Source organism: Python bivittatus, unplaced genomic scaffold, assembly GCF_059951505.1.
Source record: "Python bivittatus isolate LINGU-HERP-01145 unplaced genomic scaffold, Pbiv_v1 ctg000560_np1212, whole genome shotgun sequence".
In the NCBI taxonomy this organism is placed as follows: Eukaryota; Metazoa; Chordata; class Lepidosauria; order Squamata; family Pythonidae; genus Python; species Python bivittatus.
In genome coordinates, this window is record NW_028277083.1 from 2,417,155 (window position 1) to 2,555,885 (window position 138,731).

Below are 138,731 nucleotides of genomic sequence, written 5' to 3' on the forward strand. Positions count from 1 at the left end.
CTGGTTTGGGAGCTGCCTTGCGCTTCTCCCTCTGCTCCAGCCAAAAATATTCCACTGTTCGCTCGCTCTTTATCCCCCCTGCCTGAGACCAGAATATCCCCCGTGGCTGTGAAATTACATAGGTACAGAAATGTATATCTATCTATCTATCTATCTATCTATCTATCTATCTATCTATCTATCTATCTATCTATCTATCTATCTTCTATATCATTTTATCGTATCTATCTCTATCTGTCTATCTCTACTTCTATCTCTATCTTCTATATCTATCTATCTGTCCATCTATCTATCTATCTATCTATCTATCTATCTATCTATCTATCTATCTATCTCTATCTTCTATCTTTATCTTCTATATCATTTTATCATATCTATCTCTGTCTATGTCTGTCTGTCTGTCTCTCTATCTTCTATCTCTATCTTCTATATCATCTATCTTCTATCTCTTATCATTTTATCATATCTATGTCTGTCTGTCTGTCTGTCTGTCTATCTAATCTCTCTCTCTCTCTCTCCCTCTATCATCTGTCATCTCTCTGTCATCTTTTGGCCACCCGCTGCTCCTTGCTCCCCTCCCTTTCCTGGGAGGGCCGGAGCCCCACAGGGTCCTGCCCCTCTCCGAAGGCGAGGCGGAGGAAGCCCCCCCCCCGGCCGTCTCCTTCCCAGTCTCTCTGCACCAACCTCATCACACCCGCTCAGCTCAGCCGGCAGGTGATCGTAGCTGAATTGACATTTTCCACACTTAGTGATTTTTACACTGTAATTTGACATAATTAATGCCTACATTACTGCTGATAATTTAGCTAGTTAATTAAACTCGGAGGAGATAATTAAGGAGAGGCTACCACTCGGACTGCTAATTGTTTTTGTCATTATTTGAGGCGGCCCCGGCAGCTGCCGGCTGAGTCATCCTCTTTTGTCAGCTGACGGGCCGTCATGTGACCGGGCCCCCCTCCCCAAACAGGGGCCCAAGGCGAAGCTTGGCTGCCTGCCTTGAGCCCCTCGGTGATGGGAGCGAGCGGAGGGGCTCCCCGGTCCCCGGGCTGGAGCCGAGCCAGCCTGAAGGGCGACGGCCGCGCGTGAGCAGCTGAGCCGGCCACTTGGTGCGTCGGTGTGCAGATGGTGCATGAATATTCACACGGACAGCCTTAGGAGTTCCCCCTGTTGAGGTGGCACACAGAGGCTGCCGCGTTCTCGAGCCCGGGACAGAACCGCTGCCACCTCCGAGGGCGCGTCGGCCGGCCCACCCACTCTCCGGCCCACGGGGAAGGTGGGCCCCAGACAGAAGGGACCAAAGGCAAAGGCCTCTTGAGTTCCCACCAGAGGGGACAATCTAGCACCATCCGGAGACGCCACCGGGGTTAAACTCTGGAGCAAACCCCAAGCCATCAATCGTCTCCTTCCTTTGGAAGAAACTGGAGAGCATTGAAAAAATATATACAGCTGGGAGGATCGAAAAGGGAAAATGTGTGACAAGGACTGGATTTAGACAGATGTGCACAGCCCTAATGGGGTCAGGGCATTCAAGCCGCAATAAATTTTCTTCGTTGGCTCAAATCAGTAGCCTGTGTGCATCGTGGGCCTGTGGCTCTCGCCAGCTTCTGTGTCGTAGGCCCTCCCCAATCACTTGGGGCTGGCCCATTCCTGGGCCTTGCAAATGCCCATGGGCACCCATCTCTTGGGGGGGGCGGTTACCATTGGACCTGAACCCATTTCACGTGGAACGCAGATAAAGGCAGCATTACAGGATACGCTGATGCTGAGAAGAAGGCCTAGGCCAGGGTGGGTCTACCGGGTCTCCAAGAAACCAACGGGGGAAGCTGTTGACGTAGCAGAAGAAGGCGTCGGTCCAAAATCAGGAGGGTCCAGGAGCATCTTTTCCAACTTAAAAAAACAGCCTGGTTTTTTGCCACCATGGCCCTCCCCTTCCAAACAGGATAACTTCTATGAACGAAATGGAAGTTGTGCTAAGTTCTAGCCCCAGGAAAAACAAAAAAACACTTGGACAAAACTGCAAAAGAGCACCTTTCTGCGACATGAGCTGTTCCCTTGTGGTCTTCTGCCTAATTTATTCTGGTTTCTTTTCCTTGCCCAGAGGAGCCCCCCACCCCCACCCCAGGAAGACTCTCCTCGCTACCTCTCAGGCCTTTCCAACCCACCTCTCCAAACACGAGGTCTGGAAACTTGGCTCTGACCACGAAAGCGAAGACCCCATGCCGAATTGCGCTGCTGGGGCAGTGGCTTTCCTGGCCCTTCCGCTTTCCCTCCCCTCTCCAACCTTCCTCGGAAAGGGATGCTGATCTTGGAGGGGAAGACGCCGCTCACCCACCTCCCCCTCGGCTCCTGTTTGCCGGGGTCCTTACAAGGCACCGTCTGTTCCTCAATCTCCCACCCCCGGGTCTGTGCCAGATCCTCTCCGCTCGGGCACCGAGCTCGCTTCTCGAATGGTGCGCCTTCCCCAACACCGCGAACCCTCCGAGCATCTCCGTAACTAAGTGTGAGCAGAGCCGTCACAATATTGCCTTTCGACAAAATCAACATGCCAACTGGTGTACCTTCCCAAGCCGTTCACCCCAGTTGGAGGCCGCCGCTTAGCGGATTAAAGCTCTCCTTCCCCCCGCCCGGCCCATCCCACGCGCCACCCACCTACCCTCCCTGCTAGCTGGTTTGCAGTTTGTTGCCTGGCCCGGCATATGCTTTGCACCAAGCCCCCCACCCTCCCCTCCCCTCCCCTCCCCTCCCCGGAATGCAGCAGGAGGAGAAAAGACCAATCCGTTGCAAGGGACAGATTTCGGCTCCCGCAGCCAAGGACGGATCTCGCCTCAAAACTTGCCTCTTGGCAGGGCGAGCCATGGGGGGGACCGAGGAGCCCTTGCCGGGGGTCTCCCCGGACAGAATTTAGAAATGCTGATGCTTTCTTTTCTAGCCCAGCTTTCTGGCCAGAGAGGAACCGAAGTCGACGAGCAGACGCGTCACTCCCGGACGGTCCGAGGAAGTCAGCAGCCTGAGCTGTGCAGGGCAGGGGGGAGGCTTTTGCTAAAATGGGGGGCTGCTTTTACCAGTCCAGGCCTTGATCACTGGATGCACTGATTGTTAAATTTAGACCCCCGCTTAGAGAAGCACGCAGGGCCACTCCTAACAAGTGCAATTTAGAAAGCGCGGCAGGGAGATCCATGCAGTTAAAATCAAAATAGCATGGATATCAATCCACAGCCAAAAGGCTTGGCGTAAGGGAAGCACTGGGGCCCCTTGGAGAACTACTGGGGGAGCGGGGGCCAAACATGGCTTCCAGCGTGCTCTGAATGCTGGCAAAAATTTGGTAATAATTGCAGGCTGATAGGAACCTGGTTCCCGGCAGGGGTGAGGCGAGATGGGGCCTCCCGGGACCCTCCGACTGATGCTCTGCCTTGCAGCAGCTGACAATTCACTTCATCCAAATGTGCCAACCGGGCGCCCCCTCTGAACTTTGGCCGGGGCGAAGCCCCCCTTGGAAGCTCTACAGTTCCCTCTTACAGATGCTCATTTTACGATTTCTCCTACTAGCAATACCATGACATCTGGCACTCTAAAACTGGCCTTATTTCATAAATACTGGTATTTAGCAACGGTGGCCGCTCTGACCGTCAGAGGCGTCCACGGGTGGGTCAAAAAAGTCAAGATGGTGGCCAGCACTGTGTTTTTGAAAGGTGAAAACAGAGCAGGGCTTGCATTATGGCCTCCATTTTGACCTTTTTTGACCCCCTCCTGCAGATGCCCCTGCCCACAGCTCCGTATAGATGGGCATGGCTGGGCATGATGCCCCTCCCTGCTAAGCTGATTGGATATCAGATACGCCATGCGTGGCACCGTGGTGCCCACATTTAAATGTCCTCTTCTCAACATAATTGCCATGTCAGATTGCCCTGTAAATCTCTCCTGTTCATCTCAGTGTGACTTCAGCATCTTTCATTTCGCTAGACTGGCATGCGTAGGGTTTTAATTCTGCTCTTTTTATACTTCCTAAAATAAAGAAAAGGCAACCCACGCCTTTGCTTTGCTTTCTGACTGCCAACTGAGTTTTTCATTACCAGTCGACACACAGAACGGACTTCGGTTGCAATTACAGCCCTGGAAAACCAATATAAATATTTATGTCAGTATTAAATATTGATATCAAAGGTGGCACTGAGTCTTTCCAATGTTGATAAGGGATGCCAAGGGTATTAACCATATTTTTCCTGCCTTTGGTCCTCCGTTCCTGAACTGTCCAAAGGTTGAACATTTTTAACATTTGAGCAGGAAGTTAAGACTTTAGGAGCACACTGCTTCCACTTCAAGTTTGCCTAACACAGCGCGTTTCTTGAGTTTACAGTTCTAACAGCCATCGACAAGGACGAAATCATGGAATCATTTCTTTTTCTCACCTTCTTACTGAATGGAAAATTCGTAGGTAGGAATGGCTTTTGCTCAGATGGCGTAGTGTGGTTTCACCTGTTACTTTAGGTTGGGACTGAAGAGAAGTTGTCCTACTGGCAGAGGATCACAGGGTTGGAAAGGAGGACATCTAGGCTGACCCCCACGGGCCACCACAATAAGCCAGGAAGTCGTCAAAATGAGGAAACGTGTATCAGGATGTCACAATGCGAGCTCCGCCCCTCATACCTGTGCGAGCAATGTTGCAATGCGCATTTCATCACTCCGCCTTCCCCCCGTGGCTGCCCGTGCCTGACCCACACGCCCCGCCATGCACACATGAGCAGTCTAGCGTCCCATTACAGCATCTTTGGTGCAAATGTCTACTTTCCTCTTATTTATCCTCAAAAGAATTAGTACTTTGCTTCTCACTCGATTGCAAGATGCAGACATCCAAAACGAACAAGCTGGAAATAAAACCTCACAGTTAAGTTCAGGGGTCCTCTCTGCAGCTCTAAGGAGCGTTACCAGGGAGTAAATGCCACAGAAGGCAGGCACCGCTCGCCTTTTTGTTGGTGCCCACAAGTGAACACACTGAGCATGAACGAACCATCTTTGAGCCGTCAAAACAGAACCTTGCACTTTTAGTTAGCAACCAAACCAGTTTGCAAAGAAGTGATTTCAACAGCTTGGGGAAAACACGAACTCTGTCCAAGAAGTTTGAATTCTCCTATGTCAGTGGTTCTTAAGCTGGGGGTGATTAACCCCAAGGGGGTACTTTGGGCATATTCTGGGGGTAAATACGCCACAGACTACCCCTTTGTAGAGTGGAACAGATGTTCAAATGCCATAATGTGTTTATACCTACAAAGATCAGCATCGTGCAAGCCATGGTCTTCCCTGTGACCCTCGATGGAGCGAAAGTTGAACTTTGAAGGAGGAGGAGAGGAAGAATATTGATGCCTTTGAACACTGACGTTGGAGAAGATGCCTGCGATTACTGTGGACAGGCAAGAAAACAAACCGAGGGATCCTCAAACAAATCAACCATGAGTTCTCCCTCAAAGCAAAAATGACAGGCTCAAATTATCCTACTTTGAACACATGATGCCATGAAGACCCAGCTCTCTGGAGAAGGCTCTGATGCTGGAAAAGGTGGAAGGAAAGAGAAGAAGAGGATGACCAGCAACCAGGGGGATGGATAACAGCGATGGTTGCACTGCTGGAAGACCTGAACGACCAGTTTAGGGGCAGATCCTCCTGGAGAAAAATCTATCTACGCGGTGGCTAGGAGTTGAAAACTTGAGGGCACATGGTCCATCCATCAGTCCATCAGTTGAGAATCCAGTTTGGAAGTGGTGCTGCTGAAGTGCTTGGGTAAAACAACTGACTGGTGTGTGTGTGTGTGTGTGTGTGTGTAGGTTATGACATTATTTGAAACCGGGAAAGGGGGTAATTGGGTCAGACAGTTTGAGAACCACTGTCCTCCGTGTTGGGTCTCCCCCAAAGAAGAATAAAACTTGAAAGCCTCATTATCGCTGCATTTCTACCCCCACCCCCTTCCTCTAGGTAATGGTCTGCAGGAGTGACCTTGGGAGACGGGAGGGAGAGCCACAGACTGGGCAACTGGCTTGTAAAAGGCGTCTCAGCCCACCCAAGGAAAAGAAGCATGGGAAGCATTTCAGAAGGGACCCTCCCTAGTTCTCTGGAGAGTAAAAGGAAAGGAGGGGAAGAAGACTTTCAAAATTCTGTTCATGTCACCTTACCATAAAGACAGAGCTAGGACTCCTGGTCTGCTTCTTGTCTGGGCGACCCCGCAGGGCTAACACTCTGGAGAAGGACTTCCTTCTTTCCCCTTCCATACCCAGAGGTTTCTGGGCTTACAAGTTAAAGACCCCCCCTTTCCAAAAAGCACCCAGCCGATGTGTCACTTCCATCTTTGCAGCTGATCCTCGTTTGCAGCGAGCAACCGGCTTCAATGCGCCCGCCCGCCTTCTCCTGTCACACACATACACAAAGAGCCTTACAGCACTTGGCAGGAAGAAAGATACTAAAAGGGGGAACATTAGGTAGCGAGAGAGATAGCGGGAGCAACTGCCATATCAGGCGTCTTCAGGCAAGATAACATGATAAATAATCAATCAATCCCGTGCAAAATCCTTAAGTGCTTGATGTATCTGTCTGCAAATTGAATCACTTCGCCTGCCGGGAAGTTCTGCCTTGTAAATAAATGAGAGTAGAAAGGGACCACATTGGAAAGATGGAGATATAGATGTATATATATACACAAGCACACACATATAACATCATTAAAGCTGTTGATTAAGTTTTACGCCGGCCGATGAGAGCAAACTAAAAGGCTTTCGCTTTTTAATTTAAGAAGTAGAGAATATGATACCCTTTCAATTTGGGATGGGGGAAGGAGATGTCCTGCATGTGGGCTAGGAATTGGATTAGTTCTTAATGGACTTTTATAAGGTGTCACCGTAGCTACCGATTAAGGGAGGGGTGTAATATCCTTTATTAACAATTTAATGGACTCGCTGCAACTCCATCTGTCTTCATCAGCGCTCTCTAGTTCATCTGGGAGAGCTAGTTTGCACAGAACCTGAAACACTGACCTGATGAAAGAGGTAGGACGACAATCCATCAGTGTCCAAGTCCAAGAGAGTTACTGATGAAAAAGAAGAAGGGAAAGTGTAAGAAAAGTTAGCAGGGGGTGACTCCAGACTTACATTTCTTGCAGATGTCAAGGCTCCTCTGGTGGAGGTTTTGGAATAATTACTGCAGGATCCTCACTCTTGGAGACTCTCAAATCCTCAAGTTCCTTGGCTCAGTTTCATGTCTATGACTCAAAGCTCTTCACAGTTGAGGATTGTGTTGAACCCAAGATAGCAGAGTGTTTTCCTGGCCTTTAAAGAGCTTCTCAGCCACTGCCAGCAACAACTACTCCAATAATTTCTCTTGCCTATCTGAGATTTAGAAGGATGTAGCTCAGGGGCCAAGCATCTGTGGCTCCTCAGATATTGTGGATGGGCCTCAACTTCCATCAGCCAAAGGCAGCCAAGGGCCAAAGGTCAGAGATGGCACAATTGTAGTCCAATGACCCCTGGAGATGTTCTGGTGTAACTTCTAAGAACCCTTGGATGTTCACTCCTCTTTAGAGCTGAACAAATAGGTTGTGGAACCCAGGTGTATTGGTGTATCTCATACTCACCCATCCTTTCATATTGGGATGTTCCTCCTTCATCTCTGGCTGGACGCCTTTTGTGATTCAGGGATTCAGGTTCCCCTCCTTGTCTTGCCTCGTAGCTTCTTCGATGGCTCTACGTGCGTGGATGTATGCGTCTAGACAGGAAGGCAAAGGGGGAAGAATTAGCAGGTAGCTTTGTAAGTGATGTGGGATCCAGAGGGAAGAGGAACATGCCAAAGGAATGGGACGATGGGTCCTCTTCTATTCTATGGGAGAGGCCTGTTTCTGCTAAACCTCCACCCCCAGGAAAGGTTGTGCAGGTTGGTCATTGCTGCAAGTGCTTCTGAGTGGGAAAAGAGGGTGGGTGGGAAGGAGAAGAGGTATCAAAATGAAGTTGTTTGCAGCATTTGATTCCATCCCTGGAATTATTTACAGCTGCAGGCAATATGAAACTATGTAGAGCAAGTGTGCTCATTTACATGCTAATTCATTTATACCCTCTGGAATGATTCCACCAATTCATTTTCAGCCCACTAACTCTTCTGACGTGAATTATATTATCACCTCCAGAATGGCAGCCGGGAAATACAGCAGCAGGGTGGGGGGCAGTGGGGAGTTGCCCTTTGCCCCTTGGCTCTCCAAATGGCCCTCGAAACACCTGAACGGTGAACTGTAGCAGAAGAATGGGATTAGTCCCCATATCTGCTCTTGAAATCACTGCCAAGATTAGGGTCATCTGCTGGAATGGGTACGATGGTTGCATTCAGATGAAGGAAATTGAAAATTAAAGGATGGGGCACAGAGAATTGGAGTGAAACACAGTGATTTTTGTCTGGCTGACCTCCTCGACCAGGTAGACTCAAGCAAAGAAAAGTGATTGGCAGTGAAAGGGATGGTGGTAGAGGCGTCAAAGGTCTCGATGGAAAAAACTCTTCTTCCTACTGACAGAGAGGAGCAGTTATGCAATATTTAGGAACCTTGCAATTCATCCAAAGCTCTTTTTAGAGTTTCTTTGGTTGGAGAACATGGTTCAGGAGAAGGTGGACCTCTAAGCTGTTGGAGAAAATTGTAGTGCTAGCTACATGTTGCTCAAAGGCTGAACCACGTGCCAGAACATGGGGGGAGTCTGGCGTTTTTTGCAAGGTGAGACATATGTGTGTGGTATACTGTATGTCTGTGGCTTACACACCCACATTAGTGTTGAAATATACGCCCATGTATGCGAGAAGGAGAAGAAGCTAGGAGGAAACCGCCATGCCAAAAGTAGTACAAATATGCAGAAATGTGCCTTCATGAGTGAGAAAATGGAACCACGAAGGGGTACTGTTAGGAACAAAAGGATAGGTTCAAGTTGTAGATAATGTATTATTAGCCAAATATGCACCTGAACATCCACCTCAATGGGACTATCTACCTGCAAATGAAGCATCTAGAAATGAAAATTGAAAGAAGAGCAATTCATCTTGTATGTGGTCTGCTGGCCAAATCTCTAGTCCACAGCTCACTTACACTACAACTTACACTACAACTCCACTAATGTGGAGGCCAACCAGGTCTCCAAATAATCTGGAAATTGCAACATGGTCTTCTCAGTTGGCCTCCAACTGTGGAGGAATTTATGGAAAGCAGAGATATTCAAAATATAGACTCCTGAGGGCTTCATCAGGCTGTGAGTGCAGAAACAGGCTGGTAACCAGCTGGTTAAGCACAAGTGCCTTATGATGAAGCCATCTCGACATCCCACGGACCCCTCTAGGAGATATCTTTCATAGCTTTAAGCAAGATGCTTTTGGAAGAAACCACAGCTAGATGGGCCTACAGGTTGAAGAAGGTCCAAGGTTCAAATTGGATTGTCTGAAAACTGCCAATTATGTTCTTAATCTAGAGCCCTAGGCTAGATAGACCAGTGGATTGACATGAAATGTGTAGATTCACTTACTCCTCACTGGAGAAGCCTTGGGCTGGAATAGAGTCTTCTAAATGAAATGTATTTGCTTCGGCATTCAACTTCAGCCTCTCCAAGTCATAGCACCCAGCCTACCTGCTTTCACACAATAGGAAGATGACATGTGATTGGCTAATTTGTGGCTCAACAGGTTCTCCAAACCCCCATGTCCTTGGGTTCAGGTTTGGTGATTAGGAGGACCCACAGAATTTGATTGAGATTCACTATCTTTCAGTGAAGCATGGCACAAAATATAATGTGAATGCAACTTCATGAGAGTTCAAAGGATTTGCAGCCAGTTACCAGGATTAGCTCTCTCTGTGTGATGGAATGGAATTATGAAGGACAGGCTCAGGGAGATAAACATTTTCTTAGCTCGCCGGAGGAGCATGGGAGCTACAAGAGGATGAGACTGGCACCTCCCTGAGGGATTCACACTGTTGTGGCTGGCTGACTTGGGACCTGGGGTTTCAGTCTGGGAAGATTCTTGCTAGAGGTTGTAGCTAATAAACATAGCTGGACTGAATTTGCATTGTCTCTTGGAGTTCCTTGGGCTAGGCCTGACACTCTGATGACAAAAGAGTCAACACAGCTGGGGAAGTCTAATTCGGATGGTCTTCTCTGGCCCAGCTCTGTTGGCTCTTCCTGGTGACTTGAGTGGCAGAGGACTTTGAGTGCCTTTTTCCAAGGAGAAAAATACGTGTGTGGTGTCTGAACAGCCAAAAAGGAGGGAGCACTCCCTGTCCTGGCTTAATTTGACTTCAAAGTCCTTGCTCAGGGAAATGGATAATGCAGCTGAATGCACTTTCTTTAAATGCCTTCATTTCGCTCTCAAACTTGGGCTATTAATTCACACTGTTTGATCAAGACTGGTTAATTAAGCTACTCCCTTGATATGGACTTTAAGCCTTCTTTCATTTATTTGTTTTACTCTTGATATCCACCCCATTTCCACAGTGGGCACCCTGAGAGTCCCCTCTCCTTGTCCCACCCCAAACCAGGAGATCTTTCCTGGGGCCTCCAGAAAGCTTTTGTCCTGGCAGGTGAGTCGAGAAGTTCTTCCAAGTCACCCCCAAGATTAAAACTGCTCTGGTTTCTTTCCATTCACCCAACTGACTGACTTGGCTCAGTAAGCTGGTTCGTGCAGCCTCTGACTTGGATGATACGTCCTTGAGTAAGCAAATCAACGTGGCCCTCAACCAAGAAGATGACGTGCCTTTCCTCCCTTGGAGCCAAACTTAGCCCAATGGTTTTTTTTAAGATACGCAGTTTACTCTGAACATACAGATGGCTTGAGATAAAGGGCAGAAAGGGTCTAGAAGACAGTGTGCCAGAACACATGATGAAATGCCGTTTCCTTTGTGCACTGTCAAGAATCACTCGTGCTTTGGAACCAGAGCTCAGCTCGAGCATCTACACTTTCCTTGACGCCATCTTCCCAAACAGCTCTATAAAAAGAAGCAGGAGGACCAAGGTAGGCTGCTCAGAGCCAAATCCACACCTCCGCTGTCTGTTCTCCAGACCACAGTTGCCAGAATTAGCAGTGTGAGCTGGCAGCTGGATCCTGAAACATAGAGGTGGAGATCTCAGTCTGCTGGCTTGGGCAGAAAGCCAGATTCCTAATATTTATACTGAGCCTGGCCAGCCTAGAGGCTTAATACTGTCTGCCAACCACAGACGGGTCTCTGTGTTCTTCTGCAGAAGGCCGACTTGGAGGTCTGAGCCTGTAGCCTTGGTCAGCTATCTAAGACAGAGCTGGGTTTGCAAGTGTTCTACTCAAGCTATGATCATGTCATTGGTTCCTCTGGTAGGAATATCCGAGGTGGGAAGACACATCTCAGTTCTCCCCAGACCTATCCACAGATAAGCTACAAAGGTCCTACTGGCTTTTTTTAATCACATCTGGAATGAACTGGGTTACCTAATCCAATATCCTCTGGTGTCACATCGATTTAGGGCTGCTATTCAAGATGGAGGATTATTTCGCAAGACCAATGTAATGGTTAGGGTGGGAATGACCTTGGGAGACTGGGGCCAGAGATGCTGCCTAGGGAATGGTCAGATAAGAGACAGCATAGTCCACAGCTGGACAGTGGGCAGGGCAAGAGGCTCAGAAGGACCCTCCCTAATTTCTCGGGGTGTAAAGGAGACAGGGGAGAATTGTACTTTCAGTCTTGCAAGATTTTGTAAATATAGCCTTACAATAAAGTAGAATTAGCTCATCTGGTCATGTTTCCTGTCTGGTCCACCAGGTTAGGCTGACAACCATCAAGTCAACTTCAATGACGAGATGGGGATAACCATGAATGAACAAGCTTCACTCAGATTAGATCCCAGGAGGGAGGCAAATTGTTGGCGTGGATGTGGGGGTAAACATCCAGATGACTACATTCTCTTCGTTGCCCTCAGATGATCATCTGGATTATGCAGCCTACATCTAGTAGCTCAAGATAAGCGGGGACTTGCAAAATGACCCAGTCCATCAACACAAGGAGAGGAAATCTAAGTTTTCTGGCAACCATAGGTGTGGAGCAACTGGCTAAGGGTTGCAGACTGTCTTCCAAGCCAGGTTGCTCTCCTCTAAGCACCATGGCAAACCTGTCTCACTTCATCTGCTCCATGCTGGGAATAACTTGACCTATCAAATTTGGACGTGGCAGCTGTATTCATGCACATACAAGAATACTGATGCGCACAGGTCCCGTCACACGGGCAGCTGCAAATCTTCCCAAATCCTCTCATCAACAGAATGGAAAGAACTCAGGAATTTTTTTAAAAATTGATGGCCGTAGATGGGTAATTTCATCCATCCAGTTTGATCTGGGAGCTTCATCTGAGGTCTGAAGTCCTCAATGTTTTGGGCCTGGAATATTCCCACTGAAGCAGAAACCGCTGCTGCCGGGAGGGGGCAATGCTGCAATGACACCATGGAGCAGACTTGCGCAAGACAGACCCCGAGACGTTTGTGTCCTTGGGAAGGGTGGCTGGAAACCGACTTTTCCTCTCCAGCCGCCTGTCGTTCCTGCTCTCTCTGCTCGCTCGCTGCTCATTTTAACTGCCTACAATCAGATGGAATTGTAATCAATTCATCGCTAAATGTTTTATGCTGTTGAGGAAAAAGAGCATTGTTTAAATTGAAACGATACACTCGCACCCATAAAACGAACACAAACATAGAAGGGCAAGAACGGAAGGGGGAAAAAAGCATCTGGTGCTTCTCGTCTGCCAAGCATCACTTTTCCCTTTTTTTTTTTGGCTAAAAATTGTCCTTAGCAGACTCCAGATAGTGGAAGAGCCCACCAGCCTCCCCCCTCCAACCCAAGATCTTCAGAGTAATGAGTAAGGGGGGTTGGTCACTGCAGTAGCCTTGCAAAGACACGCAAGCTGAAAAAGGGCCGGATCAAAGTTGGAGAGCTTCCCGGCCTCTGTTGGGTTGGTCAACTGACCTGAAGCACTTGTCCCTCAAGAAGCCTCCCAAACTCCAGCACTTTTGGTGCTTCACCTGTGGTCTAGGTCCGTTCCAAGAACAAGAACCCGGAGACACATTTTCCAGCATCCTGGCCCACCCAAGCCCTGTCAGCTGACTCAGATGGGCCAATCATTGAAGGCCAGGCTGCATAAAAGCCCTAATCTCCATGCTTGGTCCTCACTCCATCCTCTTCCTTCAGCTCTTCTGCCCCAAATGCTTTTTCTTTCAGCATTTGCTTTGCTCATCACTGTTTCAGGTCATGCACCAACTTCTGGACAAAAACCAGCTTCTAGTCTGATGTCCCCAGGGTCTCCTGGTGAAGTTGACATCTGTACTGGTCCAGCTCCATCCCACTAGACTTCCGTGACTCTCATGGGGTCAGGGGTCCTGGAATGAGATGTATTTCTCCTATCCAGAAACAGAATTTCACTCTAGCTGTTGAAGAACCAACTCCATCTGCGATCTATATAGTGTTTTCTCCCGGCTGAGTCCACCAATACAGGTTTAATGGCTAGACAGTCTCAGTACTGACCGTGGTCTACTGTTAAGATTCAATTGCATCCCTCTGAGTCGACTATCTGGCATGTTATTTCAAGTATTTCTATGCTGCTTTTCACAACCAAGTAGACTTGCTGCCCTTAGCAACTAAGATCAGGTCCTAAAATCTGTACCAAACCCCCAAACGTCTGAATATTTCACAACTTTAATTCAAAGGTGCTCCTGATTATAAGAGGTGATCGATTTCCCTTTCTTCCTTCTTAGCTGCCAAACGGCTTCTACCTGGAGCTGCCGGGCCACCCGCGAGATGACATCGAGATTTTATAAAAGGCTCTTTCCCCACCCACCCACCCCCTTTCCCCCAAATTCACAAATGGTAAATCACTCTAGATTTATTACAAAGTACAAAAGTACAAAAGTCAGTCGGGATGATCCCACCGGCGAGGTATGGAGTCAATCTGGATGCTGGGATTCTCAAAAACGCGGAACCAGAAGCACATGTCATTGTTGTCATGATTCAGTAATTCACCCTATTATGCAAGAGCCTTCCTGAGCGTCTTCCTTCAGCCCCTTGCAGACGGGCCTGCTGAGAGCTACGGTTCCACCTAGCGTTCAGAAAGGGATTAGACGGAGGGACCGCCAAAAAATGAACCACCGAGGGGGTGGGGGGCCATGCAAAGGATCCATTTATGGCTGCCCGATCCTAAGTAGGAAGGGAATGGACATTTTGCTCTTCCTGAAAAGGTGAAATGATACAGTCCGGGCAGAGAAAGATGGGGGGCAACCATGCACCCCAAATTCTCCTGCAGCTGGAGAAGAAGATATCCGTGCAGTGGGCCTGCTTCTAAGCGGCTGAATGCTTCCCTCCATCAAGTCCAAAATTCATTTGGAAGGTGAATTTCCAAAAGCAAGCGAGTTGCATTCAGAGCCTATTTTGTTTTTCCTCCAAGGTTTTGCTCCTCACTCTCCAAGCAAGGCGAGATTTCCTGGAGACCTCCTTTCCTTCTGCTGCTGCTTTCTTCCAGCGTGGGACAGCCAAAGGGCTTACAGTTCTTAGAAACGAAAGACCAAGTTGTTTGAAGAGCAACCAGACCCGTAGCTTTGGGTGATGAAGCTTCTTTTGCTTGCATCCCCTCCCTGACTCAATTCTTGGTTTTCAATAGTTTGAATAAGCCAAACTTGGTTTTCTTTTTTTCATTTTCCTGGGTGGTCCGAGACACGCCTGTGGGGAGGAAATACATTTTTAAACCATTGATCATTCCTTACAAAAGGGCTACGGGTCTCATTTAGAGAGGAGGAAGGCCGGGGAACTGAAGTGGTGTCACATCTTCAGAAGTTCATAAGCAGGGAACACATGTCTTTGGTGGTGGCATCATTCTTCTGAATATGGATTATTTAGCCATCCTCGGCTCAGAGGTGGGGACAAAAATCATTGGAGGTGGCATTAAGGCTTCCACGTTCTCCTGGTGGTCTTCTCAGAGGTATCTAGTTTGACGACTCTGCTGTGACCCAGCAAGGTCTCAACTAGGACTCACTGCAGGGGGAACAGGGAATGGCTTTGAAGGACAAAAGGAAGAACCGCTGCCGAGGCAATGGTCATAAGAGGGACATGAGTCTGGGCCAAGAAACTAACTTGACTCTCAGACAAGCTCCTCCCTAGTTCACAAAAAGATAAAGTGGGGGAGGGGGGAGCACACTCAGACTGGCAAGACTTGGTTGCTAGAGCTTTACAATAAAAGTAGTTCTGACCTATATGGCTTTGATCTCTTAGTCTGGTCTAGCTGACACTTACCAAACTTCTTGATCATGGCAGCAATCATCTCATCTTCTTCTAGTTCCCTAGAGAAGAAAGCACAGCAGAGAGTCCAGCAGCTAGAACAGTACTAGGCCTCCAGGTGTTGAACTAGAGATCCTAGCATCCCTCCCCATGGGTCATCACTGGCCAGACATTGGAGTTCATCAAGGTCTACAAGGAACAGAAAACTGAGCTCCATATCTGAAATGTCCACTCAAGTTAAGTCACATCTGAGCAAGGACTGAAGCAAACACGTTCCACACAATCTTTCCCAACCACCCTCAGTTCCAGGTTTCAAGACATAAATTCCACAAATTTATGCTGCTTTGAAAAACAAAGCAATTTATGGATTTGGTGGCCTGTCCCGAAAGAAGACCAGTGAACCTTGGTGAGCTACATTCAGTCAAGGGCTTCTGAAGAGCGTAATTCTGGGCTATATTCACTGGACCATTCAGAGATATGGAATGACTTGTCTCTAAAGGAGGCTGTTTGTTGCGATCCTGCATGAGTCCCTGCTGTGTTCAATTCTCCCCCTAATCATGAAACCTTACAAAGGTCCTCAATCTTACTTCACCCCTTCAAAAAGCAAACCTTAAAATGCTGTTCGTTTTAAGTCAGCAAAAATGTAAGCAGGGCTAGGAAGAGTTTTAGGAGAAACCCGCCCGGATGAGCCAACAGCTTCTTTGCATTTGCTGTGTCAGCCCCGCGAACCCCTCCTCGCAATTTGGATTAGCAATCCAACAGCCACTAGAAACCACAGACAATCATCCCTAATTACTCCAAGATACTTGCCAAGAAGCTGGACCCCATGAACCTTGCTTGGCAGGAGAAACAACTGAAACTCCTCGTGGGGGCTGTTGGCCATTCCTTCGAAAAGCACAGGGCAAGGCAGAGGTCCTTTTTCAAAGTAACTACTTCTGAAGAAATGGGAAAATGGCAAACCGGAGAGGAGGGCCAGTTCACTTTTCAGCTTCTTTCAGCCCATGCGCTGAAGGGAGACCAGAGGCAGCTTTGCAACCAGAAGCTCTACAGGAGCGCTCCTGGTCCAGAATTTGTTGTCCAGAGCAGTTCCTGGATTGTCTCCAGAAGGTGGGCATTCTCAGCTTCTGAATTTGGGGAAGGGACGTAGAAAGGACCTAGAGGCTTAGAACAGGTGGCTCTGAGGGTCTGTGGTCTCCCATCAGCTTCAGCCAGACAGATTTATGGCCAGAGATGATGAGAGCTGCAACCTGACAACGTCTGGAGTTTAGGAACAGTGCTTGGAGGTAAGCCAGGTCAGGAAACAGACACCCCAAGAAATACTGGAACTCTACTTTCTTTTTTTTAGGGTATCGTGACTCTTGAAAGTCTGACAAAAGTTTCTCTTCCCCCCCCCCCCCGTCTTATACCCAAGAGAATCAAAGCGGGGCCACCTTGAGTTTCTTCCTCACTCCATTCTAGGGCTCAGCTGGGGTTTACTGAATGGCTCCTGAATTCCTTCTTCAAGGCTCTCTCCAAACTTTTCTAGAGGAGGCATCATTTTAAGAAAGGTAGAGAGCCAGGGAGATGGCCTTGAAGCAAAAATTCAGAAACCGTGAAGTAATAAAGGGGGTCAGAAGCAATCTTCAAGTCCTGGGAAGGAAGATAGGATGAAGAAGAGACTTGGGCTGGTTCCTCCCTGACTCTCTGGGGCAGTGTTTCTCAACCTTGACCACTTTAAGATGGGTGGACTTCAACTCCCAGAATTCCCCAGTGCTGGGGAATTCTGGGAGTTGAAGTCCACCCATCTTAAAGTGGTCAAGGTTGAGAAACACTGCTCTGGGGTATAAGAGGGAGAGGAACACAAGCAGACTTGCAAGGATCTTTTCACTATCCCCTATCTCCATAAAGTGGAGTTCCGGTCTTCCTGTGGAGTCGGTTTCCTGATCTAGCCTACCTTGAAGGGCTGACCAGAAAGAAGATGGGTCATGGGGAGAAAGAAGGGACTGTACCACTGAAGGGACTCTGGACTTGGGATCACACAACAATCATGCTGGGAAACCAGTACTGGACAAGGGGGTCCCCCAGTCCTCCTGCCTTCCTCAATCCCTTTTTTTAATCCATTCCATCGTGTCTGATTCTCGGAGACTGCCTGGGCCAGCCCCTGCAGTTTTCTTGGCAAGATTTTTCAGAAGTGGCTGGCCATTGCCTCCTTCCTAGGGCTGAGAGAGAGTGACCGGCCCAAGGTCCCCCAGCTGGTTTTGTGCCTAGGCAGGACTAGAACTCGGGGTTCCCCGGTTTCTAGCCTGATGCCTGAACCTGTCCCCCAGTCCTCCTGCCTTCCTCCACCCCTTTGTACCTTACCTACAATTTTTTCACTGAAGCTTTTTAAACAAGAGGATAAAAACAAACACGAACTAATATAAAGTAGGGAGGAGAAAGAAAAAGAAAGAAGTCAAGGAAAAAGCAAAAAGCGCAAGAAAAGGGGAAAAAAGTGGAAGAACAACAGAAAAGGAGGAGAAAAGATAGAAAGAAATGGCTTACCGATCTTCACAGTGGTTATAAGTACAAATGTAAATGTAAAACCGTCAATCTATAAACCGCCCAGAGTTGTTTTTTAACAAGATGGGCAGTGGCAAATTTGATATATAAATAATAAAATAAAATAAAATAAAATAAAATAAAATAAAATAAAATAAAATATGAAATGAAATGAAATGAAATGAAATGAATAAAATAAACTAAATAAAATAAAAAAATAAAAAAATTAAAATAAAAAAAATGACATAAAATGAAATGACATGACATGACATGACATGACATGACATGACATAAAATAAAATAAATTTTCACCTCTCTCTTTAAAGTTACATCAGATTACTCTTCTTTCTACAATCTGTGCTCTCTAATCCTCCAAACCCTAAACCACGAGTTCATTTTTTTTTTCATTTTTACGCCAAAAGCCCGCAAGAGCTTTCCGGCCCCCGATAAACGTAGATCGCGCCTTCCGACCCCTCGGTACCTGAGTCTGTCCTCATCCAAGTCTTCCACAATTTTATTCCGATGGTTGACCGTGTCCAAGTACAAGTCCAGGAGTTCCTTCTCTCGAGCCTTCTCGTTCGGGGTCTTCAAGTAATCTGGAAGGCGGGGGAGGAACCGGAGTTAATTTTGTTTTAAAAATATATCACAAAGCGAAGCAAGGAGAGGCCCCAGAGGGAGGGACGCAGGCTTGCAAGATCCCGTCAGCCCTGCGAGGTAGACCAGGCTAGGAAGCCAAAGTCAGGCGGGCTAATACTGCTTTTATTCTAAGCTGACAGTAACCGAATCTTGCGCTTCCCCCTCCCTCCCTTTAACTTCATAAGAACTAGGGAGGGCATATTTATTTATTTATTTATTTATCCAACCAAGTTCAATTTCTGGCTAAGATCCTCTGCTGATAATTGCTTTAATTTTTTTTTTTTTGAGTTTTTGTAAGCATCCTGTCGCCGGGATGCGCAAGTCCCTTCGCTGCCACGAGGGAAGAAACCACGAAAGGGAGTTGGCATCATTGCTGGTGGAAGGCAAGCCTGCTTTCTGCAGGGGGCCTGTTTTTCCTTCCAGGTAATGGGCTGAGAAGCAGGCTGGGACCCTGCACGTTGGGTCTGGGTCTCTGTCTGGCCCTCCGCCGAGCTTCCTTACGCTTTGGCTGTGCGGCAAATGGAAGGAGAGATACCCGGAACCACAACCACAGCGAAAACAATAAAGCATATTGGGGTGGGGGGAAATGATGGGAGACCCACCCGCTTTGCTCATCAGGCTGCGAAGTTCGCTCTCAATGTCCCACTGCTTCACTTCCAGTTTTTGCTGGTTCATCCTGCAAGAGAGAAAAGGTGCTTCAAGGAACCCTGATTCGCACCTGGGCCTGGTCCAAAGCTTTGGGCCACTCCTGAACTGACTGCTGGAAGGATCCTCCAGCATTATCTTCCTCTCCTTTTAAGTATTTTTTCATTAGAATTTTACAATATAGTAAAAGCATTAAAAAAGGAAAAAAATACGCGAAAGAAAAAAGATAGGAAGTAAGAAAAGAGAAGTGGAAAAAAGAAAGAAAACGTAGAATTTAATTTTCACTTCCGCCCTTCTTCCTACCGAGTAATTGCCATCCTACTCTTTTTCCCTCCACCTTTAGCCCTTTCGAATCCCCAAATCCAGAAATCATCAGTTTGGTCTTTTCTTCTTTCAGCAGAAAGTCCATATACGGCTCCCAGCCTTTTAAAAAAGTCTTTATCGTTTTCTCCCCTGGCCGAGGGATCCTGCGTTTTCATCTGGCCCTGAGCATTTGGGTAGGTTGAGGGTCTGTCCCACAGCCCTGAGCAGCGCGTTCCACCAACCAGCACCCTTATAGTTTGTTGGATTACAATTCCCATCTTCCCCAACAGTCAAAAAGAGAACAGGACGCCGAAAGCAGGGGGGTACCAAGATTTCAGTGTACGTTCCAAATACCATCAAGCGAGGCTAAAATTAGTGCCAAATCTATTGTTTCAAACACTTCCTATAAAAGAATGGGGTCTGTGAAGGAAAAGAAATACAGGTCGTCCTCGTTTAGGGACCACAATTGGGACCAGCGACTCGGTCGTTAAGCAAAGCGGTTGCCAAGTGAAACCACGACGGTGCTTCCGATCGTCCTTCAGCTTTCCTTTGCTTTACAGACCTGCAAAGGTCGTAAATGCGAGGACTGATCGTAAAGTTACTCTTTCATCACCGTCGTAACTGCAAACGGTCACTAAACGAGGCAGCCGCTAAAGGAGGGCTACCTGTAATGAGAAATGACTCCTAATCATGATCTGGTGGGTTTAAAAAGGGAGCCCAAATCCTATAGTCAGCAGCTGGCCGCCTAGATGCCATGAACGGGCCACATTTCTTGCCCCTTCCAGCTCCACTCACTTGTGCATCAACTCGGACTCCCGTCTCAGCAAAAGTTGCTTCTCGTGGATCAGTTTGAACCACTCCACCATCAGGGCATCTTCGGAATCATCTGCGCGAGACCCAAGAAACTCAGAAGGGAGCAAACTAAACATTACCCATCGCAAAGAACCTCAGACGGACCCTGAAAGGTGGGCCAGGTGGGGGGAAAAAAAAACCCAGCCCCCACCCCTGCGGCAGAAACTTTTGGCTAATTTGGAAACCTTCCCCCAAACCTGTTTGTTATTAGAGGCAGAAAAGGCGGAAGCTGCGTACTCCCGCCTTCCTGGCCCCCATGAGGGCTGGAAACTTGTGCCTTTTCAAACCTCTTTTTAAAAGAAGATCAGAAAGCATCCGCCGGGCAAGGCCGCGGGGGCCTCCTCCTCCTCCTCACCTCCCTCGCAGCCCCGCAGCTGTTTCTCCAGGGAGATCCCCTTCTGCTCCAGCTTGTCCAGGTCTCTCTCAATCTGCCGGACTTCCTTCTGGATCTCTTCCTCGGGAACGTAATCCGGGTGGAGCTGAAACAGCCAAAGACGCGCGTTTCACCACCCTGAGGCTCACGGCGGAAAATAAAAAAGCTTGCCTTCCCCGCAGCCCTGCAAGATAGGCTGGCGCCTCGCTTTTAGTCCATAGCCCACCTTGGTGGGAGAGATCGCTGGATCGCTTGGATGCTTCCAGAAGGCTCCAGGGCCGGACGGCGGGACTGAAAAGAAAGGGGAAGGTTCAGTTGCTGGTCCGAGGGGTCTTTGTTCTCAATTTATCCAGGGGTGAAATTCAGCTCTGCTCTTGACCTGCAGAGGCTGCAGAGGGGCACAAAGGCCCTGGGCCACCCCCAAGGTCAAGCCGTGGGCATCCAAATGCATCCGGGGGCACCAGGTTGCAGAAGGGCCGAAGAGGAAGGCACGGGCAGGAAGGCACGTTCCTGCAGAGTCGAAATCATGCCTTTGACCCCAGTTCAAGAACGGGAAGTTGTGGCTAGGTTTCTTAAGGTTTGTCTGGTTTTGGCTTCGCGCGACTATAAACCACGGCTTTGTGGGTGCCCGCAGGGGCAAATAACACCCCGGGCAGGGTGACGCCATGAGGCCCGTGACATCCTCGAGGCTTGGAGCAGACGCCTGGGATTCCCACAGTGGAGGAAATGTCAGAATTTGCAGACCTGGCGAAACTGACTGTTTGGTCAGAGGAAAAGACCTTTTTTTTGGAAAGACTGGAAACCCCTTGTGGACTGTTTGCCGGAGGAAGGAAAAACTGAACTGACGGTTTCTGGATTTGAAGATTAAGAAAGATGCGGAGGGGACGAAGGGAGGAGGGAGAAAGATCGGAAACCATTTACACGTTTTTTAAGTTTAGTTTCCTTTTTCTTTCTTTTCTTTTTTTCCCCTTTTGGTTTGTTTTTTATTATATGAAAACTCTCAATAAGTATAATTAAAAAAAAAAAAAAAGGCTGGTAGCAGATGCCTCACCAATCACAGCAGCCCTGGTTTATTGTACAAACCACGGTTTACTCTGCTGCGTCAACCCAGGCAGCGACATGCAGCCGCCTTAGCGGGTGAAAACAGATCTTTCTCCAAAAACGTTGAGCCCGGGCAAAAAGTCGCAGGCTGCTTTTTTCTAACGTTTTTCTTTTCCACTGTCGAATCTTGGGGGACGAGCGTCCGCGCCTGTTCTCGTGGGCCTTCCAGATGTTGCGGAACTACAATGCCCAGCATTCCTCAGCCACGGCCATGCTGGCTGGGGCTGATGGGAACTGTAGTTCAGCAATGTCCGGCGTGCCCTAGCTGCCTGGCCCCGAGTCTAATGGAAATTATAAGAGAGACCGACCGGCGGCAACCACTTTTTTCGAGGGTCCCCAACTCTCCGGCTTGGCGGTTGCTGGCTGCGATTCCCACAGCTGCTTCGCTTGCTGCCAGCTGCTGGAGACATCAAGCTGAGGCACCAGGAGCTTCTTCTTCTGAGGTTGAACAGCCAGCGGCGCTACCACGGAAAGAGGGGGGAAAGCACTCAGGGCAGAACAGAGAAAACACAACTTCTGAGCATGGACCTTGAGTTCGGATTCGTGGGCCAGATCCTTCTCGAGAAGGACGTGGCTGGGTAGGACAAGGGGGCAACGGATCAGGCCCCATCAGGTAGGCAAAGACCGAGGAAAGACTCCCGCGCTGTAATCTGAGCTACCGGGAGTTTTCTCCCCTTCATGAGGACTAGATTCTTATTTATTTACGCATTCATCAAATTCACCTAGCCGCCCATCTCACAGAGAAACGACTCTGGGCAGCTTACCACAGTCCAATAAAAGCAACGCGTACGTACACAATCAACAGAAAACTATAAAGAAATCAATCTTAAAAGATCAATATGATTAAAACATATATCTACAGACCCTAGGCGAGAGGGAATAAGGATCGCTAACTCAGCAACGGAGCCGTCGAAGCGGGTCTCTGGTGACGTGGCGGCAGGGTTTGGGAAGCCCAGAGGGGGAAGCCCGCAGTGGTTGCCCAGATCTTGCCAAAGCAGGGCTATTCTTACCAGGATTGGGAGCGGCAGGGGTGATGACCAAAAGAGACGGCTTTTTGTCCTTCTGCTCCGGCTTCACCTCTACGTTGATCACCACCTTGTGAACATCCGCAGGTTTCTGAGAAGTCTTGGCTTCACCCTGGTGGGGGATTCTGCAGGAAAGGAGAGAAGCTGAAGGCGGGGTGGGCACCGACCCACCTTCTGTGCCAAGGAAGGCAGGATTTTGCAGCCCGGACTGGAGTGTGCAAATCAAACCCCACGCATAGATTTGCTCGATTTGCCTGTTGTAGTCTACAAAGCGAAGGCTCTTCTCCCCACGCCCCCCAGCCCCACCTGATGAAATCTACCCCTTCGCTCCCCGGGCACGCGTCCTGGAGTCTTAAAAGGCAAGAGCATCGTTTCCCTTTCACAAAAGAAGGAAAGCCACATTTTCACAGGAGGAGGAGATGGACCCTCGCGGTTTGGCTCCTGACCCGGGTGGCTGTGGCGGAAGAAAGGCCACTGGGACCGAAATGAGATCGGAAGGGGCTGAAATATAACGCATTCGGACCCCCCACTTATTCCGATCCCAGGCTGGAGGAGTAACTAGGACACCTTTCATTTGCCAGGCAGAGAGGAAATCCAGGATGGGAGCTGGGGGCAACCTTTAATGCTTTATTTAGTTGATTTATGCAGCCACCCGCTCAGCAGACTACTGAAATACAGACAAGGCGAAGACACGTGGAAAGCATTCCCCGAGCATCACGGAATGAATCGTCACACACCCCACGGGTGCCATATCCAGCATGCGCAAAGACGAAAACAGGGAGGCAGCCCAGTTCCCTTCAGAAGTCTGGATTCCAACGCCCATCTGCCTCAGCCGGCAACCCCAAAGAACTATGGGAGGTATAGTCCAACGCAGGTGGAACATCAGCTCTACCTAGCGGCGTCCGTGGTGGTGGGACCGAAATCTGCAACATGGTGGCTGCAGCATCACCGCTGAAACCTTGTTCCTTCTGGGTGTGCGTTGACGTTGCTTCAGTCACAACACCGCACCCACCATCTTGCAGATGTTCATGGACATGTGCACGCACGCACGTGTCCCGTGGACACCCATCTGTCCTCCATCAAGATACCGGACTTGATTTCGAAATGCACAGCCCGTGCAATCCGTGACCGCCACGAAGCATTTTGCTTTCCCGAGAAGGACCTCTCTCGCTTAATACTCACTTGACCGGCTTCAGCCTCGATCTCCAGTCCTCGGGGCCCTCCGATTTCTCTTCTGCCACGTTGAAATTTTTTGCTGAACGAGAAACAGGCAAAGGAGGGTAAAGCATAAAGCAGCTGTCAAGGTTCTGCACCGCGTTGGCTCCTCCCGAGCCCCATCCACAGCGTGGAGTGAGCGAATTACGGGGCGGGTGTGCAAACAAGCCTGTTGTGCAAAAGGTACGCAGCTTCCAGAACCAAGGTCTTTGGGCTTTCTTGTTTAAAAAAAAAAAAAAAGGTCGAATTGTGTTCATTCGCTGCTTCTATCAATCCCATCCAGATGTTTCAGAATGCAATTCTGGGGGGGGAGGGGAGGGATTTGGGCAAAGTTTTTCTTTAAAAGAAAAGCTTTAAAGAGCTTTATTGAACTCATTTTCAGTCCTGTGCAATAAAGACAGGTGTTGGAAGGACTGCAATGATGCGGCCCTGAGAAATGAACTACAGAAAAGTGGAAAGAAGGGGCGTCGTTCCACCTCCAAAGCTGATGCACTGAAAGGATTGTGAAGCAGGCTGCTGGGGCATCCTCCATTCAACAGGTTAAGCCAACTCCCCAAAGCAGACGACCCACTCTACTAGAAGTTTGAACCCAGGACAGATAAAAATAAAGTTTTTTTTTTAAGTTAAAAAACTTTGGGGACCATTGTTCCATGGGGGGGGGACAGAGATTTATCTGAATAAAAAAAGATGGAACACTTGCTTTATATACAACGCCCCTTCTAGAAATGAAATCCCCGTCGCTCACTAAATACGCAAGAAAAGTGTCAGCTTATATCAAGCAACCGGAAGGCACCTTTATGAGAAAGTATGCTTGTGGGATTTTTCTAACCAGGGTTTAAAGACTAACTAGGGTTTAAATCACCCCACTGAGTCCCCTTGACCAGAGATTTAAATCGTGATTTGAGCCCAATCCACCCTGGACACATGGATGGCTCCTTCCTACCTTTAGCAACGTTTGTGTCCAGTTTACGTCCAGAGTTGGCAGATGTGCTGACGGACCATCCCTTGGCTTTGTTCGGGGGCTCGGCCCCGACTCCCACTTTGTGGCGTGGATCCTTGGGGAGATTCGCAACCGGAGGGGGCGTTTCTGTCCCTCTTGGAGCTTCTGCAAAGGCTGGTCTGTTAAGGGGCCTGCCAGGTGGGACATTCGGGGGCTGCAGACCCCGGGCGCTGGAGGTGCCAGGAGGTGACGGGTTGCTGCGGAGAAAAGAAGAAAAGATGGTGATTAGCTTCTTGGATGAGCTAAGCCACCACGGAGCCAAGGGTATACTCATAAGTAAAGGAATTTTACTGTGTGAGTAACACAGGGAATGACAGAACAAACCACGTCGCAGAGCTCGTGGCTAATGAGCTAATTGCCAGCAACTGACTAGGAATGAATCAGCGCAGTGTAAGGAACAGAAGCAGCATGGATGGAACATAAGCCTGCTGAGTGTTTCTGAGCGTTGTGCAGTATTGTTGGTTAGTAGGTAAGTTAGGTGTGCTGCTGTATATATAGGAATTACTGTATTCGCCTGTAAGAATTAGCTCGCGCATATAATTGTACATAGTGTAATCTGTGCAGAGTACAAAATCAGAGTCCAAGTTGTTTTCTTCTGGCACCACTCGCAGCCTGGCACATAGCGCTACTCAGACAAGGAAGGCCCGGGGGGAGGCAGGACCTGGCCTCCTTGCAACGCACGGGGACCACGTTTCAAAACCGCCCTCTCCCAGGACTTAACTTTAGGGGAACTGGGAAGGGGAGCTTCCAGCACAAAGGGGACCTCAGGAGCTCTGGGCTGTGTGAAAGCTGCGTCACGCAACTTCTCTGGGTCCTGCCCTTCCTTTTCAGGGGATCTGCCACCCTGCCCCAGGAATGTAGGTGCAGAGGGTGCACTTTTGGAAACCCATTTAGCAGAACCGCATCCGGTGCTTCCTCTGCTTTTCTGATATATATATCAGAATATATATATATATACAGTGGTACCTTTACTTACGAACGCCCCTACTTACGAATTTTTCGAGATACAATTAGCTCTGGCCCCAAAAATTTACCTCTACTTACGAACTCACCTCAACTTACGAACCGGATCCACGGCCATTTTCCGCCCGTTCCACATGGTCTGCGGCCATTTTTCTGCCCGTGCCACGTGGTCCGCGGCCATTTTTCCGCCCGTTCCACGTGGTCAGCGGCTGCTTTTCTGCCCCTGATATGTGGTCCGCGGCCATTTTTCCGCCCTGCCGCATGGTCAGCAGCCATTTTTCCGCCCCTGATGCGTGGTCCGTGGACGCCGGAACGGATTAACGGTAATTACATTGAACCTTATGGGAAAATTTACTTCGACTTGCGACCAACTCGACTTGCGATCAGAGTCACGGAACAGATTAAGTTCATAAGTAGAGGTACCACTGTGTGTGTGTGTGTGTGTGTGTGTGTGTGTGTGTGTATTAAAAAGGCAGGCTTTCTAGTCCTCATGATGTTTTAATGCCCAGGGGAGTTCTATGGGAGTAGATACAACTTGTTTTATTCCTGATGCCAGGCCATGGGGCAAGATTCTAATTTATATCGATCCATGCTGACTCTGTGTGTGTGTGTGTGTGTGTGTGTATGTCTTGCAGCGGGCATCCACTGGATCATTGTGGCATCTTCTTTCTGGTTCCTCTACAGCAGTGTTGTAGAACACTGTAGAACTCTACAGCAGAATTCCCAATTCTGGGAGTTGAAGTCCACCCATCTTAAAGTTACCAAGCTTGAGCAACACTGCTCTACAGACCTGGAAAATCAACCCCTGTGGCTTCAGGGCACCTTCTGGCTGTAATAACAGCTCCCCCACATATTATAACCAGTGGACTCCCCACCAAACCGATCCATAAAACTCAAAGATGAGAATTTGCATTTTGTCAATTCCAGGGTATGTCCCCAAACTCCCCTATTTTCAAACCGAAACCTGCGATTTAAGGAAATGCAAAAGCGGGGCAAAGACTCACGTGTTAGATGCCATGGGCTTGGGCAAAGCAGAGCCCATCCCTCCCGGCGGGTGGGTCGAAGGCTGAGGTCCTGGCAAGACACGGCTAAGGACGCTCCGGGCTTGGTCCTTCTCGCTGTGGCTGGGGACCTGTGCCCCAGAAAGAGGTGTTTTCTCGGGGGCTTGCGAGGGCCTTGAAGGAGAGTAGGGGGTTCTAACAGGCTCAGTTTTGCCTGTGGTGAAGCCAGAAGAGGGGGGATCAGCCTGGGAAAACTTCTCCCGAGCCTGCTGGATTTTTGTCCGCAATCCTGTTGAAGGAGAAGTCATGGCTTGACCTGCTGGTTGGGTAGGAGGATCCAACTGATGCAAACTTGGGCTGGTGGACACCCTGCTGGTTTTATTATTCCTGGGATCTAATCCTGTCGAAGGAGAAGTCATGGCTTGACCAGCTGGTTGGGTAGGAGGGTCCAACTGATGCAAACTTGGGCTGGTGGACACCCTGCTGGTTTTATTATTCCTTGGATCTAATCCTGTTGAAGGAGAAGTCATGGCTTGACCTGCTGGTTGGGTAGGAGGGTCCAACTGATGCAAACTCGGGCTGGTGGACACCCTGCTGGTTTTATTATTCCTTGGATCTAATCCTGTTGAAGGAGAAGTCATGGCTTGACCTGCTGGTTGGGTAGGAGGGTCCAACTGATGCAAACTCGGGCTGGTGGACACCCTGCTGGTTTTATTATTCCTGGGATCTGATGGCACCTGAGCTTCTGGTCGGGTGGCGTTGTTGTTCTGGAAGGCCCAACTCGGCTTGACCGCCGGCGATGCTGCTGGCGTCGGTTCAAGTCCCTTCCCCCAGTTCCCTGAAGCGGCCTGGGAAGACTTCCTCTCTCCACGGCTCTGCTGGACAGGAGGACCCTGGGCAGACGCTGGCCCTGCGTGTTGGCTACAAAGGAGAGTCCCTGGGCCAAGCCCAGCTTTGTAGTTTCCTCTCTGTAAAGTGCTGGAGCACTCTTTGCACCTAGGAACAAAAATTCAGACAAAATAGGACCGTCTTAGAGGGGATTCAGTTGTTCTTCCCTTCTTGGAACATTCTGCCTTTGGAAGAGACGAAAACAAAGCTCGTAGCATGGATGTCGCTCTCGTGGGCAGGAAAGGGCTATTTTGAGTCATGCCAGCGGGAACTACAACTAAAATGCTGCAGCGTAGAGTTCTCCCAGTTCCAGAGGCTCCCTTCCCTTCACTTCCATCTCCCCTATTTTATTACTCTCCCCCCCATCCCTGGGGCACACTCAGTTCCTGGCTGAGCTATTTGGTCGTGTTTCTTAGGGGATTCCACCACCATCCACAAACCTAGAGTCCTGCAAAGCTTTGAGACCCGTTCTCCAGCCTGCCATGAATTCTTGAGCCTTGGAAGTGTTATCTGCAGGCCTAGCAACTGGAGAAAACCGAGCTTGCACCAAGCTCCCCCAACTGGGTGTCCTGCAAACCACCTTTCCCTGATCCCTGGCCAAGCTGGCTTCAGGTCTAAGGGAGTCTCAACGGTCTGGAGAACGTCCTGGTCAGAAGCATCCTTCTCCGCCTCTTGGGTGGACAACCGACAGGCACCAACTGCTTCTGTTTTCCTCCCATCGTTCATCTTCCAAGAAACTTGTGGCAGCCGACATGACTCTCCCACCCCTTGCCCATCTTCTCCTTCCCTCCCAGGGTAGGAAACCAGGATCTGAGCTCATTCCTACTCCAACGTTCTCACCGGGCGGCAGGTCATCGGCTGCTCTCTCTACACCCAGCTTCCTCTGAGGCCAGAGTAGCCTCTGGAGACCACCCAGTTCGTACAGCATCCTTACCCCTCCCCAAACCCGAACTCTGAGAAGAGGGCAAGCCGAAGCATGGCACGCAGGGCAAGGTCAGCCCCTGAGCCAGCCTTCCTGAGAACCATACCGAAAGCAATTCCTGTGATAAAGCTTCCCGTCCATCAGCAGGCGTTGCACCAAGTGGACGTGGGTTCCGCAGATGGCGCAGTCGCCGTGCTGCGCATTGTTCTTCTCGGCTAAGACCCGTCTCTGGGGAGAGAAAGTGCACACAAAGGGATGTGAAAGGAGCCCCCCTCTGTCAGGCAAAAGACCCTCACCCTCTCCGGTTTTGCTAAGCAGCCGATCAGAGACTTCTACGGAGCCCACAAGCCAGGCACAAAAACACTCGCCCTCCTCTCCCTGGTCAGATTCGCTAGCTGATGGGGGGGGTCCCCCCACTTCCTCCATATGGGGTGTAAATGGGTCAGCACCAACCTTAGGCCCCCGCCCCACGTCAGCTTTTTTTTTCTTGGCAGCCTTTTTACAGCGTATCTTTTCTCTTCTTCTTGAACTTCACATGGTTGACTTTTCCTCTACTGCTTTTTCCCTTTTTCCCCCTCTTCTTTCTTTTCCTTCGGCCTTCCTCTTCAGTTCAAGGAATTTTGCCACATCAAGCAATTCCTGAGTCCTGCCCTCTAAAGCAGTGTTTCTCAACCTTGGCCACTTTAAGACGTCTGGACTTCAACTCCCAGAATTCCCCAGCCAGCAAAGCTGGCTGGGGAATTCTGGGAGTTGAAGTCCAGACGTCTTAAAGTGGCCATGGTTGAGAAACTGCTCTAGACACTAGGCAAGGAGCCAGACAGATTCAAGCAAAACTTTTGAAAACATTCACACATTGACTTGGCCAGATCAGGTAAAAAAATAACATCTCCTTCAAGTCAGGGTTGACTTCGGGTGACTTCATGGACCTGTCCATTACAGGCAACGTCATAGAAAATTGGCCACTGCCTCCTCCCGAGACGTTTTTCCACTTTCCCAGTCTAGCCTGCAATTTTGGGAGCTCCTGGTAGCCTCCCACCCCAGGATGACCCTGCTTACCGTCTTGAAAGACCAACATCCCTTAATCTTGCTCTACGTCCTGCCTCCATCAGTAACTGATTACATCCAGAGCAGCGATTCTCAACCGGCGTGCCGGTTGAGCGCCCCAAGAGTTTTTATCTTATTTTTTTTTTCATCTTTTTTGGTATTATGAATATTCTGTATAATCCACACATTCAACGCAGTGCAGACCTTTTTCGAAAAATTGCATCGCTTCCCCTCGGACCACGTCTTACACATTTAAAAAGACGTATATAGGATTAATCATTTCCTGGCGTGCCACAGAACCTCTACTACGTTCAGTATTGTGCCGTGGGTTCAAAAAGGTTCAGAAGCAGTGATCTGGAGGATCACAGTCCTCATTCCTAAGCCTCCATTATCCTGGGGTACACTCTCTTGGGCCATGGAGGTTCCATTCCGAAACATCCAGCTGCCGGTAAACCCACACCCACAAACACACACGCACGGATTCAGCCTCCAGGACAAAAGGATGGTGTTTCATACTTGGACCGCCGGAGAGGTGCCCGTTGCCAGAGAACGCCCCGACACAGCTGGTTCTGTTCTGGATTCAAGAGGAAGATGTTGCCTTGCTGGATTTGCAGAACTTGGGACCGCCGGCTCGGACACCACCTTCTTCCCAGTCGGCTGCTCGCTGGGTTGGGAAGCCGGGCGCTTGATGCCAGCCATCCCTCCAACTGTTGGAAAGAACAGAGCTGAGATCCCAAAGATGCTGAGCCCCGGAGCGTGCATATCAAACCCGCATCCAGGGCACGATTGGAAATCTTAATCCTGATGCCAGAAAACCAGCACCAAGTGCCATCCAATTGACAGAAGGGGCGCCTTTAATCCAACAGATGCCCATTTCACGTGGCACAGGTATGGATTTTCCAATCAGCTCCACCACGTCAGGTTTGACCTCGATTTTGAAAAGCAACGATCTGCCTATTAGGGCTGGTCACTGCTTGCTGTTGTAACCAACTGGTTTTCATCAGTATTTCTTTTCCCAATTTAAAGAGTACTTTTATTGCTGGGGAGGGGGCTGTCATTTGCAACCCCCCCCCCACTTTTCCCATCCTAGCTCTTTCGCTGTTCTTAGCCACCTTGAGTGCCCTGTAGGCAGAAAGGTAGGTTATAGCTAAATCAGAACAAAAAAGACTATTAGTAAGGGATCAATGAAAGCCTCCAAGTAGGTCGAAATACAATTCCGATCATCTCCGGGCTAATGGGAATCAGAGCACATCAACTTTTGTGCCCTCCTGTTCGTTTCTCACCCCTCTTTCCTGCCAGCGGCCCAAAGCGGCTTATGACATGTCCCTCTCTCGTTTTACCCCAACAACCACCCAACCAGGTAGGCCAGGCCAGTGAGCCTCACACTGAAGTGGAGATTAGCACTCCTGGTAGAGCCTCAACCATTGCACCACGCTGCCTTTGGGTAGAAAAAGGAAAACTAGTTGGCGAATCGGGGTTGCAATTCACGGGGCTCTTTCCGTAGGATTGGCAGGGTGGGCATTCAGCCCCTGAACCCGACCCATCGCCAGCTGCCAAACACGGGTCTTGCTTGGCAGAGCAGCCCCCGGCCGAGGCCAGAGGACACCGTCCTTGCAATCGGTGCATTTGGAAAAGGCGCTGGAATCCAAACCCAAGAACGGGGAACTTCTTTTATTTTTTTTTCCTCTTTTTTCCCCAAAGCCTTGGTTCCTTCTGGGGTGGAATGAAAGAAATGTCCCTGGTGTGGAGCCTGGGATTTAGTGGAAACACGCTCCGTTTATCTTCCAGAGCCAGATTTCAAAAGAGGGGACAGGAATGCCGGGACAGGGAGGGGGAATTCATTCCAGCAGGCTGAGTTTTCTGTTGTTTGCAGAAGATTTTGCAAAGCGGGGCTGGCACGCAGAAACGGCCCGGCTCCTCGGTTACGCGCCTCTAACTTCTGGAGGTTTCAGAGCAAACAGCCAAGTCATCTCAGCTCGAGCATTCCTTGGTTAAAGGCGCCGCAAAGAAAAGCCAGGCGTCCTTGGGTTGCGTTACTCCCAGTCTACCCATCTGGAGACGTGCTTTGGGACGTTTAATGCGCACGTGGGCTTGTGCACACTCCTCAAGCAGGGAAAACCAAACCTCCGCATGGACGGGATCGGAATAATGACGTTCCTATCGGCATATTAGTTTGGAAGGGGAAAATTCAGACGGTCCCTATTCAGAGTTTTCATCTTCCTATTATTTTGCTGAAAAACAACTCACAGACCACCGTACTCTAGAGCCGTGTTTCTCAGCTTCAGCACCTTTAAGATGGGTGGACTTCAGCTCCCAGAATTCCCCAGCCAGCATTCGTGGACTTCAACTCCCAGAATTCCCCAGCCAGCACGTTGAAGTCCACCCATCTTAAAGCTGCTAAAGCTGAGAAACACGGCTCTAGAAATTGAACGCAACACACATTTTTAAGCATGAAGCTCATTGCCTTAGTCTCTCTCTTGCGTTGTTGGGGCTGAATCTAAACCTTTGTGATAAACACAGATTGTTACCTCTCACCAAACCCACATATGCCTGTTATCCATAATCAGGAAATAATTTTTTCCTCCATTACAATTAACAGAATTGATCTAGAACCTCAGTTCAAGCCCCTACTTGACCCCAGAGCTAAGGGGCCCGATCTACTTTCCAGGGATGTTTCCTAAAATCAGGACAGGCCCTTGCCTATGCTGAAAGAAAAGGCAGGGAATAAGTGGAAGAAAAGAAAAATCAGCGCTGGCACCTCTGTCATTTAGCACAGAACCGTGTTCTCCCTCACATGAAATCGTGCAAAGCACGTGCAGGAGAGAGCCCCGGATTTGTGCAGCAACCCTCCTGGGTTGTGAAGATAAGCCCAGGACTCCTCGTGGCATCAGGAAACCAGAAGTGGTTCGGTGGCGATTTCAAGTGGTAAATAAACAGCTTTCCTGTTCTGTTCTAATCGGTTTCTGCCCCTTTTCTCAGCCACGGTGATCGTGCACTGAAATTCCGCCTGAATGCAAATGGCTCCAGCAAAAGGAAGGGCCAGGTTGTCCCTGAGGCAGTTTGACCCAGGATGGTGATGCAGGCAGTCCTGGTTTCTATGTACCCATGTCTGGAGTGGCAGTCTTGACCCACCCCCACTGGCACTGGAAACTGTCAGTCCCCAGACTCTCAAATCATGCAATTCCTTTCAGTTTTTTCTCCTTCCAAAATAATTCAAAACAGCCTGCCTGCCTGCCTTCATCACTCCTTTTCCTTCCTTCGTCCCTCCCTCCCTCCTTCCTTCCTCACTCCTTTTCCTTCCTTCCTTCCTTCCTGAATCTCTTCCTCCCTCCCTCCCTCCCTCCCTCCCTCCATCTTTCTGTTTCCTATTCTTCTTCCTTCCTTCCCTCCCTCATCTTTCTCTTTCTTTCCATACTTCTTTCGCTCATCTTTCTGTTTCTCCCTCCCTCCCTCCCACCCACCCACCCTTCTCTTTATTTTTTTAATATTTATAAATAATATAGTGGACCATCGCGGTGTGGGCAGAACTTCACACCAGTCCAAAATGTGGAAAGAGGGAGCGAGCGAGTGAGAGAGAGATACTCACTAGGTGACTTGCCGTGGAAGTAATTGTAATACTGGGAGACGTAAGTGAGGATGCTGAGTCGATCGGGCACCTTGAGCGCAACCATATCTTCAGCATCCAGCAAAGCCGGGATGCCCAGCTCCTTCTCAGCCACGCGGAAAGCCTGAGACGTGGGAACAGGGAAGGCGAGATGACATTCTGCTCTTTAACCAGCCCAAGGAGACCGCGGAGACCCACGGCCAAACCGTTTTGCATGACAGAAACCCACCAACGAGTTCAGGTCTGGAGTCCTGGTCTCCCCTGGGAAAACGTGAGCCGGGGCCGTCCCCTTCCCCTTCCCCTTCCCCAAAACCCATTTATGTCCTCTTGAAACGAAGAAAGTGATTAGGAGAACTCTTTTCCATCAGGTTCACACTTCCGATCACGCTCACACACTTCTGCGACGAAAAGTGCACCCACACGGCCTTGGAGGCCCCAGGAGCCAACCCTGATCTGAAGGAGAGTTTTCCCAGCAGGGTTCAACTCCAAACGCTCTACAAGCAGCGGAAGAGAGGCCCGTGTGTTGAAACTGAATCCAGCAGCAGAGACGACTGGCTGCCAGTTCTGCTGGTCCCCATGAAAAAGGCCCTTTGGTGTGGGTAGGAAAAGAATTTCATTTCCAAGCCTGGCTCCAAGGAAATGAAGACCAGCCAGGCCACGGAAACTCAGCGTGGAAGCCCAGATTCTCCGCCGGGGCAAGGACATTCCATTCCCCCAGCCCTCGTCCCACGCTTGGATTTTTGGACCCGGCACAGAGCTGATGGGTGGTCCAAGTCTGCTTCCTCTCAGAAACATCTGGGCTCTTCCTCACAACAATCGGCTTCCCCAGACACTCAACCTCCAGGCATCTCGAGTTTCCAAAAACACGAAAAAAGAGTAAGGAAGGGTGAAGGGAGGTCCGGTTTCTAGTCGGGAGGAACACATTTGGGGAGGGAGCAAATTGCGACCAGGGAGCACAACGTACTGGCAAGAGGGCCAGACCAGAAAGACACAGATGCAGATCTGGTCCCTGATTTTCAGGAATGCTCCCTAGACCTTCGAAACCTAAACCTTACAGGGTTGGGGGGAAGATAAATTAGGAATGGAGGACAGAGAGAGAGAGAGAGAGAGAGAGAGGCAACAAAGCTCTCCCCCCTTGTAAAACTTGCATTCAAGATTTGGACTTCCATAAACCCGTATCTGTATTTGTTCCCCCATGTTTCACAGCCTCCACAACCTGCCCCCCGATTCCAAATTTCATTTATTTATTTATCCCAGCTGCTCGCGGGCCACTTGGATCGAGCCAACCGATGCGGCTGAACCACAAAACCCGCGGTGCACAACCCAAGAAGAAGATTATAGTCTAAGGTCAACATCAGCGACCGTTCCGTGTCAATTTCATCCAATCAAGAGAAATAGCAAAGAATAGCCAAACGGCTGCAAAACGGGTTCAGGAGCGTGGCTGTTACTGATGCTTTTGGTGGCTCAGACTTCGGCCAGCGGGTCCTCACCCCCGGCCAACTTTCCCTCCATTCAAACTGATTGTGCTGGAAACCTTGCAAAACTGGTTTTTCTAGACTCAGCCTTCAACTGAAAGTGATGAGCTCACTTTCAGAATTAGCTCGCCTTCCCCCACCCCACCTCACCCCGTCTTTCTTGGTTTGATCTCTTCCAGCTGCACTTTGGGGTTCCTCCACACCCCCAACGTGGGCTCCATCCACATTCAGGGTGCACCAAGTGCCCAAAACAGGTGTTTAACCTGCTCCACCAGCCCAGCTAAAGCATGACGCAAATCAATAATACACAAAGCCCCGGGAGCGTTGAATAATCGTGTGCACCAAGCGAACGACTTTTTTTATAAAAGGAAAGTTCATGGTGCTGAGTATTTGATTTACGACCTGTTTGTTCTGATCAAATCTACCTGAGGTCAAAGTGTGCAGGAGAAAGCGATGGGAAGAAAAACACCCTCAGGGGAAGTGAGCAGGAAGCAGAAGGGAGAGGGGAAAAAACACCTTACCAACTCGTTGTTCTCGAAGACATTCTCCTTGCTCAGCGAAGTGAAGTTTCTGAAACAGAAAGGACAGAGAGGCCTAGGTGTTAGTCAAACAAGCCACATCAGGCCAGGCTTCCTTGCTCCACCTGAAGAGCCAAGGGCCCATCATGTTCCCTGCCATGCCAACTTCCCCCTTAACTACGCAAGCCAGCCTTTCTCCATCAAAGCGTGCCACCTGCTCTCAATTTTAGGACGCTTCTCCTAATGTCCCACTCCAATCTGCCTTCTCTGGGACTTACGTCCCTTATGATGGCAGGTCTTGGCCACCTTTTGGGTGAAACTCTGTTCGGTCCTTAGGACGGGTTATTCTCTCTCCTCCCCGCAAGCCTAACTGTATCCAGTTCCTTTGGTCTCGCCTCATAAGATTTGGGTTTTGGTCCTCCTCTGGTCTTGCATTTCAGCTCTTCCCATTTTTACGGCCGAGCTGGCCTTTTCATAGCAGCCAGGAGCTGAGACCAGGTTGTCCAACCGGCAGGTTCTCCAGAGGTCTGGGGATATTTATGTATTTAGGAGGTTTTACACCCCATCCATCCTAACCAGCTTGGAATGGGATGCCTCTCCACACCCCCCAGGGAGCTGAGCAGCCCATCTTGGAAGGCCCTCGGCGTGACGAAAACCCTGGGACACTCGCGACCATCGTCATGTGAAGAATGCTCCCTTTTTCTGCAGGATGACAGAAGCTTCCTTAGATGCTGTCAGTTGAGGGACCCAGGAGCTGGAAGGGGGCAACTGTCTTCTCAGCTACCCCTGCAGTTGTCTAGGCTCAGATTATACATTGAGGGAGAAGAAGCACCCTGTGAGTAGGGAATCTGCCTTCCATGCACCCTTCTGAAAACCAGATGTTTATTCACCTCTGCATCGGAGCCTTTAAAAGCCCTGTGCGCTGTGCCTGTTCAGGCAAGGGTTCTTGTGTACCTCCAATGCGATGAGAAAAACAGCCTCTCGGATGGGTCATACCAACTCTGGAAGCTTTGTGGCCCAAGTTGCTCTAACAGGCCAGCTGCTAGGATGTGGGAGAACATGAAAACGCGCTTCCCAAATAAGCTGTGTCCACCCAAGCTTGATTGCTGACCAAGTCAGAAGAGCCATCAAGCTTGGGTGGAAACACCTAACTTTGGCAGTGCCTCTGAGGAAGCCAAAAGCGTTTTCAGAAGCAGCCAGGAGGGTGTGAACGCCGCGGTCTCTTGTTAAGTCTGAATTTTTCTGACAGCCCTCCACTCTTAGAAACCCCCTGGAAGTCTCTCCCATAACGGTCACGGCCCAGTTCAGCTACCTCGTCCTGAAGGAATCTACCTGCCCTTACATCGCTATTTTAGGGAAAGGGATCCAGGGTCTAATCTTTTCGCCTAACCAGCAATTCCACATGCCTGCTGCAGGTTTCTGAAATCCAGATCTGCGTCCTGGGAAAGACATCAGGGGTTTGGAAGGGAACTGTCTGCAAGCGAAGGCTGCTGGATCCATATTCTCAAGCTGCCTAAAAGGGGTGGTTTTGCAAGTATCACAAACCCCATCATGCAGGGAGAAACTGCACTGGCTGGAATTCCCCCCAGCGTTAATTAAACTAATGAATTTAATTAAAGCCACCCGGAGCCAAGCAGGTCTGCCTCCTGTGGCATTAACATCTCCTTGTGTCGACAGAAGAAAGGCAAAAGAACATATTTCAGAAGAATTGGACAATGCAGCTCTTTTTTGCTGCAACAGCTTTCATGCAAATAAAAACTGGAACACAGGCTGTGAGCTAGCAGAAAGCAGGTCAAAAGAATTCACAGAAACGCCTGAAGGAGGTCCCTTCTCTTGGGCAACCACCAGGAAGTTACACCTGGAAGGAGTGTAAGAAGGAGCTGGGGAGAAATGGACTTTCCAGGTTTGGTTTGGCAACGTAAACAATAAATCTAAGGAGACGTACATACACACATACACAATATATATTAAAGAACTACTTGCTGATACATGGAGACACAGTCCAAACGTGAATAATTATTCTGATTTACAGCTACGGTCTTCCAGCCCGAGTTCAGCGCAGTCCTGCCAATACAGAAGGAGCAAGGCCAGCTACTCTGTTCAAAGGAGTTGCCACATCACAGCAACCTGACAATGAGCCAAATGGGACATGAAGCCCTGATTTAAATCTCAAGTTCAGCAGAAATTCACCAGAAAGAGTTAGGAACACTGACACTGTCTCCCTTTTAGTCTCCAAGTAAAGAATACCAAGAAAACCAAACTAATGTTCTTGAGCTACTATGCACACGCCTGTAACTTCCCAACACGCACGAGCTAGTTATGGAAGGGTGACACCCCAGCACCCAACAGGGAATGCTCTGCGCTGGAATCACATCATCATCTGCACAAACGGGCCTTCCACCGACAAGAGCTTCAGCCCACGAGATGCTCCAACATCCAAGTCCCATCCTGCACGAGGCAGACCCGTCCATCGTGAGACCCGAACCGCCTGCCGAAAATGTTGCTCCAGTACGACCCACAACGCTCAGGAAGACACCGGGGCTCCTCACAGCCCTGCGATGAGATAAGATTTTATCGAGGGGAGAAAGCCCCCGAGCGATCAGCCTCCCTTGCTGCCCGCCCCTCTGCCTCGCCTGCTTTGCTCACAAACGTTGTCACCAGCCGTGTAAACAGCCAACATTTGTCAGGCCTGTTAGCGGAAGATGTCTAAACATCAGCTGGGGAGAAGCAAAGCGTTTCCATCTCGGCAAGCCCCTGTTTGTTTTAGATCCGCCGTTCCAAGTGCCGGTGTCACGGCGAGCATCTGCTCCAAAATAGATGTTTTCCTTTCAGTACAAACACGGGCAGGGGCTGGGATGAGCTTTGGGGTTATTTTGAATTGAGCTGAGGCAGGGGTCCGTGCTGACGGGGAGGGTCTGAAGCATGATTACTAGGTAGCACAGCAGGGCAGGGCCAGGTGGTCAAAAACATCAAGATGGGGTCTGTGATGCACAGAAAAAGTGGGCGGGGCTTGGGTCGTATCATCGCAGCAGCCATGTTGACTTTTTGGACCTCCTTTGCAGACGCCCCAGGCACGAAGGGCCAGGAACAACCACAAAACCGCCCCGAAGCACTGAGAAAAATGCGGGTTGCCACTTCCACTTTTATGGGGGGAATAGCCAACCCCCAATTTTCTCCCTTTTCCCCTCTCTACCTTCCCATCTCTGTGAGTTCCTTTGCTTTTATGGGTCAGGCTGAGGACAAGCAGCCCCGTTTGCTGGCTAGAAGTCCCCAAAGTTGAACCCCAAGCTATTTAGAGGGCACCAAGTTGCAGAAGCCGATCAGCAGGGCGACAGACTCACATCCCGCCCGCTCACCTCAATCCAGCTATTGTGGCTTGTGAAATTGCTTTTTGAAACGAGCTGGCAGGTCGTCCCAACTTAGTTTTCTGCCAGCCTCCTAGGCTTCCAGAAGGACTTCCATGAGAGGATGCCATTCTGCCCAGTAATTCAACCCACACCCGCATGTAGAAAATTAGCACATCAAGGGAAAACGCTCAGCCAGAATTCTGTCGGGGATTTCATTTAATTCATTCGATTTAGGCACCGCCCGACTCTCAACCACTCTGGGTGGCTGGATTTCTACCTGCAAGGGGTGGTTCTAGATAAGAAGCGTTCAACCACATCAACCTTGATTAAGCATTTTATTATGGGGTCAGAGTTTAATGATTCAGCCATTGAGATAAACATTATGTTCGCTTCCTGGACTTCGTGTGTGTTTTCACACTTTAGGCCTGTTTTATTTCCTCTTTCCTTTTTCTTATTCCTTGCTTTGCATAAAAAGGATGAATACAATGGAAAAGAAAAAGGAAAGAAAACTTGAGGGGTCTCCGAAAGAGGTATAACCCACCCCAAAGGGCAGAATAGCCGCAGAGGACCAGAGAAAAGAGCTAACACAAGATCTGTCCCCAGCTATGTTCATACTCCGTGGCCAGCCGGCTGCTTCGTTGGGGTCAGTCACATGGAAGGAAATGACAAATATGTGCTCCACCACAGTGAGTTTGCCTGTTGCTCATCCAGTCTTGACTCTGTGGTTGCACCGAGTATGACATCAGACCCGTGAAATTTGGGGGGAAAAGTTAGGAAATAAATGAGTTTTTTGTCTAGCTTTTATGGCGAGGGAGACCAATGTAGACTTTTCAAAGAAGTGAAAAATAACTTCTAGCCCTTAAACTCTAATACAGGGTCCTCAACCTTGGCAGCTTTAAGACGGGTGGACTTCAACTCCCAGAATTCCCCAGCCAGCCTTGCTGGCTAGGGAATTCTGGGAGTTGAAGTCCACCCGTCTTAAAGCTGCCAAGGTTGAGAACCCTGCTCTAACAGATTTTTTTTTTCTTATTAGAAAAAAATACTGTTCCTGGTGCAAATCATGGATGTCATTAGTTTGGACTTGGTTTTAACCAGGAAAACTCAGGGGTCACCCTGCCCCTCTGATGGGTTCACTGGGGATATTAGTAAGATTGGCCCATTTTGGCAATGGGGCGAAAAAAGGCACAACGAACCCCAGGGGTGGCCAGCACCTTGAAGAGGCTCCCATATGTTCACATCTAACTGATCACCCACATCTCGGAAGATATCATTATTTGTGTATTATTCTATTTTTACTGTATTTTTATGGTGCTTTTATTGTATTTTAATTAATATTTATTGCGGTTTTTATTGTGAACCGCCCAGAGTCACTTTTTCATGAGATGGGCGGTATCCACAATTGAAATATAAATAAAATAAATAAATAAATTTGGCAGGGCTGTGCTCGGAACCATTCAGGCTGTATCATACATGCAACCGGGCGCGCCAAAGGTCCAGTCCCAATCACAGTAGGGTTTATGAATTAATTCTTTTTTCCAGATAAAACGTTACTGCGCTTAGGAGCGTCCAAAGGTCAGGCGTTAAATGAGTCAGGAAGTGTTTAGAAGAAAATGGCAATCCATTTGCGTATTTAATGGAATTTATAGAATAAACTTAGTCTCTGGGACCGGACTTTTGGTTCACCCTGGAATACAAGAGGATTTCCTTTCATCCTCAGGCGTTTAAGAAAACAAAACAGAATGCAAACATCCACAAGACGACCCAGCAGACTAAAAAAAAAATCATCGTATACCCAAAAATGCACAAGAAAATAATCTTAAAAGCAAAGCAGGGCCTAAGAGGGGCACTCTGGGGGGCCTGTGATGGAAACAGCTACAAATGTCACACCAGAAGGGCTCTGGAAACGCTCACCCTTTGAGGGGCACATCCGGGCAACTGTTTTCAATGAATCCTTTTCAATCCAATGCAGATTCCTTCCAAAATCCTCCCCCCCCCAATGTTTCTTCGGTGTGGTTTTGTGGCATCAACCGCCCCCCCCCCGCCTTTCTGCAAGGCTTCGCCCAGACGGAGCTCCCCGATGGGTCTTCACTTGCACAAGAGGAATTTCCACCCGCGCCGGACGCAACGACCTTGTATCCTCTGCGAGAAGCCAAGCGGTCTGTTCCGTCCTGCCAACAGAGTGGCTTTCCTGAGGTGCCAGCCTCCGGGGTGCGAGGGTAGACTGCCTTGGAAGCTGGAAGCTCCCCTGAGCGCCTGATCTCTCCGCCGGGAAAGCGAGCAGCCCTCCGCCCGCCCCCGCCTTCGCCCTCGCCCTCCAGGGAAGGGGGCCCAGCAGCACTCACATGAGGTCCGGCCGGTGGCGGTGCAGGATGGCGCAGAAGGCCAGGCCGTCCCGGAACGAGGTGGTCATGTTGGTGATGGACACGTCCTTGTAGCCCTCGCACTGCTGCTGGCACCAGCGCTGCAAGGCTCGGATGGCCGACATCCTGCACGGGCGGCGGGGCGATCCGGCGGGGGGCGAGGCGGGGGCGCCGGAGGACCGGGCGGGGGCGGGGCAGGGAAACGCTGAGCGCGCGGGGCTTTCGCAGCAGTGTCCCCTCTCCCGAAGAAGACGGGAACGCGAACTCCTCTCTCACGCTCTGCTCGCCTCCTCCGAGTCACCGCCCCGCCTCGCGCTCCCGGCGGCGGGGCAACGGCGCCCCTCGGCAGCGCCCCCGCGGCCCAGGGCCAGCCCGGCAGCCCGCATCGCCCTCGGGCAGAGGGCGCCTCCCGGCCCCGGGGGAACCGGCGGGGCACCGCGGGCGGCGCGGCGCGGCTCTCCCCGCAGCCCGGCCCGGGGAGGTGCAGGAAGGGCGGCGCGGCGGGCGCCGAGACGCGCGCGGAGCTCTCCAAACGCGCCGGGCGGCGCTCTCCGAGGCGTTCCGGCTCTCCCAGCGCCGGCCGCGATCGCCTGCTCCCGCTTCGGAGCAGCTGAGCGGCGGCGGAGGCGGCGGCGCGGCGGCGGACCTGCAGGGCGAGCCGCGGGGGAGGGAGCCGCGCCAATGGCCGCGGCCGGGGAGCGCACGGGGCGGGGAGCGCGGGCCGGCCGAGCGGCGCGGCTCCGCCTTCCGACGCGGGGAAGGGCGCAGCAGGGGAAGCGGCGGCTCGCGCGCCCCGGCCCGGCCCGGATCCGCGGGCTGGGGCGAGCCGAGCGCCGCCTCCCGGGGGGAGGCTGAGGCTGGAGGGAGAGCCGCGTGGGCGCCCCGGGGCAGGGGCAGGGGCGGGGAGACGGGGGTGGGCGAGCCGGCGGGGTCGGCGGTCGGCGGAGCGAGCTCAGAAGGAGCGGGCGCGGGGCGCGGCGAGGTCTTCGCGCCCCGCGGGCGAGGAGCGGGGCCGCGGCAGCCCCGAGGCGAGCCCCTCCGCCGCGGGCGGACCTGCCCAGCCCGCTCAGCCGCGAAAGTTCCGAGCTCCAGCGGGGCGGCCTCGCAGCCGAGCCCCGGCCGCTCCCCGCTGCGCCAGCTGCCTCTCCCAGCCGCCGCGGGAAGGGCCGCCTCGCGGGAGCGTCCCCGGCGTGCTTCTGCACGAAGCCCTGCTCCGGCCGCGGGCCTCTGCGGGGGGGCGGGGGCGGGGGCCGAAGACTGCCCGGCCTTTGGTCGAGGGGCCCCGAGTCTCCAGGGGCTCGGCGAGAGGCACAGAAAGCGCTGGCCCCACCGACTGCCACCGTGAGGAAGTCTCCGCGGATCTGGAGCGGGGAAGCCGCAAAGAGCCCAACCAGCCCTTGGGCCGGCATCGCAGCGTCCTTCCAGGCGGGGGGGGGGGCTTTCTGTCCCTCCTGTTTCGTGCGTCAAGAAAGGCAGAGCCGGAGCCCCGGTGCTCGCCGCCTTCCCTCGCCTGCCCACCCACCAGTGCCAGGGATTTGCACCGCAAACACTCTTTGGCCACGTCCTCGCCCGGATCCTGATTCCGGTTCTCTTCTGTATCAAGAGCAAACCGTTCAGACAGATACAGGAAGCGCTTGACCCCTATTTACGGGAAGCCAGGGTGATTTGGTGATCAGAATTGGGGAGCAGGGAAACCCGGGGGCCGGTCTGCGGCTGGGGGTCTCGTTTTTTCTGTAAATCCTCCTTAAATTTCCGTCGGTTGTCTTTTAACACCTGGATAGAATTAATGAAAATAAACTCACATACGGTACATCTAACAAGTTAACTGTAATTGCTGCTCCATTTTCAGCTAGAGACCTTTAATATGTCTTGCCAGGCCTATTTTTAGATTTATATCCCTGGTCTTTCCCCGTTCTTGGAGACCTTTGTTCTGGCCACTGTATATCATACATTTGGAAATGTATGACAAGCCTAGAAAGGCATTTTATGAGTAATATGTTTTAAAAGTGTGTTGATTTGATTTTGATTTATGTGACTTCAAGTGGTTGTCAACTCTTAGTGACCACATAAATAGATTTTCTCCAACCTGGTCCTCCAGGTCTTCCAACAATGGACCCTTCACCCTGTGACTGAGTCCTTCCACCTTCCTGCTGGTCGTCCTCCTCTCTTTCCTCCCACCTTTCCCAGCATTACAGCCTTCTCCAGAGAGCCGGACCGTCACATAATGTGTCTGAAGTGTACAGTAACTCAAATTCCTTTCATAATTTTAGAAGGCCACAAATTAAAAAGAATCTGCTGATCCTGCCTCCATAGAGTAAACCTGCATTTAAACACTAGCAAACTTTATTGCAGTATTCTTTGTGTGGGGGGAGGCTCTAAAAGATGAACATTTAAGCAGGGCTATCCAAAGTAAGTTATCATAATCACCAACTAGCTGAAGAACCTTTTTTCCAAGGCGAAATGGATGGGGACCAACCCCCTATGAAGAAAGCCGATTGTACCAGGCCATCTTCCAGATGCTGTGATTCTGGTGCATACAGGCGGTTGCCAAAGCCTCCAGAGGTGATAGCCACTGGCCTGCAGTCTTTTTCAGCTTGAGCCAAGGGGCTTTCCGCTAAGTTCTTGGTGGGGGCAGTTTGCAAAGGAAGGCTGTTCACTGACCTCTGTGGTCTCCATCACACCAGCTCGCTCGTTGCCTGCCGGCCAAGAGCATCAAGTGCTAATGGCTTCCTTGTGTCATTGGGACACAGCCACCAACATGGTCCTCTAGGAAGAATTTTCGGAGCGCGACGCTTCGCACAGAATATCACTCATTCCACCAAGGCTAGCGCCGAGCAACTGAGAAAAGACCAAATGTAATGTAGGTAAATATTTGGGTGAACTTTCCCAAATCTTTCTGGGCAAAGGAAGGTGTTTTTTCTTTTTTTGCAAAATCAATGTCTTAATTTGGGAGTAGGGAGCTGGGTACATTCTTACAGATGAGGAACTAAAATAAATGGATGATCCTTCTTTTTCTTCTTCACCAAAGGCCTCCCAGCGTTGAACTTGCAGGAACTTTGGAGCAGAGATTTCTTTTCTGAATGGAAAATGTTTGGGTGGACGTTATACGCATCCATGAAAATCTGAGGTCCACAATAATTACGGGAAAGAATTCCAGAATCAGAATTAAGAAGAGGCGCTTTGACCCATTCACTGGGTCGGATGATTTCACCAAGCCGTTGTAAAATACCATCCACTGAAAGGGAGATATGTATTTTCTAGGAATGTGGAATTTTCCTTTCTTTCAACTTAGATGCTGAATCCTTCATCGCAAAAGCTGGCTTCTAGAAATGTAAGGTAATCCTCTCACCCTGCCTGGCTACTGAGCTTTGCAATCCACCGCTTTTCACTTAGGAGGACAGGGCAGGAACCGAGGCACGGAGCCCCGTCGTGACTTGGCAGCGCCAGGATCTGAAGAACGTTACGCCGGAATTGCATCACCTTGATTTCTTTCCCAGGCCCCATCACTGTTCCTTTCCAAATCCATCCACCCTCCGTCTTAAATCAATCTTAAACTACCCATTCCTGAGAACGGGCCCTCCACAAGCCGAGATGACCTCACGCGACATGACATCATCACACCAAATGGGAATTAGGGACGCAAACAACCGATGCCAATGACCCCATGGGCATCACTTCTATGATGTCATGGCATGTGTGATATCACAGGGCACCCCCGGGGCAGGGGTCTCTCCCTGACCTGTCTTACTATGCCAAAAGAGAGAGAGAAAGAGAGAGGCCCGCCGTATCAATGATGGATGATAATAAATGGATTCCTCTCCTCGTTCCCATCTCAGGCCTGTTCCCCCGTTCCCTGCCACCATAAGCCACAGCCGAAGAGCAAAAGCAATCTTTGCATTCAGAGGAAATGTCAGGAAAAGCCCTGTTGGGGAGCAGACGTGCGTTCTCCCCAGGCAGCGGCAGAAGGAATGACGCAAGGGGTTTGTCCCCCTCTCCCTTCTGAAGAGCTGCTGCCTATAAATTGGATGGAAAGGATTAATAATACATGCCATATAATATATTCATGATAGTTCTATGGGCACGCTATGGATAATATACATTAATATATAACCACCCTTACAAATAATTCAGTGTTCTCACCCATCTAATCACTGGTCACCGGACAGTGTATTTACTTTATGGTAAGGATTATGAAATGGCTCTAGAAATGATGGCTGGCCCCATCCCAAACTTCCTTCCTCCCTTTTTTTTTAAGCACCCCCATTCATTGGATTATTAATGGGTTCCCAAACGGTCCCGGCGCAAACAATGCGGCATGAATATTTGATGCGCCATCTATAGCCTTCCCATTCATCATTTATAACAGGCTGCAAAAACATGATAAAACATTTATTATGTGTTTATAGATCACTTCATACTAAAGCAAAGTTGTGTTATAAATGCATTATTAATCCTCGACGCCGTTTATAGGAATCTCTTGTAATAAGGATTTACCGTATGTTGCTCTACAACCGGGATAATAAATAGGATGTCGGCAGCTGATGGGAAATAGATGGCAGCAGAGCCGTTCTGCTCTGCCGGTCGTGGCCAGGCTGGGCAGACGGAAGGAAGCCATCTGCTGGCGTTCAGATAAAGCGAGGAATTCGGCGGCCCACCAGAGAGCTGGGCAGAGGACCTGGAAGGAAAGCTCCAGAGGGTTTTTAGCGGAGGGCCGGCCTCGACAAATAAAACTTGGCAAGTCGTTAGCGGCCTTCGAGGGCCTGCTCCAGCGCGGCGTTGGCCCGTGTTCGGGGCATCTGTCCCTCCGTGGGTCTTCCTCCTGCCTGGCGCTTCCCCCCACCGCTGTTTGCTGCTCTCTCTTCTCTTCTTCCTCTGGGCCACCATCGGCTAACGTGGCTGCAATGGACAAGCAGACTCTCCTTGCTCCTCCTGAAGGTCCTCACTCTTTGCAGCCGTTGAAAGGAGCCGATCCTGGATATTCTTGCAGGCGAGATCCTGCCAGGATCTAAACTCTTGGCTAGGGCCTGACCAGGCCATCCTTGGACAATGACCACGTCATAGGCCGTTCCTTGCTACCCTCCTGTGTCCACCTGCGTTTTGCAAGCCAGAAATACCAGGGCGTGTTTTTAAGACCCATTGCCCATCTATAAAGGTTGGTCGTAACCTCACCCCCCCCCAAAACAATTCAAAACTTCGTTCTTTGGGCTGCAAGACTCTCGACTCTAAATCGGTGCAGATGAACAAAGAGGTTTCTTCTCGGGAACTGTGTGCCGGAGAGGATCTTCTTTGCCCGGGAAACTGGACTGGCCGACAGCAACACGTCTCTCCAGCAGGCCTTCCGTTCACTTATCCAGCGGCGTTGCTCTTTGCGGAAGCTGTCAGTTTTTATCAGGCCCCAGATCTTTAATGAAATGTCATTTTATAACTGGGAGTTGGGCAGCGTACAATAATAAATCAATAAAATATTCTGGCTTTGATTGCTCTAAGCCAGTGTTTCTCAAACTTGGCAACTTTGATGTGTGGACTTCCACTCCCAGAATTCCCCAGCCAGCATAATGGGAGTGGAAGTCCAACGCCTTAAACTTCCTCAGCATGCTGACTGGGGAATTCTGGGAGTGGAAGTCCAACATCTTAAAGTTGCCAAGTCTGAGAAACACTGCTCTAAGCTGTCTTTGAATAATGCTTAAGCCCTATAAATATGCACAGATATACTCCATATGCATGAATACTAATGAACCGATGACATCAGCCCAGGAACCATTGCATTCTCTTGCAACACTGGCAACGTCGCATTTCACATTGCGTTGCATAAAATGATCTTATGGGTTCCTCTGATGCCACACTGACCTTGGTCTCTTCCTTTGCCGTTAAGCAAGAACAGTTTGAAGGCGTCGGCCGCTTTAGATCCGGGTGGGATCCAGGATTTCTCCTTGACCTCTGTGGAAAGGAGAGGGAGCCTTCTGGGGCGTCCCTGGAGACTGGGGGAGAGATTCCCAGCTCAGCCCTAGAGACCGAGAGTAAAGCCCACATCCGATCAAGCTGTCTCGTGGTAAGAAGGGGTTTTGTGTCCCCACTTCAAGATTGCTCCGGTCCCTGAAACCCGTTTGCCTTGCAAGTCATTCCTTCCCTTATAAAGGAAGCGGCAATTAAAGCTTCAGAGGGGACAGTTGTGGGTTGGTGATAAACAAGAATAGGTATTTAGTGGCTGCCTGGTTTCAGATCACCCTCAAATATTAACCAATTAACCTCTTCTGCCCTGATGAGGGAGCTAAATTAATATTATGAGGCCAAGCCTGCTGGCAGCTAACGGTTTTTGCCAAAGAGAACCCGAGGGTTGCCGAAGGAATTTATTGAAAGGTTTATTTCGGAGAAAATGTCGTCAGAGGTAGCTTGGCGTCCAGTTTTGAAGGTGCGATGGAGAGGTTGGATTTGCCTCTTCACGAGCCCTAAAAGGGATGAAACCCAGTTCCGTTTGTTTTTTTTTTAAGTGAAATTTCTCTTTGGTACATCGAAGTCCGAAATTTAATAGTATCTAGTGGCGATGCCTTTTGAAAACGACGAGCAGCAGAGCGCCTGTTTTGAAACAGCACAGAGCCTCCTCTGTTTGTTCTCTGGCAAATGCCAGGGCAAAAGGAGGAAGGCTTGCTCTCCAGCTCTTCCCTTGCTCTGAGTTGGCTTTGCATCCTGCCCTGAAGCCAGTTCAGAGGGAGGTCCAAAGCGGACAGCGACGCCAGGAAAAAAACTCTCCCAGGACTAGCAGAAGAAAATGATCCCCTTCTCTAGGGCCAGATGAACAGGGGGCAGTGATTTCAGAGAAAAGGCACAGCTTGGTCGGGCTTCTTGTCTGGGCAAGGGTTGGTAAGATTGGCCCTCGAGGGTGCTGCTTGGACAGGCATTTGGGCGATGGGATGGGCGTGCTATGCGCAGGAGTATTTCCCCTTCAGGCTTACGTAGAGGCATTTCCCTAGTGCGCAGGAGTGCAGAGACAGCCTTTAAAAAGGAAGGCAAGAATCGCTATGAGAACGGTTCAGTGAAAGTAAACGACAACTCAGTCCTGGGAAAGGGGAAAGCGTGAGAAAGGATCTCAAAATAGCTCCAACATATAATAGGGAGCCGAGGAAAATTCTGACAGGTTTCCAAGATTCGGTTATTCCGTCCTACTCTAAGGTCACATTCCTGGAATCCAGACGGAGTCTGTTTCCTGACCTGGCCTACTTCAAAGGCGGACGCCTACTTATTTGCAGAACGAAATTGTTCTCCTCCATCCACAGGTGGCTGCAGCTTGGTAAAACCAGCCCAGCTAATACAGAAACGGACTTCTCCAAATTCTAAAACATCATGGAGGTATCTCTTGATTTCTCCAAATCGGCACCTTACAAGTAGGATACGTTCAGCAAAGCTTGCAACGTGAAGTAGGGGAGGGTTCCAGCTAGCATACGTTTTTTTTTTTAAAGGATGCTCCATTCCACCGTTTTTAATTTCTGGGTTTAACCCTTGCTGCGAAGCCATGGAGAAGGGTCAATGCTTTTGGCTCCCTCAACTTTGGGGTTTTTCATAAACATGGGGCTTTCATGTCCCATGTATATATATGTCAATATTATTTAGCAGTGATTCCCATGGAGCAAAACCTTTTCTTAAACAGGCATACAAGTTCAAACTGTGGGCCTGCTCCCTGCCCCTTTAAACTAAATTTGCTAGCAAAAATCTCAATTCCCTCTTTCTTTAGGCCATCTTTTCTCCTTCTTACCCCATATTTTTTTTCTCCCCCTGCTCGCTCTTCTTCCTTTCTTTAGCTCCTCTACGGGAAAGCTTGAAAGAAAAATGCCTAGCAACAATTAAAAATTTCATTATGATACAATAGGACAGTTATTGCACCAGCATAATTATTAAGCTATAATTGCTAATTGTCTTATTAGCATTTAACAATTATGCAAATAAGGGCAAACAGGCTGTAATAGCAATAAAATGACTCCTTTTATTTTTACACTAATAAAAGAGATTGCAGATTGCGGTGATGGTCGTTTTGCTCTTTGGAGTTTATTGGAAATTACTCGTGAGCCAAACAAAGCACCAGGCGATCTTGGGTGGGGCAGGGGGGTTGGGGGGCAAGGGTAAAAGTGGCCGTGTTAAACCTCAACATGCTTGGATTTGTGGGCTGTGGGCAAGTTATATGGATCCACGCTGCCTGCTCCCAATTCTGCCCAAATGAACGAAGCACTCGTGCAGGGCAGTGAGAGCTGAGCAACCAAAACTTGGCCAAACACAAGGTCAAGGCAGAGTTGCGGCGAGCAGCCTCCTTCACGGCAAACTGGCACTCCATTTTTGACACGGCAGGGATCCCATGCAAATTTCCAAATAGGGCTGTAACATTTCACCGGTGAATACCGAAAGCTGCTGAGAGTCTCCGGAAGGGAGCGGCCACATCATCGTTATACAATATTCTTCTTCTGGATAAGCCGTCTGATAACCTCTCAATGTTTGGACTACGATTCCCACATTTTTTGATATCATTGCACCGGCAGAAGCTCATGGGGGTTCAAGTATCCCAAGCTAAGTGAGTCACCAACTCCCGTTTTAAAATTATTGACTTTTTTGCACTGAACTGCCTACGCAGACCTCCTGTTCAACTTTTCTGCTCCTTTATGTTCCCACCCTCATGTTACCCCAGCAGGCTCAGCTTGAGGGCAGAGGGGTCTGCAAAGTATGGTCAAAAAAGTCAAGATGGGAGCGACAGCAATACGATCAAAGCTCTGCCTGCTTTTGATGCATGTCGCTGAGCCAACATTTTGACTGGGTGGGGCTGAATAGATGAGCCTCTCCAGATTCACGGGGCGCCATGCTTCGTTCCTGCAAATAAATAAATTTGCAGAATAAATTTGCTCATGAAACACTGCAGAGAACTGCAGCGAGACTCCTTTGGTGCAGTGCTTCGCCGATGCGAATACGTGTGAGCTGCGTCGGTCCAGAGTCCCCCAAAAAAGCATTGCGGATGCTATTCGAGTCCTTTACGGGAATTTCTACAGTTGGAATAAATTAAGCTTTGCGAAGCCCTGAAGCGTTTTCCCTTATTTGGAATTCTTCGCCCGGGTTAGATTCCCTAGAAATTCTGTGGGGCGGGAGGGGGTCAAAGGAACTGAATCCCAGCCATTTCTTTTCACTTTGCTCTGAAACCAAACCGAGCCAGGAGCAGACACGGCGCTCGCAAATCTGGCTGGTCGCTGGCCGAGTCAGAGCTAAAAGCTACCCAGTGGCTGGTAAGCCAGATTCATCATCCTTAAGCTGCCGGGGGAAAACCACCCTGTGATTAGCCTTGGATTTCATTTCAGGCCCGCTGTGGCCACTAAAGCCACACGCCGAAGCGGACGCGGTCGAATATAAGCGGTTAGTTTTTCTCAAGAGGTGGAAGCAATTTCCAGGATGGGAGGCTGGCTGCCTGAGCTCGGAATCCACCGCCCTGCCCCGAGTGGGGCTGGGGATGGGGGAAGGCAGAGCAGATCCCTCTGGGAGCCCACCTTGCCCTCCCCAGAGGCTTCAAGGGCAGGCAGACAGGCAGCAGGCTTGGCCTGTGGTTTCCTATTCCAAGATAGAGTGCCCCTAAATACGGGTGCTCCATTGGCCACCGCGACAATTCGCTTTTGGCGGACCCCTCTCTGGCCCGGCAGATTTCCTTTTGGCACGATGCCTTTGATGCCATACAGAAGATCTCCAGCATGGGGGGTGGGGGGGTGGGGGAATCCTTTCTTGAAATCCCATAGCGGCCAATCACGGTCAACAGTGTTGAGTTGGGGGGTTTCTCATTCATCCCAACGTCCTTCAAGGCCAGGAGGACTCGCCCGGGGGCATTTCTGTCTTTGTGGAGGACTGCCAATTCGGGAGCGCTTCCTGGCAGTGTCAAGAAACCATAAACCTGGAGCCGTGCCTGAATTTACAATAATGAAACCTTAACAAGCGTAAAAAGATTCAAAATCAGAGTGAAATAAAGAGAAGAAGAAAGGCGGGCCCAGTGAGAAGGTCTGGCTTCAACCTTTGCATTTCCAAGTAAGGAGCAAGCGGGGCGAGAGGCAGAGCGTCGTCGGCAATCCAGATGTCAAAGGGTCAAGCCTGATTCAGAGAAGGCATTGTCTGTGGAATCTCCTTCTCCTAATTTATGGCCTCTTATCAAAGACGAGGGGGGGTCTTCTTCTCCAAACCTATCCCTCTGACCAGGTTTGGTTCCCTGCAAAATCAGCATTTTTCGGACAGGCTGCCTGAAATCCCCACCCTGGCGGAAGAAACGTTGCCACAAGACGACCCCACAACTTCTCAAATGGGGCAGGATTCTTTGCGCAACACACCCGACTCTCTTGTCCGGGGGGCTGAGCACGCGGTGGGGACCTGGTCATCTTGCAAAGGTGTAATGTAGCCTGTCGGTTCGTGTGTTATGCGAGCACAGCAACCGAGTCTAGCTAAGTCGGTTTAAGAAGCCATCCTTTGGGGCGTTTTGTGCCGGCATGAGAATGTCTTGCGATGAGAAGCCCAAATGCCCAATATCTGATTCCTCAGCCCCTTTTGGGGCAGCTGAGATCCCTACACTCTTTCAGCTGTCACAAGGTCTGGAAACTTAATCGTCTGGTATTCAAAAGAAGAAAAGTTGCCTGAGTCTATGCCGAATGATCACCTTTGCTGCTACGCTCACAGCTGCTCCTTCAAAACTATTATAGTGGAACATGCGTTGCAATAAATCCAGAGTTTGGGCTCTGTCATCTCTGGGGAACCCAAAATTCACCCCAAGGCATGCTGGGCTTTTCTCTTTAAAACCCCAATGCAGCGTGGGATCGGTCTGCATTGGACCCGCTAGGAAAAGATTTTCCTATCTCTATTTCCAGTGCGGAGAGCGCAAAAGCGAGAGATAGTATGTTGAGATGGCACTTCCTCCATCAAATTGTACCATACCTCCAGACGTCACTCTCTGGACTCATTTTAAAGCTGTTCAGCAAAGGAGCTCTTTAAAAATGGATGCTGAGCAGATGAGCTCAGCATCCTGAGATCCTTGGATCCTTGAGATGGCAGAATGTCTCCATTCGCATCTGTTGGGTAAACAAATTGTCCAAAGGTCTCCAGTGTCCATTTCTGAAGTTGGGCAGATGCAAGCCAACTTCAAATAAAGTGAACGGAAAGGGTAGGCTCGGAGTCAACTTTTTGGAAACATTGGAAGACCAGCCTTGGAGACACGTAGCTTCTCATTTTCTCTATAAAAACTCCTTAGGGTTGACCTTGCAGAGTCAACTTGAGCTTCACCCCAAAATTAGCCTTAGAGCAGTGTTCCTCAACCTCAGCAACTTTAAGATGTGTGGACTTCAACTCAATTCTGGGAGTTGAAGTCCACACATCTTAAAAGTCGCTGAGGTTGAGGAACACTGCCTTAGAGGACTTCCTGGAATCCATACAGGTCCAGTTGCGTGGTATGTGACCTTTATCTGCATTTGAACCATTTTCTATTTATAGGCACATTTAAAATTTCTGACTGCCAATCCTGATGGGGCTGCTTTTATTTGTACAGGCGTTTATTTTCTGGAATTTAAAAGGGAAAGGAGCACAGAGAGAGGAGGTCCCTAAAGGGTTCAAATCAAAATCAGTAGAAAGTGGAAGGACACCATGAGAGCAGATGGAGTAATGATGCAGGATTCTGAAAAGAACAAACGCTTTATGGGTACTACTAACATCCTTCCCAAGTTATTTTTATAATTGTAATTAATGGAGTTTTTTTTAAAAGAAGCTGGGACTTTAGGTTTTCTGTATGATCTGCAACAGGCAAGTGGCAATATTAAAGGCCATGGGATTTAAACCAGGAGCCAGAAGTTGACACCAATCCTTTGTTAGCTACCACCAGATACTTGGGATAACTTATAATAATATACGTGCTTAGACTTTTAGAAGACAAGAGAAATCAAAATGAAGATATATGTATTCAGAAAGTACATCAAAAACAACATACCTTTAATTTAAAAAGAGTAAGAAACGTTATTGGATCATTGCTCTGGAGATGGTTTTGATATTCTACAGGGTGGAACTTGATCCCCAGGAAGAGTTTGATGAAGCACCCTAAATTTCCCCCTCCCCCCCACCCAAGACAGGATTTGTCATCCTGGTTTGCTTGTGACCACAGATGAAGAAAAACAAGGATGGTGAAACATTTTACTCCTCACTAAAACTGGCATCTAGAGTGGAAGAAACCCTAGTGCCCGTCAAGTCTTTCTTCTGTCGGAAATGTTCTGGCACATAGATCTTGGTCTTCTCCACAAAAGACAGGCGGTGTCCCCAGCTTCTTCTCTCAGGGTTCCTGGCTAGCGACATCAGACAAGGGCCATCTTCCCCTTTAGATCTGCTGCCCCTTGCACACCACCATTCACATCATGGCTTCCATATGCAAAATCTTCAAGGCTTCTGAGATCTGGGAACTGGTATCTAACTGTCCGTACATCCCAACCAGGAAGGCCCTTTGCAACAATACTGCTGCGTGTTCTGTGATGGGGGGAAAAGGAAACGTAAGAGAGATCATGAGAAACAAAACACCTTAAAACTCCTTAGCGAGGTGAGCTGTGTTGCCAACAGAACCTGCAGGATGACCAGGGAAAATCCAGACTTGCCCAGGGTCACCTTCCCTTTTCAGTGGGGCTTTGTGGTAGAACTTCTGGACCTTATTCTAATGCTTGTTTCCTGAGGAATGTTGGTTTCATGTCCCATATAGTGTTTTCCTTTGAATGGATTCCTATGCCCTGCAAACGGACTGAAGACTGGCAAAACAAGGACAGCCTCTAATGTAGTATCATGAGGGCTCCTAGCTGTCACAAAATGTAGTGATGAATCCCAGCTTCATGGCGGAGGAGGAGCCCCTCAAGAGCAGAGTGTTCTGAGCGATAAGGGCTACATGGCGACTTCCTGGTTCAGCAGCCTGTTGACCTCAATTTCCACTGCTGGAGTAATTGTGGAGGGAGAGTTGTAATATTCTGCTGGTGGGATTCCTGAAGGCATCTAGCTGACAATGCTGAGCAACGTGGACCTCTGGTTTGAAGAAGCTGTTTGAAGAGATCTTTGGGCACCAAGCAGAAATCTTAACTTCCCCCCAGCCCTTTGAAATCTAACTTGTTTTTCTTAATTGTTGCCCCCTCTGTTCTTTTTTTTTCTTATCCTGAACTTGTCATTTTTATTGCTGTTTATTGATCTTGACCACGTGGGCTAAGAGAAGGTAGAAGGTAGCGGATTTGGATGGAGAAAAAGCTAAGTCCTGCTGGCGTGGTTCATTTGGTAATCTGAATTAATGGATTTGTGCAGATGAAGGTTACCCCCGTCTCTGAACTAGAAGGGAAGATACACAGCGGCAGCCCTCGTGGATCTGCTCGCTAATTGTCCTCCAACCAGATCAGAAAATTTAGGGAGCAACTCACAATACATCCCCCTACAAAGATCACTGCTGTCTAGATTGGGATCAACTAAGCCTAAAGAGAACATCTGCTAATATTCGCAAGGGATCAAGGGAAAGGTGGCTAACTGACATTTGACCAAACCACAGAGAGAAAGAGAGCAAGCTCCTGGTGTGAACCCTCTGCTTGACAAGGGTTGGCCAGAGGAGATTCACACCATCTGAATCCCAAACAACTGGAAAGGAAAGTTATAGCCTGTCTCCAGAGAGTTCTGAAAAAAGGGGCGTCCTCATGTTCTACAAAACATGCTCTAAGGCACAAGCGGCTACAAAAGCAAGGCGTGACCCCGCTTGTGCCTTAGATGGTTCAAAACGTGTTCTTCTAAACCTGTCTTCTAATTGTTCAGCCTGCATTCTTTCACTTATTACATCATTCTCTGCCTTCCTTTCTAATTTTTTTTAATCCTGCCTTTATTATTTTTATAAATAACTCAAAGTGGCGAATGTACCTAATACTCCTTCCTCCTCCTATTTTCCCTACAACCACCACCCTGTGAAGTGAGTTGGGCTGAGAGAGAGGGGCTGGCCCAAAGTCATGGAGAACAGAACAGCTCCTCCCTCGAGCACCGCGAGGAAGCGTTTAGGCATTGACAGAAGCCCTTCCTATTTCCAGAAACGACTTTAATAGCAAACTAGAGTAGAGCTGGAAATCCCTGGAGATCTACAGCAATTCACCCAGATGAATTCTCTCTGCCTGCTCCTGGATTAGACCAAGAGGTGGCTGTTGGATCAATACCCACCCAGAAGCGTCAAGAGCGAGGAGAGATTGGGTCTAACATCTAATTTAAGAATGGAGTAAGTTCAGCTTGCATGTCAAACCTTCTTCCTCCCTAGCAAGATTTTATGAGATCAAAACAGCCAACTTTACCTATATGCAACACCCCCTCCATTTACAACCGATATTAGTTGGTGCATGGTTAGTTCCAAGACTATATTTCGGCATTCCCCCCCCCGCCATGCCTTCCAACATTCTGGTCCTGCTGGCGGGGATTGTGGGAAACTGTAGCTCAGCTCACTCTGGTTGTTGCCTTTGGGAAAAATCTGTCTTTACAAGGCTGGGACTTAAGCGTCAGGTCAGACGACTCTTGGGCCTCACCTTGGCAGAGGAGGGTGTATTCGGGCAGATTTCTCAGGGCTGTCTGGACGACTTCAAAGTCACAGCTGCCGAGGCAGTACATGAAGGTGGGCAGGAAGTCGGCTGCAATGCTGCAGGTTTAAAAAAAGGAAAGGAGGAGAGAAAAAGAGAGGTGAAAGGAAGAACCGAGGGGGGTTAGGAATCAAAGGTAAGCCTTGCCAGCCAGAAGTCAAGTTCTTCTCTGGCAGCTTCCTCCCCACAGCTGGGCGCTGGCCTCCTCCTAGCCCCGTCCCTCCAGGGCCTGGTACCTGGGATTATTCTGGATGGAGCGCAGGGCCAGGCTGAAAGCCAGATTCCGGCAGGTTTCCTCTGCAGAATTCATCAGTTTTTGCAAGTGAGTCTGAGGACGGGAGAAAAGGGGAGGGGGATGTCTGGTGAGCATCGCCAAGCACTGAATGTATATTTCAGGAGAGCATGGAGGTGTCGCAGGGGCAAAACAGTAGCATGCACTCCTCCTCGACACCAATTGCTCTGTGGATACAAATGGGGGCGCTGCTGTCGACCCTCTCCCGCGTCCCTCGCTTGGGAAGCAGCACTTTGTGGAAAGAAAAAGGAGGAACAGCAGCCTTCTTCACCCTTTTTCAAAAGCTTCTGAGTGGCTTGGCTGGGTTCGGCAAAGCCCTAATGCAGCCTTCTCAATGTAGTGCCCGCCGGGTATGCGGGGCTACAACTCCCATCATCCTTGGTTGCAACAGCTAAGGAGCAGCCTCCAGCGATCAGGAACACAAGCTCGGCCGCGGCTCGTACCAATAATGGAGGAAACGTCCCACCGGGGGAGACCCCAGCAGAAAAAAGAGAGGAGGAGAAGAGTCGACGTACAGAGAAGAAAGCAAGGATTTCTGGCCTCCGTCGGGCCATCTCGTCGATGTCGGTCAGCACCTCCAGGATATCTGGGGAATGGAAGAGAGCGAAGAAGTGACCGATTTGAAACTGAGCAAAAATAAAGGAAATGGTGGGGAGGGGGGCAACATCTGAGAAACCACACCATCCATCTGTAGAGGTCTTTCCGATACGGGAAAGAGTGTTATTTTACAAGCTGACCTCGATGTCTCTGTCCATGTGTTGGTGTCAGCTTTTATTGGCTATAAATAGATTTCACCAGGGCAGTGCTTTTCAACCTTGGCCACTTGAAGATGTGTGGACTTCAACTCCCAGAATTGCTGGCTGGGGAATTCTGGGAGTTGAAGTCCACACATCTTCAAGTGGCCAAGGCTGAAAAACACTGCGCTAGGAGGTTTGCACCAAGGCCTAGTGCAAGAAACCCCGAAGGTGAAGGCTCCCTGGGTATAAGATTTCAAAGGCTCCGACAGAAAAGGCGGTGGGGCTCGCTCTTACTTACCCTCTACGTTCTGGCCCCTGGAAAGACTCTTCATGTACGGGGCCATTTCCGCGGGGGTGAGAGGAGTGAAGAGGGAGACGCTGACAAGGGGCAAAGATCCTGCTGCCGCCTCATCTGAAAGCAGACAACAAACGAACGTTTCCCTTCCTGCATCCGAAGGGAGACTTGGGCTGTTCCCTCCCTGTGCTGCACTGATGGCAGCCTGCCAAAAGAGGGCGCTCTTTCCTGCTCTCTTCTGTAGGGCAGCGCCACCCACAGATCTGGCCAGAGGCAGTACTGCATCTGCCAATTCAGGTATCCGATACCAGCCCAGTGCCACCTATCAAGTGGCAACTCTGGCTTGGTCCTCCAGGCCAGCCTTCCTCACCTTGGTGGCTTTCTGATGGGGTGGGATGGGGACTTGAGATGGGCCTCGAAGCCCAACCTCTGGAGGGGGCCAAGTCTGGGAAGGCTAATCCAGGCCACCAGCACAAACAGTCCCACGTTCCCCAAAGGCATCAGAGCACTCAAGGCCTGCTGTACCACACTGGAGAATCCTAGGAGGTAGGTAATTTTGCAACCCTCCATTCCATTGTTGTGTGGCAGGATTTGATTTGCACACAGACAGAGTGTCCTCTTGTTACTAACAAGTCCACTGGCAAGATTTGGGATTATCTGCTTTGGAACAAAAGGAGGTGACTCACCTCCAAAACGTCTGCAAATGAAGAGCTGAGACTCACCGTTCTTCTCATCATCCGGCCCCCTATCTGAAGCGCCAGCCTTACTGGGCAAGCTGAGACCAGCCAGAAGAGATTTCAGCATCGCCAGGTCACTGTTGTCCGAGGAAAGGTCACTGCAGAGAAGCAACACAGAAGCATTGGGGGGGGGCGCACAACGCTCTGAGCTGCCAAGCCTCTCCTGCTTCGCTATCAACGCCCCACCGGAACCAAGACTCAAGACTCACTGGAGGGGATCGGAGTGCTTCTGTAGGAACGAGACTGCGGCCGGAGCATTGGAGGTGATGTACTTGTGAATGAACTGCACGAATTTGGTGATGAAGGCGGCGAGGTGGCGAGAAGATTTCCTGTAGCTCTGAAGCAAAGAAGAATCGGGCACGAGTAAGGCTTCTGAAGCAGCCTGGGGGGAGACCCTGCTTCACAACAACTTCTAGGATCCTCTTAGGACTGATCCGCACAGACAGACCACCTGGGTTTGGCCTGGACCACTTCTGACTCGTGGGGGGGGGGGCTCGGTTCCACGCAGAACATTCGTAGCCAAGAGTGAAACCCGTGCCTGCGTGAAAAACCATCCCAACTCCTGCTCAGTAGTAACCAGGATTCCTGGCTCCTATGAACTTTGCGTAAGGATGTCAGAAGAACTGCGGTAGGCCAGGCCAAAGGTCATTCTAGGACAAGATCCTGTCCTCAGAATGGTCTCTTGCCAACTGGACTGCAGGCTGGACCTGCTGTGAGCTACCACCCAACTCTGCTGGAGACTACGATGCTGGTCTTCTGGGAGATGCGCTCATCGGAAGTGGATCCCTGTGAAGGAGCTCTACACAACCCTGAGGGGTGTGGGGGGGTGTATGTGTGTGTCTGCAGGACGCTGCCCCCCTTCCCTAAAGCCCCCCCCTGCCCCTACCAGAAGCAACTGAATGAAGGACAGGAGACAATCCCACAGCGCCCCCTGGTGCTCGCTCTGGAAGACTTGCGGCTGCAGGAGTTCCAGAATCCCCAGGACGTGCAGGAAGAAGGTGAGGTGCTTCTGCTGACGGAACTCCTGGAAATTGAGGTGGATCCGGCCATGCAGCAGGGCTGCGACCATCGGCAAGTGCCTGGGGAGGGACACAGGAGGAAGAGAACCCCGCTTAGGATGGGTTTCTGGCCGGGGGGAATTGCACACTGCAGGAGGAGGAGGAGGAGGAGGAGGAGCAGATCTTCACGGTGCTTTCACACACACCCCAAGGCCACACCCCGGAAAAGGTTCGTTTGCCGAGTAGCTTGGCATTTGTGCCCAGAGCAGAAAGGGCAAAAATCACCACCTGTAGCGCCTAGAGGCCAACAAGGCTGCGGGTGGGTGAGACGCTGGGGCCAGACGCCACGCTTTCTGGTTCTTGCGTGGCCAAAAGTGTTTGGAAACACCTCCCCTCCCCAATGAACCGAGGGGCAACGAACCTGAGCAGGAGGATGGGGTGAGCCACGGCCAGCTTCCGGCATGCTATGTTGGCATCCCAGAGCCGGCCCTCATTCAACTTGAAATCGCTGGCGTCTGCAAGGAGGGTGATGAACCGGTGGATCAGGCTATCCAGCTGCAGAGACATGGACTTATTTAGCAGTTAACCCTTTCTTGCAAGTTTCATTACCTTAAATCAGTGTTTCTCAACCTTGGCCGCTTTAAGACCTGTGGACTTCAACTCCCAATTCTGGGAGTTGAAGTCCACAGGTCTTAAAGCGGCCAAGGTTGAGAAACACTGCCTTACATACTTTAAAGAGGGTCTGGTACTCCAGCTTTTACGTGCTGGTTTGCTCTTCCTCCTCTCTTTTGGGTAAACTGAACACCGACCTGTATTATACTCCCCTTCCCCTCTGTAAAATTGTCATTGACTTGTACCTACATCTGGTCATTGATCATAATAAAGGATTGGATTTGATTTGGACAGGGTGAGAACGAGGCAAGAAGGGACTTTAAGCTGTCCGGAGCACGACTGTCTGTTTGCAGAGGGCCCTGGAGCAGCGGTCAAAGAGATCGAGGGCCTGGATTTTGCTCCCCTGGCTGCGTTCATTCTGCTTTACCCAGCTCAGCTGGAGACATAATAGCTCCATCCGCACAGCAGACTAGCCTTGGTTAGCATTAACCTTGTTCTGTTTTGTAGACGGACACATTAGCCAGGGGTCTGAAATATTTTGTTTGGTGAGTGAGTGAATGGTACACTCACGGTCTCCCAGTTTCTAGCCTGGGGCCTTCCCCACTACACCAAACTGGCTCTCTTGAATAAAATAAACCAGTAATGAACAAAAACAGGAAATGATAAACGAATACACTTGCAGCAGCGGAGGAGATGGCGACTTTCAAACTTGGGGGAGCAACAGTGAAACGCCAAATCCTTCTGCAGGAGACAACGGTCCTATTGGTTTATTCCGGCCGAACTAGGGCACACTTGCCTTGCAGGGGCTGTTGTCCGCGGCCCCTTCACTGGACAGCAGGGTCTCGGGCACCGGCACCAAAAGCTCTGGCAGCTGAAGGTAGATTTGCAGAAGGAGGTCTTGAGAGTGTTTTCCCATTGAGCTGAAACAGAGCAAGATGAAGATGCGACGGATGGAGCGCTTCCGGCAAGTCAAAGCGGACCTTGCAGATTTAGCAGTGCCCTCGTTCCCAGCCCATGTCAAATTGCGCTGCTGGGACTTGCAAAGAGATGCCCTTCGTTCTCCTTGAGGCCAGAGCAGTGCTTCCGAGCACACCTGGGTGATGGGCCAATGGGACCCAAAGCGGTTTTGGACTACTTTGACTGGGGGAATCAGCGGGAGCCCAGAAGACCTCTGAAAGGCATTTCACAGATCCAACAGATGCGTAGAGAGTCATAAATATGACCCTGATGGAGATGTGCTGGATCTGTTATCTAGGCAAAAGGAGTAAAGCGTTTTTTAAGCCCAGAAAGTCCAAATAACATTCAAAAGTGCCTCGGGCAGGCGCCTCCCTGATTCATTGGAATATGAGGAGGAGGAGGAGGTCCAGCACCATCAGACTTGCAAGATTCTGTTATTATTGCCCATCTCAATACAGGCAGTTCTAGTTCTCCTGCGGAGTTGATTTCCTTGACAACAGGCAAGTCTCGCAGCAAAGAAACTTCTCTAATTAACCCTGGTACTGGTTCTAAACTTGATCTTATTTTCAAGCTAACCGCTTTTGGAGATCAGAGGAGGTATCTGGCTCCCCGGGGCACACCGTGGCTTTTTTTTTTCCCTCAAGAAAGGTAGGCTCACCTCTTTCCCCACTTCTGGATGGAAGAGGCCAGGTACTCGGTGACTTTTTGGATCCTCTGCACGTTTCCGTGGCAGCAACTCAGGAGAAGCGGCAGCCGGGACTGGGTGACCAAACAGGAGGTCTCTTTGGGGTCCGGGGTTCTGCTTTCCGATTCTGCCAGGATGAGTTCCACCAAGCTAACCAGTTCAGAGGCCTTGAGACGCAGCACAAACTCTTCTCGCCGTTTCTATGAGCGGTAAAAGCAGCAGCCAGAAGCAGCAGATCAGGCACGTGCAAATGGGATAAGATATGAACAGCTGGATCGATTCAGATCAAAACTATCCAATTCAGACTCTTGGCTCGGATCAAACCAAATCACTGAATTTGATCCAGATCTTTAAAATGTAGGGCAAGCAAAAAGCTCCTGAATCGACTTGAACAGATCAATTGCACAGGCCCAGTCGGTTCAATAAATCAAACTGATTGGCCGATTCAACTGGTGGAATCAATTCAACCAAATCTCTGTGGAATCAATTCAAATGTCTGACTATCTGAACACTGCTAAAAAAAGATGGGAGGATTAAAAACAGCCAAGTTATTCTCCCAACCCAAGCAAGGTTGACCAGAGACTTCACCTGGCGTCCATTTATTTTGTGTCTTCTGTATCGAGCCACAACGCTCCCACCAACTATGATCTCTTTATTAGTCTTTAACTGTATGTGTTAGGTTCATATCCAGTGAGCTTCCATGGCTCCACTGGAGTGGAATGGTGAAGGTGTGGGGTGGACATTAATTCTCTCATCGCAATCGAGTTTGACAAGAGGCTTCACCTGACATTCCTTTATTTCAGTCTGGGTCCTCTTCTTGACTAGTGCGGTCCCACAGCTTCACCGCCCCACCACAGTGGCTCTCGATAGTGAAGTCTCAAACACCTGGCTTGGGAGATGCTGGATTAACACACCCCAGGAGCTGGACCTTGATGGCCACCACGTACCTGCGGTATCCTTTGGTCCCGCCCTTGCCAGATCCGAGGCATATGGATGCAGGCCCACAAGAAGTCCAAGGAAGCCGTTGGGTCAAAACTGGTCAAAGAGATCAAATGAGGATGCAGCACCCAAAGAGGCATCTATCTCTTCTCCGTGCAGAATGATCCAGTCTGCCATATTTGGACAACCATCCTTTTTGCCCAAGTCCCACTGCCCAGCCCCGACACTGCACTGCCTCTCACTTGGGAGAGCCTATCCTAAGGAAGGAAACACTGGAAGGGCAGCTGGGGAGGGGTGTGGGGGGAAATGGCGTCTGAAACCCAATCTCTCCCATGAAACCCACATCCCCCTGCTTGCTTCTCTCAGTCACCCTGTTGCTAGCCTGCCTTCCAGAGAAGCAGCAGTGGCTACGATGGTCTGTTGCAGCAAACACCCACCAAGGATCTTCCGGCATCTTGAAGACCGACTCAGTGACTGTGGCCTAAAGGTAAGCTTATCACAGGCCGCTTCACCGGGACTGAGCTTCACCAAGGCTTAGGCAGCAGCACCCATTGTTAGCCCTTAAGTTGCTTCAAGACTCTGGGCACTCAGAAATCAAAGGCCAAGTTGGAAAACGAAACCGTGCAACTGCAGGACAAGGACTGAAGGTCAGAACTTGTTGGCTTTCAAACCAGCAACAAGGCCCTTCTTGAGGACAGCCCCTTCCACCAGAGAGCGAATGTCAGCTACAATGGAGTCTCCTGAACCTTGCCTGCATGAAGGGTTGGAAATTGCTACCAGCTCAGCGGGCCACAGGGCAGGTATGAGCGGGGTCTTCTACGAGCAGGTGATCCTGGCAGACTCCCTGGGCAGCTTACCTGTGCTCTTGGTTCTTGCAAAGCAGGGTCCTGATGCAACAGTGCAGCGTGGTCCAGCTGGACTGGTGGGTAAGGAGGGCCAGAAGGTACGGGCGGAAGGAGGGGGGCTCCAATTCAGAAGAGTCTTTATCCTGGAAAGGGGAAAAGAAGGGTTAGAAAAGGGGCAAGAACAGGCTAATAAAAGTGTTAATGAGGCAAGGGCAAAGATTAAATTTCCAGAATGGAGCTCAACCCTAACTCAACACTCAACACTGTTCCTGCACCTTGGGTTGTGTGTGTGTGCAGGCAAGCATCTTTCTATGTTTCTCGAAAGAACCTGCATCTGGCTGTCCCATTCTTCCCTCCTAAGCTTGTTTTAGATCCAAAACAGGATCTTCTTTCTTCAGAACAGGGACGAAAACATGCGAACCTTCCTTTTGGGTAGAAAACTGGCAGAACGGGGATGAACACCTGGCTGAGAATTTTCCTGCTGAAGAATTCCTTTAAGGCTGAATAACTCTCCACCCCCCGGCCCCCTGCCATCACCTTTGATTTACATCACATTATGAGGGCGAACAAAGTTTTCCACATGGTGACGGGAGAATTCCCAGCCAGAAGGAGTTTATACTCGAACATTTGATACAGGGGGAAATAAAAAGGAAAGGGAACGGAAGCAGGAGATCATTTCAACTTTTACAGGCAGACCTCGGAGATATTGCGGGTTCGGTTCCAGACCACGGCAATAAAGCGAATATCGCAATGAAGTGAGTCATGCGAATTTTTTGGTTTCCCAGGGCATATAAAAGTTATGTTTACATGATACTATAGTCTATTAAGTGTGGAACAGCATGATATCGGGAAAAAACCCAACGTACATACCTTAATTAAAAAATACTTTATGACTAAAAAATGCTAATCATCAGCTGAGCCTTCAGTGAGTCGTAATCTTTTTGCTGGTGGAGGGCCTTGTAAGAAAACGCAGGACCTGCGAAGCGCCGTAACGCGAAGCGCAATAAAATGAGGTATCCTTGTCTTTTATTTATTATGATTACTGGTATGCTGCCTAGCTGATCGACTCTGGGCCGTTTACAACCTGCATACCTGTCCTTAAAAACCAAATGTTAAACTCTCTCAGAAAACCCGCTGCTGTTTCCATTAAAAACTCACTCCCCAAATATCATGCTTCCTACAGAATAAAAAGGGAAGGGGGAGGCCGGTTTGACCTCAGCTGCTCCACAGTGAGGGGCTGCCAGAAGCCTCTCTCTGGCTCTTCCCCCACTGATCTCTCTAAAGTCATCCCCAGCATCCACTCTCACAGAAGCTCCCTGTGTGGGGCAGGCAGATTCTACTTGCAGATCCCCAAAGTCACAAGAGCCCAGGCCGTGTAGGGCTTCACGGGTCTTGAGGGATGGAGATTTCTCAGTGTTGGCTAATCCTCACCTTATTCCAGGAGAACAGCAATTTCTGCTGGAGATCAGGGCAGTGGCTGATGACTTCAGGATCCAGCATCTCCAGCCAGTCGATGAAGAGGCCGGAGGCAGTTTCAACACTGAAGGAGGGAAAACGGCAGGAGGTGGAACCAGGGAAGAAGTTCCCTGGAGGAGCCAGGAAGGAGCCGAAGACCACCCAGATCCAAGCAGGCAGAGTCAACCCCACCTGCCGCTCCCTGCTTCTTTCTTGATGAGAGCCTCCTCTTTGCACTGGATCAGCAACGAGCTCACCACTGAGATGGGCCCAGAGGTAGGAAAATGGGACGCCATGTCCGTCGCCACAGAGAAGAGGGTCACCAACAACTCCTCCAGATACGGTGAGTGCGTTTTGGTCAGGCCTTCGAGGACTGGACAGGAGGAACAAAAATGCTCTAAGAGACTCAGAGAAGAAGGACAGGAGGAGCAGAAGAAATTCTCGGGGCCAGAACAGCTTTGCAGAGGCTTAAGCTAATCTTCTCACCTTTTCAGACTCTCCAAAGCTAGGACTTATCTCCATCCCCTTGATCTGATGGAAACTGGGTGCTCCTGCCAGAGGTTACCCTAAGCTTAGAACTTTTCACAGCTGAAAATGTGTGGTCCTTTCTTCCATAAACTGGAGGAGTTCTTCTAAAACTTCTCAGCCGGCTCCTTGGGAGCGCAAAGTTTGATGTCTGGTTAGGTGAATATGAGCTGAAGACCATTTCAGACCTTCATGCTCCAGGGGGCTACGAGGAGGAGGGTGGGACGGAGAGTGGGGCCACACCCAGAGCCCCTATCTCTGAGCTGCTTCAGGACCCAGATTCTCACAATTGGCTGAAGGAGAGTCAGTTATCTTCTCACGTGTCTAGATACACCCTTGACAACCTATGTGCTCCCCACTTCACCTTCCCCAGCTCAGTTAACAGAAGAGGCAGCAAGAACACTCCTGCTTGTTTTGCCCCCCAGGATGCTCCTGTGGGGAGGGGGCAATCCTACCTTTGCTGACGAGCTCCGGTTCCACGTTCCACTTTTTGCTGGACTTCAAGGTGGCCACGATGGCGCGGATGGTGGAGCCAATCACTTCAGAGTTGTGGCAGAAGGCCAGAGCGTCCGCCAGGTGCAAGAACCCAGCTTGGGCTGCAGGTGCAGAAAGGAAAGGGCTGTGAAGCCGCATGGACTGAAGGCGTGTTCTGCCTGGGGAGGGGCCCTGGTTCCATGCTTGCTAGACAGGTCAGAGATGAATTCTCTAGAGCAGTGTTCCTCAACCTTGGCCACTTGAAGATGGGTGGACTTCAACTCCCAGAATTCCCCAGCCAGTGCTGGGTTGAAGTCCACCCATCTTCAAGTGGCCAAGGTTGAGGAACACTGCTCTAGAGGCCACAAATAAAATGCAGAGTCTGAACAACTGTGAGCTAAGCCAGCCAACAGTCTGACCCAAGGCTGCACCCTCCTGCGGACATGCCTCAAATGGGTCCCTCCAACAGGAACGCTTGTTCCCCTCTCAGCCAACTGGACCCCTTTCAGGTTCTAGACTCCCACCTTATGCCTATTCCAGGATGGCGCACGAATCCCACCCCTTAATGGGTCGTATACAATGGCTGTGTTTACAAAACACCCAAACCTTAGTTTGCATTTCGGTGGGTTCCCTTTGGCGTGAAACCAGCCTGCCGGGTTGGGCCAATGTACCATCTGAGCCCAGAAAAGCAGCTAATTCAGTGCCCAGGCTAAGCACACAGAGTGAACATGGTGAAGACTCAAGGGCTGCCACCAAAGATTTCCCCAAAGCCTTACAGATGTTCCAACGGAAAGCTATCCAGCCCCCTTCCTGCTGCTGCCCCACAGCTCCCCAAATTCTGCCTACCGTCACTGATCCTGTGTTGGGACGAATACTGAACCGCAAAGGACTTGAGCTGGGTGCGCAGAAGCCCCTCTTCCACCGCTGGGTTCTCCAACCACTGCAACATCTGCATGAGGACTTTGAAAAACAGCGAGGAGAAGGCGTCGTCTTGGGGAGCGTGGCGCTGAGAGGAGGAGGAGGCGTTGTGGTTACAGGCAGAACCGCAGAGCCCCAAAGCTGGCGTAAAAAGGCATCTCAAGAAAGCGCCGCTCCTTGCCAAGCCTCCCCAGAGTGAAGATCCCAACCCCTGAGGTCCTACGCTGCCAGGAGGGAGTGAACTCTAGGGCCCAGGGGCCTTGAAACAGAACATTTTGTCACGGGACCCGCATTAATCAATGCCGGGCCAGGAGCCTCCTGAACAGCTAGCGTTTATTCATTCCCGCCACAAGGGCTGCTCCGGTCCCTGTAGCCTCACCGGTCTGGACTGCCTGGGCATCAGGCCAATTGGACTGAACGCTCCAAGCCCTGCTCCCCTCCAAAATAACAGGTAAGGCTGCTGGGTCCCAAAAGCACGACAGGGTGGAAAACTGTATCTCTGAGTCCCCCCCACCTGTGATCTGAGCTTCCCCCTGGCAAGAGAGAGCTCACAGCCTCACCTGGCGCTGCCACAGCAAGCGCATGAGCGGGCAAGCCATGACGTGGTTCCGGTGCATCGCCATCACCAGGGCTCCCCCGTGGGGAGAGTTCAAGAGGGCCGCCAGAGCCTTTAAAAGTTGCGCTGCGGCTCTGGGCAGCGGTGTGCCACCGCCTTGGCGCAGCTGGGCGAGCTCCTGGCTCAGGGTCTGCTGCAAAGCCAGGGCGAGGGGCCGCGGGTTCGAGTTCTGCCAGCGGGGATCCGGAGTCAGCGGAAACAACTGGGCAGGCCGAAAAAGAGAGTGTCAGAAAGGGAGACCCTGTCTCGTTCACTGCTACACCTGGAGTGCTTGTTCCTAAAGGCCCATACGCGTTTCTACACTTCAGGCATAACCCAGAGCACTCCAGAGGCTATTCATTGCATTCGTTTACTCCCAAAATCTGGGGTTCTGCGAAATCTAGATGTGGTGACGAATGGGGGCACAGAACCTATTAAGGAACAGCTATGATGGGAGAGAGGAAGCCCACCGGGATGGCTGGAGATGGGAAGGAAATCAGAGGAGCTTAAACGATGAGCCACATGAGAATTATGAGATGCCATGCAAATGTGTCAACCGTAGACCGCCCTATCCCACAACTGGAAAGAATAAGCAAGTTCTTTCAAGCTTTGTTTCCCACAAAAACAGTCCCATTTGGAGCGACAACGGTTCCTTCTTTGACCCAATTTCCAGAATGCCAATTTCCCAAATCACAGAACAAACCACCTCAATCTCCCAAAGTTTATCATTTCTGTTCTTCTCAGGAGTAGGGGCAACTTCTCCCTCAGAGGGGATCCAAGAAGCTCGACCTGCCTGCATGAAAGCAAGGGGAAAACTGGGGAGGCCCATTGCCCCTGAGAGGAGGAAAAGGGAAGCCTATTACCTGAAGGAGGATACCTGCCAAGTCATCCTCGGGATCAACAACCTGGATCTGGGCCAAAGCTCGGCTCCTCCCTTGTCCTTGAGGAACCTCAAGGCTGGATTTGATCCGTGGGGCATCATCGCTGTCTGAACAGAGAGGCAGACAAAATCTTGTCAGTGGGACTGTTTCAAAGCCCCCCCCCTTTCTTACGTCCACAAAGTGCCCCACAGAGCAATCTTCCTCAACATGACACCTGCTGAAATACTGGACTACAATTCCCATCATTCCAATGCAAAGCAATCAAGGAGTCTTGAAGGATGGGAAGAAGGAGAATTGCAGTCTAATGCATCTGGAAAGTGCCAGCTCAGGGAAGAATGCTGACTAGCCGTGATGGGACTTACAGTCCAACATATATGGAGGCTATTAAATTGGGGGAACATGGAGATTATTGTGGGGAGGGGCACACATGAGGTCTCATATGAGATAAGCTTAGTTTTTAAGTCTGGTCTCCCCAAAGGAGCTGGATGGTACAAGTGAAATACTAAAATAAATGGACCAAAAAGTAGAACTCCCTGCCAGTAAACAGCTAAGGTGTCAAGTTCTCCCTTGACTAGTTTTTTTTAAAAGCAGGCTTTTTGTTTGCTTGATGAAACAGCACAGGACTAGCAAATCCAATGGATCAAAGGCAGGATGCATTTGTTCCCAGAACAAAAGCTGAAAGCCAAAATGTTGAACCTTGGTGGGATGGCAGGGAGGCCGTAAGGAGAGAGTGGAAGGTCTGCCCGCCCGTGGCTCCTCTTTCATGCTGCACCTCCACAAGATGGGCCATGTAATCTACAAGAGCGAGAAGGAAGAGAGAAGAGGCGTCCGTCAGAGGTGCAATATAGCTTTCCTGAACTGTTAAATCAAACCGATTCATCCCCATGATCAGAGTTAGTTCAAATGGTTCGCTTGGAATCCATCTGAAAACCAGATTGCTTCCAAGTGTAGAAGAATGCTTCATTCCAAATCTATTCAACAGCTTGAACTCATGTTTCCGAATCAAAACGTTCTGACGCTTTTTGAGTCAGATCGGGGCGACCCACAGAAGCTGCTAGCTGAGGACAGACTGTGGTAACCCTGTGGACATCAGTGTAGCATACAGGATTTGAAATGAAGCTCCAGTTTGGCTTTTCCTTTCTTGCTGGGAATTCCTGCAAGACTTAAGATAAAAGGGGCCAGCCTTCCATGCCAAGGGGGTACTGGCAGTGGGCAGGTAAGACAGGTGCCCTCCGTATTGGGGGGTTTGGGCTGGATCCAGCGCGCTCATGTGCCTGTTTCACCCAGGCACAATAGAAGAGATTGATCAGTTTGTTTTGGCCGTCAGAGCAGAACAGAGGAGCACCCAAGCAGCTTTCTCTTGGCAATGGAGCATGGGCAGCCTGGACATGGGTGAAGTGGGCTTCAAAGTCGTTTTGCAAATTAAACCTGTTCCCATTTTGAGAATGGAGGCAAGGCTCCCTCCCCCCCATTTCACTCATTTGGCATAAAGGTTCCTCTTGCAAGAGCTGCGGAGGGGGCAGGAGAACTCTCTGGGAACTTGGCCTCTGACCCCAGGTCTGCCATATCCAACTCTTTCTAGCTCCTCTTTCTCAGCAGCCACAGAAACCAGAATTCAAGGGGGAAAAGGCTGAGATCCTCAGGAATGTCCCCTCCGTTCCACGGCCAGCCCCACATACCCTGCTTTTTCATATGCTTTTGCAGAATCCCAGTATGCCCAGAAAACACCCCCAGGGCGAGTGAGGAAAAATCGGAACAGCCACGCAAGTTGGAGAAGAGCCCCCTCCCACAACGGACTCCCTTACTCTTGTCCATTATGTTCTGCTCCAGTGTCTGAGGGTCATGAGAGACGGCTTGGTCCAGATACTGCAGAAGTTTACTCATGCTGGAGACCGGGATGCCGAAGGACTGGACAAAGAGCAGGAGCTGCTGGGGTTCGAGGTCTTGTAGTGCTGGAATAAAACACCCCAAACTCAACACACTCCTAAGCAAAAAGGAAGGTGCTGCCATGCTCCTGGCATCCCCACGCATTTAGAACATTGTAGCCTGCAAAACCTGCAGACAGATCGCTCGTTTTTGGCAAAGCTTAGGACTCAAACCTTCTTGAGCGGAACTTTCCAAATCCGCATTTAGAAACCACACAGCTATTTCTTCGACACTCAGGCCAGGCAGGGGCAGACCTCTCTCTGGGGGAGACTCATCCATCGCTTGGAGGCTGGTTTGGTTTTAGCGCAGCCAGCAGGCCTCACCACTTACTCAACGACGACAGGACGTACAGCCCAACCACGAACCCAGGGTGGGTTGTACAGGGTGGAGAAGGCCGAGTTGAAAACAAGAGGCATTTAGTTCTAATTCAAAACCTCCTGGCCTACATTAAGGAACACAGATATTCCTGCTGGCCCCCAACGGGAAGACTTGGTCACGGAGGTTTCCCTGTGACTTTCAGCCCAACCCACTTTCTTAATGCTTGGTGTTATTTTAAAAGCATCTCCTTAATGAGTTTTGCAAACTATTTTTTTTTCATAAAGGCACCCGCAGCTGCCAGTCACACCAGCTATACATCGGTCATATAGAAAATTGTCCATGCGTAGCTGAAAATAGAAGAAAATATTAATTGCCAAGCACCGTGAGCAAGAAAGGACCACTGGTCCTCCTTGTAGACTTGCCATTTGGCACAGACACTACACTAGTATTTCTTAACCTTGGCCCCTTTCAGACCTGTGGACTTCAACTCCCAGAATTCCCAGCAAGGCTGGCTGGGGAATTCTGGGAGTTGAAGTCCACAGGTCTGAAAGGGACCAAGGTTGAGAAACATGGCCCTACACACCTTTTTCCAACCTGCTTACCAGCATCCACCAGCCGGGGCACCTCTGAGCGGATCATGCGCAGCTTCAGCCAGTCGGGGAGAAGCAGGGCCTCTTCAGATGTGTCCACCAGAAAAGCGGTTGGGAGCAGCTTCTTCTCGGGGAACCAGATGTCCAGCAAGATGAAAAAGTCACTGTCCTCCGCTTGAAAGACACATTTAGAGGGTTATTCAGTTTGTTCAAGAGCTGAAGGCTAGGCCCCCTACAGAGTCCACAGTTGGGTGCGTGTGTCACTCCTGGACCTTTCTGCACCCCAAAGTAGAATGGCCCAAGCTATTCTCCCCCTGCAAACTCAACCACCAGCTCCCTCTTCTGGGAGGTATCTATGCAAATTCTGTGTCAAGCTAGCCCACATCTCCATGCCCTGAAAATACTACATCTTTCGAACCTTAACCTAAGAATATAAGTCATGCCCTGCTGGATCGGTCCCCTGGTCCAGCTAGTCCAGCAGTCTGTCCTCACAGTAGACAACCAACGGTGCAAGGAAGCCCCTGAGTCTCCCAGCAGATGGCCTTCAGACCACCAGACTTTACTCCACCAAGGTAGCTCTTCTTTTATGGAACACACAGGGGCCTATTGTGGAAGCTTCAGGAGGGCAGAAGCTTCCAATGGCCTGGAATCCCTTTGCTGTCCGGAAACTATAATGGATGCAAAATGTGACATATGATGCCTTGATTGAAAAATCTTCATGGGCTGCCCATTAGATTATCTTCCTGTACATAGGACGGCTGTCAGGAACAGACTGAAAACGTCTCTGCTCCAATGAACGAAAAGATAAATTGGGTTCTAAAGGGAAGAAGTACCGTTGCAGAGATTTCTATAACTTTATCCTAATCCTTTCAACAAATCTTAAGGAAAATTCTTTTTTTTTTTTGAGTCGGCTACTAAGAGCCTTGACCTAATTCCTTCAACCCCATCCTGAACTTTGGCCAGCTCTCAATTTCCCGCCACCCTGTAGAGTGTAAGGATGACGACCCTGAAGGAGATATGCAGGTGCTGTTACCTAGGCAACAGCACCTGCATATCTCCATTAAGGTCATCATTCTTGCTCTCTGTACACGCTCTTGTTGCTCCCAAGAGCACCAGAGGCTCTTGTAGATTTAGAACACCCATACAGCTGCCAGACACCTTTATGTTCCAAAGTCTATGTAAGAAGAATGGATAATTTGGGAGAAAGAAATGGCAGAGAACCAGGAAGAGGTGGAGGTACCAGCAACGTGGAGCTAAACCTTCCACCTTTTCTGAGTCTCCCCAATATCAGGACTGAGAAGTTTAAGACTTGATTTGAAAGGAATCTGAATTAATCTGTGAATCAGAACAGGTTTCTGACACAAGCTACCAATTTGGATGAAACTGCCAAACTAAATCAGTTCTGAACTGGCTGAAAAATTTGGAAGTCTTTTTTATGCATGCCAAAAGCCCTCTTTAAAAACTGGTTCAAAAAATGAAACAATCAGAATGGGAGGAGAGCTAATCCACAGACCCCTGGCTAACAGGTTCAAATCCTACAGTTGGGGAAGAACATGGTCTGTGGGTTGGATGGAGCATAACCAGCACCTGTGACCCACAGAAACTCCATCCCCACTGGTCACTTTCACAGCAAACTCTCCTTCACCTTGAGGGGGTCCGAGGGTCAGCAGAATCACCATGGCGTGGACCACCAGGATGTGCATGGTGGCAGTTTCTCCACCGCTCCAGCGAAGAAAGACCTGATCTTGGGACTCCGACTAGAGGAAGACAAATGGGGCAAACAATTAGCAAAGAAGTGTGTTTATTCTAGAAGGTTCCTCCCCACCACTTAATCCGGCCCCCTCTTTCTTGGAAAGGAGTCTCCCTCCATTATCGATTTGTGCACGTGTCTCTACATGTACATATAAAACGCTGGTTTTATTTCGTATCACTGATTCCACTGCTATCCTGCTTTTAAAAAAATTAAAGGGCATCCTAGAACAGTGTTTCTCAACCTCAGCGACTTTTAAGAAGTGTAGACTTCAACTCCCAGAATTCCCCAGCCAGCATGCATTCCCCATCTCATTCTGGCTGGGGAATTCTGGGAGTTGAAGTCCACACATCTTAAAGTGGCTGAGGTTGAGAAACACTGCCCTAGAAGGCAAACTGAGGCTATGATAAAAAGGAAGGAGGACACGCACCCAGCTGTAAACCTCCTCGCCTTCTTTACTCTGGCGCATGCGTTTGATGTAGCGCGAGAAGATAGAGAGCAGAGCCACCAGCACGGTGTCAGACTCTGAGCAATAGGAGAGCTTTGAGAAGAGGTGAGACATAATGGTGGAGCGTTCTACAATCAGCCTGGCCACGTCCTGCAAAAGAGAGGGGGAAAAAATGCATTATCAGCTGCGCAAAGACGGCATCGAGCTGAGACCAGCAAAGGACATACAGAAATGATATAGAAAAATCAGGCTCAGGTTGTTTCCCCTGCCGATGGGAGCGAAGAAGGCCAGGGTCAATTCTCTGTCCATCTCAGAAGGTGGGACCAACCAACCCACCCCAACCCCTTTCCGGAGAAGAGGTCCACCCCATCTCTGGAGGCATCAATTTAGAAGGAGAGAGGAGATAAGCAAAAATACAAAAGCGAAGGGAACCCAATCCACAGTCTGTAGAGAAGAACAGATTATCTCTGAGCACCAAGAGGTGGTACTCAACCCCAGAGAAGTGCTCTGCTATCGGTAGGGAGGCAGCAATTGCTTTGGTTGCTGCCAGGAACGAGGAGGCATCTCACTGACCATCTTCTTCCCCACCCAACCCTTGACTTGAGCCTTCTCTCACCAAAGCAAGGTCATTGTGTTGCCCTTGTTCCTCCACTGGCGCATGCTGGGAAAGGTAGACCAAGTAAGCGCTGATGGTCTGGGGGTCTGTCTCCACGTGGATGGCCTGGAATGGGAGACAGAGGGAAAGCAATGTTACAACGTCCAGCCCCTTGGTCAGGAGACCTTCCCAGGGACGCGCCGTTCACCTGCTGCAAAGCCACTGCCGTGGTTGTCCGGACGCTGTTGAACAAGGGCAGCTTGGGGAGGTCTCGCAGAAGCCACTGGTAGCTCTGAAGCAGCTCAAAGTCCCGGGAGTCTTCCTCCATCAGGTGTTCCTTCTCCTCCTTCTCGTGGAGCCCCCCTTCTGAAAGCACCAAGGACAGGCCCTGTGGGGAGAAGGACATGGGGGCTGCATCCAGGATGACCTGCTTCTGAGCTAGGCATTAACAACAGTCCAGTTCTGATCAACCAGTGGCTGGCAGCAACAGGGTTTTTTGCGTACAGAAAGCAACTCAGCTTCTGACCATGTCTATGGTTGAAACAATACCGTCCAGGGTGGGGAGATACATCAAAATCACAAATCAACAGTGCATTTTTTTTTCCATTTCATGCAAGAAGTCTATAAGAGGTTTCTGGTCAGTCATAAAGGTAGGTGCTGTTTTTCCCCCGAGGAAGCCCCTGTCCTAAACAAGACACCACTTGGTGCTGCCCGCTTTTCCATACCTTCATGGCCAGCACCCGCGAGGCCACCTGGGACGAACTGAGGCGCCTCAGGAAGTAGTCCAGCACCTCGCACGTGGTCTGTTCATCAGCCGTGGGTCCGAGAAGCAGGTCTTGCAGACGGCCAAGCAGCTGCCTCTGCTTCTGCTGCCTCTGTGGAGGAAAGGCATCCTTGGTGCTGGACTGCTGAGGACTAGCACAAGATTAGGGCTCAGCCTGGGGTGCACTTCCCTACTCAGTGTAAAAAGCACTCAGCCATTTTGGGGGCTGAGTACCCAAGAGCCCCTGGCAGGAAGAGTGGAACTCTTCAGCAGAACCTTTACTTACCATCAGTATTTTGGAAGATGTTAGTTATGTACGAAATGGTTTTTATTGTATTTTAATTAATATTTATTCGTGTTTCACTGTAAACTGCCCAGAGCTGCTCTTGAGTGAGATGGGCGGTGACTAAATTTGAAATATAAATAAATAAATAAATAACACTGAGGCCAGGATGAAATTCCCAGCCTGACCAATAACCAATCAACCTGCTTCCTAAGCTGGCTGCTCCCTCTTCGAAGAACGGCACCGCGCAAAGCCACCTACCTGCCGTTTCTTGGCACGCTGCTCTTTACTTTCTCCCTCGTCTTCTTCCTCCCCAGAGGCCGACTCGTCAGCGGCATCGTGCAGAAGGAATTCGCAAAGGCACTGGACCGGAAGGACGTCCAGTGACCCTTCGCTGGACTGAACGAGGTCTGCCAGCCATGGCATAGACTGGGAAGAAGCCTAACGATGAAGAAGTAATCAGGAGTTGGTCGAGGAGGGGGTAAGCAGAGAGAAAGGACCTAATCAGAACCACCTTTAAAGGTTTCTTTTGCTAGTTTCAGGGCCTGGAAAATTATAAAGGGCACAGAGAACTTAAAGGCTGAGGTGGGGGAATGCTGTTTTCTGTTACTTCCAGGAAAAGAGGGCTGCAGTTTTGGGAGCTCTGAAAACCCTGTAGTCCAGTGGGAAAATTGGACATTGTAGTTCCAGGAACGTCCAAAAGGCCAAGCCAGTGCGGTGCTTCCCACAAGCTGGACTCCAAAGTAATATTGTTGCTCCTCCTCCTCTTGAATCCCTCTTGGGGATTAGCATTCGGTGGTAGACCGCCTCTGGTTAGGGAGGATCCATTAGCCCATGGCTGGCAAGCATGGCCATCCTTTTGAAGAATCTGCTGAATCTTCTTTCAAGGCTGAGGTGATCGCATTCCCCTACTCAGCAGCCTTCTGCAAATATCACACCATTTCTGGACCCCTCCACCCCTGAACAGCTTCCTCACGATTCCTGTCTCCTGAAAATTCTTTGATCGTGCCGCTCTCCAGCAGCCTTCTGGGCTGAGGCTGGTTGACACAGCGCCTCCCAGCCCTTCGGGCTACTCACCTGCCTTTGGATGATGTTGAGCAGGAAGTCGGGGTGCCGGCTACGACACAAGAGGTGCCCCAGGCGCAGGGACTGGTTGAGGCTTTTCACCTGATCCAGGACGGGCTGAGGCGGCCTGCGGGGAGGCCCTCTGCAAAAGGAGAAGCAGCAGGTGAAGAAGCAGACCAGGCCAGCATCCTGCCCCCATCTCGTGGAAGCTCTGCCCCAGCTCCAGAGTCTCCTCCTTCAAGGACCGCAAAGGCATCTTACTGGGGATCCAAGCTGGTCAGCTGCGACAGCAGGAGGCTGCTGCTTTCTGTGATCGTCTGCTTGGTGGACGCGGCTGCCAGGTGACCCTCAAAGGCAAGGATCTCTTGCTTCTCCCGCTGAGAGATCTGCAGCTCACGGCTGATCATCTCCGTGCGGGTCTCTTCATCTGTCAGGGTGCAGGGAGGGTAGGAGTAATTGCTGGAGGAGGGAGGGAGGGGAGACCAAGGCCAATTTAATGCTGTAATAGCTTGAAACTTGATGTTATGCTGTAGCAATGCTAAGGCGAAATGCGGGGGGGGGGGGGGAATCCAGGAACTCTCTTTCAAGAGGGACCTCTAGAACAGCCTCCCTGCAAAGGAATTTAGAGCTGATCTTGGGCGAGCTTTTAACAGAGGAAGGGAAGAGCGAGCTGTTAAGGGGGAACTTGGAGAACAAATTATACCAGTGTTTCTCAACCTTGGCCACTTTAAGCTGGGTGGACTTCAACTCCCAGAATTCCCTAGCTAGCAGTGGATTACATAGTCCAGAGGCAGGACGTGTGAGAAAAAAGCAGAAAATAATCCCCACCACCACACCTTATTTTGATAAATATAAGATGGAAAGGAGAGAAACTTGGACAGACGTTCAAGATGTAAATAATATACCTTATACCAATAAAACAAGCATTCCTGGAATCCAGGAATCTCTCTGGTGTCTGTTTCTTGACCTGGCCCACCTTGAAGGGCTCTTACTCCTCTAACCTGGGCACTCTCCAGATGTGTAGACTTCAACCCTCAGAATCCCTCAGCACAGCTATGGCTAAGAATTCTGGTAAGTGAAGGCAATCGGGCCTGGGAATGCCACCCCACCTACAGAACGGAAGGCTGGCTGTCTAACCAGCAGAGAAGAGGCAAGACCTGGGGCTGCGGGCTAAGGAGCCTAAACACTTCGATTTCAGATTTTGGCAGAGCAAGGGGCTTGCACGGAGCTCGGCAAGGGCCCTATCAGACATGAGAGCGAGGCAGAAAAGTCCATTTCTTATGGTGCGCTCTTCCCTTTTTTTAAATGGAAGGGAACATTCCAAAGGGAACATCTCTGCAGGCAGAGAAGTCAGACATTGGTTGTCCTGGGAGGCAAGGCAGAATCAGCAGAACTTACTTGGTCATCACCATCTCCATGAGCATCTTTAACGTGGGATAGTCCTCCCAAGCCGTGAGGCCTGGCAGTCCAAACCGGAGCAAAGGGAGAAGAAGGAAGGAAGAAAAAAAAAATTCAGAAGAATCACATGCAGCAATCAGAGTGTTGACAATATCTTGAAGAAAATCTCTGCAAAATCACACGCCTCCCTGATGAATTAGGGATTCATTAGGATAATTTTAAACTGTAAGCAATTTGAAAAGGATGTTACGTAGAAAATAAGAACACCAATAATATTACCCAAAGTTCATAAATACAAAGTTGAAGGGCTTCCACCCCAACACCCCATCCTGCTGGTTTGGGTGCAAACGGGCGTGGGTATCCACATGCCGTGTTTGTGCAGACCCAGAGGGAGAGCAGCTACGCCAAGGAGTCCATCATCAGTCAGTGCCCTCCCGCAGGAAAGGGTTCCTGCTGGAATCCTCACCAATGTTTTCCGGATTGAATGCGGCAACCACAAGCAACAAGGGCCAAGCTTTCCAGTACAGAGTTGAAATTGCCAGATTTGGAGGCTGGTACCTGCAGCAGAACCAAGGATATGATACTGTTAGGTTCTAACAAAATAAAGATCTGGATAGAATGGGCTTTATTTTCCAATGTTTGCCATTCGAAAGAAAAAGGATTAATCTCTCCAGGCCGGAGGGTTACCCTGGAGGCAGCTGGATGTTCTCGGGATGGTGGTAGGTGCACAGGTTCAAGACAGCATCGATCAGCTGAATCCTCTCCACTCTCAAGACCTCGAGATCTGAATTAAAAAGGGGAGCAAGGTATAAAGAAAGGCAGATCAGGCAAATCTGCATGAGATTGTGCTGGGTTTCTTAGATGGTAGCTAACAACTAGCAGAGATTCCCCATTCAGACACTGCAGGATGATGGAAGGTGCAATACAGCCATTGCTATCCTGGCTCCTTCCAAATCGGTTGGACTACAATTTCTATCATCCTTGTTCCCTCCCATCCACACCCAAGCCTCACTAAAGCTAAGCAAGTCTTATGAGGACTTTTTGCATGAAACGGAAAAAAATGCACTTATGATTTGTGGTTTTGATGGCTAGAAAAAATAGAAAAAAGTGAGCGTTTTTTTGTAATCAGAGAGTAAGAGATAATTTTGCAATTACATTTGCTGCAAAAGAAATCCTAAGCGGCTTTTTTTTTTTATTCTTTCTTTCTGCACTTTTGCTTTTTTTCCCCCTCTTCTTTTTCTTTTCTTCTTTACTGTTTCTACTCTTTATTAGTTTGTGTTAGTTTTTATGTGCCTTGTAAAACTTCTGTTAAAACGAAAAGGAAATCCCTTATGCCAAGGACTGGGCATTCTACCAGGGCTGGCTATTTGAGTGGGCGGGAGCACCAAGGAGAAACTGCTGAAGACAGATGCTGGGATAAACAGCTGCTGCCTAAGCAAAGAAGCAGAGCCAATCAGAAGCTCCAAGAACAGTTACCGTCCGCCTGCACGGCAGCAGCCCGTTTCACGAGGTGGTCAGCGAGCTCCATGGCGTCAGCAGGGCCGAGCGGAAGGTCCCGCGACAGGCCAATCACGAGGATGCGCATAAGGGTGTCCTCAAGGATTGGCACTTCGGAGCAGAGGCGAAGGAAGAAGCTGGCCAGGAAGAGAAGAGGAAGCGATGCTGAGTGGTCGACACCCAGAGCAGCAGAGGAAAGACCAACTTTGCCACAGTGACTTGCTTTCAATGAACCACCAACGGCTCCGTTGGGTCAAGCCAATGATTATGCTTTCCAGAGTCACAAGGCCCGAGTTTCACCAAGCACTCAAAGCAAACTCGAGCCCAGTACGAGCTTCTGGTTGAACATGCCTGATCCAGAAGCATGAAAATTCTACCCGAGAGCCTTGACGCCCTCCACTGCAGAGCTCTAGGTTCAAGTCAAGAGCCAGATTTACTTGCGGTCGCTCTCGGGGGGCCAATTGTCCCATTTGTAGTACGTCTCGGGTTGCTCCGTGAACAGGACTTTGTGTAGGCTGTTTAAAGGAAGAGACGGAACAAATGTGGAGGTAACTTCTTGGAACCCTCTTGCAAGGAGTGTTTCCCCAGCCCCCGTCAGTTCCTTTTCTTACCAGTGTATGTATTCCTTAGGAGCCAGCTTAGTAATCGAGGGCACCACAGTGTGTAGCCACCAGACGGCGTCGCGCTGAATTGCTGCAATCTGGTTCTGGAAAGACCGTAGCCCTTCTAAATCTGGGGGAAAATACAAGGTCCAGTTCTTCTTAGGACCGAATCTGGACTGGATTACCCCAAATCAGAGTTCCTCTTCAGCACAGACCCTTCCATTCCAGAGATGGGTCGACTGGTGAGGATTCTGTGCTCCCCTTGGGTTCAAAGCCCGAGTTATAAAACATCTTACTTTTTTTCTCGCCTTTGTCCCATGCAATCCCAGCTTCTTTGACTTGGGCAGTGATGCTGAGCATCATGGAGACCGCAAGCAGGTCTGTAATGTGGATGACAAACCGGTCCTAAGAGAATAAGATGAGAAGGCGATCATTACAACTCCAGTGAAACCCTGAAAGGACAACCAGGAACTGAGATCGTGGGAAATTAATATGGATCTGTCTACAAATTCACATTTGGAGGGAAATCCAATACAGCACAAAGTCAAAAGGAAACACAACAGAAAAGTGCTGGAAGGATCCAGAAGGTTGCTAACAGCAGAAGAGAAAGCAAACCCCCCCACTTGGGCCTTCCAAGAGATGCCATCCAAATGCCCGTTGGCACGGATCCTCACCTTGAACTCCATCTCAGCGTATTGAGGCTCCTTCCGTTCCTGCATGAGACCCAGGCAGAAGGCCTGGAAGTTGATCTCGTGTTTGGTCTGCTTGATGATCTCCCGCAAGAGAGCCCGGGAAGCTCTCAGGTAGTCATCTTTGTTGGTCAGTAAATCTTGGAAGACCATTGCCAGGAACTGGGGGGAGGAGGGAGAAGAAGAGGAGAAAAGGACCGTGCTTCACGGCTGGACAAAAAGCCAGACCAGCCAAGATGATTTTAAACTACAGTGAGGGTAATTCAACAAAAGTCACCCAGAAGTGCTTTCAAAAAAGTTTTCTTTAAGAAATTAGAGATCTCAAGTGCAAAACTTGACAAGCCATGCAGAGGGGTGGGCGGCTGGAGCTCCATGGGATAAATCTGCCTCTTCCTTGCAAGAACAGTGGCCTTTGGTTATCATAAAACAGAATGTAGTGGGAACCTGGCCTGTCACTCCATAGGCCCTCCCCAAATTGAACTGTCAGATGAGAGTCGGGAAGCACAAAATCCCACAAAAGAAAACAAAAGTAAAAGCTGAAGCAAGTAGGATGTTCTCTTCCTTGGCATTTCTCATCACTCTGTTGGTGGTTGCTGAAGGACATCAAACGTACCTTTGGTGCTAGTTCTGGGCTATGCTGGAGGACCGTATACAGGATCTGCATATTGTTGGGGTTTCTAGCATTGGACAGTTCGTTGAAAATCACCGATTTGACCACAGTGCCCAAGTTGTCCCGATGAGCATTCAGCAGCTCTCTGGAAGACACCGGTCTCAGAAGAAACACCATACTTACGCAAAATTTCTCCCCTCTCCCCATCAGCGGCCAGATGGAAGATATGCCTCCCACTTGTATATGTGTAGAGGCCCCCGAGGCTGTCCTCCACTGCCATCCATTAGGCCTTCTCCATCATGTAGGGCAGTGTTTCTCAACCTTGGCAACTTTAAGCTGTATGGACTGCAACTCCCAGAATTCCCCAGCCAGTTGCAGTCCATACAGCTTTAAAGTTGCCACGGTTGAGAAACACTGACATAGGATTTCACCTGCCTTGTTTGGATCGTTCCACAAAACGGACCTCTTACCCCATCTCCGTCTCCTTACCTCACGCAGAGCATGTAGTGATTGAGGAGAACTTTGGGCTTCAGGCGGATCTTGATGAGGTTGGAGACCACCTCCACGTCCTCGGAGCTATGGGTGTTGCAGTTCATGCAGACAGACATGAGTAAGTCCTGGGCTGGTCGAGTAAGCTGTAAAGAGGAGGAATTTGAGTGGGAAACACGGGCTCTGTGACCAACACCAGATGGGTACAATGGAGCAAGCCACTTTAGGCCCTTCATCATAAACCAGTGTTGTCCAAACTTGGCCACTTTAAGATGAGTGGACTTCAACTCCCAGAATGGCTGGCTGGGGAATTCTGGGAGTTGAAGTCCACTCATCTTAAAGTGGCCAAGTTTGGACAACACTGTCATAAACCCTTCAATTATTGGCTCCTCCAATTCAGCATCATTTCCTGAGGGGCAACAATGTTCTAGGATCTCAGGAAGGGGAGACAAAGAGAAATCACATCAAGAGGTTTTTCCACCACGTGGACCCAACCTCCTTTTGAATTGTGAAATGTATTAAACCTGTACATTAAGCCTGTGGAAATCATACTCTGTGCACCACTGTGGCATGGATGTCTTCTCAAACAATGACCCTCTGACATTTGCCATACAATGACAACCACTGGCAACACCTAAATTAAGTGTATTCTTTTCCAAAATTGTGTCATCTTCAAGATGAGGTTTCTTGAGTGGCAAATCTCCCAACAAACTCCCGGGAGGATTCTCTAGAAAGAATCTGCAGGGGATTCTCTGACTAGCAACTGGCATGCACGGAGTAGTCCAAATACAGCCAGGATCCACCCACAGGTCAAGCTATGCCTTAACTCATGGGGAATTTCCAGAACCAGGTCCAGGATCAGCCAGAATGCAACAGGTTCTGCAGCTGAGGCAAGATTCCATCTGTTATGTCTACATGCCGGTCTGATCAGAATTCACTCTCATCCTACCCGAGTCCCTGGATGAGATCCTTCAGAAAAGAACGGCCTACCTTGGGGTTCTGCAACCACATTTCTAGTCTCTGCACAGCCATTTGCCGGATCTCTTTGTAGCCACAGGTAGCGGTCAGAAGGCGCAACAGGTTCCGGGAGACGTTATCCATCGGCTGGCGCCTGTTGAGTTGGTCCCGCAACATGTCCAGAACGTATTCCTCCACACTCTCTGCGAGGTCGTCATACCTGGGTCAAAACAGTGGCACTTTTACAAAGTACCTGGTGCTTCAAGGATGCTGTCCCACTTTAACCCAGGATTCAGAAGGGGTACGTCAATGTGTCAAAATGGAAAAGGAGAAATAATTCTCGAAGGACAACTCAAAGATATATTCAGGTGCATTTACTAAAAGGAAAAAGGGACTCAGTTCTCACAAGAAGATATGCCCAGAATCATGCTTAAAACATTGTGACTATTGATTGATTTTTTTTAAACTTCTTTCAGAACCCATAGCACCCCCTCCTCCAATTTTTCTCTACAACAACAATCTTATGAGGTAGGCTGGGCTGAGAGAGTGACTGGCCCAAAGCCACCCCGTGATCTTCCATGGCTGAGGGCAGACTTGAATCCAGGTCTCCCAGTTCTTTTCTGCTTTAACTACACCATCCCAGATCTGAGGGCACTGAGACTAGAAAAAACTGACTTCTCACGCAGCGTGGATGCTGCAGGGCAAGAGAAGTTGTTATTTACGTAGGCAAAGGATACAGCACTGGGAAAGCCTGTTTTTAAGAACAAGGTTCTCTTAAAGGCATGCACAAAGCTAAGACTAAATGATCCGATCCTGAGACGCCTCAGAGGAAGTGCTCGGCGTTGGAATGTCTCAACCTAGAAACGTTTTGAACAGGTCTACGTAACATCCCTGGGGATACACAGATGCAAACAGCGGAGAGAATGTTGGTACCTGGGCATCAGCTGGGCCTCCTGCTCAGGGCTCATCTTGTCCTCAGCGATCAGTAATTCACTCTGACTGTCTTCTTCCTCTGGAACAGAAGGATGTGGGCTGTTCCCTAAAAGGACACAAATGAGAATACAGAGTCATCAAAGAGAACCATGGTCTGCCTTCAACAGTCACAACTACCTGTGGTTTACAGGGAAGAGAAAGAATTACAGTGAAACTTGGCCTTGAACCCGAGCCCACCCACTCTCTGATGGTTCAGCTGCAGGTTCCTGAAGAGTTTTGCTCCTGCTTTTTATTAACCACAGTTTAATACTGCATCTATATTATAAACCAGGGTTTCTCAACCTTGGCAACTTTAAGATGGGAGGACTTATCCCATCTAAGTCCACTCATCTTAAAGTCGCTAAGGTTGAGAAACCCTGGTTTATAATATAGATGCAGCATTAAACTGTGGTTAATAAAAAACAGGAGGTTGAGAAACTCAGTTATAAACAGTAGCAAAGGGTTAAGCACCATGGTGTTCCCCTAAAATGGTCAAATCCTAAAGTAGGTAAATCCCCCAACACAACTGCTTTCTTCCCCTCCTCATCAAAGCCTCCAGGTGCTTTCCAAGAATCCTCTTACCAGCACTGAGATCCCCTCCGCTGCGTCCAACCTCCCCGTGCGACAAAATACTTTTAGGGGGCATCTTAGTGCCGAAAGCCGTCTGAATGTTTTCCACAAAGGTCTTGCAGTGAGGGCTGTCCACCCAGATACGTTCCCCCAGCGAATCCTCCATGTAAACCTACAGAAGAGTGAGACGCAATAACCTCTTGGCTAAACTGGACAGTGTGCCCTCGCACCCCACTTTCTCATTTGGTTGACGGCAACAGGTGCTGAGAGAAAAGCGCCCCACCAGCTCTCAGCTTCTCCTTATCCATAGGAGGATGGTCACAAAGTCACAAGAGCGCTGCTCCCCAAGCCAGCCCACCTTGACAAATATCTCAGGCCAGTTTTCGTCTTCCTCATAGGCCGCCATGAGGAGGTTACAGGCCAACACAGACACCAAGCTGTTCCCTTTGGCTTTGAAGTTGATGGAGGCATCTCGGCGGAGAAGGCTGCACAGCGCCTGAGGAAGCAAAATGTTCCTGAGCAGGAGAAAATGTAGCCAGAATGCCAGGACTCGGAGTCCTGCTGGCAGAACCTTTGGAGCAGGCCTGGACCATGCTTGGATTGATCTGGGTAGATCGCATTTCCATTTTTAAAGAATCGGGATGGGGCTCAGGGATAAGACACGGAAAATATGCATCTCTCTTCTTCCCCCACCTTGTGAGCTTCTCTTTCTCCTCCCACTGTGCAAAGTTTGGGCCTGCCTCTCACCTCAATCACGCCTTCCGTGGCGAAGATGTTTGGCTTGATTTTCGCCAGGTACATCAAGGTCAAGTAGAGGGTGATGTCAGGTTTGGCCCGGTTCATTTTCAGCTGCTTCACTGCTCCGCACAACACCCCTTCTATGCGGTCATCATTGCCTTCAGCTTCGGCAGCCTCAATCTCATCCAGCAGAACAGTCGGCGCCACTGTTAGCAAAGGGAAATCAAGGTGACTGTTCAGTGGTCCAAACTCCTGCTGAACGTACAGCTGCATTTTAAAGAACTATGAAAACGAGATTGGTTGGGACCAGACAGATGTGCCAATATACCCTTTCTACTCCCTTTAGCTAGAAGGCATCTCAAATGTAACCCTAACCCCATCAAAGATCATTAATAGCTGCAGGGTAAAATACAATGGTACCAATAAATACCCCCCCAAAAAAAATTCAGAAGGGGGAAACGCTGCCGCCTGTGGGCTTCACCTTCAATAGGAATGACCGACGGCTCTTTGATGGAAGGCGAAATGGCTCGTTTCTCGGCTACGGCGGCCTCTGCCAAGCGCCCCAGAGCGCTGAGAGGGGGCGTGGAGGAAAGCTTGGGGCGCTTGGCAAGCCCCGTCAGCCCGGAGGTGCTGGACAAGGTGGCCGCCCCCGTCTCGCGCTTCCGCTCAGAGGGCAGCCCGGCCGAAGCTGGCTTGAGCAAGGTGACGGCCGTCTTGGAGTCCCCGACCTGGCCTTTGGAGCCCAAAGCGATGAAGTCTCCCGGAGGAGGGTGACCTAAGACAGAGAAACGCAACATCAGGAGAAGCCACCTGTGGTGCGGCCTTCAGAAAGACCCAGAGAAATCTTGAGTTCTCCAAGCCAAAGCGGCCCCGAGGCTGCTCTGCAATGTGGCGACTCGCCAACCGAGGAGGCCTCCTTGGTCTGATGGGGCGCAGCGACTGCAAAGCCGAGATGGGGGAGGAGAAAACAGGGGGAACCCCAGCCCTACGAGGTAGGCCAGACCAAGAATCCAACGTCACGTAGGTCAGGACCGCTTTTATCGGAAAGCTGTAGTAAGAGAGTCTTGCGAGTCTGAAGGCGCTTCCCTTCTCCCCCCCTTCACCTCCGTGAAAACGAGGGAAGCTCTTGCCTGAGATCTTTTTAAAATAATAACTTCTGTGAAAGTATGGAAACACAAAGACAAAAACTAATACAGACTAAGAAAAATACAAAAAGTAAAAAAAAATGGAAAAGTGCAGAGATAAAAAAGGGGACAGGACACAAAAAAAAAAGAGAAAAAAGAAAAATATATATACAAAGAAACGACCCCCCCCCACACCAGACGAGTGCGAAACAAGCCGAGCAACTCATCACCTCCTCCAGCGTTTCAGCCCAAGACCTCCTTTCCATATCTCGGGCCTTATCGATAGGCAAATGACAGGCCCCCGCCTGAGGCGTTTTCTCAGGCTACAGATCCGGCTGGACCCCACTTTATCGATCGATCGATTATTTATTTATTAATTAAACATGCAGGCCGCCCACCCCCCCAGAGGGCGACTCCGCTCCTTTCACGCGAGGGCTGCCTCGGCTGCGGCTCGCCCTCCGCTCCCCCCGCCTCTCCCTCTGCCCGCCGCCCTCCCCCGAGGAGACCACTCCCCCCTGCAGCTCCACACCGGCCCCCGACACGCGTCTTCTGGGGACGCGGAAGCCCCCTCCCCTCCCCTCCCCTCCCCTCCTCTCCTCTCCCCTCCTTTGCAGGGCCTTACTCGCGAGGAGACCCCCCCATGACCCCTCGAGGGGTCTGCCCCGAGGGGCTTCCGCGGCCCTTCAGCAGCCGCGCTCGCTCACCGGAGGGCTTGGCGACGGCGCTGGGGCGGCGCGCGGCCGCGGGCTTCGGCCGGTTCATCCTGCGGGGGCGGGTCAGCCCCCCCGACGGGGCTCGGGGGCCGCGGGAAGGGAGGGGGCGCGGACTCGCCCCCCTCCTGCGCTGCCCGACAACCGCTCGAGCGGCCGGTTTCTCCGCCTCAGATCGACTATAAACCGGAAGCCCGGCCCGCTGACCCGGAAGCGCCTCCCCTGGTGGCGGCGTCTTCCGGCTGCCGCCGGGCGGGCGGGCGGTGGAACTGCAGCCTCTCCTCCTCCGCGGAGCCAGGCGAGCGGCGCAGCGGCCCCTGCCGACCGAGGGCGGAACGGCAGCCCGGGCCGGGAGGGAGCGGAGGAGCAGCAGCGCAAGGCGCCCCCGCGCGGCCGAGAGCGGCAATCGCATCGCTTGAGGCTCGTCGCGGAAGGGTTTTCGGCCGGCGGAGCGGCTTTCGCAGTCGCGGGGTGGGAGAAACGCCGCCCGCGGGACCCGTGAGCGTGGCGGGGCTTCAGCGAGCAAGGGGACAGCGCCCGGACACATCATCACGTTGTATTTTATTTCTTTCTTGGTACAGAAACTCGGGCGGAAAGAATCAAGCAGACTTAAAAATATTGAAGGGCATTAAGTCGATCACAACAAACTGTGGCAAATTCTTAAAGAGATGGGAGTACCAGACCACCTTACCTGTCTCCTGAGAAATCTGTATGCGGGCCAAGAAGCAACAGTTAGAACCAGACATGGAACAACCGATTGGTTCAAAATAGGGAAAGGAGTACGACAAGGCTGTATACTGTCACCCTGCTTATTTAACCTATATGCAGAGTACATCATGAGAAATGCCAGGCTGGAAGAATCACAAGCCGGAATCAAGATTGCAGGGAGAATCATCAACAACCTCAGATATGCAGACGATACCACCCTAATGGCAGAAAGTGAAGAAGAACTAAAGGGCCTCTTGATGAGGGTGAAGGAGGAGAGTGCGAAAGCTGGCTTGAAACTCAACATTAAAAAAACTAAGATCATGGCATCTGGACCCATCAATTCCTGGCAAATAGAAGGGGTAGAAATGGACGCAGTAACAGACTTCATTTATTTGGGCTCCAAGATCACCGCAGACGGAGACTGCAGCCATGAAATTAAAAGACGCTTGCTCCTTGGGAGGAAAGCTATGGCAAGCCTAGAGAGCATATTAAAAAGCAGAAACGTCACCTTGCCGACAAAGATCCGCATAGTCAAAGCTATGGTTTTTCCAGTAGTAATGTATGGCTGTGAGAGCTGGACCATAAAGAAGGCCGAGCGCCGAAGAATTGATGCCTTTGAACTGTGGTGCTGGAGAAGACTCTTGAGAGTCCCCTGGATGGCTAGGAGGTCAAACCAGTCAATCAACCTTGACTGCTCATTGGAAGGAGTGATACTGAAGCTCAAGCTCAGATACTTTGGCCACCTAATGCGAAGAGAGGACTCTTTGGAAAAGACCTGATGCTGGGAAAGATGGAGGGCCAAAGGAGAAGAGGACGGCAGAGGATGAGATGGTTAGATGGCATCACTGGAGCAACGAGCATGAAACTGAGCCAACTCAGGGAGGCAGTGAAGGACAGGAAGGCCTGGCGCGATGTGGTTCACGGGGTCACGAAGAATCGGACACGACTTAACGACTAAACAACAACAACAAATTATTTTAGTACACAATTTTATATTCTATATATATTTTATAGAGATATAGAGATGTTTCACATAATGTATAACTATACCTGTAAGAGTGCCCTCTATTCTAAAGGGTTAACTTACTTTACAAAGAGCACACCATTCCCCTACCCCATCTCCCTTAAAAGCAATTAACCAGAGGCCTGTAGCCATAAATTAATTCCGTACCAGGCTGGTGTTAGGCCGATGTCCGGAGAGAAAGGTTTGGGATTCCAAAGGATAGATAAGAAGGAAAAAAAGTTAAACTTAGATTCAACTTTCAGGGACCACCTCAACCCCTCCTTAGACCATCCCCAAAACCCCATGTATGGATATAGGGGAATGTATCACCTGCATACATTAATGGATGTCTATAAAACTCTGATGTTTGCTTTGTGAGGTGCGATTCCTTCAACATCCCTTTCTAACGGGTGTTGATTGGAGTCACCCAGCTGTGTCTTGATCAATATACATCTGTTATCTTAAAGAAGCCTCGTCTCAAGTCTCTCTATTTGGCTTTCTTGGAACTTGGGAAATAAAAGGTGCCATATAATATATATATATATATTAAAAAAGAAAAAAAAACAGCAACCACCCCAAAGGGACAAAGCTCACCTTTCCCTTCCCTTCTCCTGGTCTTCCCCCTGGCCCAATGCACCAGAAAATTGCACAGCAGAAGTTGATGTACAGCGGCATTTCTCCCACTTGGCCGCTCGAAGACGGGTGGGCTTCAGCTCCCAGAATTCATGCTGGCTGGGGAATTCTGGGAGCTGAAGCCCACCCGTCTTCGAGCGGCCAAGTGGGAGAAATGCTGCTCTAGAGGGAAAACCTGAAATAGTTGAAAATATTTAGTTGCAAAACTACAGCGGGAGGGAAAACCGCTGGTGGGAAAATAGGGCAAAGTGGGATTTTCTGAAAGAGGAACCTGCGCATTTTAGCATGCTACAGACATTCACGCTGAGGGTGAGCCCAGGGCTGGACCACAGGCCCTGCCCGATCCAGGGGGCATGGCAAGTCAGCGTAACGCCGAGAACGACGCTCCGAGCTCTCATCCTGGCGGGGCAGAAGAGGTGAAGCCTCACCCCCTCCGCAGCGTTGGCCACGGCCCCGCACCAAAGCCCCCCAGACCTCAGGACGCAAAAGCAGTTCGTCTCTCAAGGCCGCAGAATATTGCGGAATCGCCCTTGGTGATGTTGCCAACTTGGCTAGGTAGCCAAGATATCTGTGCCTTGGCCATCGTGTTGCACAGATAATCCCAGATGTCTAATAACGGGAGCTGGGCACTCGGGCTCGGCTCTTGGCGAAGGGTGTTCCGCACGGGCTAACTTACCTGACAGGAACGGAGCAGGTCGGTTACGGGGCGGAATGCTACCTTAACCGATGTGGGTTTTACCAGCAATGCTAGCAAAATACAGGATTCGCCTTCAGTGTTGAGGTACACTAAGAATGTGGGGAATCTCAGACTCGGAACCAGAACAATTCTGGCTTTGAGCTGGAGACTTAGGCCAGTAGGAGAGAACGGACCATGTGCCTACAAACTTCCAAATCCTCCCTTAAACCTTGGTTTCACTCAGTGGCAGAGAACAGTGCCTCGGTTGACTCTAAGATTTTAGCCTTCTGCTCAGAGGACCTGCATTTTCTGCAAAAGACTGCCTGGTCTTGAATTCAATAATCCCCTTTTGCACTAGGATTTGGCTACGACTGGGACAGATCAGTGGCCCTTCTCATTCAGAACCACCTGCCAGATACGCTCCCAGATTTTGGGGTGGAAATTTCCCCCAGCCTTAATAGCCAAGTATATTAAATGGAAAAGGCGGAGTTTGAGACGCCTTGCATGCCTACAGTCCAGGTCCAGGCAACAGTGGAAGGAGTCTCCATAAATCCTGGGCTACTGAACAAAATGCCGATGCATCAGGAACTCCAATCCAGTGGCTCCGACTCGAGGTTCTCCTTTTCCAGCAAAACTGCAAAGCGCCACTCGGGGAGTGTGGAACGTTTGGCAGCGTGCAACAGATTCTCGGGGAGAGAAGCGCGGAAGAAGATGGGAGATCTGTGCAGAACAACTTGGAGCAGAAGCAGCAGGAAGAGAAGCCGGGAGACCTTTCCTGAGAAGATGCGGCGAGGCAACGGCAGGGCTTAATTGGAAAGGCACAGCCACAGAGGTACGTGGGGGTCCCAGGCCGAGGTTCCACGCAAGCAACAGCTCAATCTGCTCGTGGCGGTGGCGGTCATGCAAGTGGGGCTGAGGAAACGCTCCTGGACTCACATCCACCGAATATAGAACCCCTGGCTGAGGGGAAGCCGCAGGTCGCTCACGCTGAGTACCTTTGGGAACGATCGCAAAAGATTGCCAAGTGAGCCGCTGGGGCCACTGTTTTATGTAGCTCTTCACATTACTGGCATTTTCATGCTCCACTTTTCTACTACGAAAAACATATGCCATTTCAAGCCGTTGACAAAATGCATACATACGTTTTAAAAATGCATCGGGTAAGAAACTGGAAAAGGCAAGAAGCAAAACCATAAAAATAAAAAAAGCTAACAAGCCAAGATATTTGCAGAATCATAGCATCCCCCATGTGCATAACATTGTTCAGAAGTATATAACACAGCTTCTGAAAAATCAAGAGCAACCCAACGGTGAGCCTTAAGGAAATGCACACAAATCCCTCGTTAAGATTAACTATCTACTGGTAACGAAACCTGGGTCACTTTGCATGTAGCAAGAACCAAACAGACGTAACCATATGTAGTGCTATAATAAAATCTAAATGAGTGCCAGAATATATAGTCTCTGCAGATAAATAAGGGTCATTAAGGTAGAAGACCACAGTCAAAACACACTTAAAGTTGGTTAAAAAACGAAGCAACCATCTCTAGCTATGTTTTTCAGGCAAAATTTGCTAAACACAGTGAAACGTTAACAGACATTGGTACCAGTTTGGAACAAAAAGTATTCAAAAACTGTTACAAATTATAAAAAATGAACCACCACCTTTTCTACATAAAAAGGAGGAAGGCTCTTTCCTTTTTTTTTAAGGCCGGCTTTTTTGCTTGCTGGAAAACCTGCTGAAGAGAAGCCAGACAGGCCTCACCGGGCAGGATATGCCACCCGCTAGGTCACACGCTGTACAATCTAAGGGGCCAATTGGTTAATTACCTGATTGGTCAAATAGGTGAATGGCCAGTCTTTGCCACTGACGGTGACAGTTTTTGGCTCTTCCCGGACTCCGTAGACACTGAGTTTCTCCACTGTGATGTAGGTGGCTTCCACACTGGAATGCAGGACGGTGGACGTGAAGGTGTTCTGGAAGAAGATTATGTATGATGGGGAGAAGAGAATCAGAAGGAGGGGGTGAGACTTGGCAAAGACTGCTGCTGCGTGCAGTTATAAAGACGTGTGGACCCATCTCCCAGAAAACATTGAATTTTGTCAAAAAGGAAAAGGCTTTAGCTGTTAGCAGGATGGCACCCCTTGCAGCTGGAGGGCTGGGACCCACCTCTGGTTGATGCCCACTGCTCATGCTGGTTGGGCTGGACAGAAACTGGTCATCTGGAGGGCCACAAGCTCTACACCCCCCCCCCCTCAAGCTGCATAAGATGCCACAGCCAGACAAGGGGATGCTGAGACAGAGACCCTTCCTACACTTTTAAAATGACAGGGAAGAAGGAATGTCAGCCACCCTTCCCGTGACCAATTTGATCAATCTACATTCCCCCTTCTCCATATATTTCCCTTAAATACAGTCAACCTTTGGATGGTAACAGGAAGATGAGCAGGTCTGCTTTTTAAAAAACAAATTAGGGCATTTGTATTCTTTATCTATTTATCTTTATCTTTTCTTCTATTTGCATATCAAAACACTTTGCAAAAGAAAGGGGTCTTTTAAAAAGCAGGCTTTAAGTGGCTGGCTGCAGTTCAAAGGAAGAGAGAAAGTTCACTGGGCGCAACACGGCAGCGGAAGAAAAACACACGCTTGGCTTTCGGTTGGGAAACCCCGTCGCCACCTGTGACAAGAGCTGTCCCGAGGCATTCCTTCCTGCCTCCGTGAGCCCGAAAGTCCTACTTGAAGGAGGACTGAGCAGAGGACAGGCCCCTCTCCCACACGGCTTGCAGATGGACCTTCTTACTTGCATGACGTTGAACACCAAGTACGAATAGTCGCCCTTTTCAAAGGTGTCCAGGCTTTCGCCATCATCCCAGTAAAGATCTCCCCAGGCGTTGGCATTCTGGGATAAGGCCGCAATCAGTCTCAGGGGGTTCCGGCGACTCAGCCAAGTGCTGCCTCCAGGTTTCTGAGAGACGTAATGATCAGTGGAGGGAGGGATAGGGGAGAATGTCGCTCTGTACAGTCTGAGTAGAAGGTTTTCAACTGCGCAACACTGTCCTCCCCTTCCAGTTCTGCTTATAGCCAAGCAGACCCATTTTGCCAGCAGGGACTGTGACCTAATGACCCCAAAGCTTTGCAAGCTCAGGGCTGATGAGGAAGAACCTACTCCTCCCCTTCCATCTCTTTCTGTTTTATTTCCCAGGTCTGTATTTTAACCTTCTATGCTGTTCTGGGAAACATCTGGGCTGGAAAGTCATTGTTAGCAACGTATCAAATGGCATTAAAAGCTGAGCTAGGACAGAAAGCAGATCTCAGATTCTCTCTTAGGTCCAGGCTTTGGGGTTCTAGGGAGAGAGATGAGACTGCCCGCTTGCCTACAACCTCCCATTCCCCAGGAAACCCTCGCCTCTCAGGAGCTTATCCCAAAGCAGCTGGGGCAGTGAGGGAGGAGTAGGAGCATCTGCAGGTCTCACCTGAGTGGGCAGGATGGTCCCCTCTCGCAGATGGACGTTGATGTGATCTAGAGGTGCTGCCATTCTCAAGCTCTCCCCGCTGCTGTTCACTGAAGAACCCTGAAGGGGACAATGGGAGGCCATCAGGTTGGTGCCAAGCTTTTGGAGAAAGGTGGTCTCCTCAGAGTCTCAGAAATGGGGGTCTCCTGGACTCCAGAGAGATGGGACCATGATAGGAGCCCAGGGGCTGTGTCCTTACCGTGTAGTAATCGTACCAAACACCTCTGGGGAAGTAACCAGTCACTGAGTCTGCGCCAGATTCCAGAACTGGTGTCACCAGCAGGCCCCGGCCCCAAAGAAACTGCTTGTCTAATGCATAGGTGGCCTCATCCTTCGGGAACCTACCACAAGGAACGAATCATTGCAATGCCATCTGTCTCACATTAGGAAGACCCACAACCATTGAAGATGCCCCTTGAAGATGGCCTCAGTCTGTAAGCCCTGCTCCATACATCAGCCCATGGGAATAACTAGGAAGCACCTCAGTCAGAGCTGGGACCCAGAGCCAGGAAGAACCTCACCTAGGGCCAGAATGTCACCCTGAAATGTTGTCTGGGCAATCGCGCCTTTCCCAGGTTCGGAGACCTGTTTTCCTGGAGATAGTGGAACTGAACTAAGGACTCTGCATCCATAAAGAACCCTTTTGTGAACGTTTTCTGCAGGGCTCAGCCATGTGCAGAAAAGGACAAAAGGGATGGTAGATTTCCCCAAAGGAAGATCTACAAGAAGAAAGATGAGTGGGTTCAACACATTTTGAATCCTCAGGGCAATTCCCAAACTCTTTCTGATGTCCTCTTTCTGAAATGTTCGGCAATATTGGGGTGTGGGTGTGGGTGTGTGTCTTGGACCTCATCCAAGAATCCTTCCTTAAACTTAGCGAAGGACTCACTCAAAAAACAGAGGGCGGGCTACAGTGTCCCCTTGCAGATGAGCCCGATGGAAGAGAGTATACAGAAGTGGCAACAGGGCATAGCGGAGTTCCAGGGCCTCCTTCATGGCAGTCCGGCCGGCCGGGCTAAAGGCTGTGGGATCTTGAGCCTGTTGAGAGGAAAGCATGAGTGATGTTGTAGGTGAGGGCTGTAGGGTAGGCTGGAAGAACAGACGTTCCAGAAGGCAACAGCAAATCACTTTACGCTGCTTTCAGAAATACTTCAATAGATCTGCCCACGAGGTCCTTAGGAATCAAATGTAACTCAAAGGAGACATTACCTTCTTAGAGCAAGAATTAACCTGGCCATGGATCATGTTGCTGGGAGGGGAGAGCTATACTCCAACAACCTTAAAGGGAGCTCTTCAGAAGAAGAGTGAGATAATTTTCTTAATGAAAAAAAAAAAAAGGATCCAGTTGCACATATGCCCAGACTTCTCTGTTGTGTCTCTGCGTGAGTCACAACTACTTAGGGGGTGCACTCAAGTCAGAGATTCATACAGAGATGCAACAGTGAAGACAAGCAGTCCTTCACTTTTTTCACATGGAAAGTAAGGCTTTCTTGCATTAAGTACACCTCAGATTCTGTGCTTTATTAACAGAGACAAGAGCTGGAAAAGCAAAGCCTCCTCTTTTAGCCCCAATAAGGAGATGGAAGTAGATATTTGGGAGAAGCTTTACAGAGAAGCAGGGAGATGAGCCCCCTCCCTGTCCTAGATTACCTGCTCATCCTGGCTGTTGTGATTTCGTGAAAAGGGATAGAAAGCCCCCAGCTGCATCCAGCGAATACAGAGTTCTTCTGAGGTGGATTTGAAGAAGCCACAGATGTCGGCCCCAACCAACGGGACTCCAAAGAGACTGAAGCTCAGCATTCCTGGGGATTTAGACAGAGGCAAAATGAGGCGAACATCTGGCTACAGATGTGCAGGTTTCAGTGACTGATTCCCAGATTAGATAACTCCGGTGTGCTCAATAAGGGGAGACTCAACTATGGACAGATAGCTTGGACATTTTGGTGAGCTGTATTTATTGGTAAAAATGCAAGATAAAGGATAAGAACGGGGTCCTGAACTGGGTTTGGAAATGTGCAGAGTGCTGGGGCGGCACCGATATGATGCTGTTTTACTGGCAAATTACCCATAAGTTTCCCATTTACAAGTTTTGCCCTTCTAGCCATGGGCATGGGACAGCCCCATGTTGACCTTATAACACACCCACACAGAAACATAAGCTTGAAGTTTCAGATGCCTTTGGGTTTGGGGCTACTGAATGCCAGTAACTCACTTTGGGGGCTCCCCTCTGTGGCATTCCGTACATGTTTATCTCTCACTGTTTGGGAGGTTTTATTTATTGATGGCAGTGGTATAAAAAGTGAACAAGTCAATTGACTTGGAGCAGTTAACAAGAGAACATAAAATAACAATCCATTGTAATGACCCTTAGACCAGCCTAGCATTTTGGGTGCTCAGCTGCAATCAGCTCAGCTCAAATACCTGCTTAAAAAGGAGACTCAAATTTGGTGATTTTGGGGATGTCATGAGGAAAGGGGGGGTAACCTTATCATGGGGGGGGGCATATTCCACACTAGCAAGGCAAAATAGCTTGTAAAACAAAACGAAACGAAACGAAAAAACCCTGAAGGAAGGTTGTGCTGTTCGATCGCCTATATCCTTGACTGCTGCTTTGTAGCCAGACTGGCAGTTCATTTTATGTTACAGACCCTCTTCTGAAAAGCTTCCGCAGAAGACAGGAACTTTTAAAAGAATAAAGTTATAAATCAGCTAGGGCAGACCAGAAGAAGCGACCAGCAGCTGTCCTCGACATTCCCAAAGTTTAGAGATACTTAATGGTCTACCTATGATTCAGGAGCAGCAGATTTTAAAAATACATCCAAGAGCAGCTGATAGCTGATAGGCACCTGGAATGGACCAAAACATATCCTTCCATTCACTCTGGTTGTCACCCAGCCAGTGTCCTGAATATCTGCCCTGGCTTGGGAAAGTGGAACGTGAAATAATGAAGGGTCTCTTCCCTCGGATTTCAACCAGAGCACTGCAAGAAAATTAAAAAAAAAAACTAGTAAAGAATAATGTACGCCTTCGCAAGGATAATGAATCCTCAGCATGGAGGAGGAGGAGGAGGAGGAGGAGGAGGAGGGGCCTAGAAACCTCCTATTGATCCCTCCTCCAAGAAAGCCGTTCCCAAAGGCAACGGGAGCCTGGCCTACCTTGCAGTGGCCTTTGCTTCCATCAGCCCATAGAGGTTGTGGAGATTGTAATGCACAGAGACGCTTTGCTTGGCCGAGGTGCAAATAGTCCTTGCAGAAAGGAAACCTCCCAGGATCCCTAATGGAGGCAGAGAAAGGGAGGTGAGGGGAAGAAGGACCAGCGTGGATGTCTGCTCAGCAAGCCCCGTCTGCCTAGCTCCATCTGCACCTCCAAATCCAGCCTGAGGGATGCTAAGGCACGAGGCTATCCTTGCACAGGTATACAAACCCATCCTGGGCTTCCCTCTGGGGGGTAAGCAACATAATGCAAAGCACGGAAAAGGAGTAAGAATGGAACAGGAGGCTCCAGAACTGGGATCAGGAGCCCCGAGCTTCTCAGAGGTTGCTGAACTACAGCTCCCAGCATCCTTCGTCAATTGGTGAGGGTGGCTGGAACGTGGACTTCTGCAAGCTCCAAAAAGCCACATGTTCCCACCCCTGCTTTACAAGAAGGCCAAGACTTTGGAGCTTCAAACTAACACTTGGGCTGCTGAACCCATCCTCTGGAACCTTCCTGAACAGCTCCTTCAACTTCCATAGCCATAGTTGTTCTGTGGCACATAATGTCATCTCCAATGAGTTTCTTGCTAGTTTCAGTAAACCTGGACGCTTCTCCTCTGCACTCACCAACCAGCAAGGCCATCAACCAGCAGATCTGCTGAAGCAGCTGATACTGTATGGAAGCTCATTAAAGGGTTGGTGCCAGTTTTGCTACAGCAGATTTTAAGTTATCTCATTTCTTACCAGGCACATAAGGTGGGTTATCTAGCTCTCCTTGGGAACATCCTTCTGTTGAGCCATCAATAAAGTTGGATGGTTCATTCATGTCCTAAAGCAAAGAGATCTGGATGGAGTTAAGAAGACCAGTTCAATTCTGGCCACTGAACACAATCTACCCTGGCCTGCTACAACCAGGAAGAGTAATCTGTAAGGTATGTTCTAAGCATAACAGCTAGAATGTCCAGCCTGCAGAGAACTGACTTCAAGGTCAGATTTGAATTGAATTAAAATTCAGTTCAGTTTTTTTGCTCCCAAATTGTAGATGGAGAGCCATGTTAGCAAGAAAATCAGGAGTTTGGCAGCACTTTTTCTGACTGACAAATTTTGTTACAACGCATCACTTGTATGAGTTCCCTGGATCCATGAATCCATGGTTGCATCTGATGAAGTAAGCTGTAGCTCAAGAAAGCTTATGCCTTTTAATAAAATGTGCTAGTCAGAAAAGGTGCTATCAGAGCCCCTGATTTCTCACTTCCTAATGGAGTTCCTGGCTTGGCACTTGGAAGCCCTCAGTGTTGTATCTATCTTCTATTTTTAATAACGTCTAGTTCACAGCCATTCATGTCTTGCCATTCAGAAACCAAGAAACGTTAAGAAGGAAACGTACGATCCAAAGGCCATCAAAAGGAACCAGAGCGTGAAGACGGTTCAGGTTTTCTAGCCACCAACGATGAGTGTTTGGGTTAGAAAAGTCAGGATAAGCAGTGAAGCCGGGCCAGACCTGGCAAGAAAATAGAATTTAAAAAACAAGACCAGATCTGGTCATAAGACGCATAAAGAACTTCAGCCTGTTAGCTCCCAACAAGGAAGCACTCAGTTTGGTCCAGGACAAATGGGCAAAATCAGAAGACTCAACTTCCAACAGCTTCAATGGGCTCCCTGTTCCTCTGAATGACGCTGTGAGGAAAGAAACAGTCCCAGACGGAGAACCCCAAGAGCATGTACAAAATACTTTCCCTGGGTATCTTTATGAGATCAACAACACGTTCAAAACAGCTTGATTGAAAGTGGTTTTTGAGCACGGGCAAGAAGTATAAGAAATCCCTCTGAGCTTTATTTAAGATTTAATTTTCTTATGGCCTATAAGGAAATCCAAGCAAGTAGGGGTAGAGACGCTAAGCGGAGAACAAAGCAGAAATCATAATCCATGTGACTGCATGCAGCCTGCTGCAGGATGAACTATTTAGCGCTGCAGCTCATCTCTGATCCCTCACGAGAAGTTGCCAAGTTCTTCTGATTAACGCCCAGAAATCTGAATAATGTGGGTTAACTGAAGGCACTCTGAAAACCAAGATTGGGATTGACTAAATGCAGTGCAATAACTCTACAAGTTATTAGTAGAAGGAACTAAGCCATATTCATCCCATTTATTTGAAAGTATCTAGGCAAACGATAATGGCCCATTTGCAGTTTATGACAGAAAAGCTTGCTTGAGAAAACACATCCAAAGTTTAGTTATTATGTCAGTTTAAAGACTAGGGGAAAGATTAAAATAGCACCTGTTCGTTCATATCTCAGGAAAACTTGGCTGCATCTCAGGCAGACGGAGTTCTAGCAACTTAGCCCCATTCTCTGCTTGGAGGACCTCAAGAGCTGAACTACTGGGATTTCTGCAGTAAAGATGCTCCTTATTCAGCTACAGTCCTGCCCCTTCCTGATTGTGAAGGTGGATGATGGACTTTAAAGGGACTCCCTTAGAGCAGTGCATTGATTCAAATTTAAGAAAGATAGCAGACGCTTACGTTTCCTATCAGAGGTTTCCCTTGCGTGTTGTTGATGAATACGCCACGCTTCAGACCTTCATCATAAGGCCAGTAAGAGCCAGGAGGTTGAGTGCTACTGATTCCGGGGTCCTGAGAGAAAATAACACGAGAACCAGCTGTTTTGTACAGCAGCTTTCCCAGACTGGGCATCTTCCAGATGCGTGGCTAGAATTCTCAGAAATGGCCACGGCAGCTGGGAAAACCTGCCAGTTGAAGTCTACATATCTGGAGACAGACATTTTTAAGGCCAATACTTTGGACAAGCTCCAAGGGATCCCTTAGACATGATAGATTTTGTTTACTCATTCAAGCAGCATTGTAAATAAGCTTATAAGAGTTACTAGCCTATCAAGGCTTGTTATTGGTCTCTTGGAACTGTCAGAAGAGGGACAGAGAACAGCCTACTTCCAGAAAGCGACGACATTTCCATTCTGGCTAAATAGGATTGCCAAAGTTTTGTTCTGGGAAGGCTCGTATATTTTGGAAGCAGATGGACATTGAGCCAGGTGCATGTTTGGCTAGCAAAGCTGTTACAGCTCTTGGCTCGCAGAGCAGCTATTTCAACCGCAGTTTGCTAGAATTGCTGCTCTTGCTCTAGCAACCTAAAAAGTGTGTGTGTGTGTGTGTGTTTGTATTTATACATAACACATAGACACGTTGGCTGGAAAGAGAAATCAAAAAGTTACACACACACACACACACACACACACTCAACCAAAGTATTAATGGAAGGAAGATCCCTAGTGTTAATAGTGGAAAACCCTTTGTGCGGCTCTTCTGTGCTTCCCTTGTTAACACATTTTCTATAGTAAGAAAAGAGAGCGAGGAAGGAGCCATGAGACAAGATGGATGGGCTCAAAATAGCTGGTGATGTCAAGATGAGCCCACAATAAATGGCTCGTCTAGAAGTTTTCCAGGTAGCAACATAGAACTGAAGGGGCAGAAGCCAAGAGTCAGTGGGTCATCCCCCCCAAAAGAAGGAAATGACAGAATTAAGGTCCAGTCGTAAGAAGAGATGAGACTGAGGATTTTGCTCGTGGAGGAGAGGCGTGGCTGATTTGGTTGGTTTTTTAATTCAGCTCAGTTCGATGTATCCGATTTAGCCGCTCCCCGACTCCAGAGCAGCTCTGGGGGGCTCTCAGTATAACAGACCAACCAAAGTATGATATGCATAAGAAATAAGGAAAAAAAACAAGTTAAATAAGGAACAAGTTAAAATAAAAAAGGTGGCAGAATATGGTCAACACCAAAAACACGTACAAACCCATCCCACAAAGGATTGCAGCCCCCTCGCCCAGGGCCTGGAAGAAGAGCTGGGCCTTTAAGGCCTTCCAGAACACCATCAAGGTGGGAGCCACCCAGATCTCAGGGGGAACCTCATTCCAGAGGGCAGGTGCAACAACCACAAAGGCACATTTCAAGGGTCCCAGAAGATGACTGTTTGATCGAAAGGATCCGGAGTGCTCCAACCCCGGAGAACAGAGCACTCCATTTTCCCCCACGTGAATCCATCATTCCTATTCTGCTTCTGGGTTGCCGAAGAGCAAGGCGTCAGAAGTGTGAGGAACTCCTAGCGCGGAAGCAACTTCTGCTTAAAACTGGAGTGAAAGGAAGACATTATTCCTTTCTTCTTTACTTTAAGGGGGGGGGGAAATCAAACTACCAGGATCAGCACGTAGTATTGTCCGTGCTTATGAAGATCTTCTACCAGCTGGGGGAGACTGGCGAACCTCTCGGAGTCCACGGTGAAGTCCCGGGAGCCGTTCATGTAATCAATGTCATTCCACTGGGCATCCTGCAAGAGGAACAGGAGGGAGAGCAAAGGGGGAAGCATCCCCGGGCTGGCTGGGGAATCCAGAGCAGTACAGAATGAACTAGTTTGGGGATGGCTCCTCTGAAGAACAGGAAACCATTCCGCGCGCCTGACTGGTTAAGCTGTAGACTCAATGGATCATGCAGGGGGTGCAGACGACCCACAGCAATCCAGTTTTATGGGGCTACCATTGCCATCACCCCGAGCAGTGGCTGGGCAGGCCAAGGACAGCAGGAACCGTATTCCAGCAGAGCTGGCTGGACTCGAGTGTCGGGCAAGGGCTGGAGAGACTAAATCTGCCATCTCCTCCTCCTTCTCCGAACGCTCCCATTGTTCTTACCTGAGGGATCTGAAAATTCCGCATAGCTTTCACCATCTCCCACGTCTTGTTGCTCGTCTCATACCCCCAACGGCAGAGATGGAATCCCAGTCCCCAAAAGGGGGGCATGGCTGGAAACCCTGCAACGCAAGTGGAGGACATTCAATGCATCAGCCTCTCTAGTCAGGCCTACTTCTAATAGGTGTGTAACTACATCCTTTGTCATAAAGAAATGTCATTTATGAAGGTTCTTCTGGCAGAGAAACAAAACCAGCAAAAATAGAGCCATTTCTCCTGGACTGAGATCTCTGAATTGCACTTGGGTAGGGAGGTTTCCTAGACGAGAACCCAAAACACAAATGAAATCAAAGCTGGAAGGCAGGGCAGGCCTCTAAGTGTGAGTGAATAAACTTCTCATTATAGGAGGCATCAGGTGGCTCCTGGATAAGTCTCTAGGTAGCAAGGGCACAGCCTTCCCCAACTGGGGGCCCTCCATACTGTAGGCTTCCAACCTGCTGCCCCACACCCTCAGCCAAGCTTTCTTGGCCATTGTCTGAAGTTCCCAGCCAGTTTTGAAGAGATTAAAAAGTCTTCCCACTGTGCTGCTGTTTCTTGAGATACTCACCAATCACCTGCTGGTATTGCCGGACCACCAAGTTGGGGTCTGGTCCTAAAAAGATGTAAAAATCTAAAATTCCCCCAATGGTCCTCCATGTGAGGGCAGGAGCAGGCTGAAGGACCACCTCTAGATAGTGAAAGGAAGAGAGAGAGAAGGGAATGTCAAATTAAGTCTTTCCGGAGACTTTCTGGAAGGTGGCACCATGAAGAGGTAATGCTTGTTCACTTCAAAAGCATCAACATATTCTTCTCTACAACTCTGTGGGTCCCCAAAGGACTTGCTATTTCACACTTCTGCTTGGGGGTTACCATTCCCACGTGCAAAAGGCTGCCCACATTTTTATTAAGTGTACCCCTAGCTGCCTGAGAAGGGCGAAATTGAACATGAAACCTTTTCTGCTTTCATAGATACCGAGAAAAAAAGTGGACAGACAAACAGCTTTCAACTGCTTTATATCTGCTATGTCTTTGGTTTCTGCTCAGGATGCAAGACTAGAGCTGATAGCTCACTGGTAAGTTTAAACCAGCCACTATGGTTTTCAGCTCCATTCCCACATCAGTGACTTTTGGCTTCCTTGACTCAGCACCCCCCTATATACAAATTCATTTGCAAGCTGTGACTTGGAAGGGCTTCTTAAGAAACGGTGGGCCTGAGCCGTTTGGGCGCCGCCAGCTGCTTATTGCTCTCCACACGAGTCGTGCATTTGATGCTCATTTATCTTTGCCGAGCAGTAACCGAACTCTCCTGGACCAAGCAGGACCCTGATGCAGAGGAAACTCTCAGCCTCCAACAGCCTGTCTTCACAGAAGCACGTCAAGACAAGGTGCCTGCTGCTCTCGCTGTCCTTTGCCCTTGGCCTCAGCAACAGCCCATCAGAAAATCTTGCCCACTTCTACCAAAATAGGAAGGATGCTTGCCTGCCTGTCATCTCAGCTGATTCAGGCCATCAGACTCCCTGCTCTCTATCAGCCAACCCGCTCTCTCTCTCTGCAGACAAAGGGCCACGGTCAGGGCAGAAGTTCACAAAAGGCAGACGGCCAAGAGCGTTAAAGCAGAGGCGAGGGGCCAGCAGCCGAAGGTGCGGTTAAACGCTCAACAGTTGCTAAAGAGACCATCTTGAGCCAGGAAACAGATGTCTTGGCTCCAGAAAGAACCCTTGCAACCTCATTTCCCCCTTGTTGCATCTCAATCCTAAGTTCCTGAAGTACTGACTCACAGCATCTTCCTGCAGCTTTGTACATCCATTCAAGCAATTAAAAGGGAAGAGGAACGGGTATAAGTTTTCCTTTCAAAGGAGATGAAGTTAATTCTGGCTTGGCTTCCCAGACTAGACATCAGAAAGCACAGCTGCTCATGAACCGAGTAAATAGAATAAGTATGTACACGTGAAAATAAAGAAATGGCCAGAAATAGGCTCACGCTCGAGCGACATTTGTTCATCCCACATCTTTGCGCTCTTATGTTCCATATTAAACGCCTCCAAAAGGGAATAAAGGAAGCACGCACCCATCAAGTTGCTGTTCAGGAGGAAAACCCCATGCGCAGCTCCACCTTTCTCCATGAGAAGATAGAATGGGTGGACGCCATAGAGATTGTAGGACTCCTGCACGTAATAGAGAAAAAAAGGCTGCAGCGTCTTCATTTAATTTTCTTCCATAGCCAACCGTCAGAATGATTTCAAATTGGTACATTTGACCAATTTGAGACACATAAATACTTAGGAGGAACTCTACTGAATCACACCAAAGGTGCATTCAGTATTGTGTCCCACAACAGTTGATCAGAGGCCTCCAGGAAGGCTACTGGCCAAATGTGGAGGAACACCAGTTTCTTGCTGCAGTTTCTAAACATGCTAGTTTGATCTGAACAAGTATAGAGCCATTATAACTAGACACCATAATTAGTTACCACTCTGAATGTCCATTCTGGCACATGGATGTCCAGAGAAGGAGGGAGACTAGATCAGGAAGGCCAAAAAAAAAAAATTACATTACTGAAAAGAGTTACTCATAAATCCAGCATAAAACCTACTGCAGGAGGGACGTCTCGGGCCCACAAAGGCAGCGTGTTCCACTCCAGATTATGTAGGAAGTTACTCTCATGTTCCCCCAACCCATAAAGAAACGTCGAAGGTAGAACAGTAGAAATCTGGAGAAACTGATCTGCAAAAAACAGGGGAGCCACTGTTGTGTTCAACCTAGAGAAGGAGAAAAGATCCCAATTAAGGGAAAATGACACATTTTCTTTTTGAAAGTTTTTTTTTTTTTAGTTTTTGGGGCTCAAGAGGGGCTTTTCAGGGTGACAGCAAAGAAATAAAGGATTGGAAAACCACAGGAGCGCAGTTCATTCAGCTGGGAACTGGATCCTCCATCATTCATGACCAAAGTGGCCGCTTAGTCCAGGAAAATAAATCAACAAATCTGTACGTTTGTGATAGGAAAATAGCTTCCTCAATTTGAGTTGGTAAGAAGCCCCAAGATTCTGCCAAGCATGTGCCAATCTTGGTCCAGGCTGTGATACAATGAACAGATCCTGAATATCCTATGATGATATGAAGCAGTGAGGAGTCCCAGGTGGAAGGTTCCTGCCTCTACCAAAAACCTTCAAAAGTTGAGCAGGAGGCATTGTGACCATCTACGGTCCTTGACTGACTGTCCTCAATGCGGGCAAATCACGGAAGCAAAGGTGCTTAATCAGGAAAATATCCAGGCATGGTCTAATGAGGTGCTGCCAGCAACACCTCCTGGTAGCTACCAAGAACGGAAGAAATTCTTCACTCCTGGTTTTCCTGCAGTGCCAGCTATCAGCTGCCACCCATGAACCATGGACTGGAGGGCACTGGTGGACAATGCAGGAAACTCAGCAATGTAACAACAATGTCTGGATTCCTCATTTTCAAAAATGCAGAAGAATACTGATTTCAGGGTACGGAGCTGTCGAGCAATCCCTCTTGACTGTTGCTAATCTTACATTGAGGGCTATCGGGCAACATCTTTCTGGAAACTCAGCATGAGAAAACCACTAACCTAGAGGGAAAAAATGCTTACAGAACTGTCCCTGAAACTCTTCGCTTCACGATCAGACCAAAAGGCTCCTTGCAGAACTCAATGGAATAGAGAGGATTCTCCGCTCTCTTTGTGGCTTGAGGAACATCAAGGGGCACCTCATACCGAGGATTGGTGGCATCGGTGATCTACAAAAAGCAAGGGAAACACAAACATGCATAATGTGGAAACAAAGGTAAAATTATGGGATGGCAACAAGAAATTTTAACAAATGACTCACCTTGACATGCAACCGAGAATCTGTTTCGAACTCCACGCTGAGATGCAACTTCTCAATATCTTTTGGATAGTAAGCCTTTGTCTTTCTGGTCAGAAAACCCACCATCCCCAGGTCAGTCTCATTCATGCTCCCCAGGGTGTAGCTGGGGAAATCAGGGGGATAAAAGCACCATGGAACCCCCTTCATTCTATCTAGGGGCCTCTCACTGTCCACAAAACAGCACCCCCGACCCTCACAAAGTTCTCGTGTCACAATCACATTTCTCTCAGGGTAACAGTCAAAGCGACGGTTTTCTGGCACAGAGGTGCATTTTGACCAGAAGGGAATTCCATGCTGATCCCACCAAATCTGCCCAAGAACCCAAACAGTCACCCCACTAAGGAGGGTGGCTACCATCAAGAGGCCCCCACCTAGCCACCAAGCAGACAACTTCTGATGGCATAGCGGTTTTCCATCGGCACCTTCCTCCCCAGCCTCGGTGATCTGAGAGACATCAGTGGTCAGTTTCTGATAGGATTTCATGGTCTCCGTTGCTGCGGAAGGAAAATAAGCATCAGTAGTTCTCAGACTCATAACGATGGGAACTGAAAACAAGTAAAGTTATTTACACCGCAGGGATCTCCTGCAACACAGGGGAGAGGGGCACCCTCTGAAGATGATCTGAAAGCCTCAGCTGATGCCAAGGGCTCCTACTGAGGGAACTGAGCCGATTGAAGCAACAGAGCAGATCCCATCATGGCTTAGATGTCTCAACCAGCTCCTAGCTTGGTTCCAAGCACAAGGCAAGACCAGCAAAGAGTGAGTTCATGAGAACATTTTAATTCGGGAGCTGGAGGCTAAGGCATCAACAACTCCCACCCAAGCTGCCTTATTTTTGAGATCATCATCACCTGTCTTCTCTCTGCCCACTCCCCGCTTTCTTCTACTTTGCTCTTGCTATGCAGCAGTCGTAGCCATGTTGGTCACGGCCGGAAAAAGAAACCCAAGTCTCCTATCAAAACGCAGTCGCCTGATTAGGCTAACTGCAGGTTTACGCAACCACGCGCAATCTTGGGAGCTTCTAGGAAGTCCTCCTCAGTCAAGATGGTTGGAAATCAAGGAGAGGGGGCAGAGAACAGGACCTGGGGAGAGCAGGTGCAAACTTTATTCGAGAAACAAACGTTCCTGACGTGACAATCCAGCCCTTCGGGGCTCGCTTTGTCATTTTTGTCATGTCAAGAGGAAGGCCAGCCAAGAACTAAAACAGCTAACCAAACCATACCTGTGTGTGTCTCCTCTTGATATAGCAAGAGCCGGAAGGGAAGGAGAGCCCGCCTAGCGTGCGGCACTTGCAAAGCCGTACTGTAAACCTTCTACAATAAGCGCCTGCTCAAAATGAAGCCAAACCAAATGCGTCCTTCCCTCCAAACAGGGCATTGCAATCATCTGAAAGTTTTTTTTTTTTTTTTTTAAAACAATATTCCACCCCAGCCCCTTTCCTTCGGCACCAGGCCTCACCAAGCACAACCCGGTTCGTCATTTCAATCTTGACCCTTTTTCTTTGGCTATTGGCAGACGGCCCATTTATTTCACAGGCAAGAAAGAGGCAGGGAGACCCAATGTGAAAGGACAGATGGGGTCACTTGCACCTGGCCTCTGGCCTTTCCGGGTCCGTGTCTTAGAAGGCCAGAAACGTAATGGAAGCTTGCTGTACAAAATCTTTGGCCGCCGTTTTTCTTTGCTCTAGGTGCATTGCACGTTTATCAGTTTCACTATATTTTAATCCCACTGTTTTATGCAAGACATTCTAAGCAGTTTAGGCCTAAGCTAGAGCATAAAACGGTGCTACTTTAAGAATGGATATAACAATAAGGAAAAGCTGCATTGGGCAGAGTAGAACCACCTCTATGTAGCATCAAGCAGTCCTTGACTGCTTGTTGTGATTTATAGATCTGAATTGGAAACTAGCACAATTTTTGTTTCTGTCTCCTTTCCCTTTTGGAGAGTGTTTCCTCCCAGGGCATGGAGGTGTCCCTTTGTACTTTTTAAATCTGCAATGCACATAGAACCTACCGTATTAATAACTGCAATAGGTTAAATAACGTAGTGTACCAAAACTGAGGAGATGGAGCAATAGATGGTCTCTATGGCTAAATTCAATATGTTAAAGGACTAAGCTAGCATCTACCAGTGTTTCTCAACCTCAGCAAGTTTAAGACATGTGGACTCCAACTCCCAGAATTCCCAAGCTGGCTGGGGAATTCTGGGAATTGGAGTCCACACTTCTTCATTAATTGATGGCTGAGAGACACTGGTCTATATCAACATTTTATGGGTATATTTTTAGTTTCTACAAATGTAACTCTTTATTCATTATTCTGTATATTCTTTCCTGATGTTATTAGCACTGTTATTTTTTGGTTACACTTTATCATCTCCTCTGCTTGTTATACTTACCAATAAAATATAGGTCCGTATTAAAAAAAAAATAACAGCAATAGGAGCGCGCAGTCAAAATCTGCAGTAACCTTCAGACGGGTTGGGTAAAATTCCCTTGCTTGTCCGGCCTACGAAAGGGGGGAGTGGGATCTAGGGCTCCAGGCATCCTGCGAGCCCCAGCTGGAGGAAGACCCTCCCCCTTTTTAAACTAGGGAGCCCCTGAATTCATTCATCCCTTGCGAGCACGGTTTCCCGCGTTTCCCCAAGAATGAAACGCCGCGGAGTGGGCGTGGCCACGCCGCGGGGTGGGCGTGGCCAAAGAGACAATCCAGGGACGGGGCGTCCCCTCCCCTTCTCTGACGCAAGGGCGCTCAGCGACAGCCCATCCCGGAAACAGAAGGAGAGCTCTGATTGGCCGGAAGCGTTCGAAATAAAAAAAGGGGAGGAGGAGTTTCGCGCGCGCGCGCGCGCTTAGGCCCCCCCTTTTTCTGTTGTTGTGGTTCCTCCTCCATTAGGAGGAGGGCTGGAGAGGCGCTGAGTCGCGGCACGCGCGCCAGGGAGGAGGCGGGGGCGAGGCTGCTGCCCGAAGGGAGGGGGGAAGGAGGAGGAAGAGGCGGCGGCGCGCGCAGTCCCCCCTCCCCCGCTCGCTCGGCCGTTGGGGGCTTTTCCGCCTCGCGCCTTCCGTCGCCTCAGAAGCGCCGCCGGGCAGCGGCTTGGGGGACGCTTCGCCTGCCGAGGGCGTGAGGGCGCGCGCGCCCCGGCGGTCCAGGTGAGGCGGCGGCGGGGACCGCGAGGGAAAAAAGCGGGAGCGGCGGGAAGAGGAGGAGAAAGGAGGGGGGAGCGGGCGCTCCGCTGAGGGGAAGTGAGGCGAATCGGCACTGCCCCTTCGCCGCGCGCTTGCGCAGAACGCGCGGGGGCGGGGCCCGAGGGAGGGAGCGGGAGGGGCTGGCCGTCCCGTCCCGCACGTGGCGGCGGCGAAGTCGGTCTTGCCGGCATCGAGTTGGACGCCCCCCCTTGGAAGCGGGATGCGGGTGGTTTACCCCCCCCGGGGGACGCTCGCTCGGCGCGGGCAACCTGCTCACCCTGAGCGCCTTTTTTGATTTCGCGCCGCCCGCTGGGTCCTTAGTGGGCGGCCGGGCGCGTCGCGGGGACCCGGCAGGTCGACGGAGCGAGCGAGCGGTGCGGGCGCCCCCCGCGGAACTTCGGGAGACGAAACCCCGGGCCTGACCGCGCTTGGCATGCCGTGCACGGGCTTTCCCTGGTGGAGGGGCGTTGTGTGAGTACGGCTCTTGCGTGTCAGGACCCCGTGCGGAGCAGCTTTTCCGTGACCTGGAAGGGAGTGCAGCCCTTGCGTGTCAGGCTTTTCCGTGACCTGGTGGAAGGGTGGTGTGTGAGTGCGGCTCCTGCGTGTCAGGGCCCCGTGGGAACCAAGTTTCTTTTGGCAAGCAGGGCGAGGAAAGCGCTCTTCCCTATCGTGGCCTTTCAGAGGGGTGACCTGTGTGCCGAAGGAGAGCCCCCTTCGCAAGGTGCCAGCCCAGCCCGGGGCCTTACCAAGCATTGGACACAGTTTCCCCATCCCCTGGCATCTCCCTTGGATCCATGACTTCCCCGCCAAGCACGTCTGGAGGGTGTTTTGTGCTTCTCTACGACTGCAGACGATGCTGCTTTGTCTCGGGCCACGTATATGCAGGAAATGCATCCCTAAACAAACCCTTGACTGCTGCAACCTGGTTCTTTAGACCAGGGTTCTTCAACCTCAGCAACTTTAAGATGGGTGGACTTCAACTCCCAGAATTGCCCAGCCAGCCAGGTTGAGGAACCCTGCTTTAGACAACAGGTGCTATTAGGGAAGGTGAAATTCACCTCTTGCTCTGAGCCACGGATCCCTTCAACCTTGCTTGAGGAAGCCACCGACGGGTGGGATGAAAATGCTTCATAACCCCCAGTGGGCCGGCTTGCATGGCCCCCCAAGCCAAAATCAAGGCCCGGCGGGCGTGTAGCCAGTTTGAGAGGTAGTTGTGGGCTGAGAGAAGGACTCGCCTGCAGTCATGGCATGGCTGAATGGGAAGTGGGATCTGGGTTTTCCTGCCTCCACCGTTGGGCCAGTCTGGGTTTATTTACCATTATGTACAATTCTGCTTTGTCTCAGGGCAGTTTATATGCAGGAAATGCATCCCTAAACAAGTACTTAACTGTTACTACTATCACAACATAGTTATCTAGACTGAAGGTACCATTTTCCAAAGCAAGCCTAGGCCTGCACTTAAAACTGCAGAGCAGGAATCTTAATTTACAGGCAGACATGCTTCTTTCTATCTGCTGCTACTGGAATTTCCCCCTACTCAGGACAAATTCAGTTAAAACCTGGGAAGCCCCTGGCTTCAAAGCTCACCTCAGTCTTGCAAAAACCCAATGAACCGCCTTAAGGAAGTTGCTGTTATATGAATCTTATTTCCACTTTCAACGATCTGGGGGAATAACCTTACTGTCTTCCCACAGAAAAGGGGTCTGTGTGGCTGGGGTTGTATTTAATGGGGTTTATCTCATTCAGCCTTCCACCATGTGGGAGACTTCCACGTGTGTGGACCAGATTCCAGAATTCCCCGATCACCACCCGTTCCTGAGAGTTCTGGGAGTTGGTCCACCGATCTGGAGGGGGCATGGATTGAACCAGGCTGTAATCATTGCAACATTGCCAAGGCTGTGACCAGTTGCATGCTGAGGTAACACATGTCTATTCTAGAAGTTTTTTAAATAGTCAGTTGATGTGTTTTCTAATGTGTAATCGGATGGCGTGATTAGAGTGATTTGGAACTGAGGATGCTGCTAATGGTTAGGAAAGTTTGAGGGATTGTACTCACAAGGGAATTTACACATGTTGAATGAATCAGCAGAGCATACTCTAGGTAGGAGATGCTTCTGAGTCATTCTGTTTTTAATCCCTTCAGTTGGAGCATGCATACACGCTTCCGTGAATCCCATCTAACTGCTTCAGAAGATTATTCAGTGCAGTCCAACTCATGCTTCCTACTGGCATGCATAAGCAGGCACCCATCGTTTAGAGAAGACGTGCAGCAGGTATCTGTGGGGGGCGGTTGCTTGAGCTGGATACTGCAGTTGGATGGTCTGTTGCAAAATAAAAGGGGGTTTCCTGTTCCCCAGATCATTTCATCTCTGCAGCCTACTCTTATTATTAGTAACTGGTGATACTTTCACAGGACAGCTCAGGGTTGAATGCTAAATGAGGAATGGTTGCTTAATCCTCTCTTTCCACATGGTGACCCATGAGACTAGCGAAGTTCTCCTAAGGCCTTGCATTTCACGATCATATGGTGAACAGTGCAAGAAGGCACCTCCAGTCCTCTTGCATCATTGGCTCACCGGTTATACTAAACTAAAAGTGGACATTGTAGCGGCCCAGGAACCCCATACGAGACCTGTCAGTGTCTACTTTGAGCAGAGATCCTTGCCTGCTTCTTTGGTGTTTTTGCTCCAGCCAAGGGACTTCTGATAACTTCCTTACACTCCAGCCAAAGACTCCAGTTCTCTTTTGAAGTGCTTACATTCAGTGCTCAGTCCAAGATATAAAGGAATGGAAATAAGCAGATTAAGTGGGGGCAGGGGAGAGAACTGTCTATTGATTTTCTTAGTTGAAAGGACAGAGTTGAAGAGCTCATGTAGGAAAACATTGCTCTGCACCAGGAGCTGGTTTTCCACCCAGTCTTCTCAATTCAGATTATGGTCTAGTGCAGTGTTTCTCAACCTCGGCAACTTTAAGATGTGTGGACTTCAAGTCCACACATCTTAAAGTTGCCGAGGTTGAGAAACACTGGTCTAATGGCTGAACAGGGGTCTATAACACTAGCCAGGTTGAATGTAAATAAAGTGAAAGCTAGATAATTGGTTTACATTTACCTTTTGAGAAATGCCCCACAGTCTCTCTCTTTATTTTTTGGAACACTAGACCTCCAGGCCACAGTAAAGGGTTTTAGAAGTCTCCTGAGCTTCAAAGTGTTGAGCCGTTTGTCACCTGGTACTGGGAATCACAGATCTCAAATCAGAAAAGTGGAATGTTTCCATCACAAAATATGTTAAATCAGGGTGTGGGGTGGATTGTTGAGGATCCCTCTCTCTCAAGTGATGCCTTAGTGATCCACATTTTTACTTCTTTGGAAGCATTGCACATAGAATGGTCCTGACATCTCTCTTGTAAAAAAGGTAACTAGTAATACACCATTCCCTTCTTTTTAAGACAGTGTTTCTGTGCAAGAGGCAGTGTGCACAAGACCAGATTTTAGAAGTCAGTATCCTTTTAAACAAAGGGTACTTGTTTGGAAATATTTTTCACTGTATGTTATACACAGACCTTTGAACAGAAGAGGAAAAAGTTGTTATAGATGGTAAGATTCTGGGTACTTTGGTAAATCAGTGCCAGTTTCCTTTTCAGCAGCAATTTTCAAACCTCAGAGAGTGCCAGAAGAGAAAAGGAGTTGCTTAAGAAAGTGCTGCTGTTTTTAACAATTAGTTGAATGCCACAAACTGGTGCAAAAGACTATAATAAATCACACACTATAAGTAGAAACAACATTAGAGGAATGATGACAAGACTTGAGCAAATCAATGAGCCAGCCTTCCCCAGTCTGACACCCTCTAGATGTTGGACTACATCTTCCATCACCCTAATCCCATCTTTGCTGATGATGAGAGAAGTGTTATAAAGCAGAACTGAATGGAAGTGGGCCATTTAGTTAAGCCTTTCAGCTTTCACTCAGGAGCTCCTTAGAAACTCACAAGCAGAGCTTAAAAGTGTCCACACTCTTTTGTTAATCCCCAGAACATGGTTGTGGGGCACATTATTTTTCTCATTGAAGGCCCCAGCAGGCTAATCAAATTGCTGGGGAAGTTACTCTCCATAAGGGATTGAGATCATGTGTCTGCAGCATAAGTTTTAAAAAATGCTAAACCGCATGGTGCAGAAAAATAATACCATAAATGCTGAATGATTAGGCACCATGAGATAGAGGAATTCCCCAACTTGTGGAATGAATTGCTTCCAAACATGAAATCATTTCAATTCTGATTTCAAGCGCTCTGTCCCTCCCTTCCTGTTCCTCCTCCCTCCCCCTTTCTCTTTCAGAGCTAAGAAGTACAGGTAGTCCTCAATTTAGTCTGTTTGTTTAGTGACCATTTGAAGTTACAACGGTGTTGAAAAAAGCTACTTAGGACTGGTCAACCCACTTACAACCATTGGAGCATCCTTGCGGTCACATGATCCAAATTCAGAAGCTTGGCATCCGGCATGTATTTACAATTACAGCATCCCGGGGTCACATGATCGCCATTTGCAACCTTCCCAGGGGGCTTCCAACAAGCAAAATCAATGGGGAACTGCATAATTCACTTAGCGTCCCCAGTGATTTGCTTAACGACTACTGCAAAAAATGTCGTAAAATCAGGTGTGGTCACGTGATGCCTCGCTTAACAACTGCACTGCTTAATTATGAATTTTCCAGTCCCTTTTGTGGTTGTAAGTCAAGGATTACCTGTATGTTGAAGGAGACCAGTAGAAACAAGGCCTTTGTGAATATGAAATTAGCCAACCAAGCAAACTTCTGTATGGCAAGCACAGGTAGTAGATACCAGAGAGGACTACTGGATTTTTTGCTGCCTTATCATTATCAGTGGGGGCTTGGAGGGAGGGAGGAAAACAGAACAATTGAGTATTCCACAACCTCTCAGGGTAGGAAGTTATGAATAGCTTCCCTTTCTTTCTTCCTTTTTTTTAAAAAGAATTTTAAGGTCCTCTGCAGTCCTGTTCAAACGACTTCCCCAGCCGGCCTCTGGGGTGTAATATTGAATTCATTTACCTTTCTGCCTCGGCACCAATGAAAACCGCAGCTCGCTGTGTTTTCCTCCTTTGCGTCTCTGAGCTCCAACGCAGAGAAATCTTCCTCCTTGCAGTCACTTCCTAAACGCGGCGGACCGGATGTTATCCAGTGGCAGCTGGCGGTATCAGCAGGGCTCTGTGCAGTGGATAATTAACCCTGTTCTGTACTTCGAGAGAGACTGAACAGAAAAGTGGAATGCTGCTTGCAAAAAAAAAAATAAAACACTTGTCTTTACCATAGATGGAAGCCTTTGGAACAGATGCATTGGGAAGGTTACTTGGGGGCGGGCTGAACCGGGGTTTGTAAAACAGTTCTTGCTCAGCCTTTCTCAGCTCAATGCATTCTGTAATTTGGGACTACAGTTTCCATTGGCCCCAGCTGGGGGGGAGAGTTGGTTCAAGTGTGTATGTGAAAGATCGAGAAAAGCTAATTTAAAATACCTTCAAAAGGGTCTTAAATACAGCAGCCATTCCAGGGCGCGTTTTCATACTTTATGTTTTCACAGTTGTGCACCCTCAGTCCTATCAAGGATTTCAGAGAGGAAGAAATGGTCCCCTCCCCTGACATAGGTTATAATAGATTAAGTTGGTGAGAATCTGCATTATTAATGATATGCAAGGTGGGTTAGGTTAACCCTAACCCTAACCCTGCTCTGATCTCTTATGTTGCTACATTGAGTCCCAAGGGGATGTCTTGGTTATATGAATCTGATTAGCCTTTTTATCCACATTCACGTCTGGGATGAGAGCTATCTTATTCATGAATTAGCATTTGGCAATAGCATCTTTGGCCCTGTGTGATAATCCAGGCTAGGGGGAAGGATAGGATTAGGGTGACCAGTATCCTCTTTACTTGATACAGTATTCCCCTGCACCATGTTTCCCTCTACCCATAATTATACTAAGTGGAGTCTTGTTCTCTTTCCCCATGAGAAGAGTCTTCTAGGAAGAACAGGAAAGAAAGTGACCCCCCCCCTTGTTCTACCCTGGAGTATCTCCCTCTCAATGGGTGGTGCCGTTTGTTGACCTATTGCCCCACCCACTTTTTAGAAGCCTCTGAGTTAGATAATGCCATGTCTTGGAGAAAGAGTGGGCTTTCTTGTCTCCAGTCTTTAGATGAAAGGTTCATACTGGTCACGCCAGTCACTCTTCTGTGCAAGGACCAATTCTGAAGGAGCCAAGGTAGATGAAGAAAAATCTCACTCAGCACTTGTTGACCCAGTTGTGCCCAGTTTGATTAGCTGGTAGAGCTTCAAGGCATCTCTGCTGGTGGTGGGGACAACCCACCTTGTGTGGTTAATACATCATGCGCGAACCTTGGTAGTCAGTTGCATAAATGACAGCAGTGGTATCTCGTGAACACCACCAGGTTAATGGCAGTACCCTTCTGTCATCTCTGTGCCTGAAGCACAGACGTGCCCCCCCCCGCTGCTTCCCTTTCTTTGCTCTCCAAAGCTGGCTGCAACATCTGCGTTGCTTCCTACCAGACCACAGAAGACTCTCTGATCATCATCCAGCATTCCCATGAGAACTGTGCCTTGGCAAAAGTCCCTTTCAGTCTGGTGGCCCCTGACACTCCATCTGTTTTGGTTTTTTTCCTAGCTGGCCCTGATCACAGGCAGGATGGCTGCTGCTTTCTCCAAGACGAGCCCCTGGGGCTCACCTGGTGTTTGAATTGCCCTGCTCCCATTTATGCATACAGAGGCACAGCCAGCGATTCCCACAGGCTTATTGTTGTATAATTCTTACTACTTGTATTTTTTGCTTTGTGGTCGGGGATGTGGGGCAAGGGTCTGGCTAGACCTTAAACATGCACGGTCAGATGTGTACGCAGCAGGCGGTGTAGAATTGGTGAAGGATGGAAGTGTATATTGAGCTTACATGCAGGCTCTTGCAATAGGTAGGAAATTGCGTTCGTAGGGACTATATGATAGAAGTTCTGTGCTGCACACTTGCTTTTGTTGTACTTTGGCAGATGTGTCCTTTTTTTTAAAAAAAAAAAAAGGTGTTCACTGAAATGTTTAGCAACACCCAAAATTAGAAATGGATAAAATAATTTTTGAAAACCATGAAGTAAATGCTCTTACATGCCTTTGATGAAATGGGCTGTTCATGAAAATGTATGCCGTGATACATTTTTAAGGTGGCTCCAATTTTTTTGGGGGGGGGGTCACTGAAATGAGATTGCTGCAACAGACCAAGATGGCTGTTTTTCTGGACATCCTTTTTGTTTAGCTCTGTGTAAAGAAAAGCGAATAGTTTGTTCATTTTTATTAGTCAGAAGCAAATTTCATTATTTCAGGCTTTAATATAGAAGGTGGCAAGTGGCTAATACTACCGTTATATATTTGCATTTCAAGGCAAAGTTCAGGTAAATTTTGACGTACAGATATAATTGTAGTGCAATAATCCACAGAGCAGCAACGACAGCAAAAAGGCAACTATAAACGTTGGTGTATTAAAAGTCCAGAGGATAACATTCCAACAGGTGGGACCCAAGACAGAAGGAAGCTGTGAGAAGTCCTCAGATTTGAACAAGTGGGAGGAAAGAGGAACTCTCTGCATTCAATGCACCTTTCTCCCGGACACAGAGCGCGCTTCCGCAGCTTTTCGATTGGTTAGTTGGTAGGTGGGGAGAGCCAGTGCTTTGAAGATTCCCTGGTCAAGGATCAAGAGGCTTTTTGTGCCTGGTGATGAGCTGGGGCCAGAATTTTGCCTCACCCCCTCCCCTGTTTTATTTAATTTATTATTTTTTTTAAGTGTTTTTGAAGTTCCCTTTTCTGGTACCGCTACCAAGTCCAGGGAGCCTCCAGCGTGTCTTTCTCCTTTTAGGGGTTGGGGTGGGGAGAAAGAAGGCGGGAAGGCAGGCCAGGGGGAGGAGAAGGAAGTGTTTCTGGTTCTGTGGGAATGTGAGCTTTCCCCCACTCTGTAAACAGCTGGTGACTCATTGCATAGCTATGGCACTGAAGGGATGCGTATGCTAAGACATGCTGTGTGTGTGTGCATGCCCAAGGATAGGGAGGAACAGTTTCCACTCGGCTTTCTCTCGGAAAGGATTCCTGGAGAGACACCCAGTGGCCTGCCACCTTCCTCTGAGGAGCGGTCCCCACCCTGAACGGGCTTCCGGGGCATCTGGCAGCCAAGTCCAAACATGAGGGCAGGAGAGGACAGCTGTAAAGGAGTGAACAAGGGCCTGGGGAAAGCTCTGCACGTCCAAGGTAATCCTTCTCTCGCCCCTGGCTCCTCCTCCATAGCTGCGCCTCTCTTTATCTTATTTCCCGTTATGTGGCTGCCTTGTAACTTTGGCTCCTCCGATTCTGCAGAACCTCTAGTTTCTGTGCTGCTGGCCCCAGCACCTTCAACGCCCTGCAAGGAAGCCAACACGGCACGGCCACCTTTGCCTGGCGGCTTTTGCGTTGCCCCCTCGTGCTCCGTTGGAGGAAATGGATTCCCGGCTGCACTTGCTCTGGATGACCTCTTGCCATTCAGTCCTTTCCTCCACGTGTGAAGTTCAGGGTGCTCGTATTCTGGGAAGTGCTGAGTAACTCAAGGGAGCTGTAGGAAGAATGACAGTTTTCTGTGAATAAACATGCCTTTGTAGTCCTGCTCCACTTTCCTTTTCTCCTCTCTTTACCCGGTTTCTGCTGCATTCCCAGCTAGCTCTCCCTGCCTCCCCCAGTTCTTTCTAAGAATCTAAGAATGCTTGAGCTGGTGCAGAATCACTTCTGTACAGTAAGTTTCGAAAGCTTCGAAAGTTAAACGAAAAGGAGCCACGACCTTAGAAGGCTGCCTGAGATGTTTTCATTTTTGTTGGGAATGCGTGGGGACAGGTTGCATTTGCTTAGTAAGCAGAAGGAGGCACTCTGCAAGTTCTCAGATGCCTCTTCCTTTCCTGTCTGGCATTACTGCTTCTCTGTTTCTTTAAAAAAGGGAACGGACATCGGAGAGGCGTGTTCTTCAGTGGTGGCAGCTCTGGTGGGCTGAGGAGGAAAGGCTGGGCTAGGGGATGTCCAGTGCCTATTGGAGGGCTTTGTTTTCCCCCCTCCGCCTCCCAGGCAGTAGCAACAGACCCTCTCGCTTTCAGTTTTGCGCTCTCATCATATGATGATGAATGGTGTTGACTGCCACAAGTCAAGCAAGGAGCCACCCAGGCTGAGCCAGCAACCCCCCCCCAACACCTCCCAGTTGTTCTCTTCCCCACTCTTTTCCTTCTGTTTCTCCCCCATGTGTTCTGAAATGCATGGATTTGTTGACTCTCTCCGTCCTCCCCTATGCCTTTGCACAGAGATGACCCCAAGTCATGATTTGCTTTTGGGCTTCTCTTGTTTCCATGGTTACCATCTCAGGGTTGGCTACTTTCCCAAGGTCACCATAGCAACTATTGGAAGGAAATCATGCTTGGGATGCTTGGCTAGATGTCGTCGTCGTCTTTTTTTTTAATGATTAGGATGTGTGACACTATGTAGATGTGGATGGAGACCAGCGTTTCCACTGCCGCCACCCTCCGAGCAAGCCCTGTTTTCTTCTTGGACGGACGGGTGGTGGCACGGGAGGGAAGGCACTCTGGCCCGGCGGTCTTAACGTTTCACATGTCCGGCACTGCAGCCTCTCCGAGCGTGCGCTTCCCAGGCACGTCAGCTTTTAATGTTCGAGCCTCGCTCGTGTGGCCCAAGCTGGCGGGGAGAAGGAAGCCACTGTGATGTCACAGCTGCATTGCCCTCTCCTTCAGTGGTAGGTACACGGCTCTTTGAAGCTGCTCCAACAGTGTCATCCGTGCTGTGTGATGCAGGTGAAGGCTCTGTGCCGGAGTCTAGACAGTCTGTCTCGGGTGCTCCTTGAGAGGAGTGTAGTTTAGTGTACCTGAGGTGAGAGCGAAGGGTGCACTGCTGGTGGGTCACATCTCACATTGCTGGATGACTAGAGGGGCTCCTTCCTTCAGCAGAGGAGTGAGAGGATTCCAGCCAAGTGAGAAAGCATTCCATTGTTTCCTTTCCATGCCTCTTCTCGTGCAACTGCTCCATCCTTGCGCTTCCATCAGTCGATTCGCCCGCCGTCCATCCGTGTGCTGTCTTTCAAAGAATTGGTGGCTCGGACTTGTGAGCAGCTTACATGTGGGGCTGGAAGATGTAGGGGACTTCTCTGTCTTTGGTGAGGTGAGGAGCCAAGAATAGGAAAGATGATTGCTCTGTGGCTTTTTTAATGATGGGGGTACGGGATGATGGTAAACTTGGGGCAGATTTTAAAGATAACCTGTGCATGCTTTTTGAAAAGCACAGAAAGCAAACTTGGAGCTAGCTTTATCTGTAGAGATTTGGAAAAGGGAGTTTGGCTTTGTGGAACATTCTGGGCAAACCGAATCCGGATGAACAGAATTCTTCGGGGTCCAGAAATTCCATCTCTTAACTCAGGTCTGGCAGGGAATCAAGATTCAAATGGCCATCTGTTTTCAAACCCAGTATGAGGAAACAGCCTTACTAGGATGACTGGTAAAATGTACTGTTATGCCCTGAAGTCATTTGAGGACTTTGGGTTCAATAGTGTTGCAGTGTGGAAATCACAAGAGTCTCTCCAAATAATTTAGAATAATATGGGAAAGCTTGGCAGAAATCACATTACATTTCTACTGCTGCCATCGTTCCTCTTTCTCTTACTTCATTACTGTCATTTTTAAAAAACTGAATATAGATTGAAGCAATCTTGTTGGGGTGTCTTGTGGGTTCTGGCTTAAGAAGATGATTTATTTAGGGAAGACCCAGAGCTTAATGGTAGAACAGTTGCTTTGTAGGTGTAAGAATTCAGTTTCATCCTTTGGCATCTCTACTTAAAAAAAAAAACAACTCTTTGTAGCAGATCTGAGACCAAAGTCTTTGAGAAAACTGTTGCCTTTCAGGAGGTAGTGCTGGGTTAACTAGCCCAGAGGTCCAAGCTAACATAGTCCATAGTTTCTTTATGCATTCAGTGTCATGTATGAACAGCTTCCTCCCTCCCTTGGCACGTTCTAGTAACTTGCTTGGGTTTTTCTCAGGTTCTCGTTTGTCTGGATTAGAGACGTGGGAGCTGGGCATACAGGGAGGGTAGAATCGCCAACAAAAATTTCCCTCAGGCCGAAGAGGGTGAAGCAGGCTCAGGCTGGCAATGGAACCTGAGAGCCCCCCATGGCTTTTGAGTTGGCAGCATGTGGGGCATGTCTAGAACAAGTCATCCTGAGCCCTCTCTCATGCGCTAGGCCTGAAAAAAGGCTTCAGTGACAGCAGTCAGAAGTACTTCTGCTGAAGAAACAACCGGGAACTCTGCTCCGCATTCTGCTCAGCATCATCATCTGGGTTAGGCCCGCTGGAATACAGCAGAATCTAGACCCACCTCACTACGGCAGCCCGAACTGGAGATAAGGGAGACTGAGAAGAAATGCTTTTCTCCTCATAAAAAACATAGTCTCAGGACGAGGTTGAGGATATTGTCTCTTGCTCGTGTGTCTTGTAACAGTACGGATGGGTTACTGCTTGGATGAGAGAGTTCCCTTGGCGGTACAGCACCCTGAGAGATTGGGCACCTCTGCAGCAGCGGATGGAGTGGCTGATGAGATAGTTCAGAGGGAGAAGGGGAGATTTAAAAAGCAGCATCTAAGAAACATTGCGTTAGATAGCCTTGCAGTGATAGGTGCTGGTACTTGAATGGAAATGCATCATTCTTTAAGCTGCACGAGACTTAACCTGTTGTCTCTTTCTTTCTCTTCCTCCCCACTCCAGTTGCAATTTCTGAGCAATTCTGTCCAGGAGACTGTGCCCAGGTTATGACGACTAATCCAAAACCAAACAAAGCATTTAAGGTAAGGCCCAGCTGGATTTTTAAAAATCCAAGTGGCATCTGCAGTGAACTGTTCAAGATGCCAGCCGTTGCATCCCCAGTGCCTTATCTACCCCTTTTCCATAAGCCAGTCTGTGCCCCAAAAGTAAGGTATGAGACGGCGTGTGGTACTATCCGGTCTTGCCTGAGGACAGTAGCTTTACTTGGCCATGAAAACTGAGCAACTCAGAATCTTTCTTTACTTAGAAATATCTTGATTTTTTTTTTTTTAACTTTGGTTTGGAGACAAGAACAATATACTCAGCTGAAGTTCTATAAATTTCATGGTTCAACATAGATTGAGCACAGCTGTTGAATAAATTCCATCTCCCAAGTTTAAATTCCAGTTAGGGAAAAAAAGGATTTGGGGTGGTGGTTTTTGGGAAATGCTATACCTCTGCAGAAAACTGTTTCAAAAGCCCTACTCCCCTAACAGATTTTCTGTGCATCCTGATTGGGTCATAACTTTCCTTGCATAATCATTGGAGCCGTTTATTTTTCATATTTCGGGGAAGAAGGAAGTCCTCCTGAATAACGTCCTGAGGTTAAGATGCCTTTTGGAAAGGAAGGGAAAAAAGGATGGCTCCAGGGCTTCCTGTCTTTTCAATGAGGGTATGGCCAAATGCTGTTGGGTGATGCCAAACTGTCTGTGAAACTCTGCCATTTCTCGGAGTCTGGTCCAGTCAGTATAAAATTGCCCTCTGACTATGCTCACGTAGTTCACTGGTCTTAAAAAACGGAAAAGGGTTTGGTCCCATAGTGGTCCCATATTGTCACTTTCTGATGTTTTGGAAGCATTAAGGTTATAAAAATATTTTTAAAATACAGTCCTCATCAGAGAGTTGGCTACTTGTGCTAATTACAAAAGCAAGTCAGTTGTGGAATAATAACACTAACTTCTTCAAAATCATCCTGAATTACCGTAATGTTGAGCAATATGTTTTGTAAATGAGGATGATACCCTGAACAGTGGCTCAGAGGGAGGTTTCAGGCACAAAATAGTTTCTTGAGTCAAAGCCGGTTACTTACTACATCTCATGAACATGGACATAAAAACGTTAGTTTAGGTTTTATTTCCTTTGGATTCTAACCCCACATTCTAAACTTGGACAGTAGCTGAATTCATTCTTACTGGCGGGTCTTGATCAAAAGACAGTGAGCAGGATGTTGAACTCCTTGGAGGTTTTGGAGATTCCTCAAGGACAGTCCACGTGCAGTACTTCCCGGTATATGATCTGGAGGTTATGAAGGTATGGCTGTGATCTAGTGTAATATAATCACGAGTTTTGTGGTGTTGGTGTCTGCAGGTCAAGGAGGAGTCAGGAGAAAATGCCCCGGTGCTGAGCGATGATGAACTCGTGTCAATGTCTGTGCGGGAGTTGAACCAGCACCTGCGAGGTCTCACGAAAGAGGAGGTTATTCGCTTGAAGCAGCGGCGGCGTACACTCAAGAACCGGGGCTACGCGGCCAGCTGCCGAATCAAGCGGGTGACCCAGAAGGAAGAACTGGAGAGGCAGCGGGTGGAACTGCAGCAAGAGGTGGAGAAGCTTGCTCGAGAAAACAGCAGCATGAAACTGGAGCTGGACGCCTTGCGCTCCAAGTACGAAGCCCTGCAGACCTTTGCACGCACAGTTGCCCGGGGCCCCATCACCCCAACCAAAGTCGCCACCACCAGCGTCATCACCATTGTGAAATCAGCCGAAATCTCTTCCAGCTCTGTGCCGTTTTCTGCTGCATCCTAATGTCCAGGGAGAGAGAACTCACTGCCTTGTTAGAACAGAGGATTTTGCGGAGCCTGCCTTTCTCTTGAGTCAGAAGTCCGTCTTTTCCAAAAACCACGTAGTGGCAGACTCTTGGAAGGGAAATTAACTGGCTGCTTTACCTCTTGTTCAGTAAGCCCTTTTGGGGCTGAAATTGAAATTCCATACCTAGCCGTAGAAGTCTGAAGAGGGATCTTGCACGGCTCCTCCTCATGGTCTCTTAAGTCCCACTAGCTCCCCAATTGACAGAAGATATCAGAGGAATGTTTTTTTTTAATGGAAATAAAAAATGGATAACCCAGTAGAATCATCAGGCCTGATGAAAAAATGGTCTCTTCCTCTAGTCAGGAAAAGAAGCAGCCCCATCATAGCTATCTTTATAGGTTGTGGGTGATCAAGACTCTGGAACAGTTAGCACATCCAAATTTAATAGCATACGGTGTTTTCTCTCCAAATATGGAAACCCTTCATCAGTGAATTTCCACCTTGGTTACTTGTCCTTGACGTTGCTCTGTCCCTGCTGGAGTTCCCTTTGGTCCCATGGCCCAGCAAAATGGAACCGCGTCTACGATGCAAAAATCTCACTTAAGCTGCTTCCCCATTATGTGCCTGTGAATTGGGTTTCCTTTTTAATGTGGTCGTGTTGCTTCCAAACAATACACTTTTGTCTGTGTAATCCAGGTTCTGCAGCGTTGCAGGGAAAAGAAAATGGGAAACTTGCAAAGAACGTGCAGTGTGGGGTTGGACCCGGTGGCTAGGTTGTGGAAAAAAGATAATTCACTAAAAGAGAAACTGTTACGGTAAAAGATAGTGCTGCAAAAAGATGTCTTTGAATCAGCATGACTTGTTCAACATGAAAGGTTTATAAATCAAAGACATGCCAGAACAAAATGCTTTTTTGCAAGGAAGCTGCAAAAAGAAATATGAACTCAACCCACAGCCTTATCTGTAATACTTCTGCTGCCACAACCCCCTTGTTTTGGTGCTCTTTAACATCAAGGGATGTCAAAGGTGAATGCACAGTAAAAAGCAGAAAGGATTGTATTAGGTCTAAATATCTACAGGGAAATGGGCTCCTCAAGATAACTCTTGCCAAACTCGAAGATACGAATTATGCAGAGGAACACAGAAAGGTTTAAAAGTTGGAATTTTTTTGAGAAAAGCTAAATTGGGACATGGGTCTCGTGGTTCCGAGAAAAAAGAAAAATCAGAGCTCGTCAACTTGGCGATAAGGGATGTAGGCTGCTGTTTGTATGTGTGCAAAAGATGAGGTGTGCATGTGGAAGGGCAACATGTCTGAGTTTGCTCAGATTTCAGAAGACTGTTCTTACAGAGAGCAGAGAAGAGGAAAAGCAGGGGCTTTGGGGTGGATTTATGGAGAAGATTGAGGAATGGGTGATGGTTAAAGCGGGGTTGCAAATGAGGGCCACCGAAGGCAAGGGTGAGGAGAAAAGAACCAAGGCTTGGAACTTGCCCAAGTTGCAAGGCACATAAGTCGCCCTTTAAAACTTACTTTCTTTTGTGCTGTTTTGTAAGGTTTCTAGATTAAAGAGGTCTGAAACCTCCAGTGTGCGAACAAGAGCCTCAGATGACTCCCTTCAGATGGGCCCGAGAGCTGCCGGCAGGTTGAATGAGTTTCCTTGCGTAAGATTGCTGCCCTCTTCTGCCTGGCTGAAGCAAACACATCAGAGGAGAAACCGACTTTCTATTCCTCTGAAGGTGGGGGGGGCCCAGCGCCTGAACCTTCCCACCATGTAACATTTATATGGTGGGAAGGTTCAGAGGTTGCGCCTCCCCCGCATCGTGTAAAGTTCCAGTTCTGTTTCATGTTGCGGGAGAGTCTTAAATGTTCGCGTACCCCGTAGGATCAGACACCTCCCCTGTGCGTGGTCGAGTTTGAATTGAAAACCTCACTTCTTGTTTCCCAAAATGCTAGTTCCTGTGGTGTTTTCTCGAGGTGTTTTAAAACTCCATATATGTTCCCATGTAGCTAATACCAGTAGATGGTGAGCTCTCTTCTGTGGGTGCATCCTTAAGCTTCTTTAAGAGCAAATCAGGAACAGTAGCTTGCCTATAACATCGGTGCAGGTGTTGGTGGTAAGTTCATCCTGAGTGGAATTCCTAGCACTGTGAATATAGCACCAGTGGTAGTTGGGTGCATGGATAGTACAGACCTTTTATCACACCATTAGCATATGCACACCTCTTGGCATGGAATGCTCTTCGGTGCCATTCAGTAGTTTAGCGGGTGCTAATATTTACTGTCAGTGCCGGATCGTGTATAACTCCCAGCGAGAATGAATAAAGTTGATGGCTGTGTATCTGTATGAGGCTTAAATTCATCGGAGGCTGCTCCAGTGGCCTCGCTCACAAGTTGGAGATCTCTCTCCAGGCCTCAGCTAATCCTCTTGAGGGCAAGTTAATGTCTGGTGCTTATCCTTGCTGCTTTTGACTCCCTCACAAAAGTTGAGGAAGAAAAAGAATTAGTTGCTCTATATTATTTTCTCTTAAATATCCTTTGGAATACCCTGCGATCTCTGCGAGCTTCCTGAATTCTTACAGCAGAGGAAAGGGTTAGATCGCACTGTCTGAGTCTCAGAAAACAAACAAAAGTGGCCAGAGTGGGCGTGAGGATGTCGGAATGCTTCGTGTGCCTCCTCTCCTTCCAGAGCCAGCTGGAAGCTGAACCCTGGAAAGCTAGGGGTGAGTTAACTGTGGCTCCACAGAGATGGGATAAATGTTTAGAGGTGCCTTCCCCGACTTGGTGTCCCACAAATTGGTCTCACTACAGCTCTCACTAGCCCTTAGTCAGCCTGGCCATTATGTTCCTAGCTCCTGGTTGAAAGCTGCTACATCTGAGGAAGAAATGGACTGTTGAAAGGAACTGCCCCATCCATCCCAAATTGTAAAGGTGCTCCTTCTGTATTAGCTGAGCGCTTGTTGTCTTGCAGATGGTAGCGCTTGACTCTAGCGTTGGCCTCCCCTTGCTGTGCAAGGGGAGATTTTCCTTATCTCTGGGGTTTGAGATGGGACCCTTGGTCAAAACTAGAAGAGGTCCTCCATTTTTGAGAGAGGCTTTCTTGTGACAGAAGTCTTTTCCTACCCTATAGTTTTAGGAGGTGGACAAGCAATAATTTATCTGGAAAGAAATTGATGGGAGATACTCTGGCCTCTGTAGGCTCACTGAAGTTGTTTGTGTCCAAGGGAGCTCCAGACGTAGGGTTCGTTTGCACCATCTCTGGTGGCCTTTGGTTGGTAAGAGCTATGCATGTGTTTATCCCTAGAGAGCTGCACCAATCCTTCTGCTGTGGTTGGAGCCCTCTCCTCCCTATTGACCTCTTCATGCTGTCCATTGACCATTCTCTCTGCCCTTTCTTCCTAGCAGCTGTCAACACCACAGCCTTCTTGTTGCAATCCCTGTCACATATGGATGGGGCATTGAAGGGAAACACCATGGCTGATCAGCTGATGAGGCTGCACCACAGGATGGGCTGGTGGCTGGGCTAACCCTCTGAAAGAGGGTGTCCTCTTTGACTTTCGATTGCAGCTTATTTGAGAACGGAAGTAGCTTTTGCAGGGTAAACAGCATCCTCCCCCCCATGGGTCGGTGTCCATCTCCCATGCAATCAGGCATGAAAGGCTTAAATCGGAATTAAAAGCTGTTGATACCATAGTCATGGTAGGTAATCCATATTGGATATCAATTTAAGGGCCACATGGAAATATTTGAGAGACATGCATATAGATACAAATACGTGTGTGTGTGTGTGTGTGTGTGTGTATATATATATATATATATATATATATATATATATATATATATATATATAATACATAATTATATACATTTTATCATACAGATTTTTTTTGTAAGAGATATGATTTTTAGTGTAATATTGTTGGTTATCTTATTTAATATATATATATATCTATATATCTATATACCAGTTTCAAAACAAGAGCAGGGCGGGAGGAACAGAAGAATCGGTGCACGGTCTATGCATAGAGGAGGCGTGAGTGGACGTGCAGAGTCTGAAAAGTGTTTTCCCCCCGCTTCCCTTTCCGAGGGCATCTGACTGGGAAACCTCATAAAATTCCCCTTCCTAGAAGGATGGAAGGTATAAAATGAGGAGCCGACACCCCCAGAAGCCAGATGGCAGACCTTTCTTCCACCCTCCTTTTTTTCCTGCCTTTAGGAACACTTCTCACCGTGAACTTTTGGGGAGAAATGCATCCCACGTGTGCAAACCACTGCCGTCTGAAACAATTGCATACGTGTTTTTTAAATGCCATATTCATGCGGCTGCCACCTCTCCCTTTCCTGCTTTTTGCTGATAATTCCCCGGGTTGTTGGGGGACGGGGTCGCTACCTGTTGGAAGGTCCAGGGTACTGTGGGTTTAAATCAGCATTTTCAAACTTGGCCACTTTAAGAGGCATGGGCTTCAACTCCCAGAATTCCCCACCCAGCCTTGCTGGCTGGGGAGTTCTGGGAGTTGAAGTCCACGCCTCTTAAAGTAGCCAAGTTTGAAAAACGATTTAAATGATAATGCGGTGGGGGACAGAAGAGAGCTTCCTGGTGTATCACAAGCTAGCATATCAGATGCATGTGTGCTGGGTTTTTTTTTTACAGGCAGAGATTCTTTTTTTAAAAAAAATCTCTCTCCCATGGGTGATGCAACTGAAAATTCTTGGGTAATCAGCCCCTTGTCTCACAACATATGCAATCGTCCTTGGGTATTTGAAAGCTGGTTAGCTGGCTTACACGGGCCTGGAAGGACATGCTCGTCTTTGGAGGGTCAGCAGCCAGTGGTGACTCTCCCTAATTTGTTTCATGTTTTTATTCCAAATGTATATTTGTTTTGTTTTTTTATGTGGCGAGCCGCCCAGAGTTGATTTGGAGCTGGGCGGCGCCTCTGTCAAATAAATAAATAAATAAGGGATTGAATCTTATTGGTGTATATAAAAAACAAAGCACTCACCTATAAAAATCAGTTAAATTTGTTTTAATTTTTAAGAAAAGAGCTTTTCTTGTAGTAATGGAGTCCTTCCCTCCCCCCCCCTTTTTTTTACATGCTTTAGAAATTTGGCATGATTTTGTTGTTGGCAGATCCTAGTGTTTCTCTCCTTGCATCATAAAATTGTATTTTTTTTTTTTTAAATCACATATATGGTTTCAGATCTGGGCTGCAAAAATCTCAGGTGGCAGCAGAGAGTTTTATGTACCCCTTTTCTGCAATCTAGTTAGCGCTCCTCTGGAATTTGCAGCCCAGATCCAGACGCTCTAATTACATGACTATTCTCTGTGGTTTCTGCAACTTAATTTCATTTCAGTATTTATTTTTGTGTTGCTTTTTTATTATGAAATAAATTATTGACATATCAAGTAATGTGGGTGCCTGTCTTGTGAGGCGTGTGGTGTGCGTCTGTGTGTGTGCGTCCAATCTGTTTTCGTTTGACACCCTCTCCCCCATGTTAATTTATTGCTGTAAATTTTAAGCTGCAACCGTTGTGGCTTTTTGGTAACCTTTCCAATAAAGCATTTTCTGGTTTCAGATTGGATCTTGTCTGTGATCAGAGTCGTTGAGAGTCAGGCGGCATACAAATTTAAATTCTTCTTCTTCTTTCTTCAATGCTTTATCTAGTACAGTGGTTCCCCCCCGCCAAACTTGGCAACTTTAAGAGGTGTGGACTTCAACTGCCAGAATTCCCCAGCCAGCATGAAGTCCACCTGTCTTAAAGCATGCTGGCTGAGGAATTCTGGGGATTGAAGTCCACACCTCTTAAAGTTGCCCAGTTGGAAAAACACTGATCTAGTAGCATTCTGAAGCTTATGACCCCCTCTGGAAGGTAACAGAGAGGGAACATTTTTATGTAATTTTGCAGGTAGCAGACAGTGTCACCTTACTGTAATAAAGGCCAATAAAAAGGATCATACAGTGATTATCAAACTCCCCTTGCTGGTCACCGTCAAGCCAACTGTTTACAAGGGAGGGAAGAATCAGGGTTGATTTGAAAGCTCAGTTTTGCGCTCTGTCTGAAGACGGAATGCAGCCACAGAGGTAGATCTCGGTTGCGCAAAACAAATCTAAGATCGCAGAAGATGAGAGAAAATGACATTCCTTACACCAGGAAGGCTAAATTACGAATGGCCAGCGGGACCTACATGCCGGCTGCAGCATAGGGCGAAGAGTTCTTCCTGTTTTACGTTGACAGCTGGAAAGATCCTCTACCATACTTCAACACCGTGATACTTCCTTTGTTTTCAGTTAAGTGAACTGTAGCACCAACTATTCAACCGCAACCCATCCCAAATTCGACCAGAGACTTCTGAATTGGTATGTTTTCTGACTGCAGCCAAAACACTCAAGCGGGGTTGGGTACTCTGAAAGGGATTTGTCAGTATTAGACAGCACTGGGAAAAGTATTACAAATTTTTATGTAACTTATATTTTTGAAATGTACAGATTTACACTTGAGATTCATAGCAATCACTCTGGAAGCTGGAACCCCCAAAACAGGAAGTATATAAACAGAGTCACCCCATGGGGAAGTCGTGGTGTTCACACCAGCTGCTGACAACCTCTTAACACACTTCAGCCTTTACCCCAACGTTGTGCTGGCTGGAAATGGTGGGAGATGAAGTCCACCTGAAGTCCACCACCTGAAAGAAGTCAGTTTGAGGAAGGCTGCTTTGTCCCTGTGTGGACCTGCCGTATAGGTGTTTGGAAGCAGGCCTCACATGGAAGGATTTTAAAAGTAGTGCTGATTTTGCCTTAATATTCTCAATTATTTCTATTTCTGCTATGGAGACCAACTTGGCTTTTGAGACATTCCAAATGCCAACGTCCTGATCTCCATCCATTCCACTGGTTTACCAAAATAGCCTTCAATGCAATCCTATCCCTCTTTTTTACAAGATAAAGTCACAATTCCTCTGACATCCAAGATAACCACTAGGAATGGAAGCTTTTCAGCCCCAATGCAACTTCACAAAAGAATCTGACTCTTTAATTCCTCACCCTGTTTCAGCACCTTGTGGTGGGAAGGAGCGTTGGAAAGAAAAGTGCTTTTATTTCCCTGGGACTCCAAGCTGTTCATTCCCAGCCCAGTGGATCAGACCCACAAACAGAGGGATAGCAGTGGGAATCCAGTTTCAGTGGGACTGAGCTGCAACAACTGCTGAACGAGGAATGTTGATTCCATCCAGTTTAGTCCATTCCTACGTTCCCTTGTTCCTTCTCTGTGCCTATAATCAGTATCTTCTCCATGCGCTGGGGACGTGAGGAGCTGCATCCATTGAGAAATTCTGCTGTTTTCCTCAATCTTCCTGGCTGCCAGGCACTGAGACCAAGAATAAGTCCGGCAGGAACTCCTGGCTATTTTTGCCACAACAACAAATAACAAGTGATTGTAGCCCAAAGAGGAGGCCTGGTTGTATTTAGGAAGTCAGCCCTACGTAGCATCTTCCCCCAATAGCCAGTTGAGAGAACAAGAATGAGACACCTCCCTTGCTTCATTCACCAACGTCGTCTGATTCGGTTGGCAGCTGTTGAGCTGGAGAGAGGCAAGAAGATCTGTCTAAAATACAAAGTCCCCTTCCTTGAAGATGCACGTTACAGCTCATCGTCGGAGATTATCAGCACCCTTTTCTCAAGACTCTTATTCTTCTTGCTCTGCGAGCTCTCCACCTGAGGGCCCAGGTGGCCATTCTGTTCAAGCCCCCCACCTTCCGCCTCCTGCATGGATTGCTGTGTGTAGTGTTGGTAGGTTGGGGAGAAATTATGGATGGCATCTTGAACTATATCTTGAGGACTTATAGTTTCCTTCAGCCCACTGGAAATGCTTTGCAATGGGGCAAGACCTGCTAGAAGCAGAAGAAAGAGACAAGAAGAGAATCAATGGGCAAGTATACTTTTTCAAGGAAGCAGTTCAGTTCACTTGCACCTACCAGCCTTCTACGAAGTTGAAACCCAGTATATAACTGATTACTGGAGGTGGCACAGGGTCCACTGCTGATGGAGTTGTTATACCTTTTCATCTCATTGAAATCTCCCTAACGCTTCCCAAAATGCAAGAGCCCCATAGGAGAAACGTCCCTCTTTAACAGATGTGTAGGAAGCTAGGGAGGCCATAGGCTCCTGGGGAGAGAATTTTATAAAGAAAACAGGCTATTCCCGCCATCACTCCTTGGCCATCTTCTCACTAAATAAGTAAGAACACGCTCCAACTTCGGACATTTCAACCAACTTCTCTTTTGAAAGACACTTGAAAATTATTTTTAATCAAGTTGAATGAGAACTGGAAGGAAAATAAACATGCAGAATTCTTGCTCATTGGCACTAGGAAAAGAATCGAGACGCCAGCTGACGTTTCTGCTGGCTCATCTCTTCCTTTCGCTGCCTACTTCTTGTATAACTGAAGGGTGTTCACTTAAATTACCTGTTGCGCTTTCCTTTTTCTCTTGGTACACCTGGCAGGTGAAAGCATAACGGAGAGCAATGGACGCAAACAGCATCTCAATACAGATGATGAAGTTCTGGTATCCTGCCGCCACGGTTCCAGCTCCCACCGCCTTCCCGTCGATGATCTGGACCTCCGGGATCACCCCACACTTCTCTAAGATCGCCAGCAGCATCCCTGCATAATGGGAATGGTTGCAAAGCATCATCAGTGTGAGGATTTGGTTTTTCAGGCTCACAAGTGGACCTGTCGGCCCTAGGTTCACAAGTGGATATTTCCTACAGGTCCAAGAAGCGTTTGAAGGAACCTGCATAATTGTCCCGCACCAGAATTGCTCTGAATCACAAGATCCTGCTAAGAGTTTTTAAAAGAGTTTTTTTAATGAAAGATGTTTAATGACAAATCACCCCTCTGCCCCCAACCCAGTTTTCCTTTTCTCAAATCTCGGGGTGGGAAGGATCAGCATTCCTAAAAATATAAGAGTCCTACTAGAACAAGCCAATATTCCGGGCAAGCTCATATTTCATTCAGTATTTATTTTCCAAGGGAGAGGGACTTCTCAAGGCTTTTGTTTTGTACACACATGTGTCTTTCAAAATTTGGAGTTCTCCTAGGCCAGCTGATACCATCTGTATTGCTATAAAAGAATCAGCACTCACAATGGAAATACCAACTCTAGAAAGAGTTAGGATGATTTATTCTATGTTGATTTTGCGCTTTCTCCAAGAAACTCAGAAAAGGGGCATCTTCTTTCTCTCCCCACGAAATAATGACATCCAAAATACATTAAGCTGATAGAGGATGGCTGTCCCTGGGTCATGAAGCATACTTCGTGGATTAATGGAGAACTGAACTCCCACACTTCAGGCCTTCAACGCAGCGTCCTACCCATGACAGGAAAGGGAGCAACTCACCTTGCCAAAAGGAGAGGAAGATGACTGCCTTGATGGTGAGAAACTTGAGGACTGGCTCAAAGGGCCTAAGGAGCTCCGTGGTGGCAAAGTAGAAGAGGAAGAGGGCATAGAGGGCCAGGCTGACTGAGAAGTTGTAGATTATGGTGATATAGAGGTACCCGCTGTGGATGCTGGAGAGCAAAGTGTTCAAAGAGGCAGAATTCCTGTTAGGAAGCATCCCCTTTCCAAGCCTGTCCAAGTTCACACAAAACAGGCTGGGAGCCAGACCTTTTCCCTGCTCCTCCCCTTTCCCCCTCCATTCTCACTTGAAATCGCCATCGTGGTATCTCCCAAACGCTTGGAGAACAATGGTGATGACTGCCATGACAGGCTTGACGATGCAGAACTGCAGCGTGGCCTGGAAGGAAGCAGATGACAACGAAGGGAGGGCTCAGTTGAAACCACCCAGTTTCTATGCCTCTGTTGTCCCTAGTCACTTAATTTACACCTCAGTTTTTTGTCCAAACCTAGGACAGGCAATCTGATATACCCCAAGCGTCCCACAAATGCTCCCATCTGCCTTGGTGGTTGCTAGGAGTGATGGAAGCTGGTGTCCAGCAATCAGGAAGGCAACCAATTCCCTGTGCTAAGGTTGCACTTTCATAGGCTGAGTTGCAACGGTCTCCCTCTATGCCTATAAAGGCAGGAGAGAGGTAAATATTTCACACAACTAACAGAACGCTAATCTGCAAGATTGCACCAGGGGAAAATGCTGAAATAAGTTTGAAAAAAAAATAAAGAGAACAGCTTCCCTGGAAGCAACATGGAAGTGAAAACTGATCAGCTGTTGCTCTGTTCTATGAGATGCAACTCACCTGCTTGCAAAACCTGAGAAACCCAATTGAGTAGGACATCCCTTGGAGACAGCAAGTGCCATAGAGACAACTAGACCTAAGAAAAAGCAGAGCCGTAAATCAGCACAGGCATGGGACCTTAAGGATACGTTGGGCATGGAATACTCCCAACTGTAAGCAAGGGATGGATGTAAGTAATAGTCTACATACACAACGGGCTTCCCTCGGATTTCGGCCATGATGGTGCTCTCTCCTCCAAGGTATTCAAAGCAGAGGCTCAGAAAGCTGTAAATCACAAATGCTGCAAAAGAGAGACATGTATTCAGTATTAAATGTGGTGGAAATTGTAGCCAATTCACAAGATTTTAAGTACGACTGACTTTAATCCATGCATGTCTAAGTCTCTACAAATGGGGTGTCCCGGAGGAAAAAGGTCCTCTGCTTCTACGTTAATTTCCGAGAAACACTTCTCACTTCCCTGTGTGGCTTGTGTAAAATTTTGCCCTTTGAACTTGGGCCCGTCAGCTCAGTTTGCTACAGAATGCCTACGTACACGCCCGCCGATGGGGCACTAAATCCTCCAGGTACAGCTGTGAATCTCAGCTCACCCTCATAGCAGTCCCGCACCGAGTCGAAGTAAATGTAGTATTGGTGACTGCCAATCAGCAGGAGACTAAGCCAGGAATCAAAGGCATAAATGGGAACAATAAAGAGAATTCGGATGATATAGCGCTGCTCGTTGGGGATGGTGTAATTCTTCAGATGCAAGAAGATCTAAGAGAAGAGAAAAAGGAGGGAAGACGCACAACACAGGATCAGATATGGCATTTCCAGGGAGAAAAACACAATGTTAGGGATCTATGTGCTCTAGCTAGCTTTGGATGTGATCACTGGTATTCATACAAGCCCATTTGTCCCCTCCAAAGACCATCTTAAGAACAGCAGGATCTGGGGGCATGAACACGCACACACCTGCTTGTGTGGTCTTCAACCTGGCATTAGATACAGCCGCAGGGCTCACAAGGTTGCTGGGTTCTTCACCAGCAGTGGGAAATCTGTGGCCGTCCAAAAGTGCTTGCTCCACAAGTCTCAGAAGTTTCAGACAGCATGGCCAGTGGCGAAATACTAGGCGTGGCAGTTCTGTAACTTCCTACTTCTAAAGGGGGTACACTTTTGATGGAAACAGAAAGTGAACAAGCAGCCAGGGAGGGTGAGAGGGTAAGGTCTTGCCAGCAGGCTGGAAATAACTGCCATCATTTTTCTATAAAATACCAGAATTGAAAAGCAGTAGAACTTCCTACGCAAATATGGCAAGCCTCTACAAGCTTGCCCAGAGAGAAAACCCTATTCAACTCAGAAGGCCTAGCTGCCTTCCTTGGGTAAGATACAAACCCTGCAAGGTATGATGTTACCCCCGCCAGAAAAAGAAAAACCATTATAAAGAAAGCAACAAAATCATCAAAGCACGGGATCCCTGTTTCCAAGTTGAAAACAGTTTCCCCTTTTCTTTCTAAGAACAACTGGATAAGCGTCTGAACACACACACAGTGCCACGATTCAAATCCGGGGTGGCCACTAGAAGCTACAGAGAAGTTCTACATAGATAGCATTGTCTTCTCAGTCTGATGTGTAGGAAGCAAGTCTCCCTATAACCTCAACAGACAGCCATGGCCTTTGGCGATCTTTCCCCAGACTGGTGCCTTACAGATGTGGACCACATCCTATCCCATCTTAGCCAGCCAGCAGGAAAGATGGAGTCCAACAGGCCCGCGCAGCACTACCACCTACCTGGTGGAACGTAAGGAACAGAGCCGTCCAGACAAAGAGGCCTGAGATTACTTTTGCCGTGGATGTGGTCAAAAAGAGGGGCTGAGTCTCCTGGGAGTGATTTTGATCAGCCCTTAGCTGGGAGCCGTCCTCCACAATCGAATGGCTGGAATCCACCAGAGGAGAGAAGAAATCTAACCGGAACGAGGTAGGAACCATGCTGGATGTCAGGAGGTTTTCTGGGGCGGGAGAAGACTGGTTGGTGTGCATCGTGGTATTCATCTGCTGGAGAGGGAAGAGCAAAGGTGAACTGGTTAGGGAGGAGCACCGCACAAGGAAAACTGCCTAGTAGCAGGAAAAGCTCAAGGTAAGCTGCTGAATGGAAGCAGTCCCCTTGTCAAGTCCTTCTATGTTCTTCTTTTTCATCTCTCTTGACCCCAGCTGAAATTGTCCTTTCCCTTCTCCAAGGAGTCCATTGTGGCACTCCGGAGTTTCCAGCCCGCGAGATCGGCTGGGCCAAAAGAGATGGGTGCCCAGTCAACAAGTAAACTTCCCCAGCAAGAGAGAATTTGGATCCACATCCAACACGCTAACCCTATTCAAAATAGGGGTGTGCTAGGTGAACTTGCCCACGCTCCTGGGAATGGCAATTTGTTGGCTTTGGGGTATGGAAATGGATAGCCCTCACGACTGGAGAAGTAATATAGTTGAAAGCTTAAAATTATCCCATCACCCAGTAAACACGCCTGGAAAAGATTTGGACAGGCCAGACATCTTTGCTTGGTTGGGGGGCTTTGCCCATCTCATTAGCAGATGCAGAATTATATTTACATTTGATTGAAACGCTCCTATTCGAACAGACTGCTGCGCCCTGTTTTTCTTACTACGGAGGAGGTTTAAATATATCCCTCGTTAATACCCCGAACAAAACACAGCAAAGTATCTATTTTACACACAGCCCGCTGTGGCTGCCAACGATGCAGCCGCTTTAAAGCACCACAGACCAGGGCTACTTTTTGGAATCTAACCCAAAGCGTTGCACAGCCTTGACAGTTACACTAACGGCACACCCTTTATATCTAAATAAGAAAGTCACACGATGCTCAAACGTCCAGAAATTGCTGTTATATTTCCCAACTGCTGGGGTTAAAAAGAAAAAACGCCCTCTTGTTCCTTTCAGTTCCGATAGAACAGAAACGACGATTCCTTTCTTTGACTTGAGAGATTCCACAAAGACAGCCCAGCGGATATTGGGAGCAAGTCCAGCAAGCGCCTTGCAAGGTTGCAGATCTCATTTCTCCCCTTAGTGCCGGGCCTCTGTTTGCAAACTCCAAGCTAAGCAAGATCGTCACGCGTCCAAGATTCCAGGACCAAAAGGGGTGTGGAGCTCCTGCGCTGTATATCCTGATTATTCCAGACGTCTCTTTCCTAGCATCAAACTAATAATACGCTTGTATTTTGAGGGAGCGCGTTGAGAGAGTCCCTTCGATTATCCCCTTTCCAACTTTAGCTGTTCATTCCTTACATTTATCCCACCTTCTATTCTGGGAATTAAAATGCACCCGCGCGCACACACACAATTTTTCCAAGGAAGGCAATCATTACAAGAATAACTTTATGATAGATGAGCAACAGAAGATAAAGAGCAGCTGCTCCGTTTTATTCGGCTTTGCTTAGTTTAGGTGTGGTAAATTCTGCTCCCCTATTTGCTTGCCAAGGAGAAGCCGTCAGTCCCTATATAGGCATTCTGTACAAAATATACCTTTTCTCAAGAGGCTTAGGGTTACCACACCCTCTGCCTTTGCAGCCCAAACAGCCCCAGGATGTCATTCCTTCCTCCAAAACAACCCTACTTTTTATGAACCCTCCCACTGTTACGGTCCCTACAGCTCATTTCAGGAAAGCATTGGAATAGAATCGCTTTTTATAGCGATTCTGTAAAAAAAAGCAAAAATGGATCACTTGAGTTTTAGGGCTACAGTCTTGCACGTATCTGGAAAAAGTGCCATCCCACCCAAAGGCTTGCACAATCATGACTTTCCCCACTGCCAGCATCTAATGTTCGCGCTATAAATCTGGAAAGATTCACAAGACTAAAATAATAGTTTTGGAGAGACGAAAAGGACACATCTGTCTTTAGAGACATGGACACGTGTATGCCAAGAGATATCCACTTCGAAGACCTGTCCCTATTTTCTTTCCATGGCAGGTATGGCAGCGCCTTTGTGAAAAGACCAGCCAGTACAACTACTCAAAACAGCTGCCCCATTTTAAGTACGTCCATTAAAAATAATTACATTTTTTAATAAAGAGGCAAATGGGCAACTTTTTTAAATTAAAAAGTTGCCCGTTTCCCTACAGCCTAAGAATAATGAACAGATCAAGCTGTCATTAGCCAATTACAGTGTTATCTGTAATTAAGAAATGCTTTGGTTAAGATTCATTCATTCATCACAGACTTTGGGAGACGGAAGGGCCCCACTCTCTGCTCAGAGCAGGAAACAATTAAGACATCCTGTCCAACATCTGTCTGAACACATCCAATAAGAGGAATCCACCCATGTCTGAATAAGGGGCTATTTATTTAACCTGGTTATATCACTACTACCCCAATCCATAATTGTTGTTTTTTGATTTGATTTCCAACTCATCTAATTTGGCTTCAATGCAACTGGCGTACGATCTTAGAAAGCCCACCATTTCAACAGACGAAAGCAATCGCTTATTTGAAAGGAGAAGACGACCATCTCTGGGCAACTTAAAATATCCACCCCCTCCCTAACTTTCTACCTTATCTGTTACATTTGCCATTGCCAATTCACCCAAAGCTTTCAGATATTCCGTTACCTGTCCAGCAAATCCAGGCTTCCAGAGTTCGCGAAGGGCAGGTGGAAAAACCACCACTCTCGTGAGCTTTCCAGACCTGTGGTCTTTGTTATGAACGCGTAACGTTCACGTATGCCCTCTTTAGCTCCTGGGGTTGGCCTCTCTCCAGGGCAAGACACATGCTTACTCACCCCCATGCGGTCCCTGGTGCAGGAGTTTCAGTTGAATTGCACTTACAAGTACATGAGGAGCCTAAAAATACAACTCTCCCTGCCCCTAGGAGGGGGGAAGGGGAAGCACAGGGTGGAGGAACTCACTGATCTGATGAGTAACTCCAGCTGGTGGGTTGGCTGAGCAGTTCCCCAGCCAGAAACTTCGAGCTTAACCCGGAAACCACAGCATTGCACGATGGACGATGCAGCTAAGAAGTTCGGATTCAGAAGTTCAGATTCTCCAGGCCCCGTTCAGTTGGCCACCACAGCCCTCCCGAGGATCGTATGTCCTGTTCAGTCAACACTTGCTCCTCTGTGGCTATTGGGGAGCTGGGCAAGGAAAGAGCCTTGGGGCCAGGTGCTCCCTGGCACTAGTCACAACATAAACATTAACCCGCTGGCAAGACAACATCAAGCTGGTAGCCAGGGAAAGAGAGTGGCAGAGGACCAAGATGGCATTGCCTTTTTCCTTGTTTGCTTTTCAGCTGAACCTCGGAATAACACAAAAGTAGTCCTACCGGCTGGGAGGCAGCCGAAATCCGCTTTAAACAGGTAAATAAATAACCCAAAGAGACCCGTGCTAGAAGATGAAGAAGCAGATTGCGAAGGACGAAAACTTCTGTGAAAAAAAATATTAGTTTTTAAGGCACCAGAAGATTCCCTGCCTTTTTCTGCTATTAAAAAGGATTCTTAGCTTCCCGCTGAAGACCCAGTTTGCAAAGGAGCGATGTTCCTTTACTGGTTCTATGACAGCCCAGACAAAAAAACCAGATTGGACAGGGAGAATTATCATTTGGCTGGGTAAAATTTGAGCTGTTCTTTAAACATGTAAACTGCATCTCTAGGGATTTATTTGGAAGAAAGAAGGGTTAAGCAAGGTTCAGAGCCTATGCCAAAATAAACTACACACTTTTCTTCAGTGTTTCTTTTTAGGAAAAAGCCTCTCTTTCAAGAAAGTTTTGCAAAGATGAACCCAAAAATTAAAAACTCGGCCTTCTGCAAGGTAACACAACTGATGGATGAGTTGAGATTTGGGCCAATGCGTGAATTACTTCCAAACTGGATCTAAAATTATGACGATGCTCCATCGTCTTCATCATTACTATCATCATCAACGGCGCGACAAAGTAGCAACAATGGTGCATGGGAATATCTGAAAGAAATACCATTTGCCAGCCAGCAAGAACTGGTGGGACCACAAAATAAAGTGCTCTGGGACTTTAGAATTCAGACAGACAAGCACCTGCCACACAACACCCCAGACTTAACAACGGTGGATAAAAAAGGCAAAAAAGTCTGGACAGTGGGCATTGCAATACCTGGAGACAGCAGAAGAGAAGAGAAAGAACTGGAGAAAATCACAAGATACAAAGGCCTGCAAAGAGAATGACTGTGGCAAATGAAAGCAAAGAGAGCACCAATAGTAATAGGCCCTTGGGTGAATCCCAAAACTTCTGGAGCATCAATTGAACACCATCAGCATTGACAAAATCACCATCAGCCCATTGCAAAAGTAAGCTTTACTTGGGACAGCTTATAACCTGCAACGACACCTTGAACACCATCAAACAACATCTGCCCATCCCAGGTCCTTGGGAAGGAATCGATGGGTGGATAAAAATGCCAACTCCAGTCTAAACATTTGGCTGACTGTGCAGCCAACAATAATAATATTACATCCTGCAACGATACCTTTATTAATTAAACAACATCTGCCTATCCCAGGTCCTTGGGAAGGACTCGATGGGTGGGCCAAAATGCCAAATCCAATCTAAACATCTGGTTGACTCTGCAACCAACAATAATATATCCTGCAACAATACCTTTAATATTATTAACTAACATCTGCCTATCCCAGGTCCTTGGGAAGGACTTAGGGTGGACAAAAATGTCAAATCCAGTCTAAACATCTGGCTATGTGACCAACAATAATAATAATTATAATTTATGGAACTTGTATGCTGTCCAACTCTCAACAACTTTGAGTGGCTTGGGAAACCAATAGATCTCCAATGGTATCATTCAGAGAAAGAATCACTGAATCCAGACTAAAAACTGAATTATTAGCGTTTTTCCAGCTCTGCAGGATTAATAGGAACGTGCAACAAGGCAGGAGGTCCTACCCTCGTTCAAGAGACACTTGAATTTTTGTTAAGGGCCTATTGCTGGATACGCATCAATGTCACATACTGAGGGTTAAGTTACACAAACTGCAGGTAAGGTAGATAAAACCTCTGGGAGAGGACTGTACCAGTTCCGATTCCAAAGGTCAGAGACCACATGACTGCTTTCAATGTATTCAGTAGATATTACTGATTTTAAAGAACGAGATATGAGATAAGACTCCTGGCTTTGCCTTCTTTTCATAGGCTAGTTGTAGCTTATGAATTGTGAAAGCAAGCTGTGTTTGTGCATCCCGCAACTTCATAATACGGCTTGCTGGATTGGTTTTGGCTGGTGCGTTGTATGGATCCAGCTGTTGTGCTTCTAACCAGTGCTAATTCCTCAGGTGGTTGTAGGGCCCCAGCAAATGATTGTCGTCTTCTACCAGCTGCTGCTACCTTATGTATGTATGTATGTATGTATGTATGTATGTATGTATGTATGTATGTATATGTATGTATTAGGTTTTACAGCAATTTTATTTACACGCAGACATGCCCGCACGCTGCCCTACTTTCTCTACAGAATGACATAATTATGCTTTTTTCAAAATAGTAAGAGCCAACCCTGCTTTACTCCATGGTTAAAGCCTTGACCCAGGCGTCTCTCCACGGGTCTGTACCTTCTGTG

At 48.8% G+C, this 138,731-nt stretch overlaps 5 protein-coding genes across 21 annotated transcripts in view; 1 reads left to right on the plus strand and 4 right to left on the minus strand.

The window, feature by feature from the left end:
* Positions 1–13,877: 13,877 nt before the first annotated feature.
* On the minus strand, positions 13,878–41,191 carry MICALL2 (MICAL like 2). 2 transcript variants are annotated; one of them, XM_088147953.1, is made up of 17 exons: positions 41,049–41,191; positions 35,363–35,411; positions 33,349–33,490; positions 30,279–30,469; positions 28,825–28,946; positions 26,912–27,904; positions 24,888–25,141; positions 23,912–23,984; positions 22,715–22,854; positions 22,013–22,165; positions 20,830–20,894; positions 20,586–20,709; positions 20,174–20,264; positions 19,033–19,106; positions 18,276–18,390; positions 15,293–15,339; positions 13,878–14,722 (listed from the first exon to the last, which is right to left on the minus strand). In XM_088147953.1, exons 1-17 carry the CDS (start codon positions 41,189–41,191, stop codon positions 14,643–14,645), a joined length of 2,856 nt encoding a protein of 951 aa, XP_088004079.1. In that variant the 3' UTR covers positions 13,878–14,642. The 2 variants fall into 2 exon arrangements, with proteins under 2 accessions (XP_088004079.1, XP_088004080.1); XM_088147954.1 differs by lacking the exon at positions 13,878–14,722 and having other exon boundaries at positions 15,338–15,466.
* An 11,971-nt stretch (positions 41,192–53,162) lies between these two features.
* Positions 53,163–85,902, minus strand: INTS1 (integrator complex subunit 1). Its single transcript, XM_088147955.1, has 47 exons — positions 85,706–85,902; positions 84,359–84,652; positions 83,887–84,083; positions 83,498–83,635; positions 83,152–83,311; positions 82,531–82,636; positions 81,631–81,817; positions 80,641–80,786; positions 80,155–80,296; positions 79,527–79,703; positions 79,149–79,257; positions 78,862–78,982; positions 78,688–78,765; positions 78,230–78,387; positions 77,441–77,537; positions 77,220–77,311; positions 76,754–76,814; positions 75,617–75,814; positions 75,368–75,497; positions 74,552–74,731; positions 73,970–74,119; positions 73,453–73,632; positions 73,266–73,370; positions 72,632–72,799; positions 72,097–72,208; positions 70,464–70,625; positions 69,423–69,569; positions 68,314–68,412; positions 67,600–67,724; positions 66,702–66,959; positions 66,070–66,229; positions 65,205–65,345; positions 64,417–64,597; positions 64,201–64,309; positions 62,782–62,912; positions 61,933–62,020; positions 60,959–61,185; positions 60,140–60,263; positions 59,153–59,286; positions 58,620–58,812; positions 57,943–58,070; positions 57,719–57,831; positions 57,000–57,113; positions 56,480–56,550; positions 55,909–56,000; positions 55,622–55,731; positions 53,163–53,567 (listed from the first exon to the last, which is right to left on the minus strand). Exons 1-47 carry the CDS (start codon positions 85,761–85,763, stop codon positions 53,452–53,454), a joined length of 6,567 nt encoding a protein of 2,188 aa, XP_088004081.1. The 5' UTR covers positions 85,764–85,902; the 3' UTR covers positions 53,163–53,451.
* Positions 85,903–88,181: 2,279 nt separating this feature from the next.
* Positions 88,182–112,417, minus strand: LOC103061161 (lysosomal alpha-glucosidase-like). Of its 9 annotated transcripts, XM_088147958.1 has the most exons (22): positions 112,303–112,415; positions 110,351–110,471; positions 104,428–104,550; positions 104,018–104,159; positions 103,780–103,925; positions 102,764–102,929; positions 102,239–102,335; positions 100,739–100,858; positions 100,135–100,253; positions 99,645–99,776; positions 97,961–98,071; positions 96,826–96,939; positions 96,183–96,267; positions 95,400–95,517; positions 95,091–95,224; positions 93,895–94,046; positions 93,134–93,282; positions 92,444–92,585; positions 92,206–92,304; positions 91,533–91,697; positions 90,562–90,708; positions 88,183–89,726 (listed from the first exon to the last, which is right to left on the minus strand). In XM_088147958.1, exons 3-22 carry the CDS (start codon positions 104,457–104,459, stop codon positions 89,664–89,666), a joined length of 2,433 nt encoding a protein of 810 aa, XP_088004084.1. In that variant the 5' UTR covers positions 104,460–104,550; positions 110,351–110,471; positions 112,303–112,415; the 3' UTR covers positions 88,183–89,663. The 9 variants fall into 9 exon arrangements, with proteins under 9 accessions (XP_025031472.1, XP_025031473.1, XP_015746160.1 ...); XM_025175704.2 differs by having other exon boundaries at positions 88,182–89,726; positions 104,018–104,550; positions 112,303–112,417; XM_088147961.1 differs by lacking the exon at positions 110,351–110,471 and having other exon boundaries at positions 112,303–112,379.
* MAFK (MAF bZIP transcription factor K) lies at positions 106,944–121,256 on the plus strand. Of its 5 annotated transcripts, XM_088147965.1 has the most exons (4): positions 115,480–115,540; positions 117,361–117,475; positions 119,069–119,148; positions 120,473–121,256. In XM_088147965.1, the coding sequence occupies exons 3-4, from the start codon at positions 119,113–119,115 to the stop codon at positions 120,905–120,907; spliced, it is 471 nt and encodes a 156-aa protein (XP_088004091.1). In that variant the 5' UTR covers positions 115,480–115,540; positions 117,361–117,475; positions 119,069–119,112; the 3' UTR covers positions 120,908–121,256. The 5 variants fall into 5 exon arrangements, with proteins under 5 accessions (XP_088004090.1, XP_007442316.1, XP_007442315.1 ...); XM_088147964.1 differs by lacking the exons at positions 115,480–115,540; positions 117,361–117,475 and adding an exon at positions 106,944–107,204; XM_007442254.3 differs by lacking the exons at positions 115,480–115,540; positions 117,361–117,475 and adding an exon at positions 107,376–107,711.
* Positions 121,257–126,685: 5,429 nt separating this feature from the next.
* The window catches only part of TMEM184A (transmembrane protein 184A), a 15,573-nt gene continuing 3,527 nt past the window's right edge, over positions 126,686–138,731 (minus strand). Inside the window, exons 1-9 of one of the 4 annotated variants that reach the window (XM_025175710.2) lie at positions 136,044–136,366; positions 132,922–133,182; positions 131,742–131,907; positions 131,344–131,434; positions 131,155–131,230; positions 130,606–130,697; positions 130,301–130,470; positions 129,366–129,563; positions 126,689–128,790 (exon numbers count right to left, since the gene is read on the minus strand). In XM_025175710.2, the coding sequence (XP_025031478.1) occupies positions 128,540–128,790; positions 129,366–129,563; positions 130,301–130,470; positions 130,606–130,697; positions 131,155–131,230; positions 131,344–131,434; positions 131,742–131,907; positions 132,922–133,182 (1,305 nt within the window). In that variant the 5' untranslated portion in view covers positions 136,044–136,366 and the 3' untranslated portion in view covers positions 126,689–128,539. Of the gene's footprint in view, positions 128,791–129,365; positions 129,564–130,300; positions 130,471–130,605; positions 130,698–131,154; positions 131,231–131,343; positions 131,435–131,741; positions 131,908–132,921; positions 133,186–135,747; positions 135,984–136,043; positions 136,367–138,731 lie in introns of those variants that run through there. The other 3 variants (XM_025175711.2, XM_025175715.2, XM_088147963.1) reach the window with 3 other exon arrangements.

Excerpts from the sequence above, each read along its gene's own strand:
- LOC103061161 (XM_025175704.2), bottom strand. The coding sequence starts at position 104,539 with ATGAAATCCTATCAGAAACTGACCACTGATGTCTCTCAGATCACCGAG. Across the intron at positions 99,777-100,134 it reads GGAATTTTCAGATCCCTCAG|GATGCCCAGTGGAATGACAT; the intron begins GTAAGAACAATG and ends TTCCTCTTGCAG. Across the intron at positions 96,268-96,825 it reads CTTTTGATGGCCTTTGGATC|GACATGAATGAACCATCCAA; the intron begins GTACGTTTCCTT and ends TCTTTGCTTTAG.
- MAFK (XM_007442253.4), top strand. The coding sequence starts at position 115,474 with ATGAGGGCAGGAGAGGACAGCTGTAAAGGAGTGAACAAGGGCCTGGGG. Across the intron at positions 115,541-119,068 it reads GAAAGCTCTGCACGTCCAAG|TTGCAATTTCTGAGCAATTC; the intron begins GTAATCCTTCTC and ends TCCCCACTCCAG. Across the intron at positions 119,149-120,472 it reads AACCAAACAAAGCATTTAAG|GTCAAGGAGGAGTCAGGAGA; the intron begins GTAAGGCCCAGC and ends TGGTGTCTGCAG.
- INTS1 (XM_088147955.1), bottom strand. The coding sequence starts at position 85,763 with ATGAACCGGCCGAAGCCCGCGGCCGCGCGCCGCCCCAGCGCCGTCGCC. Across the intron at positions 76,815-77,219 it reads ATTCAATCCGGAAAACATTG|GCCTCACGGCTTGGGAGGAC; the intron begins GTGAGGATTCCA and ends TTGGACTGCCAG. Across the intron at positions 75,498-75,616 it reads CTGACCAGCTTGGATCCCCA|AGGGCCTCCCCGCAGGCCGC; the intron begins GTAAGATGCCTT and ends CTCCTTTTGCAG.
- MICALL2 (XM_088147953.1), bottom strand. The coding sequence starts at position 41,191 with ATGTCGGCCATCCGAGCCTTGCAGCGCTGGTGCCAGCAGCAGTGCGAG. Across the intron at positions 22,855-23,911 it reads TCGAGGCTGAAGCCGGTCAA|AATCCCCCACCAGGGTGAAG; the intron begins GTGAGTATTAAG and ends CCTTTCCTGCAG. Across the intron at positions 19,107-20,173 it reads GAGTCCGAGTTGATGCACAA|GATGAACCAGCAAAAACTGG; the intron begins GTGAGTGGAGCT and ends TCTCTCTTGCAG.